This window comes from Chenopodium album, chromosome 22 (assembly GCF_948465745.1).
Source record: "Chenopodium album chromosome 22, dcCheAlbu1.1, whole genome shotgun sequence".
Taxonomy (NCBI): domain Eukaryota; kingdom Viridiplantae; phylum Streptophyta; class Magnoliopsida; order Caryophyllales; family Amaranthaceae; genus Chenopodium; species Chenopodium album.
Genome location: NC_137855.1, coordinates 15,323,205 through 15,467,383, shown reverse-complemented (window position 1 = coordinate 15,467,383; position 144,179 = coordinate 15,323,205). Strand labels below are relative to the sequence as shown.

The window sequence follows — 144,179 nt, the reverse complement described above, 5'->3', positions numbered from 1 at the left end:
CAAGTCCTTTAATCCGTGTCAACTTGTATAACATAGTATTATAGATTTTGATTTTTATTTATTTATTTATACCCATGAGTCCTAACTCTTCTAGAATTCCACTCGTCTTCCTAGTTTCTTGTGATTATTGTGCTAATCTTAACATGTGTTCTTTGTCTTTGATTGTTGTTGATCTTTATTTATGACTAACGATTGCCAATGGACCGTTTTCACCTAGTAAATAGCATAAACATTAAAATTGGACAAAATTAATCAAGTTAGTTTGTCTTTTAGTCTTCCATGCTATTTGGTCCTTGCGTCCTTCGTTTTTTCACTACGTCCTCATGTCTAGCCATGCGATCATACCACGAGTCTTAATAAACTCACCTAATCACACATGTTGAGTCGTTGCACACACTTTCTCTTCGAGTAATGCACTATATTGTTTATGATCATATACTATGACCATGCATGCGTCATTTTCCGTCGTAATAGGAATGAGTGGAGTATTTCACATTGGTTTTGAAAATACTTTCATACACTCTTCCTTTCCAATCCGAGTATTGAGTCAATGCATTAAGTGACCTCATTTTGTTTCATATATAGTACTCGAGTTCAAGAATCACTAGGCAAGAGTTGGAAAAATAAGGGGAACGTCATTCCTTCCTTCTTTTATTCTAATCAAAGCATCAGCAATAACAAATTTTTTGTCCCTCTTGGCGGTAACAAGTAATTCATAAGCGTCTTTGAAGACGAAACACAAGACAAGTTTCCATACAAGATTTCATGTTTTTTTTTTCTTCTTTCATTCCAACCCTTTTTCCCTAATAAGTCTAGCATAGGTTCTCCTTATCCTTATGTCTCTATTTCCTTTGCATTCGATCATGTCATTCGCAAAAACAAAAACAAAAAAAAAACAAAAAAAAAAAACCGCCGAACTAAACACAAGGTACACCAATGATTTGAGGCACCTTTGCAACCCTGTCATTCCCCTTAAACCATTTCAATCACATATCCATTTCTTCATCAAACACTTTGAGCCTCATCTAACGTTTGGCCTTAATTTCTTCAACCCACATTCACCTAACCATGGGATGGGAAGATGTGCAATTTGTGTAACATTCAAAAGGCAAGTTCAAAAAAAAAAAAAGAATAAGTAAATTAAAAAAAAAAACAGTGTCTAAAGGCAAGTGTTCCAATGTCTTTGATATGAACACGTCTCGAATTGCGTCTCTCATCGAGTGCTTGGTACCGTGCCTGAGAAACATGAATGCTAAGTGAGTGATGGACCGCATGATCCGGGATTGCCTACATTGATTCAAATGACCAAATAAAAAAATAAAAAAAAAAAAAGTTCAAAGCAAAAAAAATATGTGAAAAATAAAACTTGCAAAGTTTTCAAATACACAATTACACATCTCGGGGGGTTTCTCTCGGGTCTTGAGCCTTTTAACCCTTTCTTCCTTAAACCATCAGCTTAACTACATTACAACCCTCAAAAGACCTCTTTGAGGTGTACATACACTTGTGCAAAGCTCGGTTAGAGCTACGTTCGGCCTGATTCCTAACGGATACGTAGGCAACCTCACATTGAGGTGCGGCCACATTCATATTCATATCAATGCATGATTGAGTCAAAGAATATCCAATACTTATCCCTTACCGTTTAGAGCTAGACTTGGGGGCTTGAACCCACATCACTTAGCTTACCCAGCCAAACAAGAGTCACCATCTTTGACTCTTCTCACATCTATTTCCATCACCACAACCTTTGCAGCCAACCTTAGTATCACTTTCACACACTTCACTCACACATACATAGCCATATCATCCTTCCCTTTAAGAACCCTTTATCATGAAATCTTGTTTCAACACTGTGCATGTCATCATCTTTCGAGACAACATTCATTAGAAAAAACATTGTATACTTGCTTAGCTTCCTGACCTGAGCAATATTCATTGTTCCATGCATCGCATAATGTGCTGAGTTACATTTATATATCTGTGATTTTTAATCATACAAAGCATATCGTGCTTAGCTCCTTGACTTAAGCAACGTTCATTATGCAATAATCACTTCGACTATATACGTGCTTAGCTTCTAGACCTAAGTGACGTTCAAGATCGTTTCTTACGCCATATATGATGCTTAGCTCCATAACCTAAGTTCATTCATCTATCGTGTCACATGATGTAATTGTCCTTAGCCTCCTGGCCAAAGAGCATGAATCATGCATAAACTGTTTTCAAGACAAGCAATTCAATTCATACGATTCATTTCGTCTTGCTTAAGGAGAAAGTTCAGAACTTCTTCCCCTTTTTCATTATTTTCTTTTGGGGAAGTTCAAAAACTTTTTTAAAATTTTCACATCGAGGGAAGTTCGAAAATAAAATCTTTTTCATGTCTTTCTTTTTCGGGAGAAAGTCGGTACACTCCACTCACGACAAAAATGACGGAAAATTTTTGCTTTTGAATTTTTGGTTGCTTGTGTCAGTGCACACACTCACTCGAGACACCCACACACACAAGTCGTACACATGTCATGTCATGTCGTGTCAAGTCAGTTTGTCAAGTCAATCATAGTATATACGAGTCCCTTGGCAAATTTTATTTTGCAGGTCTCAACTACACCCCACGTCCGGGGACAAGCGGACCATCTACAGCCCACGTCCGGAGACAAGCGGACCATCTGCAGCCCACGTCCGGGGACAAGCGGACCATCTACGGCCCACGTCCGGGGACAAGCGGACCATCTACGGCCCACGTCCGGGGACAAGCGGACCATCTACGGCCCACGTCCGGGGACAAGCGGACCATCTACAGCCCACGTCCGGGGACAAGCGGACCATCTACGGCCCACGTCCGGGGACAAGCGGACCATCTACGGCCCACGTCCGGGGACAAGCAGACCATCTACGGCCCACGTTCGGGGACAAGCGAACCAACTACAGCCCACGTTCGGGGACAATCGAACCACCATCATTTCATGGCGCAAGGTTCTCGATACACAGAGACTTGCAATTTCATCATCAGACAAGTTTCTCCTCAAGCATGGAAAATTGTCATCTCTCGACTTTCCTAAAGCATGGAAAGTATCTCAACCGGTGGGTTTCTTCAAGCATAGAAAACTGCCAACATCATCTGTCGACTTTCCTCAAGCATGTCATCTCTCGAGTTTCCTCAAGCATGGAAAGTATCTCAACCGGTGGGTATCTTCAAGCATAGAAAACTGCCAACATCATCTGTCGACTTTCCTCAACCATGGAAAGTATCATCCGGTGGATTCCTTCAAGCATAGGAAGCTATCAAACTCATTTGTCACCGATACACTGGTGTCAGATACGCATTCTATCTCTTTACTGTTTTATCTGTGGAACTAATATTTTTCTGCGGGTATCAGCGTATACAGAGTGATTTAGGATCGCAGAACGTCTTAAATCATTCTCCGTCCCAATCGACTACTTTGACTATAGTTTTCGAAACTGTCGTTTCTACAAACTCAGTCAAAGTAGGGGCTTCTGTAGACACCTAAAAATGTCTCCCCAAAACCAAACCCGATGATGAACAACCTTTCACCGCCATTATTGGTCGGGTTGAGTATTTAATCTTTGGAGTGCTTAAATCCATGTTCAATCTCAATACATTTCATAAACCAACCCAATTCCTAACCCATTTCACCAAACCATAACTTATGTTCCTCTTTTTCGTGCCTTTAAACCCAAAATAATTCATTTCGTGTCCTTTAAAATCATTCATTTCGTGTTCTTTTTATAAAAACGTTTAATCCAGTTTATTTTGGTCCATAATCTGGGTCCAATTGTTAAATGGTTGGATGGGGCTTGAAAAGATCTTTCCAACGATGTATTATAAGCCCAAATCCGAGTTATAACGAATAAGTTATGGCCAAAATACTAAACTGGGTCTAAACCGAACCTAAGCCCACCTTACCTACGACCCAATGATCATGTGGAGGGTCCAAAGGATTTAATCCCACTCCTAATCCAATTAGGATTAATTGGAAGCTTCTATAAGCTTCTAAAAGATCTTAATTATCCTTTTTGAAAAGATAAGATTAAAGAGTTTGAAATAGGATAAAACTTTTCTTTTTGAAAGTCCTAATTTAATTCGAATTGAAACACGTTCAAAGATTGACAGATATCATTTTCGTTCCTCACTGTTTTTATCTGATTCTTAGATGGTTGGATAGCTCTTGAAATTATCTTTCCAATGATATATTATAATATTAATTCCGAGCTATAACGAAAAAGATATAAAAGAAATACGAAACTCTATCCAAAACTGACATCGTCCCACTATTTCGGCCATATATTTTATTCTACAATATATTTTTATCTGATTCTAATTGGGTTAGAAATTAGACTTCAAGAGCTTTCTAACTATATCTTATTCATCTTATTCCGATTTCTGGATCAAAAGATATGATAAAAACAAAAACCGCAAAAACTGTTGTTTATCGCAAGAGTTTTATCCGATTCGAATTCTTATCTTTTTTTTATTCGACCCCCTCTTTTTTCCCTATAAATAGAGGTCATATCTCCCCTTTTTCAATCATCAACAAGCTTGATCATCAAATCATTCTCTCTTCCTCTCTTCTACACCAAGAATCATCCTCTCTCCCTACACCAAAAATCATTCTCTTGCTCTAGCCTAAACTCTAGCCACCCTATTCTCTCTTTTTATATCCCTTAAGCACTCTAAGGAGTCCATACTTGACCCGAAGTTCTATACTTAAACCAAGGCGTGAAAGGTAGAATTAACTGAGGGTTTGGACCAAATCAACTCTACATTTATTTAATTTAATTTAATTTCCATTTGATTTAATTTTATTGAAGTTACTAACAGTTTATTCACGATGTAGCAATTCAAGGAAACGTGGAAAGTGAGTAATTAATCACTTAATTACACTTGTTATTATTTCTTATTGCTAGTATCATGATTAGGATTTTTATTTGATTTGACTAACGTTATTATTGTTAGATTGCTTCCAATATTAATGTTTGTTTAATTATTATTTATGATCACCATATTGCATGTTTAAAGGGAATATGTAATTGAATATAACGCCTAATAAGATAATTTGGACAACCGGTTTAGGTTCCTTTTTAATCTTGTTATTAAATCGAAGTGATCACTAATATATTAGAATTATGTGTGCATTAATATTCAACCAATTTAGCATAATAATAGTTTGGAGCAAATTAAATATTTTGTTTGTATGCCTTTGAGATCACAGGAATACTTTTCACAATAAGAATCGAGTAGAGGCCAATACGGGCGAATGTGACTCCATGACTCACTTCGTACCATCATCCCCGATCCTCCTTTCGTGGTTCCGAACCATATGGAGTTAGTAATCTCATGGATTATGAATGGGGTGTAACCTTCACGGGTCAATCGTTGTTGCCTATCGTTGTCCCTTTTCGTGGTTGCCTTAAATGATCCGTGAACGGTTTACAAGTTCCATAAAAACTTGTTGGCGGCTCCCTACTTTCCTTGTTCCTAATCGTGTCCCTAATCGTATATGTCAATTCCCACTTCCTATGAGTGCCAAGCATATTCACAACATGCTGCTTACGTAGGCGCACTTCGAACGACGCCTACAACATGAAGAAGACTTTTTGGTGGCCCAATATGAAGAAAGAAGTGGCTGAACTTGTGGCTAAGTGTTTGACATGTCAGAAGGTGAAGATTGAGCATCGTAGGCCTCAAGGAAAAGTCCAATCCTTGGAGGTGCCCAAGTGGAAATGGGATTCGATTTCTATGGATTTTGTGGGAGCTTTGCCAAAGACCAAGGCAGGGAATGACACTATTTGGGTAATAGTGAACAGGTTGACGAAGTCAGCAGCGTTCATACCCATGAGAAGTACTTGGACCATGGATCAGTTGGGAAGAGGTTATGTGAAGTTTGTGGTGAAGTACCATGGGGTACCCACGGATATCATTTCGGATAGAGATTCAAGGTTTTTGTCTAACTTTTGGCAAAGTTTACAAAAGGCGATGGGAACTAAGTTGTTAATGAGCACAGCATTTCATCCTGCGACAGATGGTCAGACAGAAAGAACGATTCAGACATTGGAGGACATGCTAAGAGCTTGTGTGATGGAGTATCAAGGTTCTTGGGAAGACCACTTGGATTTGATAGAGTTCTCATACAACAACAGTTACCATGCAAGCATTGGGATGGCACCGTTTGAAGCTTTGTATGGTCGAAAGTGTAGAAGCCCAGTATGTTGGAATGATATAAGTGAAACTATGGTACTTGGACCAGAAATGATTGAGGATATGGTGAAGCAGGTCAAGTTGATCCAAGAAAAGATTAAAGCAGCCCAAGATCGACAGAAAAGTTATGCTGATTTGAAAAGGAGGGAAGTGGAATATGAAGTAGGAGAGAAGGTTTTGTTAAAGATTTCACCCATGAAAGGTGTGATGAGGTTCGGGAAGAAAGGAAAATTAAGCCCAAAGTACATAGGGCCTTATGAGATCATTCAGAAAGTGGGAAAAGTGGCTTATAAGTTGGATTTGCCTAACGCGCTTGAAAGGGTTCACAATGTGTTCCATGTGAGCCAAATTCGAAAGTATATTCCTGATGTGACACATGTGTTACAACCAGAAACCATTGAGATGGATGAGAATTTGACTTATGAGGAAAGACCGGTAAAGATTCTTGACTCTAAGGTCAGGAGCACAAGGAACAAGGATGTGAGCATTGTGAAAGTATTGTGGTCAAATCAGAAAACTGAAGAGGCTACATGGGAAGCTGAGGCTGATATGAGGAAACGTTACCCAGAACTGTTTGCCTAAGGTTAGTGGTCGAGTTACGGGGACGTAACTCCTTTTAAGGGGGGTAGAGGGCGATATAGTTTCGCGCGTCAACTTTTCGAGTCATTTTTGAGTTATTTCGAGTCTTATTTGAGTTGAGTTGGAGTCTAGAGTCAAGTTAGGATATGCATGAACCAATAATTTCAAAATGATCTTCGTTTCTTTTGACCAAGTTTCGGGTCGAAACTTATTTTAAGGGGGTAGACTGTAATACCCCGTATTTTCATACGTATTTTCCTAATTATTAATTAGGAATTATTTTATAAAAAGGGTATTTTAGTAAATTTATTATTTGGAGCCAAAATAATATTTGAATTTTGGCGCCAAAAGTATTTTGAAAACTAATCATTATTTTGGATAAGATTTATTATCCATTTATCCTATTTTAAAAACCGGATTATTTATATATTTCGGATATTTTAATTAAGGCAAAAGTTATATTTTATTATTATTTTAATAAGTCCGAAAATATAATTTATTTAGCTAATAATTTCAGATTTTCTTATGTATAAAATCTGATTTTATAAGTTAAATTATTTGGTGAATATTTGGTATTTTATTATTTAATTATTTATTACAATATATATTATTTACACAATTATTTTTAATTCCTTAAAACTAGCAAAATATATTCCTAAATACTAAATAGGAAGGCTGAAAATATGAGCTTGGGAAAGCTCAATAATTTCGGCCATCCCATAAAGATTTTGGGAAAATATTTTGGTAATTTGTATTTTTAATTATCTCCCTAAAATCTCCTATTTTCCATAATTCTAATTCTCCATCTTTTTGATATCCAATTATTATATTTTGTTGCCATTCATTCTTCTTAATTATTCCCCAAGCAATTCCAATTTCCTTAATATTTTTCATGACATACATACCTTCCATATTCAATTATACACTATCCCTTCAAATATCAAAACTTTCCTTAAATCTTTGCTTACTTCTCCAAGTAATCTCTTAAACCCTAATTACCATAATTATTCCTACATTTTCCTACCATAATTCATGCTCATACTAGCCTATAAATACCCCTTCATACCTCTCACATTTTTCACACAAATTCTCTTCTTTTCTTCTCCTCAATTTTACACAAATCATCCCGTCCATCTTTGAAGCCAATTTTCGGGCACTTCTGGTCAGTTTTTGGGGTAGTGACGTTTCACATAAAGTTGTTCCTCTCAAAAAATCCTTGAGGTTAGGCTCAAGAATCACTCAATTCGGAGCTATATTGAAGGAGTTATAGCCTCCGAAAGTTCTGCCTATTATTTCATGCGCAAATCCAATTCTTTTCTTCTCCTTTTCTTTTATTCAATTATTATTATTATTATTATTATTATGGGATAATAGGAATTGGATTTAAAGAAATTGGTTCAAATAGGAATTGGTTTTAAATAATAGGAATTGGTTTTAAATAATTGGAATTGGTTTTATTGATTATTGATATTGGAATTATTGAGAATTGGTTTTAAACCATGAGTTTGGAATTATTGGATTATTTATTGGAAATTGGTTTTTAAAGCATGTTTGCGAATAAATTGAGTTTAATCATCTTGCACTTATCATACTTAGCATATTTTGCTAACTCGTACTTCTTATTTGTTTTGGTTCGCCCTGTTTACCGTAATGGTAAGCAGTGTTACTTATTTTCAGGTTGGAGTCAATAAATAATGCATTGGAGTCCCGGGATTGGTTTTCACTAAATTAGGAATTTGGTCTTGTATCTATTTTAAGTACTCATAACTTTGGTTACTATTTATGGTTATTATTAATAAAGAAGAGTATTGAAGTTTCCGCTGCAAAGTATTGTTATTTTAGTAAGTTGAGTAGCCTTGCGTAATCACGCGGCGGTAATACGCCTAAGTCTATCTCTACGGTATAATTATACGTATTATACTAGTATTTCCGTAGAGGGATATTTGGGGGTGTTACATCTCCATCTTTGCCCGACAATCTTTAACCCTTTGATAAAATCTCCAAATTTTTCCCTACTCCAAGCACTCAAGTTTGCCGAGGTGAAAGCAATTTTCGAGCATATGTCACCACCCTATCCCACGCATTTGACACAATCTCGGTACAATTTTCATCCATCAACCACATCTCTTCAAAGCGATAAAGTCTCAGTTTTTTCTTCTTCTTTGTCGGAGTGTTCACTGTATCTTTTATGCATAAAAAACTGGGAAGGTGGTCGGAACGCCTCTTTGATAAGTGAGTAACAAAAGACCCCGGAAATAAGTCTTTCCACACTTGATTTGCAATATATCGATCCAAGCGCTCTTGCACATTTTCAACCACTCCTCTATTATTGGTCCATGTGAAGTCATGACCAATGTAGCCCATGTCAAGTAATTGGCAGGATTGGACCGCATCTCGTAAAATGTCAGCTTCCTCATGATTGAAGGCACGCCCTCCCTGTTTTTCACTCGAAAGAAGCATGAGGTTGAAGTCTCCCCTACACAGCCACGGCTCCCCATTAGTGCCCATCAAGTTCTTCAATAAGATGCCAGTTTTATGCTTGTTTTCATCCTCGGGGTAGCCATAAAGACCGGTACGATACATCTCCACCCCTCCAAAGCAGCAGAATCTATCAATCCATGCATCTATATGGTTCTGCGAGAAGGAGCGAATATTCACATTCAAAGAATTCTTCTATAATAGAGCAAGGCCGCCACTCCTCTTTCTCCCTTCACCAGCACACTCCACAATGAACACAGCATTGAAATTCATTTTATTTTTTATTTTTTCCATCTCATGTTTTTTCAGCCGAGTTTCCGATAAAAACACCAATTGGGGGCTCTCAAGAAACACAACACGTTTCAAAGCATTAACTGCAGAGGTGCTCCACAGGCCTCTATAGTTCCATGATAGGATGTAGCTCATTGTGTGGGGCTCGCCACTTGGTTAGAGTTTGAACTTGTTGCTCTCTTTTTGCTTCTCTCATTCCCTACAACCTCCATGAGATCATTCTTGTTTCCTCTCTCTCCCTCCTTTTTTCTTCAGCTAGCTTTACATCACTCATCATACTATGATCGTCATCCCTTCGGTTCCTCTTCCATCCCTTCCCCACACTCTTTTTTTCACTACTGGTGCTATCACTCACCAAAGTCTTCTCCAATTTATTTTCAACATTTTCTCCACTATTAAAAATAAACATCTCACAAGGGGTCAGTTGCTCAGAATTATTTTTTCTTCCATCACTGCTTAACTCTACTCCTTCAAGTCTGTTTAAGACCTTAGAAACTGGAGTGTTAGCTTTGTTTTGCACAGTAGTTTTCTTAGGCTTTGTAATGAACAGAGGTTTGGCACAACTCCCTCCTTCCTTCCCCCGTTCTTCTCTCTTATATGCAACATTATATTTCCATGGTGAAGCCTTTAACCAAGTCCCATATGAGACTACGGGTTCATCAATTTCTCTACATTCATCATAGTCTTTCACCCCATGTCCCAGCCTACCAAAATAAAAGCAAAAGATAGGAGGTTTCTCATACCTAAAGTCGAAGCTTTCTTCAGCACCCCCCCTCATCTTCAATCTCACGGTTTTTGCAAAGGGTTTGCGGACGTCCACAAGAATTCGAATTCGAATTGACTTGTCAATTCCAACTTGAGCAGCACTATCCATCTTGACGAACATTCCCAATTTGTTCCCTATCTTCTCAACATTACTCAGATTAAGTCGTCCCTTCAATGGGAGATTATAAACCCTAACCCACATTGGAAGTGTGTAGAGTTCAATATTATCAGAGGGCTTGATTGAGTCATTCGTCTCCCCAAGAATCAAAGCGTGTCTATCGAAATGCCACGGCTGATCTTCAAGAACTCTGTATTTGTCTCTCCAATGATGAAATTGGAACATAAACATGTTTTTTCCAATATTTGAGATATCCACCCTATGTGTAGGTTGCCACACATCTTTCATCGTTGCAATGAATGCATTGACATTCACATTTCGATTAGTCAAAATTTTTCCTACCAACGCCAATTCTATTCGGGCATCATCATCATCTACACCACCGTCTTCCCATCTAATAGCCTCCTCTATATTTCTTTCTTTCGACAAAGGAGTAATCTTCTCAACATTCTCACTCGAACCACTTAAAGAGAGATCTTTTTTCTTGATTTTCCATAATCAATGATCAGAACAGACAAATCAAGATAAAATTAGAGACAAAACTCGATAAAAATCAAGAAAAACCCCAAGAAAAAGGAAACCCTAGCCAATAACTAGAACAAACCCTCCCAAGGAAGACCTAGAGGGAACTTCTCTTCATTTGAATTTCACTTATCTGATTCCTATTCAAGTTTATCCAATCAGTTATTACACTAATACTATATTCAATCAATTGTACGTTCCAGTATAGGTTTTTTTCTTTGAAAAATATTCCAGTAATAACTAATTTGAATTATGTTAACACTAATATTTTTTAAAAAATTCAATCGTATGAGATGGATTCTAATATTAATCTCATTGAAGAAATAACTCATGAAGGAAAATTGGAAGGTTGTTTATAGAGATCTCGAAGTTCTAACAATCCATCCGAAGTAAATAGCATTAATATGGTCATCATGGACGAAAAAGGTTGATTTCCTTAAATTGTTATTATTATCAATTATCCCATAGTGGACATTTTTATAATACTCCACCCGTTTTTAAATACTTGCTTCATTTCTTTATGCGCGGAGTTGAGGAGAAATTGGAGAAAGTAACAAAATATGGAGGTAGTGGGGCAGGTGGAATAATAAAAAATTGTAAAAAGAAAAACCAGATGAAAGAATTGGAAGAGAGAACATGAAATTAATAAAATATAATGGCAAAATTGGTCGCAACACCCTGAAATATGGCTTAGATGCATTGAGCACCCTAAATTATGCGTAGTAAAAAAAACACCACCAACTATGGTGTTAGGTGCGACGCGTGGCTTAAATGAAAATTTTCGGCCACTTATTATATCGAGGGAGGTGAATCCATGCATGCTAAGTGGATGGAAGACTACATAATTGTTCTAGAGAGTGAAGATTCACCTCCTCCCAGTAAATAAGTTGCCGGAAATTTTCATTTATGGCATGCATTGCACCTAACATCATAGTTGGGTGTTTTGGCTACTATGCGAAGTTAAGGGTGCTCAGTGCACCCAAGCAATACTTCATGGTACTTCGGCCAATTTTGCCTTCTAAATTTACGTTTGGTCCACTAGTTGAGAGAAATGAATTAAATATTGCAAAATAAAGTTTTCTAAATAAGGAAATTGAGCAAGTATTTAAAAACGGCTGGAATGGAACAAGTATTTAAATGGAGGAAGTATGTAGTATTAAACAAGATTAATTTAGTTGATTAATTTAAGTTAATAAGTTTGGCTACAAAATTTTTATATTTTTAATATAAATGTGATAACTCAACATCCCGGGCATCACACTTTTGCGAGTGGTTCGATACTTGAAAGGTACTCTAGGTTAAGGGATTTTGTTGCGTGCATATAGTGATTTAACTTTGCAAGGTTGGTGCGACTCTTATAGGCGGTGTGTCCTTTCACTCGTCGTTCATTGATAGGTTGGCTTGTGTTTCTTGGTCATTCATCCATCTCTTTAAAGACGAAGAAACAACACACTATGTCTCGGTCTTTTGCGGAGGCCGAATATTGATCCATGGCTGCTATCATTTGTGAGTTAAAGTGGCTCAAAGCTTTGTTGTTGAGCTTGGGTATTAATCATCCAAAGGCGATTAAGGCCCTGTTCTTTTGAGCTTCTGGGCAGAGCAGAGCAGAGCAAAGCAGATTTCAGTAGAGCATATTGAAACAGAGTAGGGCAAAGCAGAGCAGAGCAGGGCAGAGCAGAGCAGAGCAGATTGAAGCAGCTATTTTTAAGTAATATTTTTAAGCAGAGCAGATTGAAGCAGAGCACAACAGATTTCAGCAGAGCACAACGGAGCAGAGCAGAGCAAAGCAGCTCTAAAGAACGGGGCGTAAGTTGTTTTGTGATAGTGAGTCTGCTTTGCACATTGCAAAGAATCCCGTTTTTCTGGAACGGACGAAGCACATTGAGGTTTATTGTCTCTTTGTTTGGGATGCAATTAACGAAGGCTTGATTCCTCCATCGTATGTTTGTAATTTTTCTTAATTAGCTGATATCTTCACAAAGGATGTTGGGAAGTCGCAGTTTGATTATTTTCTATCCAAGTTGGACATCTTCGACACTCGTGCTCCAACTTGAAGGGGGTATTGCGGATATATTTCAGAGATATTAGAATATATTTGATAGAGTTTATTCATGGTTATCGTGTTTATTCTTTGTGATTGTTTCCTAATTTATAGGTTACCAAAGATAAGGTAACTCTAGGGTTAGCTTGAATCCTATATATTGTTTTTGATTGATCAATGAGAATTAAGCCGAGTCTCACAAAGTTTCTACAATATAATTAGTTACTCAAAATCAACTAACATGATCGGCTTACGTTTTGCCAAAATAAATCAAGAGTTAAAAAACAATCGGGCAAGGTGCAAATATACCAGGACCCAAAATTATTGTGATATATATGGTGAAATTTAATCAATATAATCGTCACAACCTATATTACTACCAATAACAACAAAATTATGTACAAATTCACTCCAATGAAAGAAAAAAAAAAAAAAAAAATTCCTTGCTTCCATTTCCTTTATCTATGCAAATCAAAGGGGAAAAAAGGGCTATTGATACATTTTACCAAGGAGTTAGAAGAAAAGAAAGATTACAAAAGAGGAAGAAAAATATACTGTACAAAAAATTGGTAAGCTAGATGGAAGGGCTAGCTAAAAAGAATTGCCTACAACTTATCATTCTACTGCAAGTCAGCAACGAAAAATTTGGGTGTTTCTTCAGTCTTCGACAATTACGATCTATGTTAGTACCTAATGAAATAGAAAAGCAATTAATCAATTCATCGTCTCCAGTTTTCAGGCATCTACTTGACGCAAAATGGTACTTCAAAGCACAAAACTAACCTTTCAGCAACTGATTGTTATTTTGGTAAAAGTTCTTCAACTTCAATTTTAAGGAAATTTGAACTTGATTCCCTTACAGAAACATCCACAGAAAATGTTGAACAAACAGGCCGGTGATCAGAAAACTGATACTTATTAGAGTCCTTACGTTCATAATGTAACTGCTGCATACCATCCCCCTTCCATAAAATTCTGTCACACCTGTAAGTAGTATGTTATCGATAAGTTAAGAGCATATATTTATGACAGGAAGATTATGGAATATGTAAATCAAAATTCAGTGCTAATACCAAGCAGGAGTTCTTCTTTTGCTTGGTGCGATGTTGGTTTCTCCAAGATAAATGTCTGAGTTAAAAGAGTACTTGTAAGTAGGTGCAAATTTTATAAGCCCTTCTCTCCATCCTTTGAATACTCGCCCAGCCTCCCTCTCGATTTTTAGCTATACAAACACAGAATCACACGATCAGCAAACATATTGCAGTTCACAAATTATAAATCTAAATAATGGTGGCAACACGTGAACAAACTTGTTCCTTTTGTTTCCTTGTTACATTTACTTCAACGAGACAAGTTACCATTATAGCTCTGTTGAGAAAGTAGCTTTAAAACACAAAGAATCAGGCCATTGAGCAGTTTTAATTACTGTGAATCAGAATTATTGCAACAGGTTGTGTTCTTTTCACTTGAACATTACACATTTTGGGATAAAATAAGTTCAGATATGTAAATTTTAGTTGAAAAAAACATAGTCTACAAAATCTGAACTAGAAGGCATTGATGATAGATGTTCCATGAAGGACTTCAGCAAAGATGTAATGAAGCAAATAACACTACAGTGCAACACATACCTGATCCTTGCTGAGCAGCGCCTCCCATTCCCTTTTCTTCAGCAGCTTCAGGGTTTCCGTATGACTTAAAGCAATCCTGTAATTCAAGTCCCCAAACCATACGATCCGGCTAGTGTGTTTTTTTTAGCCCCACCCATCAAATAAATTGGTCAGACATTATCAATAAAGTAATATCAGTAATCTGTAGCAGAAAACTCTATATAACTTACTCATGCTCTAAGATTCTTTCTGGAATTTGGCTGTTCAAAACTTTGCATCTTCTTGGGAAATAAGTACTTTTAAGTATCTCTATAACATCCAAATTCCTTCTAAGCTCATCTCCTTCTTTCTCCCCAGATGCCAGATGGCTGCATATGAAACAAAAACTCGTTCGATGCAAAAGCATGCTCACAGAGATGCAGCCCTGTCAAAAGAAATACATATCAGATCAGCACGTTTCAGAAAGATTTGAATCTAAAAGCTGTGTTTTATTATTCCATAAAACAAAGAAATTACCTTGTTTCCGAGTCCCATGATACCACGACTAATACAAGAAGTTTTCAAGTGACTAATATGTGGAACAAGCTCCCTCTTTACCCATATTGTGAGAAAAATCCCAACCATCTGCTTACTTACAATTAAGCTGTATTTCTGGTTACTTCCAGAAGAATTAATGATTTCTGAAAAAACAACTCCATTTGGTCCATCATCCTCCTCAGATGAATCATCACTAACGTTACTTTGCTGGCAACGAAAACAAGAATCCCTGGTGTATCTTCTCTCTAGATCTGAGACGCAGTTGCATGTCTTGAGCTTCTTTTTGCTTTCTGTCCTGAATTGCTTGCTCATAGCTTTGAGGGAGTACTTGGGAAAGAACAATGAGCCACTCGCCGTGCTTGTTAGTTGTTTATTTTTGGTTCCATACATACTCTTTGCTTCTATCAAAGAGGTTGCTTTTCTCAGAGCTTGGAAGTGGTTATTACTTCCATTGAGAGACTGATTTATAAGAGCCAGCCACCTTGCGGCTGGCTCACTGTCTTCTAAAACAAGCACGTTTCCAGCATTTAACGGAACAATTTCCTGAAATCTACACACAATAAGCGATGATCATTACAAATCAAATTCCAAGTCCACTCAGAAAATAGGTTACACATTTATGGATAATATCACAATTTAAGGTATGAAAAATAGGGAGATAGACTGATTAATTGATCCTGATACAGTGATACAGATTTAACGAATAGAGGATAAGGGAAAGAGCGAATTACCCCAGGACATAGATATCTGAAGGAGCACTAAGCTGAAGAAAATCGTCGAGAACAAGGCTATTCTCCGGAGGCTTCCCTCCCACATTCCATGTAGCTACAAAAGTCCTGATGAAAAATAATAGAAAAATCAGCAAAATATAAGAGAACAGAAGAAAGAGAAACCGAGATTTGGAAGAAAATGCAACCAAGAAAGAAAAGAGGAAAGGGTAAATGTGATTCATATGTACTTTAAGGTCTTGGCATTTTGAACTGCTGGCATTTCCGTCCCAGAATTAGTGAAGGCGTCTGCTTCTGCATAAGGCAAATCCATGAAACAAATCACCCATCAGATTTATAATCTGGATACACAAACCAATCAAACAGTAAATCGCAGCCACGACCACAAGACAAATTCAACTAAACGACCAAGAAGAATAATATTGATTAGCAAATTGCCAATTACTACCTGCCAATCTATCAGCTTTATGATAAAGATAAGATAAATTGGAATTTAGAAACGTATATAGTATCGCGCTTTAACCCACTATTAACAAGATTTGCCATAATCATAATGAATCATATTCTTCCTAATAGATGCCAATAAATTTGGACCACTTTTTCCTTATAACTTTCCTACCAATGTGACAGTATAAGTAATTCGATAACGACATTCATTGATTAAAAAGACGAAATACCATGTTTATTGTACAATGTTCGAACATGAAAGATTAACAAAAACACTAGCAATAACATACATCATGTCGAAAATCAAAACATAACCGATATAGAAGGATTCGGAATAACTAACCAGAAGGGAATTTAATCCCTCGTCGACTTCTATCTTTTGATGAAAACATTTTATGAATCAATGACTGAAAATATAACACAAAATTGAAGGTCAAAAGAAGGGTATACCAAGACGTGGCCAACATATAAAGCCAATATCTTGAAGAATGACAGCACAATTGGTCGGCATTTTGGTAATGGAAAATCCAGGAAATAAGGAATTAAACAAAATAATTAAAAAAAACAAGTATTAGAGGGTGTAATCTGTAAAGTATTTGATCACATGAAATAATTAAATAAATAAAATTAGTGACATAAACTAAAGTTTGAGTAATTAACAAATGATGGAAAAGTGAAATATAAGCATTATAATTATAATTTAAATAATTAGAATAGTAATTATACCTTGCTTTTTCTATCTTGTGAATTCAAAGCCATCTGAAGACCATCAAAAATTTGATAAATTGCTCTGGCCCAGAATCTCCAAACCCCATAAACTGTTGTATATTTATGCAAAATTTAATTAGACTATTATTAATTTATCAAATCTAAATACCCTTGAATTAAGAACAATTTAAGGGATTTGTAATCTTATTCACAACCAAAATCCCCCTTTTCAATTTAAATATGAATCAATAACAAGAAAAATATAAAATCTTTCACAAACAAAAAAAAGGATAATTACAAGAAAATAATGCAAGAACAGAACAAATGAGGATTAAATAAGAAGGAAGAACACATAAATCAATGTAATAAAATAAAAATAAAAAAAAAATTAAATATAATTAAAAACCCCAAATTTGGATTTTTATTTTAATAGATTAATTTCGAGAAAGTCAACCTACCAGCCATTGAAATTTTCAAAGGAAAAACCTGGGAAAATGGAGAAGAATGAAATATAAATCTGAGACAAAAACATTTGCAAATTTGGGGAAAAAAATGGAGATAGAAACTTGTCTTATAACATGAAGAAAGGTATCAAAATTCCAATAACATGAATATATACAAACAAATAAAAGTAAATAAATAAAATTAACTTGTTAAGAAAAAAAGAAAGGGTCAAAATGTTGAAAAAAAAAAAAATCAAAGCAGTTGTACTAGTTTTTTGGAAGAACCTTGAATTTCCCAAGAAACCAGAAAATTTCTGGGAAATGTTATTATATTTGTTTGTATATGATAATTTTGAGATGGGGTTTTTTAATTATAATTTCTACAGAAATAGGGAATAAAATTGATTGTTGTAAAATTGGGTTACCAATAGCAACTCCTTGATTGGGTTTTCATGCGAAATTTGTTTAATTCGTTTTAATCGATTTTTATAAGATTATAATTAAAAATATATAAATCAATTAAAATTATTTATGTCTTATTAAACGTCTCAATAAAAGTTACAATTAATATAAAACGGAATACATAAATTAATTTATAAAATTGATTATTGTAAAATTATGTTAGAAACTGTTTGATTGGGTGCAAAATTGTTATAGAGAGAAGAGGCAATGACCCCACGTGTGGGGAGTTTACAAACCAAATCTTACGTTTTACGGAGTATGGAAATTTCCCAATTCCCAATGACTTGAAAAAAAAGACCATAGTCTTCGTTTACTCTACCACCTTCCATTATTTATTTATTTTGTGTTTTGTATTGATATTGTATTTAGTATGAGATGGTTTTATTTCAACCAACAACATACGTTTTTGCTCTCTATTCTTTGTTGTGTGGAGTGTAATCTTTTGTCCACTTTCATATTAGTTTCCAAAGAAGAAAGAATTTTGTTAATGGTTGTGTAATTCTAGTAGTAACAAGTGTCAAGTTTGTTGTGGGAGAGATGTGTTTTCGTTTTACCAAGATGGCAAGATTAGTTGTCATCATGGGGAAGAGATGTTTTTTTTTTGTTTTTTAAAAATTAAATAGTCGCGAAAGATTTAAATGGCAATTGATGTAATTAGGTTGAGTTTTAAGCGCATAATTTGAGTGTTACTCCAAAAAATGTACAAAACTAAGATAATGGACATCTATTAGTAGAGGATAGTTAATGAGTTGAGCCTGCTCGTGAACTTTTCGAGCACGGCTTGATTAAAGCTCAGCTCGATTTGAGATTAAATGAAAGGATACACGAGCCATGCTAAGCTCGGCTCGAAAAGCTCGCTAGCGACTCGAATTATTATTTTTTTAAAAAAAATTAATATTATTAGCATTTATATTAAGTTGATTAGTTAATAAGCACAATAACAACAATCCACTATTATACTTAGGTAGTTTGGTAAGTTATGTGACATAGATTATGTATCTATGGGCCTAAATTAGCCTAATTTCAAAATCAATCATAACGAGCCTGATTTTGAACTTGAGCCAATCACAAGCTCTAGTCGAGCTCCACTTTTGAGCACTCGAGCTTGAGCCGAGCTCAATTTTCAAGGCTCAACGACCCACGAGCTTGAGCCGAGCCTACTAGTATTCGGGCTTGGCTCGGCTCATTAAAAGCCCTAGTGTAGAGTGTAATCCTTTATCAACTTTCATATAAGTTTCCAACGAAGAAAGATTGATGTTAACGGTTGTGTAATTCTAGTAGCTAGTAACAAGTGTCGAGTTTGTTGTGGGAGAGACGTGTTTTCATCTTACAAAGATTAGTTGTCATCGTGGGGAAGAGATGTTTTTTTTTTTGTTTTTCTAAAAATTAATAGTCACGGAAGATTTAAATGGCAATTGATGTAATTAGGTAGAGTTTTATGCACATAATTTGAGTGTTACACTAAAACTGTACAAAACTAACTAAGGTAATGGGCATCTATTAGTAAAGGATAGTGTCACTTACAAACTCATGTGCTTGGAGCTTTAAGTTAGAAGTAATGAAAGGTGCAGACATTTGTTTAAGATAAACATAGCTCATTTTCGAGCAACGGAATTGAACGAGCGAGATCAAAAACTTAGATCATGCCAGATTCTTTACCTATCTTGTTAAAATTACCGAAAACCCACTAAAGGTATGCCTAAGACTAAAATTTATTTCTTGTAAGCCAATAGAGTACATGTATTAGAAGAGATGGCAAACAAATGGGTTGGGTGAGTGAGTCCTTGCCCTTGTCCCTTGCTTGTGGAAAATTGTAATGGATCATGTTGACCCTATGAAAAAGTGTAAGGATTTGTTTGGCATAGTTTTTATTTTTCAGTTTTTCTGAAGATCTTGAAAGCAAAAGCCAAAAATACTTTTCAGTTGTCAGTTTTCAAAATTATCATTATTTTAATAAGTTAAACTAATTTTTGATACATTATACAATATATATCATATAATTTTGAATAATAAAAAACCTAAAAACTGAAAAACGCATCGATACCAAACATACCCTAAAGTTTTGGGTTGGGTCAAAAATACAAGACCGAGCTAAATATTATATGCCCGAACCCACTATATTGCGCAAAAAATAGTTGATTTTTCAAATCATTTATTATCTAGGCCAAAATGATAACTAAAATTATTTTATGTTACCAAAAATCCAAAAATATAAAATAAAAAATCTCTCTAAATCCATGTAAATTTCAATTTAGTGAGTCAATTGAATTAGTCTGATCTAGTTTGCAAAACCCTAACTTATTTAGGAACATCATCCATGGGAACACTTTTTTTTTTTAAGTTCTAATTTTACATGAAAATAGAAGACTTCAAATGTTGTACAAAAACAAACACTAATATTTATTCTTGTGAAAAGATAATTATGCGCTTATGATTATGTTTAGCAAACACGGTACAAGGTTAGAGTTTATTTAGAGAAAATCTGTCATCAAAGTTTAATTTTATTTAGATAAAATCTATCAAAGTTAGATTTTATTTAGAGAATAACTATTATTAAAGTTAGATTATTCTTTTGAATTTTTTTCATTTAATCATTTGGTCTTTTTCTTTATAGAAGCCCCATTTCTTGTACCTTTTTCCTACCTTTTTGTTGCCCCCTAAATTCACCATGTCTTCGAGCCAAATGAAACCTTTATCTCCCTAAGGCCTAAACCACACCCAACAAATGTTATTCATTCATAGATAAAATTTACTTTGACCATGACTTTGACTTGAATGGATGACTGAAGCAGCCAAAAGGTATGTTGAATATTTGAATCATACCAAACCAAAGATGTATAAAAAGATGCCATTCCCATTCCATATTGCATATTGCATATTGCATGTTGAATACTTTTACTATAATCTATAGTTCCAAAAAGCATGCATAAGCAACTAATGCACCAACTTCTCCCCAATCGGTTTTATACTACTTTCAATTAATAATGTTAATTGTGTTATATCCGTTCTTCCTTTCTTCAGGATGACATGAAATTCAAAAAAAAATTGTTAACTAGTGCTCTCGGGTGTTAGATAGCAATTTACAAAAAAATTTAAAATTAAATACGGAGTAGTATATCAGAGTATTAATGAAACCAAAATCATGTTTATCAATTTATCAATCAGTGTATTTATTATTCCCTCCGTCCCTAAATTAAAAGTCTTTTTCTCTTTATTACGTGAGTAATAAATGCTTGAAAGAGGCTTTGTATTAAGAGACGAATGGAGTAATGTATATTTCAATTTAGTATTTATATTTTAATTCACCATATGCAATGTCCCCAAGCGTTCGTTCGCTTTTCCCTAAATCAATATTTCAACTACACCAAAGTTAGATAAATCTTTTCTCAATATTGTAAGGTAACCTTACTTATGGGAAGAGATCATTATTGAGAGAGAGTGTGAGATAGAGATAATTGGTTATCAATAAAGAGTCTAGCTATATATGTCTTGGTGGCCTCTACATAATCAGTTGCTCAGTTAGTTTCATCGTATATACGGCCAGATGAAGTAAAATTTAAACTAAATCTTTAAGGGCATTGAGTCTATTGCCCCTACAAAATATTAATGATAAGTAAAATTTATTTATTTTTAAAGAGGAAGCTCCATTTATGACCTAGTGGCAAAATAGTGAATAAATCAACAAAAAAAAAGCTAGCATGACATTTTTGTAATTATATCAACACTTGTAAGACCAATATTTTATAAAAGTTGTTGACATATTTACACTTTTATCATTTGATAAACGGCTTTTAATTATCAAGGTGATAAACTTGTATTGTTCTTATTGTTAAGGGCTCACAGCTAGAATGCAATTGTGATGAGTCGTACGTAGCCTCGACAACTAATAGAGAGAGTGACATATACAACCAGTATAAAAAAAACACAAACTATCAATGCGATTTTCAAGATGATTCCTTAGCTAATAACAAATTACACCAAATAACCATTCATTTTTTATGGAGAAAGTTCATACACAAATAGAACAATGAAAGAATCACTATACTTAATTACTTTAAGAAAGAAATGCAAAGTTCAACACACAACACAACATAACATAAGCAAAACATGTCGACACAATGCCATGGTAAACCATGAAGAACATCCCCAAATAAAGGAAGCCGTGTTATATTTCAAATGGGGCAAGGGTAAATTGGTCAAACCATGGACCACCATTTTTGTAGACAAAGTAACGTTCTTGATGCATTCGTGTGTGCTTCAAACTTTGAAGCATTTGCCCCACTTTCCCAATGAGCTTTGTATAATATCAAAGGCATAATCATAGTAATCCTTTTATAATATATCAAAAGAAGAAATGCATGCATGTGGAATTGTTTAGTAATTTATTCAACTAACTAAGTTTAATTGAGTATATGTTGTTGTTTATGCATTATAAGTAATTATATGCTAGCATTGTATCTAGACAAACTAATCTTAGTATACATTACTCGAACCAAAATATCCTTACCTAGGTTTGTAATACATCCAAAACAAACTAATCAAATCTCTAATTAAATATTAATATACATCTTATCTAATAAAACTTTAATTCCCTCTATACACACATACACAAGCTTCTGTCAATTAATTTTAGATCGCTTTTTCCTATGTTTAATTTTGTATTTCATTGTAAAATTTGATAACTATATAAACAACCACGTATAGTATTAAAATAATACGAGTAGTGAGTGAACAAGAATATATACTATATAAATTAATTTCGTCATAATTGAAAAACAAGAACAAACTTTATTAAACGATCATGATCCCTAATCAAATTAATCTAATTAAATGACGAATACAAATTCTTATATGTGACAAGCCATCCGCTTTACATATAAGATAATCAACTAAATAACGGGGATCGAATTACCATACACAATGATCATAGAGTACTCCAATAATCCAATGAAAGAATAAAATGATATTAATTTTATAAACAAATGAATTTATTGTTAATGATCAAAACACAAGAAATGGGATTGCTTGAATCAACAAATATAATGTGTGTGTGTGTGTTTTTTTTTTATTATTTATTCATGTTATTTGTTTTATGAATCAAGGCTACTCACTATGGACAAATAAAGTTACTCTTTGAACACAAAATGAATAACAATTAATCTTATTAATTAATGTGCTCAACCTAAGGCTCACTGTCTTGAGAAAAGCATAGAAACATTTTTATATAACTAAAGATTGTTAAAAATAAGTTAACCTTTTGCCCATCTTCAGTTTTTGATGGGATTTTGGAAGCCAAGGTTGAAATTATATTGGCCCATAATAAGGTCTTGTAATCTTTACCTTATTTTCGCCAAAATAAATTTTTTTTTACTGAACTAATTAACAATATTTTTTGCTGAACTTCAATTTCTTTTACAAAGCTGAAATTAATTTTACTAAATTGAAAATATTTTCACTGATTCCCTATTATGTCTCTTCTTTAATAAATTACTTTTTTTTTTTTTTTTACTAAAATGAATTTACTTTTCCTAAACTGAAATTGATGTTATTTTTATTACTCAACTAAATTTTTTTTAGAAGTCAGTTTTATTTAACCACCTAGAGAAACAAAAATATAGATTTCGCTGCCTCCACTTAACAATTTTCATTAAGGGAGGGGAATTAATTTATATTTTATGATAAGATTAATGTCGATTTTTGTGTCAAAACTTGCTCTAGTAAGGTTTTGGGGGTAATGAGTCAACTATGGAGATGGTGTTCGCCAGTTGTTACACCCTAGAAATTCATTTCCTTTAAAATACCTATTTCGCTCTTTTAAAGACTCAACATAGGAAAATCTAAGATATTACCGCCACCGTGAAAACGGCTGAGGCAATTATCAAAGACACACAGCGGAAGACTATCTTTAAAACCATCCAAACAACCCAAACCAAACGATAGTAAAGTCAAACGAAAGCAACCTACAACTTGGAACCATTGTAGGCCCTTAATAAAACCAAATAAAACGTGAAAGTCTTTGCTTTATTCTCACAAGCATAATAATAATATAATCAATAAAGCAATAAACCACATCATAGTCTTATAGAAACTAAGCATGATTCGCTCTTCACTCATACCCATCGTGAATATGCTACATTACCCGAAAAACTCCTCTCTACTTGTCCCATTACTCGCCATTAGAATTGGGTCGTCTTAGAGCCAAAGTAAAGACAAGGCCAAACAAACACACAAACATACAATTAGCAAAGCTGAGTACATAAGCGTAATGGAAAAACACACTAACACGCTTTCACCTATCAACATACATTTACCTCAATACACCTGTTTACAAACACACACAACACTCAACAAGACTCTTCAACTAGACACTAAATCATTTATTTAGCATTGATTACGCATCGAACGGGTTTCCAACTCTACCTTCCCCAAATTAATTGAGGTTACTGACACGGGAGCTAACCGTGCCAGCATCAAAACCACACATAGGTGGCGGACGGAATTCCTGCGCATAATAATAATAATAATAATAATAATAATAATAATAATAATAATAATAATAATAATAATAATAATAATAATAATAATAATAATAATAATAATAATAATAATAATAATAATAATAAAAGCAATGTACAGCGTCATGTACTCCAGTAGAAGTAAACTAATTAGGTTTAATCCTATTCTTAAACTAATTAGGATTGATTAGAATCTTCTACATGTTTCTAAAAGATCTGAATTACCCTTTTTTGAAAAGATAAGATCATGGAGTTTGAATTTGAATAAAATTTTCCTTTTTTAAAGTCCTAATTCTATTCGAATTTAAAGAGGTTCAAAGACAGTCATATATTATTTTCGCGCATCATATTTTTTATCTAAATTTTATATGGTTGGATAGATCTTGAAATTATCTTTCCAATGATATATTATAATATTAAATCCGAGCTATAACGAAAAAGATATGAAAGATTTACGAAACTCTATCTAAAACTGATACCCTTCTACTATTTCGGCCATATATTTTTACCTACAAAAGATTTTATTCTGATTCTAATTGGGTTGGAAAGTAAACTTCAAGAGATTTCCAACGACATATTATATGGCTTATTTGGCCTTCTGGATCAAAAGATATGATAAAAACAAAATCTGCAAAAACTGCTACGAGTTTTATTTCGATTCGAATTCGGATTCTTTTCTTTATTCTTCAACTCTCTTTTTCCTATAAACAGAGGTCATATCTCCCCTTTTTCAATCATCAACTCTCATCAAGGATTCCTTGATTCTCTATCTCTTTCTAAACCAAACCTATTGCAAACACAATTCCGCACTCATTAGATTTTGAAGCACCTAGCCAAGTTCGAAGTTGCCTTCGCCCTAGACGTGAAAGGTTTATACTTTTTCGAGGGTTTGGTCCCAAATCCAGTCTAAACTTTTTAACTCTTTCTTTTAATTCTTTAATTTAATTATTTGATTTTATTATTTTCATTGAAGTTTACTAACTCGTGTATTTTGTCATTAGATAGAGGTACGAGGCTTCGAAGTAAGTAATTAACTTACTCCCTTTTTTATTTCAATGTAGAAAGCATGTTTAGATTTGTTTAATATTCCTAGTATCATGTTAGGATGTTATTTAATGCTTTCTAGAATCATGTTTAGGGTGCCTCCTATTCTTTCAAATAGCATGTTAGTACCATGTCAGGGCTAAAGTTTTGATTTTTATTGCTTAGTGACATGCTAGGATTTGTTATTAATCTTGTTAATATCATGCCTAAGATCTTGTTATTATATTCAAGCTTTATTATGCCTTATTATGGATTATGCTATGATTATTTGTTATTATAATTATAATTATGTTGCTTGATTTATATTATTGTTATTGCTTGATCACGTCTTTTATGCATGTTAAAGGAAATTTGTACTTGAAATCACGCTTAATAAGATAATTAATAATTTGGTTTAGGCTAATATGATTTTAATTCAAGTGATCGCCAATAATAGTTTTATTTGTTCATTAATATTCAACCAACATAGATTAAACAGGTTTAGGGCTAAATCTATTATTTGCATGTTAGTCAGAAAGCGCACATGAATACGAGTAGAATAAAGTAGAGGCCTATTTTATAGGGCGGGTTCTCTCTTTTGTAGATTGGATTCGTATCCTCATCCCCGAACCCTATTTGGTTCAAGACCTTTTGGAGTTGACGATCTCATGGATCGTTAAGGGGTGTAACCTTCACCTCGTGAACGGTTTACAAGTTCCTAAAACTTGTTGGCGACTCTTTTGCTCTCTTTTCTTTCCCTTGCCATCATGCTTAAGTGTATGATCACGGTGGGGTTCAAGTTTGGGGTTATAATGCTTGAAATATTCCCTACACATACTAATCATGTTTTAACAATTAAAATAAAAAAAAAACCAAAATACATAATTATAGGGATAATAATGAAAACAAGGAGGAGAGAAGAGGGAACCACCGAGGGGTGGTGGCCGGCGTCTAAGCGGCGGCCAGGCGTGAGGTAGGTGGTCGCCGGAGACGATGATGTGGCAGCGCGACCATTGGTGGCTTCAAGACCATGCGTGAAGTTCACGTATGAAAGGGAAAACAAAATAGAAAACAAAATAAGGGAAAGAAGGAAAGGAAAGAAAAAGAAAGAAAAATAAGGAAAAAGAAAAAAAGAAAATAATACTTACCCCAATTTGATTTTTGAGCCTCTTTGTGTGGGAAGATTTTGGCGTTTTGTGAGGTATTTATAGAATAAAGAGTATATGGTTAAGTTTGGGCTTATTAAAAATGTGGGTTTAAGTTATGAAATATTTGATCCATAAGGGGTTCAAATAAGTAATTGGGCTTAGTAAAAATGAAATGGGTAGGTCTAATAAGAGTTTGTAGGAAGAGTATACATACAATTATTTAAATGAGCTCATATAATTAATAAAAGTTTGACCCAAAATATAATTTACTTTTATAAAACTTTATAATTAAAATGCTTTAGCCCTAACAATACATTTTATAAATATTTAAATACTTTATAAAAATACATTAAAATACGGGGTATTGCACCAGTAACAATACCAAATACATAGTAAATCAACAAAAATAAATTTTAAAGCGGTGGTGATCAAGATGGTGACCGTTTGCATGTAGGTAGAAGTGGGAGAAGTGTTAAAGGATAAAGTTGGGGAAGGGAGGGGGCGGATCTAGGGCCAAACTTTTCCCGAAATCACGAAGGGAACGGGGTGGTTTCGTTGGCTAGAGAAGGGTGGCTGGCCATTTTCTAGGGTGGGGGAAATAAGGAGGGTTTTTTTTGGAGGGGTTGGGGTGGTATGGTTGGTGAATGGGCTCGGTTTTTTTTTTTTTTTTTGGACAAATCACGGCTTGTTACATGTCAGGTAACCTAGTAAAACATGTTGTTCTTATTGACAGGGTGGGACTGTTAGAAGAAAAAACACCCCAAAATTGGAATTATTCTTAAGTAAGTGAAAGTTGAGATTATATAAATAATTAAAATCGGCTTAGAAAAAATTTAAAAAAAACCGTATTGTAGACACCCATTTGTGTCTCCCCAAAACCAAACCCAGTGATGAATACCTTTCACGTCAAAACATAATCAAATGAGGTAAAAGTGCGAAAAGTCAAGTGTTGCGGTTAGTTTTTATTAAAATCCTTCTTTCTGTTTTCGAAAACCCACTCTATTTTATGAAAACGTCCAATCCAGTTAAGTTTGGTCCATGATAAGGGTCTAATAATGGTGTAGTTGGATGGGGCTTTAAAAGACCTTTCCAACGATATATTATAAGCCCAATTCCGATGAATAATGAGGAAGTTATGGCCAAAATACTAAACTGGGCCCAAACCGGATTTTACCTACAACCCAATGATCATGAGGAGGGTCCAAAGGTTTAATCCTATTTCTAAAATAATTAGGATTGATTAGAATCTTCTATAAGTTTCTAAAATATCTTAATTATCCTTTTTTGAAAAGATAAGATCATAGAATTTGATTTGAATATAAACTTTCCTTTTTTAAAACTTTCCTAATTCTATTCGGATTTAAACATGTTCAAAGATAGTCAGATATTATTTTCGTGCCTCATATTTTTTATCCAAATTTTATAAGGTTGGATAGATCTTGAAATTATCTTTCCAATGATATATTATAATATTAAATCCGAGCTATAACGAAAAAGATATGAAAGATATACGAAACTCTATCCAAAACTGACACCCTTTCACTATTTCGTCCATATCTTTTTATCTACAAAAGATTTTAATCTGATTCTAATTTCATTAGAAATTAGACTTCAAGAGCTTTCCAACGACATATTATATGACTTATTTGGACTTCTAGATCAAAAGATATGATAAAAACAAAATCTGCAAAAAATTGTCTTGTCGCGAAACGACAGGATTGTCGCCTCGCGACAGACTCTGTCGCCTGGCGACAAGATAAATCTTTGGCGACAAGGTCGGTTTGATTAGCGACAGAGTGGAGTTTTATTCCTTATCAAATTCTATGATTTTCCAGACTATTTTCTTATAAATAGGGTCCGAACCTCTGTTTTTATTCATCAACTTTCATCATCAACTTTCATCATCAATTTTCTCAATCAATTCTCTCAATCAATTACTATCAATTCTCTCTTTTCTCTCTTGAGCAATATATGCTTTCTCTCTCTCTCTTTCTAAACTAGTTTTTTTCAAACAATATTCCGCATTCACAAGATCTTGAATCTCTTAGCCAAGTTCGAAGTTGCCTTCGCCCTAGACGTGCAAGGTTTGATAATTTCTGAGGGTTTGGTCCAAAACTAGTCAAAACTTTATTCAATTTGATTTCAATTTAATTCTTTAATTATTCTTTATTATTTTCATTGAAGTTTACTAACTTGTGTATTTTGTTATTAGAAAGAGGTACGAGGCTTCAAAGTATGTAATCTTATTACTCTCTTTCAATGTAGAAAGCATGCATATTAATGTTTAATTCCTAGTATCATGTTAGGATGCTTTTAATGCTTTCTTGTATCATGTTAGGATGTTATTTTATACTTTCTAGTGACATGCTAGGATTTGTTATTAATCTTATTAGTATCATGCCTAGAATCTTGCTATTCTTTTAAGCTTTATTATGCCTTATCATGTTATTATCATGGTTATTATTTATTGTTTATTATTTATGTTGCTTGATTTATTTTATTGTTATTGCTTGATCACACCTTTTATGATTTTAAAGGGAATTTGTACTTGAAATCACGCTTAATAAGATAATTATTAATTTGGTTTAGGCTTATGTGATTTTAATACAAGTGATCGCCAATAATAGTATTATTTGTGCATTAATTTCAACCAACATAGATAAACAGGGTAGGTTTAATATAATGTTTGTATGTTATTCGAAAAGCGCGCATGAACACGAGCAGAACAAAGTAGCTAGAGGCCTATTTTATAGGGCGGGTCCTTTCTTTTGTAGATTGGATTCGTACCCTCATCCCCGGACCCTGTTTGGTTCAAGACCTTATGGAGTAGTTGACGGTCCTTTGGATTGTCTTTTGGGTTTACAACTTCCTAAAACTTGTTGGCGACTCTTTTTGCTCTTTGTCTTTCCCTTTGGAACGCCACCGTACTTTAGTGTATGATCACAGTGGGGTTCAAATTTGGGGTTATCGTAATGCTTGAAATATTCCCTACACGTATGTATAATACTTCATATGCTATTGGACTAGTTATAATATTAAGATTTTATAAATTTACATTTAGATAATTAAAGATACTACCTTTGTTTCATAATATCTGCAACATTTTCCAAAAAGGGAAGCTACACATTATTTGCAACAAACTAAAACTTTCCTCTTTTAGTATATTTTTTTGATAAAATTACCATCATACTCTTACTTAAATTTACTTATCTTTAATAAACCACATATTAACTTTTTTTTTTTTGAAGGGACCACATATTAACTTATTAACCCAAATTAATTTATCCCCAATTGAATCCCCAACCCACATTCTCTCTCGTCCCTAACAATCACTTCCACCACCAACATCACCTAACTTTTCTCTCTCCTCCCTCTCAACCACCAGTGATACTTTTCTCTCTCTTCTCTCACCACGCCCGTTCTCATCTACGCCGCTGATTCCCATCAATAAGCCAACCATTCTCATCGATTCGCTGCCCGTTCTCTTCTCCCCTTTCTCTTTTCAAAGTATTCAATTCGCAATTAATTTGGGTTAGGTTCGATAATTTTTTGTAACAAAAAGGGTGAGGTCTTCGTGGTTGCGAGTTTTCGATCTTTGTGGTTGTAGGGTTTCAGATCTAAGTGGTGGTGAGGTGGGGTTTCGATTCGTTAGTGGTGGTGAGTTGGGGTTTTGGTTCGCTGGTGATGGTTGGTGACTGGTAACATTGGTGCTGGCTGGTGACGGTGTTGCGGTTCATTTGGTGGTGGCTGGTGAAGGTGTTGTGGTTCATTTGGTGATGTGGGGTTTCGGTTGGGTGGGTTTTGGGTGGTTGTGGTAAGGTGGGTGGTTGTGGTTACAAGGTGAGTGGTTGTGGTTTCAAGATGGGTGAGGTGGATTTTGGGTATATGGTGGTTAAGGTGGCGTGGGTGGTTGTATGGTGGTTGTGCGGCCGATTGGTGTGGCTGGTGGAGTATGTGAGTGTTGGCGGTGGTGAACTGGTGGAGTTCTTTTCTCTCTCATCCAATTAATCACATGCCCTTCTATTTCATAATCTTTGTTTAAGAAATTTTATCTTGAGAATTGTACAAGCTAGTTTGTTGCAGATTTTATGAAACAGAGGTAGTATAATGCTAAAACTATACATCGACTTGTCAATCACACTTTAACACTTACACCGTCCATATTTAAATAAATGAAATAATTCTCTTATGCACGTGCGTATGCCAATGTATACTTTGAGTGATATATCTTTAATTACAACAATTGAGTATTAATGAACTATTCATTGGGACGATTGCTTCAAGTGCCCACAAAAATATATATTTATACTACCACTAAGTCCTCAATGACATACATGCATGCATGTATAAATCACAAACATTAGTCAAAATAATTAGATGAATAATAAAAAAAAAAGTTAAAACATTTTATTTATTTATATTCGGAGGGAGTATATATTAAAATAGGAAATTACATTTTTCTCCTCAAAGATAAGAAAAACAAAACATTAAAATAAAATCTAATACATATATATAAAGGGGAGTTTTTCTCGAGATATTAGAGCGCCACGTAGGATTTTTATTTTTTTTAAATTATTAGAGCGCCACATAGGATTAATGTTTTTAAAACTCTACAATAGGATTATGCCACCTAAAATAGGTTAACGTGCCACGTAGGATTATAAAGTATAGTTATATCCAATAAATAATTCAAGTGCCACATAAGCATAATTGACCAATGAGATTTTAATAGTTACATTATTAAATACGAAATATTATCATTTGAGATTAGGAATTTTATCTAATATTTTAAAACAAATACGGAGGAAATGATATATTACGTAAAACTAATAAAATAACAAATATAATCACATAAATATGAAAAATATTTTTTTAAAAAAAAAATAGATCAACTCGTGCATCGCCCGGGCTTCATCTAGTGATATATAAATAAATAATAAAAACAAAGCAAACGTTTACCATAACCGTGTATTATGGGTTCATTTTATATACGAGTATTATTAAGGGTGAAGCGCACACTCTATTGGGCGAAAGTTCAACCAAACGCACAATGCTTCATCCAGCAAATACATTTCTAGTTAAACATGGGCACGGGCCGTGCCCGTGCCGCCGCGGGCCGTGCCTGGACGTGCCGGGGTGGTGGCCGTGCCGTGCCGTGCCGGCTCCGCGGCGTGCCGTGCCGTGCCGTGCCTGAAATTGGCACACCCCAGCCCACGACACGGCACGGCCCACGTGCCTAGCGGGCCGTGCCGTGCCGGGCCGCGGGCCAAACCGTGCCACTCTTATTTTTTTTTTTAAAAAAAAAAATAAATGATAAAAAAAACGAACTAAAAACAACAATGCATATAATAAAAAAAAATACGAGTGCGATAATCCGAAAACACAAAAAATTGAAGAATAACTTATTTTATTATATGACGGTAGCCGGTACGAATGTACGATAATTTAATAATACAAAATTACAAAATAAGTGATGATAATTAAAAATCGTACAATAGTGTTTGAATATTGAATAACTTCATTTATTATACGGAATACGAAGTTCGATAATACAAAAAGAATACAATAGTGTATAATGTAAATATGTAATCATGTAATTATTATTGGTCGCCTTCGTCTTCATCTTCGTCTTCGTCTCCTAGAGGTTCAAGTTCATCCGCCAATTGAGTGGATTGAGAAGTATGAGAACTAAAAGAAGTCGACGTTCCTTCATCGTCGTCGTTTTGTGCATAAGTACGATCTTGAGAACGAGTTTCGGCATCCAACCAATCCTTGAAGCAAACACACATTTCAAGTGTTTCGGGTTTTAGTCTTGTTCTTCTATCGTCTAGAACTCTTCCCGACGCACTAAAAGCTCTTTCGGAAGAAACGGAGGAGACTTGGATAGCAAAAATATCACGAGCCATTGCCGACAAAATTGGATGTTTCACGGCTTGTGATTTCCACCAATCGAGGATGTCGAGGCAAAACTTCTCTTCATCGTCCATGCCTTTCATGAAGTCGTAACTTAAGTACATTTGCAACTCCGAAACATCGCTTTGTGTTCTCCTAGATGATGATGATTCTGTACCTGAATACTTAGACATCAAGTTAGCAGCTTGTGCAAATAAACCTTTGGCCCGTTTACTTACATTTTTGGATGTTTGAGAAGGGGCAAATCGAGACATGGTTCCACATTTACTTTCATAAACTCTATATAAATTAAAAAACTCATCCGTCACCTTATTCTTAAAAGTTTCAACATCATCTTCAAAATTCATGTTACTATAATAAATATCAATTAATAAAAAGGTGCCATCATATTTTTGTTTAGGATCTAAAATAGAAGCAAAAATATAAATCATAGGAATATCGGTGTAATATTTATGCCATTTATCCTCCATGGATGGAAGATATCCACGATAAACATGTTGTGATCGGCCATAAACGGCTAGTTTTCCAACGGTAAGGCACGGGCCGTGCCGTGCCTGGCTTCGTGCCAGGTCTTGCCTGGCCGTGCCACGTGTCGTGCCGGCGGGTCGTGCCAGCGTGCCGGCCCATGTGCCGGCCACCGTGCCACTCGTCGTGCCACGTGCCGTGCCCGTGCCGGAATCCGGATTTTTGTTCACGGCACGGCCCACGGCCCACAGGTGGGCCGCCGTGCCGTGTCGTGCCGCCACCCGTGCCCGTGCCGGAGTCGTGCCGGGCCCGTGCCCACCTTTATTTCTAGTACAAGAATGTTTCAAATATTTTTAAAATAGTTTTGATTGATAAGTTTAATCTGAACTAAAGAGCATGGTAATACAATTCAAATCCCTTCGAAGCTCTTACATGCAGCTGAATGTTCCATCAAAATCTTACTCTTTGAACCTATTATTTTATAATTTGATGAATTTAGAACTCTATGAACACCATGGGTCTATGATGCACAATAAAGTTTCTCAAAACCATAACATCAGCCCATTTGGTAGGCGATTATTAATGACAATCAGCCCGTTTGGTAGGCGATTATAAATGACAATAATGAAAACTACGTAAATTTATATTTTTTAAAAAAATGTCCATTTTAATGCTAATTCCCCACCCCCCAAATTATCGATTTTTCTTGAAGATAGGATTGCATTACTAACGTGAAAGTTTACACTAATCCTTATCCCTCATGTATAATGTTGGGAATTTTGTCCCTGTCCCTATCTTTTTCCTCTATTAAAGCCCATCCCACTACATAAACATGTCATTTCTATTACTCCTTCCATTTTTATTTACACCTTATCTAACAGCGTACCGAAAGCACTTTTCTGATATCCAGAAAGGATAGACAGCAAATATCAGAAAAAAGAGATGCTGATCACCAATGTAATATGATGATATACATGTGTTGATTCACATATATTGATTCATTCTTACAAATTCATGCACTACATGTCTACATATGCAAGGAAATCTTCACTACCTAGCAAAGCCTATAATGGCTATAATTGAAAAAAAGATGACCACCATGAAAGAAACTACCACTAAGTCATCAATGACATACATGCATTAACAAATCAAGTGAAAAAGAGCAACCATCAATTACAAAGACGAGACATGTGATCCAGATACAGCTCAAGAATCAGCAGGAATCACCGGGACTGATTTAGGCTCATGGCCATGCACTCTAAGCCGATATATGCAGGTAAATAATGAATTGCCGTGGTTGGAGATTAAATCAAACCTAATAGTGTCAATAACAGCTGATCTAGCCTCATCAAGCACGTTGAAGGTCTGGGCATTGCTCTTCTTCAGGTCATACACAAATTCTGTCAGAAGAATTTCCTCTCTGTCAGCAGTGTCAATCTCAAGACCTTGTTTCCCTTGAAGCCAACCTGAGACCCGGCAATTTTTTGGAGCAGATGACCGGTCAAAGGCCACACTCTGCAATGTAAAAGGAATAAATTAATAAAAGCTAAAAAGAATGTGATTAAAAAAAGGCATGAAATACAATAGAATATTCATCACATAGCATGCCAAAGGAAAACAATATAGTCATTTGACCAGCTAATAAGATTAAGTTAAACCAACATATAATTAATATATGAAGGAAAAAGTATTTATACAAAGATAATCACCAACTTCCCCAACCCCAACTGCAAACTTGAAAATCCTAGTAACAAACATACAGAGTACAAGCTCAACAAAACTGGATCATACATCCTATAACAATTCAATTAAGAGCAATATTAACCTGAACACCTACAACAAGGAGCTCATGAATATATTCGTCATAGCACAGTACAGGAATATATTCGTCATAGCACAACTGCTTTAACTACATACAGATCAGTTGAACTGGTTTAAAAAAGACCAAGAAAGGAAGGCAAAACATAGGAAAGAAATTCCACATCAATTTAGCTTCAATCATCAAAAAAATAAATTAAAAAAGGAGAGGAAGCATATGATTCACTTACAACCATAGAATCATTACATTATGCACACAAACCAGGATGGGCATCCCAATCCCAAATGAACAACATTGTTCTAAGGAAAAATTGTCAAAAACTACCTATATAAATTGGATTATTGTGAGAAACTACATTTTTTTTCTTTTTTTTAAGAGACCTAATTCAAATTTTATTTTGCAAAAAACAACCTTTAACCAAATTGCGGAGTTTGGGTGGGTTTGGTAGGGCACCGCCATTAGCCAGATGGTGTTGTAGTGATGATGTAGTTTTACACTTTTACTGGGTGTAATTGGTGGTCACATGCTTTGCACGTGAATTGTCAATGCTGGCTATATATGGAACTATGGAAGTCAATTCCAGAATCTGGTATAACTAAAAATGTGGTCTTTCTTTGACAAAAAAGAAAAAAAAAACCCCCAATTTTAAAAGGTGGTTTTCGACACTCCTCAACACTTTGACAAAAAAATGCTACTTCTTATATTCATTAACGTCATTAATGCAAAAAAAAAAAAAAAAAAAAAAAAAAAAAAAAAAAAAAAAAATCCTCCTCCGTTTCATAAAAATTGCAAAACTTTGGCCAAAAAGCTCACATTTATGGTCAAAGTGTTGCAATGTTTTAAAACAGCACTGCATATTCAGAATTTCTTAGCTAACTGTTCACATTTTTTTAGCAATATGAACTTAATGATCATAATTTTCGAACTACATTTTAATATATAGATCATACTCTATAACTTAAATGATTCATATCTTTAAAATGCATGTTAATTATTTTGAACTATTTTTTCATTCAAGACGCAACCTGACTCAGGTGTAGGATATAATTTTCAATTTCACCATCTTAACAACTAATTTGCACCTTCTGATAAATAGTTCCAGATATGACAAATAAATAAATTAATCAACAAAAATGACTGCAAGGACTGAGATCCAGATATTAGACAAACAAAAGGGCCAAACCTTAAGAAATACATGCTATAAAAAAAGTGTGACAGCAGCCCCAAAAGCCACAAAATCTTGCTCTCACAAAAATGCACAGCAGACTAAAAGGACTATAATGGCTTTACTCCCCTCCCCTGGCAATAATAATAACACCACAGAGGTCACTTGTTCCATTTTCTTAACTTACAATTTTCGTTATTTTCTTGTGACATCAAAAAAAAAAAAAGGGAAGTATTAGACAAGTAGAGATTCTGGAATACTGGGAACTATGTGGTTTTAACAAACATAGAAACATCCATGCAATGGCATTTTGCAACATTGGAGGTATATAGAGAGAAAACTAAGAAATGGTACAAGTAGAAAAGAAGTTTAGTGCACGAGTTTTAGTTATACTTTGTGTCTGCTTGAAATGACACAGTTTCCGTCACACATACTTCTGTTTTTTAAGTTTCATTTCATTGACTTTACCATTGCGAAAGTATGTAGTAACACAAAAGAGGGAAAAACTTCAATGAACATGCAAGGAATCACTATTTGAGGGAGGGGCAAATTAGTCATAGCCTATTAGGAGTGTCTTGGGGAATAAGTTAGAGTTAGTTATGAGACTTTTTCTATAAATAGGACTCATTAGGAGGGTTAATAATCACCCAGAAAATTATTGTTGAGCTTGGCTTAGTTTTGGGAGAGCTCCTTTCCTCTCGAATGAAAGGTGTATTGATTGATCTTTGCTAAACATCAATACAATTTATCCTTCTTCTTCCTCTAAATCCTTTTGTTATACTCTGAGTTTACTTACAGGCTAGTTAATTCTTAGCAAATGGTATCAGAGCAGTTCTGTCCTAGTAGAATCACCCTCTGAAAATTCTGTTTTCTGCCATTAAAAAAAAATTAAAAAAAAATAAAAAAATAAAAAAAAAAACGAGAATGGAGGTCACTTGAGCAAGTCTCCGAAAGGATGGAGGAATCAACGAAGAGGATTGTTGATAACCTTCAAAGAAATCTGGAGAAAATCTTTGATGATGTATTTTCTCCAATTTTCTCTTACATGAAATTGGAGTTGAAGGAAATGGAAGAAGAGCTTGAGGATGAAGAGAACCAAGCAGATTTAATGGAGGAGGAGGAAGTTCCAGAGAACATCTTCACCGGCGAGGAGTTGCAGTCAGCCACCATTTCCATAGGTGAGGAAATTTCCAGATGTGAGCAAAACTTTTGTTCCATCATTAGCAGCTTCTCTGGTGGCGTGATGGTGGAGAAATTGGGTGGAGGATGTCGTGGAGGTGCTGGTGGAAGCCGTGGTGAGTTTGCAGGTGGATTTACTGGTGGTGGTGTGCCTTTTGCGAGTGGAGTTAGCAGTGATTTTGAGAGCAGTGGGTTGAGAAATAAGGCAGGTGGTTTTGTTGGTGGTTTGTATGGTGGAATATGTGAGAGAGGTGGCGCCGGATGTAGTGGATCTGGTGGTGGCCCGGGTGGGTGCACTGGTGGTGTGGATTTTTTGGGTGACCCTGGAAATTTTGTCGGTGCGATTGGTTGCGAATTTGAGGGTTTGGTTAGGAAGCTCAAGTATGGGGGAAGGCTTGGCGATTCTGCAGGTGGATTTACAGGTGGAGGTCAAGGTGAACTGGTCGGCAATCGGGCTGGTGGATATTGTGGCCTTGCTGGTGATGTTCACAGCGGTTTTGAGGAAGTTTTCGCTGGAAAGGTTGAGTAGGGAGGTATGTCCACCGCTGGTGGTGGCCTAAACAGGGATGGTGATTTTTCGAGTGGTTTTACAGGTGGTGGGAAAATGGTCAGAGGGGGACTGGGATTTTTAACCGGCGGTGAAACTGATGGTGGGAAGATTCAATGGAGGTGGTTTCACGGTGGTTTCCAGAAGTACCTAGAAAGAGAAGTTAATGGGAGATGCCTTGATGATTCTTGTGTTAGCTGGGAGAGGAAGATAGTAGAAGGTGCTAGTAAGGGTATTATAGTAATAATACACCTTCAAGAAATTGCAAGTGATTTCAGCAAGAGCTCACGTGCTTCAAACAACACAGACTGCTATAGTAGAAACCTGAGGCTTAATGGGCTTTCTCATTTTCAGCCCAACCTATCATATTTTGTGGTGACTTGCAAATTAAACTCTTCAGGTTTTGGGCTTGTTAGTTTTAGGCCCATCTATCTAACATCAGTTTTAAAATCCAAAGTCATCACCCAGATTGTTCATTGCAATTTCCCCTACCCACAACCAACTCATCCCAAGTCAACGAAGACCAACTCTACCCAAAATTCAATGATCTCTCATTACATGCTGGTGCATTATTCAGATTTTTCTGCCACTAATGACTATTGTTGCCAAGGCCGGGAATCCAGTTCCGATTATAAACCACCTTGAGGACAAGGTGAATGTTTGGGCGGCGGGTAATGCAAGGAATCAATATTTGAGGGAGGGGCAAATTAGTCATAGCCTATTAGGAGTGTCTTGGGGAATAAGTTAGAGTTAGTTATGAGACTTTTTCTATAAATAGGACTCATTAGGAAGGTTAATAATCATCCAGAAAATTATTGTTGAGCTTGGCTTAGTTTTGGGAGAGCTCCTTTCCTCTCGAATGAAAGGTGTATTGATTGATCTTTGCTAAACATCAATACAATTTATCCTTCTTCTTCCTCTAAATCCTTTTGTTATACTCTGAGTTTACTTACAGGCTAGTTAATTCCTAGCAGAACACAGTAATATTCTGATGATTTTAGTCCTCAGTCCTGCTGTATAATATTCATAGTAAATATTTTGCTATAACCATTATTGTAAGTCCTAACAAACATGTAAACAACGTCACCAATAATCACAAAATTCACAACCTCATAACCAACATTTCATTTTGGTTCAAAAGAGGGAAAGGGATACATGAGGAAAGAAATATATAATGTATTTTTTTGTCGTTATTAGTGTGGGCTTACGGAGAAGGGAGGAAAGACAACCACCACATTCTCCCACTTTACAACCTTCACCATCATTGACAAGGAGGAGTTTCAACCACCACCAATTTACCCTCTCCGACACAGTAATTTCTCCCTTGGAAGCCATCCCTCCTATATTCCCACTTGCTCAGATCTAATTTTTGTGAGTAGGTTGATTTGGGGTGGATGACTAGGTTGTTTTGGGGGTTTAGGGGTGGGTAGCAGTAGCACGGACCTTGTGTGAGGATTTATGGGTGGTGGATGGATTGGGTGGATTTCAGGTTGGTCAAGGTGGTTTTGGGCTAGGTGTGGCGGTTTACGATAAGTTGAGAGGGCAAAGTGTTGCGGTCTATAGTGGGGTGGCTATGGTAAGCCGAGGCAATGTGGTCAATTGTGGTGGTCCTGGTGGATGGGTTTGGCGACGCATGTAGTTGGGATGGGACACAAGCAGTAATGTTGGTGGTTTGGGAAAATATCAAGGTTGAGGAGTCATTCCCTATTCCCTTAAAATGAAACCTATGAAGAGGGATCCTAGTCGAGAAAACTAGGGGAAACAATAGGTTAAAGTAAATGGGAAAAATGACCCAACAAATACAAAATCAAGAGTGTTCATTCCCTTACCCTTTCTTAATACCCCCATACCAAACAAAAAATACATGAACTCTTGTTTCATTAGCTTATTAGATTGAAAACAATCAAGGAGTATAGCACAGAACACATCTACAAGCAAGACTTCAGAACATGTGGCTGAGAAAGGTATTTTATTTTGAGTCGTAAAGGCATTTGGGGGAAAGAGAGAACACATAACGTATATTAAACCAAATAGATTGCAGTCAATCAAGTAAAGCAACCACTAGAATTTAAAAATAGATTTTAAATAATCAATCTCGATATGCATAAGAAAGTAAGAAACTAGGAGCAATGTAAGTTGAGTAGCAGCATGAAGCTCTCAGAGCAATGGAACTTTACATTAGTCTAGATCAAAATTTTCAAGGGGCACCCACTCAGTAAACCTTTTATGTATTGTAAAGAATATCACAATTGGCAACAAACAGGTGCATCCTGAACAACACTAATCCATAATTTTGGATTTCAAATCCTAAAATGATTAATATCTATACCTAAATAATTACACTAAAGTGTAACTAAAATATAACCTACTAAGGGTTGCACTAAAGTAAATTAGCGCACAACAGCAGAGAAGTACAGCACATAATTTAATAAAAAATCAACACACGTTCACAAGATGTTGACACTTGGTAGTCAATAACTTGGTACATCCCTCTAATACAAAGGTACTCCTTTATACTCCTTTCAGATAAACAGAAATAGATAAAACCTTTAGTCTATAAGACTATAAACAAGATATAAATAAAAAAATACTTAAGAATAAGTAACAACTTTAAAAAGTAACAACCGATAGAATTACTAAACTACTCCCTCTGTCCATTTCATTTTTATATTCTTGCTTCGAATCATTTACAATTTAAGGCAATCTTCTAAATTATTCAAGATATATAAGAAAAAAGCATAGCCATGTAGTCTCTTCCTTCATTCATCTCAATGATTGTTTTAAACATATCAATTTATTAATTTTACAATCATGTAATTAGAGAAATTTATGGTCATAGATGTGCATTGGCAAACGTGCACAATTAAAAAATGAGCAAAAAAAAAAAGAATGGGAAAATCACATAGTATTAATTTGAATAAGCTTTGAACTAACCATCTCATCTAAGTTGCTTAACTTTAGACACACCTGTGAGGGAAAGAATTCCAAGTATATCCAATCTGATGTATAAGCCTTAAGAACTTAAATAGTCTCCAAATGATCATTGCACAAGAGATAGCACCGATAAGACAACACATATGCACCAAAATTGCCCAACATTCATCGTTGATTTGTACTTAAATCTGACACGTCTTACACCAAAAAAACCACCCAAACCAACAAAAATGGCCTCTAACCAATCCGAACTCAACATAAAATAAAGCTACAATCAAGCGTAAAATTTACTCACTCTCATGGACAATCAATCTACCCCTAAAATTCATGCACACCCAAGGGATCAATCATTTCTATATTTAAGATTTTAAAGGCAATTTAAGCTTTTACAAAAATTAATGTCAGTTATTCAAATCCTCAAACCACAGTAATACTTTGGGAACATTTTCTCCCTCCCCTAAATAATCTCTGAATCACATAGGTTATGGAAATCCCATGCACATGTAACAAGCTTCTAAACAATAAATCTGAACTGCATATGAATTTTATTTCAGCATATTAGGCTAAAATAATACAGTAGAGACATAAGATAGAACCAATAGCTGGATTATAAGTACAAATAAATAATTTAAGCATTTATTATAACAATCCTCACTAAACACATTGATAAAAGCAGCTGCCTTTAATCTAATAGGAATCTAAAACTTAAAGCTTCTGAAGGAGTTGTATAAATTATCAGTTCACTCAAAGCAAAGTTGCATAACTGTATATCTTTCAAGGTATTGAATTCCAATGAACCAACTTAAGGATAACAACATCCACATAATGACATAACTACTAACCAGGCCTTCAATAATCTCTATCTTTCAATACATAATTCAATGAGGCAAACAACCTTTTATTGGTCAGCGGAGCCTGCAGCTATCTGTAAAGTTACTCAATCTCTACAACAGAATTACACAATAACAGCATCCACAATAAAGGTGCACAAACAGTATCACATACTTCATGTCATGTCATAGAGCATCCAAAAAGCTAATTGAAGAAAAGAAATTTATAAAGAAATAAATACCTCAGCAACATGTTCAAGTGTAATGGCATCAGGAACAATGGCGGTTTTTAACTGGATTACAACAAAACCATTGCTGCCTGTCAGTGGAAAACACTCTCCAGGCTCTCCAAAGCTGGGGCTCAACATTTTAACCGCCTTACGATGAACCCCTTTGTTCCCTACATTCAACCAACTACCTGCATTCCCAAAACCACCTAGTGGTTCTGAATGACTTAAAACCCTGGCACCACCACTAGCCACAGCATAATCAACACTTCCGAGCCCATCAGCAGCGTGTTTCTCAATTTCTTTCTCAACAACCTCCCTCGCCAAACCCCTAATCTCATCAAAACTCAACCCAATATTACCACCACCATCACCTCTCTTCAATTCATCATACAACTTCACCACATCATCTTTAGTTAACAATTCCTTCGATCGCAATTCAATCAAACCCGACTCCAAACCCTCACTCTTCTCCTCCAATTTCCTCAATTGAGCACCAATCTCTCCACTTTTATCCTCAATCTTCCTACTAACCTCTCTCCTCAAATTCCCAACCTCACTATCAATCTTCTTATCAACAACCTCCACTTGAACCTGCAGCATCTTCGTCGTCGTCTTAAGCGACGATTCGACCCCAGCAATCCTTCCCTCCATATCCGAAAACCCCATCAAACTACCCGAATCACCCACATTCCCAGAATTAGCAACCAACTTCCTAACAATCTGAACAAACCCTAATAACACAAGCAACAACAACAAATTCTTAATCAAAACACTCATTACCGTAACCCACCGGGGCTTAGGCGGCTTCTGAGGCGCAGTAGCCGCCTTTCGATTCCGGGTTCGAAGAGCGGCATTTGAATTGGGCAATTGAGATGATTTCTTCTCCTTAGATCTTTCAATAACTGCTTCACCTCTAATCGAATGACTCAGATCTTTGCTACCGCTTGTCACTTTATCACCTCCTCCATCACCCGCGACATTCTTGTTGCTATTGTTCTCCAAATTAAGCGAATTTGTTGCATCGTTAACTATGTCGATGCCCTGTTTCATGTCGGAAACTGCAGATGCTCTCCGGCGAGGATTCGCCGTCCCGGAAACCGTCGATGCTGACATTTAAAAGGATTGAATTCTGGAAATTTGAAGTCAACGGAGAAAATTGGAACCCTAATTGATGAAATTGAAGTAAAATTTGGGGAAAATGGAGTGATTTGAAGAAAAATTGAGTGAGTGACAGTAAGAGAGGAGAGAGAAAAGAAACCCTAATGAGTTGATTGCGATTTACAAATTTGAAATGAGGGAAATGAGGGGTACGAGGATGAAAAGGAGGGAGATGGGAATTGCTTTTTCAAGCATCAAGATGGCGGTTTCAAAATGGTGAGAATTAAATTAAAGTTTTTTTTTTTTTTCCAAATTGGTGACAATCAAATTAAAGGTTTTTTTTTGAAAATTTGTAAATTACCACCTAAAAAGGGTCCTGTTTTGAAATTACCACCCATTAAAAACTTTATTTTAAATAACCACCAACTAAATTAAAAAACATTTCAGATTACCACCTTTTTTTATTTTCCGGTGTAATTTCCGGTTGTGGGCCCCACCTTATTTACTTCCCTCCTTTTTTTTCTTCTTTTCTTCGACCTAACACTCTGACTCTTCCATTAAACACAAAATACAGCTTCTCTCTCCAATTTCCTCATTGAATTCTTCAAAATTCATCAATTTTCCCTCTTTCTTCCTTTATTTCTCTGTCAAATTCTCAACCACTCCTATACAATTGAATCAAAACCCTATTTCTTCACTTTTTTCCTGCAAATTGAATGCGTTGGGTGTACTTGCATGTACTGCTAAAGTCGCCTTCTTGAACTGTTCTGGGGACCACAAGCGTGAACTTGAAGCTCCTGGCAATTGCTGATGTCAATGGCGACTACTGAGGTAAGCAATTTTGACCCTATTCAATTGAATTTTGTATATGTTTGTTGTTGATACAATTATGATACAATTATTCAACCTAATAAACAATCATTCAACAAATTTGGACAACATCAACTCCAATTACCAGAAAAATAACAAAAACACCCAATTAATTACTTCCACGAAACCTAATTGCAAAATCCCCCAATTTAATTTACCTAGGAACCCTAATTTATGAAGTTAAGGATTCTTACCTTAGATGCGAATTCAATTGGGTCTGAATTTCAGTGGATAACTTCTTCGCACAGTACCAGTTCAATTTTGGGGAAATTTGGATGAAATTAGGGGCAAAATTTGTGAATTGAAGTTGGAGAATATATAAACAAGAGAAATCGGGGAGGAACACAGTCAATTGAGTCAAATTAGCCGTTAATAGCCGTTATGTGGGGCCCTCAAACGGATATTACACCGGAAAATCAAAAAAGGTGGTAATCTGAAATGTTTTTTAATTTAATGGGTGGTTATTTAAAATAAAGTTTTTAGTGGGTGGTAATTTCAAAACAGGACCCCTTTTTGGGTGGTAATTTACAAATTTTCCTTTTTTTGGGGGGGGGGGGGAAATTATTATTTTTTTTTTTTTTTGAAGGATTTTGGGAAATTATTAATGGTATATCCAAGATTTGAGCATTTATCAAACTGATTTGAATTCGAATTAGCCCAAAGAGAAAATCGGGTGGAACACCAATAAAAAAAATTATTGTTTATCTGCGGTACACCCAAGGTTTTACACGCTTATTTATAGTAACCCTAACGTTAAACAAACGTTAATTTTAGGTTTCGGCTTTTTCAAATTTTTAACTTAAAAAACTCCCTCCTTTTTTTCCCTCTTTACTTTACCTCATTTATTTTTTTTTGGTAAATTAGTAATTTTATTACCAAAAGAGATGAAAACAACTTACAAAAGCTAAGCTGAGACCCACACAAACACTACATGATCCATAGGGCCAACCACACAATCTACAAGGACTACAAGCCTCAAAAGGGACAACCCACAACCAGTACAAACCAAGGTGAAGCCACCTTCTAGGTAGGTTTCTAAACCAAGAAGAGCCCTGCCACCCTCTAGACCTAAAACCAACTAGTGAGATCTTCTAGGAAGGGACCACCAGAAGGCAAGGGCCAGGAGGGGGAACCAAAACACAATTGGATTCAAGTTCAGTAAAGAACCAGAAGTAGACAACCACAAACATCAAACAAAGCAAAACAACAAGAGTTTACAAAATGAGCAAATTCCTAAGAGTTTACAAAATGAGCAAATGCTTATCACTAGCAGGAAATCTACAAGGAACATTAAAAAGTACATCTCTAAAAATCAAATCTGAAGACTTGTAGCTTCCTGTGAAAATCAGAGAATACTTTACCTCCTTCATTTAAACTAACCCACCCCCTCTAACTGTATATATTGTTTCCCCCCTCTTTTGCAGGTCACCCTTCTCCTTCTTCTCGAATTTCCCTTTTCCCTTTCTTTCTCTCTTTCTTTCTTTTTTTTCTTTTTTTTTAAATGTTTTTGCTTCTTAATGTCTTCTTCTGGCATGGGTTCCTCTAGCAACAGGAATGGAAGGGGTTTGTGGTTCAAATCAGTTTATTGCAACTGTGACCCCTCAAGATCTGCTGATATCAGATTCTCAAGCTCTATTTAAAACCTAGAAAGACCCTACTACAAGTGCAGATTGTGTGAATTCTTCATGTGGGTTAAGGAGGATCAGTTGTTAGTGACACTGCTGGTAGGGTGGCTAGTACACCCGAAGCTACAAATGTTCAACGTCTGAGGAGAGAATCCAATGATTTTATGCACAAAACAAAGAATTTGCTAACTTTGTTCATTTAGTGGTCAAAGCTGCCATTGTTATGTATTTGGTGTTATTAGTGGTAGCTTTGAAATAATGTCATGTTGCTGTAATTTGCTATATGATATCAATAAAGCTAAATATGTTATTTTTATGGACTTTTAAATTCAAAATTGCTAAACTTCTTAATTAAAGGACAACAAATGTTGTGCAAATAAATCAAAATGCATAATTCAATACACAAATTAAATACTAACCAAAATAATCTGCCTTTGCTATTCATTGCATATTTCAAAAGCATAGAGTACCAAAGTGATTGCCAAAAGCATAATACAAAAGTCTGAATTTAAAACTGATTGTCAAAAGCTATTACAGACATTGACCGACACAAAGGTTCAATTTTGACAAAATATAAGCAAATTTAAGCTAGAAGATGCAAAGCTATCTAAGTTTGGGACTGTGATTGGCAGAGAGGAGGCCGACTTTGCATCTGTGAAGTATCGAGCACTGTTCCAGTATGTTATGCAGCCTCTTTGCTGGTTAAACCCCCTACATGCCCTTGAATTATGATTAAAAGAACCACAGCTGCCACACTTTACTGTCCTTGATCTTTTCCCAAGCTGCTCCTCCCCTTCTTCCCTTCTTATATTCCTGCTGGGCCTACCAATCCTTCTTTTCCTTTTTAGAGGGTCAATGTGAGGGAAAACATCCATGCTTAGCCACTGACTCATATCAGGAACTGGATTTATGCAATGGCTTTACAGTTGCTTGTATGTTTTCACAGAATACCATGAGCTGATGTAATTGTAGGGATCAACCTTTGCATGGACCATTTCCCTAATAGCATGCTTGCAAGGTGTCCTAGATAGCTGCCAAGCACCACAAGAGCATATCTTGGTATTCAAGCTCAATGGGAACTGAGATTTTCCCTCATGTATCTCATACTCCCCTGGACTAGATGGGTATGCTTTACAAGTGGTGGTTGTTGCCTTGTTAATGTCCTTAACCTTCTTTGCTATGTTAGGGCATACATCATCATCATTCCAAGACTTTGAGTTCTCATGCCTACCTGACATCCGCACCATACACACCCTTCTAATTCCTATCACAAGAACAAGATCAATTCAGCAAAAATATATTATATGCAACTAAGTGAAAATGAATTCAAGTATTGATTTTATACCCTCTAATAGATTTAAGACAGGTTTGCACCTGTCAACCCCAAGGGTTGAGTTAAAACTCTCCATAAAGTTTGATGTGTTTGAGTCATTATAGACATTTAGATCAAACTTGTATTTACTCCATTTGGATTGATCACAAATGTCTGCAAACCACTTCATCACCTCTTCACCCCCCTCTTTTTGAGGCTTCTCCTTGCTTTTCTAAAACTGAATTTGCTGTTTGCATTGCAGACCCTCCAGAATAGGATATACATCATTGGACCTAAGAAGAGCTTTTTGAAATTTCTGCTAAGGTATTTGCAGCAATACCTTCTCCTAGCTACATGCCAAACTTGCTTCAAAGCTATGTCAACACCCTGGAAGAACAAGTTCAAATCAATTTTGATTTTTTTTAAGTATGAATGCAACTGTATAATAAAAAAAAAGACATACCTTTAGTCTATCAGATATTATAGTCCAATATGTCCTCTTTGAGTGTTTAACAAGGTTGTACAAATGCCAAAAGAAGTATGACCAGCTTTCCTTGTCTTCAGCACAGACTATAGCATATGCAATTGGGAAAATTTCATTGTTTCCATCAATTGTTATAGAAGACAACAAGATACCCCCATAGTTTCCTTTCAAATGTGCCCCATCAGCACCAATTAGTGGCATGCAACTACTTAGGAGCCCCTACCATTGCCCAGCAAAAGATATGAAGATGCTGCTAAACAAGTTCACCCTTGGGATGCTCTCACTCAACTGCCATGCTACAAAAGCTACTGGGTTAGTACTTTTAATTACCTCCACATATGTAGGTAAGTGAGTGTAGGACTCATCATACCCTCCAAACAGGACATCTCTCACATACTTCTTCAATCTGTACAGAGAAGATTGCTTCATGTATATTCCATATATACCTTTGAAAGAACAACTCATTCAAAGGTTTCCTAGGGATATCCTGGATTAGCTCTAATGTCCTCCATCACTTTGTATGCAGCTCACTTGATAGTGCACATTGGGTTGTATGTCTCCAAACCCCTACATGTATGCACATCAAGCCATATCTTCTTTATTGCCCATGTTCTGCCATCTGGTAGCTTGCTTGCATGTAATCTGGTAGCTTGTCACTCATTCTGCAAAATTAGGTCAAAGTACCACAATTCAATCCTAGTTTCAATGAATGAAAACCGAAAAAACATAGCTTGCAATAGTACATAATACATAATTTGACCTAGGGTACCTATCAACTCAAAACAGAACCAAATCGAATTATGTGTGCAACAAATACAAAATAAAGCAACAAATCATTATCATAGGCATAATGTGCATAATTCAAACCATAATCGACTAACAATTGTACATGGAAATCATATTTCAACCATTTAAACTAAAATTCATATAATAACAAAATGCAAACAATTTTAAGCGAAACTCACAAAATTAAAGGATCAGATCAACACCTACCTTCAACGATCAACAATGAAATGTTAAATTTCCAGGAATTTTGCTCCAAACGCGCGTCAATTAGGGCTCCTCACAGTAGTAGAAACAGGGAAGAGAGTGAGAAGGAAGAAGAAGATGAACGATCTTCTATTTAGGGTGTTTTTAATATAGGTAGTTGGAGTTTATTGGGAGAGACTTAATGTCTGTGGGGTGGGGGGGCAATTTAGTCATTGCAGATGAGTGTGTGAAACCTAGGGTGTACCACTTATAAACAGTAGTTAAGTAGGTGTACCATTGATAAACGCTCGAATCTTGGGTGTGCCATTGATAATTTCCTTTTGAAGGAATTATGTCTTCATCATGTGCAATTACTAGATATATAAATGGATCAAATTATGGAGATAATTAAGTTCGTATATTTGGGTCGTTATTATATCATAGCTAGAGTTACTAACGATCTTAGGGGTAGTAAAATAGGCCAAAGCCCACTTGGACGGATCCTATAAGGTCACACAAAGTACTTGATCGAGCACAAGAGGACGAGGCCCATGAAGGGCCTCATCCCCTATAGTGGCCGGCCAAGAGGAGGGTTTAGAGAGGTTTCTGGCTTCTTAACCTAATCTAATTATAATATGATCATAAGTAGACTAGTTGCCTAGGTTATTCTACAGATTAGTTTTACTGTTAAGTTGAAACCTTAATTAGCAAACACGAAACCAGCTTCTCTTAAACTCCTCTCTCTCTCTCTCATGGCACTCTCCTCCTCCCTAGTCGTCGATTGTGGTGGTTCGTGGTGGTCGGTTAGTCCATTAAAGGTGGTGATCGCGATTTTCCTCTTTCACTCGACCAATCTAGTATTGGTAGACGGCTTGTTCGAATCTCGTGGACTAAGTAGAGGAGCAACGTTTGGGTCTCCATCCTCTCCCTAATTTGCCTATCAAATTGCTACGTGGAATTCACGCTTCAAATGTATGATTATGTGTCTAGTGTGTTATGCATGCGATCTTGGGATTAGGTGCATTTATGAATATGATTCATGTTTTTCCGCATTATAGTACCTATAAACTCCTACACTTTTTTTTTTTAACTTCACAATTTATGCTCTCTTTTCTTGTGAAAAAAAATAATAATAATAATAAGGAAAATTTGGATTTTGGTACTTCGAAAATGGGGGTGATTGAATTTTAGTACCCATCTAAAATTTTATTTTAAATTGGTACCTCAAAAATGACCAAACTATAAATATCAGTACCTCCGTTAGCATTCTTGGGTTCGTGGGTGGTGGGTTTATGGGCACCCCTGCCTGGCCGCAGCAGCAGCTGCTGTGGCTGGGCTTCTTGTCTGGCCGCGGCGGCAGCTGCTATGGCTAGGCTTCGTGCCTAGTCGCAGCGACAGCTGCCGTGGCTTGGTGGTCGCCGTTGGCCGGAATAAGGAGGGAAGCGTGGCTGGTGGTTTTTTTTTTATTTTATAAGATTTTTTTTGTTTTTTTATTTTAAAAATGTTTTTTCTTTTTTTTTTAATAATTTAAATTATTAAATAATTAGATAATGGACCCCACTAACGGAAAACTTAACAGAACATGGACGGAGGTACCAAAACCTATAAAGTTACACTTTTGGAGGTACCAATTTAAAATAAAATTTTAGATGGGTACTAAAATTCAATTACCCCCATATTCGAGGTACCAAAATTCAAATTTTCCTAATAATAAAGTAAAAAAGTATCCTATTTTGTTCTTTGCTTATGTGTCCCAAAAATTAGAGAAAAAACTCTATTTTCAAATTAAACCATCTCCCTGTCAAAAACATTAAACCATCTCAATTGGACACGATGGTCTTTTTGCAGGTTAATGGTAGGATTAATGTTGTAATTTAATCTTAAAAAAAAAACTCTCTTTTCAAACCAAATTAGAAGTTTTCAATGGAAAACTGAAAACGTTAATGGAGAAATTAAGAAACTTCAATGGGTAAATCGAACATGGCAAAGAACTTCAATGGAGAAGGACACAACCCTCCCTTTAGGAGTTTCGCATACCCTTCTTTTCCCCTATTTTATTAGGGTTTTAGTTTAATTTGGCAGCAAAGCCGCTGAAATATGGTGGTGAAAGTAATGGTTCACAAGCTACTACAATAGAGATGGAGGAAAGCGTCACTACTACATAAACGAGTAAATGCAACCCCTAAAAACCGTTACAATAGGACAAAAAACCGTTGCTATAGACCTATTACAACGGTTAAAGGACAGTTGCATTTGCGGCCATTACATTAGGTTTAATGCAACGGTTCATTTTACCTGATGCAACGGTCCTATGCCAACCATGCACTGTTGCATCAGGGCCTAAAGCAACGACTAATAAAACCTAATGCAACGGTTCTTTAGAAATCCTACACACCGTTGCAACAGACCTAATGCAATGGTCTTCTAGTTCTAGTGCAACACCCATTACTTTCTATAGGACCATTGCATTATTATTATTATTATTATTATTATTATTATTATTATTATTATTATTATTATTATTATTATTATTATTATTATTATTTATTTATTTATTGATTTATTTATTATTTTTATTTATAATTTTTTTTAATGCTCATAGTAAGTAAAACAATTAATAAAACTACAAAGAACATTAATGTAAACAAAATTATATAACAACCATTTTATTTTTTCCTCTAGAAATATGTATATATATACAAGTAATTTTACATTGACGTTTGACTTTGCAAACAATTCCATACACAAAATATTTATCTAAATAGTTCACAAATATTTACTAATATATAAACCTATATATAAGGACATTAAATTAAAACCTAATTTTATATGTATCTAATTGTCCAACAATACTGTCACAATAATCCCATCACCATTCTTTCTCCTCGATATACACTATGTTGTTCATCATCATATCACCATGTACCTATATCTATAAAATAAACAACTAAATTACATTAGAGAATATAATCATTTAATCACATCACTCTACATTAAAAAAAAAGTTAGTTTAATTTCTTATTAGATAATTTGTTAGAGAAGGTGATAATACATATTTATCAGAATACAATGATATGTTGATACCAATTAAGCAAGCCTATATAATTAATTTAAATGTCAAAAAATTAAATAAAACCACAAACCCAAAAATAACACTTAAGTTTAGAAACACCCATAAATAATAATTTGAAAACTAGATGAGCAAATGAAACAAAATTCCCAAGAGAAAATAATCTAAAAACATAATTAATAGAAGTTGAAGAATTGAATGAAATAGTAAGGACTTGGAAAAGAACTATATATCATGACCAACATTAACTATAAAATTATTCAATACAACAAGGCATTAGCTAAATATTCACTGATTTGTAATAGCTAGTTATAAACAAAAATTAGCATGATGTCAAAAATTAAGTAAAATTGTACCAAACACATTACTACTTCATATATGAAAAAACTAAAGAAATAAAATTCACATAACAAAAACTTACAAAAAATATAATAATTGTAAATATTTGAAGCTTGATGTTGGAAGTTTGGAACATGGAGGGGGGGGGGGGGGGGGGGGGAGAGAGAGAGGATAAACTTTAAGGGCCTGTTCTTTTCACCTTATTTTTAGTTCAGTTTACTTCAGCTCCCATAAGTTCAGTTTACTTTAGCTCCCATAAGTTCAGTTCAGTTCAGTTCTTATCTTAATTTCCTTCTCTCATAAATTATTCAGTTCAGTTCAGCTCAAATAAGTTCAGTTCATGCAGTTCCGTTCATCTCCAATAAGTTTAGTTTAGTTCAGCCGTTCAGCTCAATTCAGTCAATCAGAACAGGCCCTAAGAGTATGTACATGGTAAGAATTTACTTCAAAAAATAATGTTGTCCCGCCGAATAACGATTTCAAAATTTTCGAAAAATAATGGGAACAGGAAACAAGGCACGTTTTTTGAATTTTCACATTTAGCACCTAGTGCAACGATCATTTTTGGACCATTGCATTTGATAGGCTGATGCAACAGTTATGTTAGGACTGTTGCAATAGGCCAATAGCCTACAAATACGTTGTACTAGCTTTATCCGTTGCATTGAACCGTTGCATTAGCTTTGACCGTTGCATTTTACCATTGCTTTTGCTCATTTACGTTGTAGTGCGTGAAGAAGATGGAGGATGGAGAAGATGAGCGGGAAGAAGAAAAGGACAAAAAAAAATCTTAAACTTTTTTTCCTTATTTACAATAATGTAATTTTGAGATATAAAAAGTATATCTTTATTCAAGATACATGGGCTCCCTCCAAAACTTGTGCTCATTTTAATCTTTTTTTTTTTTTTTTTGTCATATAAATTTAGACAATTAACCTCATTATTAGCATACAAGTGTTTTTCATGAATGTCTTCTCTTGTCATATGAAAAATCATGATACTCCTATAATTAAGTGTGGTTTGATTGGCGCTTTCATGTCAAGTATCTTTCAGCAAAGAAGTGGGAAAGAACAGGGGCGGATCTTCTAAAAGGCGGGTAGGGAATGACCCCCCTTGAAATCTGACCTAATAAATTATTTATCAAGCAAATTGAAAGGAAGGCCCAATTTTGAGTGTAGCCCATTACGGCCAAAATCCAAACTTACTTGCATAAGTTCTTATTCACGCACTTTATAATTATTTTTATTTGTAAAAAATTAAATGAAATTGCAAATATTTTGCCACTTGTCATCTTTTTGTTTGTCACTGGCCAGTGTTAAGGCAGTCAGTGACTTGGAAGATGAAGAACCTCACCTCAAGTGTTCCTCACGAGTCACCACTCACAATGATGAAGCTAACTCAAAACAAGAGAGAGAGAGTTGTAGGAAGGGTCTTGACTCTTGAGTCACCCACTATGGCGTTATGGCCTTATGGGTGCTCTAAAGAGCATGAGTAATGGTGGGTAACCTCACAACCATTACAAATCACCTTATTTATTTATCTCTATTCCATATCATCACCCACCTATTTCCACTACCTTAAGTTATAGTTACCTTATTTATTTATCTACAATGGTAAGTTTGCTCACAAAAACAATTCACAGTAAAACAAATCAGATTTTACTTTATCATTGACACTTGTCAAGTTATTATTGGACCACAGCACATTTAAATTTTTTTTTCTTTTTTCAATGTCAGTTACTAGCAGTGGATTGTTCCCCTCCTCATAACTTCATAAGTAAGTCTTGTGTCACTAACTACAATAGTGAGCTAATTTACAAAGAGTAGAGAGAGTATTGTGAGTAAGTGGTTACCCACCATTGCTCATGCTCTTGATGGTGTTTTTCATACAAGTCTTTTATTTTTGTATGAAAAATCAAGTATGAATGGCCATAGAAAAAAAAAATCCAAAAAGCATAATTTGCAAAACTACAATATCACCCTAGAATTTCAACTTTTTATTTGTAACAAGTTGCTATAATGTACAATTCAAACAACTCATTAAACAAGTGCATTTTCTAAGCCTTCTCAGTCACAGCTAGAAACTAAAACTATAAATATTATTTTCCCAATATATATATATATAGAAAGCATAATCAACACATAAAACTAGTAAAAGATTACTTCTAGCTTAAATGGCCAATTCATAGGCAAAATTGACTAATTCTATACTACTGTAACTTTTATTAAAGCATCAAGGAAAGAATATATAGCAATCACAATGGCTCTAATCTCCATTCTCCAGAGCGCATGAGCTGATGAGGAGGAGCTTGCACAATACTGAAGTGTTCGAGTTTGACAGTATTGTTCTATATGCATATTGAATCCACCCCTGCATCACAGCAGCTTAAGTTCAAACCACAACACATAATAGACCTCGAGTGCAGCACGTACAGGGCAGGAGAACAATTCTCAAACTCTCCTCCATATCTACTCATATCTCCTTAGACAAAGTTTGTAACTTTTGTGGTGTTTAGTCTTTACGTTCAACTAGGAAAGGTTTGAACGTTAACACCACACCTACGAGTTCCACCACATTGAGGAGGAAGAAGACCATGTGTGTGCCTGCATAATGCCATCCAGAATCCGAGTTAGATTAGTTTACAGTACAAAACTAAAGCGACTAACCAACTAGATTTCTATAACTACTCCCTCCGTCCCAAAGTAATCTTTTTGTTACAACTTGACACATAGATCAGAGAAGGCATTTATGTATGAATATATCTTGAAAATAACAATAAGAAAATGCGAAATATACTGTTGGAATTGTATGAAAAAAAGAGGTTATATATGAGGCATTATAAAAATGTTTAGGCATCAAAAAGCTCTTTATAACCTTTAACTATTGATAATCATTACATGGGAAAAGCTTAATAAATAAGTATCAACATCAACATTCTGTTTGAAATGCAGCAAGTTCTTTTCTTTAGTATATTCTGTTTGAAATGCAGCAAATTTTTTTCTTTATTTTTTGTTTGAAAGCTTTTCCATTCAATATGAACATTAATTACAGAATAATATCAATTTTCGTACTTATTCCACGTATGAGTTCATCTTGATTATATTCTTGAGAAATACGTAGTATAATTGTCTATACTCTAGACTGTACCTGGGAGGAAGGAAGCAACTTGACGCTTCTCTGACCATGAAAGCCTGGAGATTACATAAGCAAAAACACGATATGAGTCCGTGCAGAGCTATCAACAACATACAAACATGGTTAAATAAACTTAACATATATCTAATTACCATCTCACTTGAATATGAAGATTTCTGCCAAATTAAAGAGATGCTGCAGTTGTGTACTACAAATTAACCAGCCTAGTGTAAAAATTTCCTGAATAACATGCCACATTTTAAATCTATTTTAAATTGTAAGAATTTCCTTGAGTTTTGAGCTAAGATCCAGAGTGGTAGTTATTTGATTGAAGGAATGAATTTTGTTCCTGAACCATACTTAAAGATTTTACCTCGCGCAGCTTCTCCCTTGGATTATGCTAATGCAATAACAAACAAATGATGAAAGCATTCTTATAATGAACTGAGCCGAGTTAGTGTTATTAACAAATAATTCTTAGCCATACTTCTTAAGCAAGAGCATTTACTAGAATCAAGTGTCTTAAAACTGAAGTGGAAGGACAACTCCAAGTATTATTTTGTCCTTAAGGCCTCTTAAGGGCACCTATGATCAAAACTTCCAATAAAAGACTAACTACTTGATATGGTGTCTCGAGAATGGAAGACAGTACACGGTAGTATAATCACTGGAAAGGGGTGTGTGGTACATGGACCTGTTAACAAACTAACAAATAAAAGAACTTACAATGCACCACCACAAGCTGGACCAATTGCTTTAAAAATCGACATGGCAGTCATAGAAAGGCCGTTAGCAGCTCCACGTTGATCTTGCTCCTGTTTTAACAAAATATTCATCTCAAGTGCATACAGAAATTATTTAGGCAATATTATGTGCATGAAGGCCAGTTAAGAAGGTCAAGGTACAATACCACAGCTCGGTTTTGCAGAATAAATGTGCTGGTGATGATACAAATCTGGTCATAGAATACAATATAGAATAAAATTAGAAATAAATTAAACTACCAAAGAGGAACATATATCTTCAGCTATTACTCATATTAGGACTAATGTTTTCTTCGGTCTTGATCCTAGTAGAGAAATTTAAATTGCATAGCGGATTAAGGATTCCATATGTTGCTAATATAAATAAGTGAAACAAAGTTTGTTAGTTTTACTTACTGATAAACAATTCTTGATCATAGAGGCAGAATTCAACAAGATGCTAAGGCTTAACCCCGAGAACAATGCAAGGAAAGGATAACTTTGTAACAGAGGTATTGACAACGCCTGCAAGAAGAAGAAGAAGTAGGTAATGTTATCATACTTCAGTTGATTCATGGGAAACAAGCATGAATAATCACAAGATTCAAAAAAGCATACCCCACAAATTCGAGCAAACATGACAGGTCCGAAGAATTTGTTCATGTATGGATATAAGATGAGCTGAAATACCATCATCCCACAACCTTTGAAAGGAGACAGGAATGGAAAATAAAAGAAATTAAGTTTAGTGCAATCTACAGAAGCAAAAACAATATTGAAGTCATTCATTTATACTCGTATTGGAGTTCCAGTACATAAACTATATGAAGTAAGTAGAATCTTACACTCTTAAAGTTAACTCTTCATTTGTAAACCATAGATGACACTATGTACTTAGGTGCTATGAAAATCAGACACGTAGTGTATGAAGAACATCTTCATAAAACAGTTTGGCAACAAAAGATAGATTGAACATTATGACCAGTGTCGGATCTTGGAAAATTGAAAAAAAAAAATGGAACTTCAACCTCTTGCTAATATTTCAAACCAGGAAAACAGAACAATATACCATAACAATTAATATGCATATAAGATCGGCTCCTAGGCCTTAATTATGAGTTTAAGCGTTTGAACTTTGAAGGTACAATAAGGTGAAAATAAAAAGCAATGAATGATTTCTTTATACCTGTGATAGAAAGAACAACACCTACGTCTTCAGAAGAAAAGCTTAATCCTCCAAGTTTCCTTGGGCTTACTGCCCATAATGAGAATATCTATAGAAATGAGGATGTTTTCAGTAAAGATGACTAATCCAAACTTAAAAATAGTGATTGCAACAAGGATAGTTCATATCTACAAAATTGGACAACTAATCCTATACAAATATAGCTTGCAAATAATAGATGTTATATCAAAGTTGGTACAGAGATTATACATGCATCACAAAGAATTCAACAGAATAAAATCTAAAAAGCTTATAAGTTCGTGCTTATAAATCAATCGTTGTGGCCCTCATATACTCTAATACTTACATGATGATGTTAGAATTTGAGGTAATATTAGGAGAAAGATGAGTAATGCTTACCTCAGTGTAAGCCATATCATGCAGTGAGAAAATACAGTACACAAGAATAGAGGACATCAGAGGCCAGTTTCTGAATAAGCTTTTCGCAGATTTGTCAGCTTGTCCTTCAATTTCTTTCCCACTGCTCTTCTCATTTGCACAGTTGCTTGCAGCTTCCAAAGCTTCATATGAATCATCCCCTGCTGAGTTCTCTGATTTGTGAAAGTGTAATGACTCCTGTTCAATGATACAGCTAGTTAACTCAATTTGTAATGTCTATTGTGAAAGCTGAACATATAACTGAATAATTTAAATGTCTATCTCATAACAAACTTTAACCTCGAAATTTTTAATGTCTATCTCATGACAAACTTTAACCTCACAATTCAACTTAAACTAGTAGGAATAATTATATGGAAATTGAAGAAATTTACATATTATGGATTCAAGGGTTAAGGTCACACTTGAGAAATCTTAATTAATATTTTATCTAGTCATACAGCTTATACTTTACAGACAATAGTACGAGTAACTAATAAAGGTTTTAGAGAGGAAAAGATAAGGGACTAACCGGAAGCCAAAAAGAACCAACAGCGATTACTGCTGCAAATGCAGACGTGATAAGGCAGGGCAAAAAGTATGGAAATCTGCAGCAAAAAAATACAAATTTGCATTGTTATAAGACTTATAACATCTGAACTAGATTCAGGGAGGATCACGAACACCTTAATTCAAAGCCAGTAGCCCTAGGCATGCGAAAACTGACCTTCCAAACAATGACTCTTGTGAAAATATCTGAGGGTATTTTTCTGCAGGCTGAAGAATTAAGAAAATGTCTTAGATAAGTACCTTAAGAAGTTACACTATCCAAACTATGAACTAGGGAGGATAAGGGTAAGGGTAGGTTAACACTATCCCAACTTCTAGAGTTCTAGTTATCTTCTTACCCTCACTAGGAGCTGTTTCCAATAAAAATTCTACGGAAATGTAATACACAAAGGAGTCTTGCTCAAATCAAGCAGTTATTCAAGATTAACACGAGCAACATCTGTGATGACAGCTTACCTGGGAAAGTAAACCTCCAAGTGCCGGCCCAATAATCAATCCTATACCCCAAGCTGTAGTAATCTGTTCAAAGTAAAATGTATGACAGAATTAATTGTTCCTCAATTACTTACTATTATACCAGACTTAGTTGGTGCAGGAATTGGCTGAAGAAGCTTACCATGGACATGCCTACAGCCTGATGTTCTTCCCGACAAACCTCTGATACATAAGCCTGCTCATATGGAAAAACTAACCTTTGTTAAAAGAGCAGGAAGTGATTAATATTTGAGAAAGGGAAAAAAAAAATTCTGATACTAGATACACAATGCACAGTCAAGTGCGGAGTAAGTCATTGAAATAGCTTTATGAAAAACCGCGCCTTACCTTAGCAGGCCCAAGTAATCCACACAAACTTCCTAAAAGAAATCTCGATGAGACTGCCATCCAAAAGTTTACACTCAGACCAAACATAGTGTTGAAAATCACCCTGAAATGCAACAATGACCACAACAATAAATAAGTAAAATAACGACTTGCATTACTGTTAAATCAGGGAAAAGAAAGCTGAATTTGAAATGGGAGTAGAAATGGAAGTAATCAGTTACTAACACAGCTATTGTTCCTATAATGATAATAGGCTTCCGACCATATCGATCAGCAAGTTTCCCCCAAATGACAGAAGTCAATGCCCGTCCAAACATGAAAGCAGATCCTTTGACATTAAAAAGACATCATAAAGGATCAATTCTTTGTCTTCTTATGGAAATACACACTGAAAATGCAAAAGATAAAGAAAAAGATTTTAAATCTCACCAATAAAACCTGCATAATATCCCACATCTTCTTCCTGCTCAGCTATATGGAAATCTCTAATCTGCACATATATATATGTAATTATCGACATACAGGACATTTACCATCAGTTAGCTATTTACTTCGTATAATTCATCTGGAGCAGTAATGAACGAAGCATTCTGAACTCAATGCTACATAATGAATGAGGCATAATTCTATTTGAATATCTGTAAATGGGGATGCCGCTTGGTAAACATTTTGCTATCAATTAACCTTAACCTAATCACTGACTTTCCAAGGCTTTCCTAGGAACACTACAAATACAAGCTGCAATGGGTAATATCAGAGAATAGTACCTATATTGCTACACATCGTATTCTTTAGCACACTATATCTCCTAGCTAAAACAGTCTTCCAGCTCTATCAGAAGCTTGGAATACACAAAATTCATGCTCCGGAATAGAACTTCCTCATTATCTATATATTGTTTCAGATAATTTAACGACGCTGTAGTGCTTTCTTATGTTGACTAACAATTTTAATCATAACCAAATTCAGACGTAGCAGAGTAGTGATAAATCGATGTACAAAATGACTACATTTGGCAACAATCATTTCTTACCATGAAGTAAAGGAATGGGAAGAGCGATGAAATTGGCAGAGCTGCACACAAAGGACACAGGGAAAAGATCAGAGAAGAATGTTCAGCAATAAAATATTCGAGATAAGACAATTGGTGCCAAGCAAATAGCATGAAACAAACCAGCAAGGAATATAAGAAAAAACGATTGTGTAATTAGTCCCGAATTCTATCATAGTATTAGTGTAGAGAATGACAAGAGCTTTCCATTATTCAATCATTGAGAAAACAGAAAATTGCTACTTCTATTAGGCTATTAGCTTCACATATTCAATTGTTGAGAAATGCACATATTAGTACTTAAATTCAGCTAAATTTTTGGTTTTTAACAAGTGTAACTTCTATTAGCTTAACTGTGTAGAATAACTAAAATCACTCTTCCAAGTCTCAACAATCAATACAATTATACAGACACTGTACCACCCTATTAACCCCTCACACCCTCCGCGGCACTCAGCTCACCACTACAGCCATCTAGTCCCGAATTCTATCATAGTATTAGTGTTGGCTTGGTCTGACCTTTGTGCATAGGCCTAGAATATTCCACTAGAGTGGATTCAACCGGTCTATTCCAAGCCGAACTGCATTCTTTCTCTGTTATTTTTTTTTTGTGAAACACATTAGCATGATGTTGGAATATATCTTTGTCAAACTTCACATAATAAGACTCAGAACAAATACAAAAACACACTGCTCTAATGCTCAAGTTACTCGGGTTTAGCTAAGGTGTTGCGCCAACAACAAATATTTAACATTTCCATTAAACTCCTGATTCTACATTTACTATTATTCAACATCAACCAATCAATGTACATTAAACATAATCAATTGAAAAATGAAAACCGAAAATTTAATTCATTCTAACAGTCAACTCGTACCATTACAAAGCACAATGATCCAAATGCTAGCCAGTGTTTTCCAAGGTATGCTATCATCGGTATCTTTTCGCTTTTCAATCTTACATCCAGGACAATCCTCATAATACACCTTCTTCAACAGGGGGATTTCGCGCTCATCCTTCATTTTTCACCAATATGGTACTGATAGTATTGCCCTGCCTCAATAGTCAATACTCAATACTACTTACACCTGATCAAGATAAACATTTCATATCATTACACCTATATAAAACAACATAAAACTTTCTGAACTAATTATATCAACTAACAAGAGTTAAAGAAGAACTTTAGAACAAGGTTGTCTTATGAAAATATAATTAACATTATAACTAGACCAGCTGAAATATTTAGCAACGTGTAATATTATATTGACCTCAGAAAAGTGCCTGTTTTTTTCTCCAGATTCAGGCTTTTTGAGGCATACAATATATATAGTTTTACGTAATTTGTTAATTCGCCCTAAACGCCAAATGAAAAATGAGCCGCAGAAAGGTGCTGCGAAATAATCATCACATGCGTCACCTATTTTCTTTTATGTACAAGTAATCAGAAAAGCTACAAAACTGACATTTGATAAAACTTGTTACTAAATTTTCTTGGCCTACATGCCAAATTGGCAATAATTAAGTGTACCTTTCGTTTTCATTTGTTTTCTTTATTGTCTCAATGAGTTTCAAGCGTATGGTAGTTTAACTCTTCATCATTCCAAATCTTGACTTTGGTACTCAATCACAACTTGATTTTGAGAAGCTCAAATTAAGTTTATACCAACTATTTATATTTTTTTTTTTGAAAGATTAATGGGATCTGATGGGATTAACAATATATGGATATATTCATTAATCTGATGGGATTAGTATCAAAGATCTCATTAATCTTTCCTAAAATGTTGATGGGATCTGATGGAATAGTATCAAAGATGTCATTAATCTTTCCTAAAATGTTGATGGGATCTGATGGAATAGTATCAAAGATCTCATTAATCTTTATAAAATATCATAATACACTAATTTTTTAACCTTTGCTATATACATTAAAATAGCTCTAACACTTCTCTAAACTTTCGTGTCATTAAGGTCCCGTTTCATTTGATATAAATGTTTCCATGGAAAATAATTTTCCTTTGTTAAATTTGTAAAAGGGTGGAAAACAATTTTTCTAATGGTGGAATTTTTCATCGTTAATGAACAAAAACATTTTCAGCCACATTTTCCTTTACAAAATAAGAGAAGCCACATTTTACTCCCTTCTTATCTCCTTTTTACTTCCCTCTCACCCATCCTTACATTACATTCCTTACTCATATTTTTTTTAATTTTCTTGAATTTTTCTTGTCTGCAACCAAACAAATGAAAACTAATTTGTAATGTGTTTAAATGATTAGAAATTTTCATTCCTATGAAAAACTAGTTTTCTACGGGTATTTAATTCGCATATGCAACCAAACGAGGCATAAAAATAGACAAATCATAGTATAATATTTCCTTTAATGATTGGATTTAAAAATTATTTCTACACATACGTGGAGTGTATGAGCTGCTAATACCAATTACATAATTGATGATTCAATATTGAGAATCATTTGCAACATTGATTAATTGGGGGAGGTAAAGCCGTAAAGGTATTCCTCTACTCCCAAGCAAATGTAGTTAATGGGGCTCAAAGACATCGAACTTATGACCCTAAAGTTATAAAGCGAGTTTTTCACCAGCTCCACCAAGCAATTAAGCATACTTGGCCTAATAATATTCCCTCTGTTTTAAAATACTTGCTCCATTTTTATATGCACGGAGTTGTAGGAGAAATTGGAGAAAGTAATAAAATATAGAGATAGTGGGGTTGGTGGAAGAATAAAAAATTGTACAAAACAAAAGTAGTGGAGAGAATTGAAGAAGAGAGAATATATGTTGTGTTTACTTGGTGAGAGAAATTAATTAAATATTATAAAAGCATTCCAAATAAAGAAGTGGAACAAGTATTTAAAATTGGCCGCAAATAAAAAGTGAAGTAAGTATTTAAAAACGAAGGGAGTATTGATTATAATTAAAAATAAGAATAAAAGCAATAGAAAATCTACTAGTCAACTAGGTATAGTAAAGCAGTATTAAATGGAATTTTGACGACTAAGCAAGATTTGTTCTCTCTCACCTACCCATGCGGCTGCGGCAGCTAGAACTTGCATATTAAATTATTAATTCCAATCTACGCAATTAATTTCAAAACTCAAACTCAGATCAGCATATAATTTTAAATATACATTTTATATACTGCGTAGAATAAAATTATAAATATACAGATCGTATTATTCGTAATAATTTTACTCCCTCCCTTTCACAATAGTCAATAATATTCTTGTTTGGAATCGTTGACTTTTTTAAGAAAGAGAGAATCTTTTAAATTTATTTTAATTTATAAGAATAGATATAGTCATGTGAGATCTAGTTTGATTTGTCTTGGTGACTAGATTATTAATACCTAACTTTTATAATTTTTGCTAGTGTGAGATTAAAAATATTTACGGCCAAATTTGAATAAAAATTTGCATCAGTTTACAAAACAAAAACATCATTCTGAAAAAAAAAAATAAAAAAACACGATTTTCACGTATCTCAACGACTCAACGACACCTACAAAATCATATAGGCTGAGTCACCATAAAATCACCATTTTTAATTTTATTTATTTAATTATTAGAGCAGCATAAAAAGTCAGCAATAAAGGAAAGAAAAGCGACCCACCAAAGAGGACCATCGTCATGTGAAACAGGAATTGCCAGGAAATAAGAAGGGTAGTTGCTGACTTGCTGCCTTCACTCGTGAGACAGAGAACGGAGGAATAATTTGATCAAACCACGTATACTCCTATCTAGGACGTAACCTTTTCATATCTATATGTTTATCTCATCTAGTTTCTATGGAGTACTTTATTTCTCAAATTTACATTTTATAATTGTTGTCTATGTACGCACATAATAAACACATTACCTAAATCAATTGATCCTTTTCTATTTTCTTACCAGTGGCGTATTCAGGAATTTCGAAGTGTAGGTTCGAAAATTTGTAAACAAAAAATGAAAAATATTAATTAAAGATTCAATACGAGCACATAAGTTCAAATTTAGGATTACAAATGGATTACACATTATTCTATTGGAGGATCCCTTTAACCAGGTAAAAAACAAGGGGAGCACGTTTCTAAAAAGACTCTAACTCATGGTAAAAACCTCACAATTTATATTAACATGAAGCAAAAATTCTTTGTAACATTGTAGTATTTTCTTATATAGAGTTCTTTGTAACATTGTAGTATTTTCTTAAATAGAGTAAAAATGTAGTATTGTAAATCAATAAAACACAAAAATTAATTAAATGCTAGTATTTTTTTATTTTATTTTTTAATAAAGTACAAGTATTTATTAAAATCTATAAATAATTTAATAGGTTTCAAAAAAAAAAAAAATTAATATTCTAATTTCTAAGTTCTATCTCCAAAATGACAAAGTGAAAACAAAAAAAAAAAAGGAAAAGAAAAAAAACAAACCCATCAAGTTACCCAAGTTTCCAGGTCAATAGAATTTTTCTTCAAAATCTATTACTCCGTAATATACACAAACAAAATACTGAATAACTATCTCCATTTATTAGCCAACGTGTTGAAGTTTGGTTGCTTGAGGCGTTGATTTAGAGAGAGAAATTAGAGTCTAAGGGCCTGTTCACATTTACTTAATTTCAGTTCAGTTCAGCTCCAATCAGTTCAGTTCAGTTCAGTTCAGTTCAGTTCAGCTCTTAATTTCCCTCTCACATAAAATATTCAGTTCAGTTCCAATCAGTTCAGTTCAGTTCAGTTCAGCTCAATTCAGTAAATATGAACAGGCCCTAAGATTTGGGAATTTGGGTTTACAAAAACTGGGAAAAGAGGAATTAGAAAGTTAGAGTAGTAGACTGCTGCCCCAAAAAATATAAGGTTGATGTCATGCATCGAACTGTTGATCTCCAACACTGACGGTAAGTAAAAAATAACCACTGAGCTGCGCTTCTACATGTTGTCATATTCAACACAAATATTATTTATAACTTTTTTTTCAAAAAATCAGTGGGTTCAATGAACCCATTTGAACCCAACCAGTTGAACGGGGGTGCGATAAAACCTCCCTACTTACTAATTGAGAATTTGAGATAAGACACAATTTGGCAGATTCCATAATTAACAAATTTGATTACAATGTGAGTATTATACTAATATGTAGCTCTTGCTAACAATGGAAAAAATTAATAATAAATCTATTTCTTCTAGAACTATTACAATTGCATCTATAAATTGGCCGCTTATTGCACAATGAATTTACTCATCACTAAAACTAGTTTCTCAACTCGAAAGTTAGTGAGCATTTAAAAATGAGTATTTAAAGGGAAGATGAAAATTGAAGTAGATATAAATTGTCATGGTGATATATTCCATGAACTATTTAGTAGCAGGCCACACCATGTCTCCGACATTTCACCCTGGAATGTCCATAGTTGTAATGTGCACCACGACGAATTTGGCAAGCCTGGCTCTATCATTTTCTGGAATTATGCCCTCGGTAATTTTTTTGGTTGTTTAAGTTTAAGCATTAGTAGATGTGTATGCATGCAATATATGATTTAAACTCCTTATATTATACTCTTTCCGATCTTTAAAGAGAGATTTTTTTTAAAATTACTCTTTTTATATAAACATAACATAGTGGTGTGTTGAACTTTATTTGTTCGTCTAAAGAGTAGGGTTTTTATTTTGAAAGAGTAATTTATTGATATGCAACTACTCGTATTAAGGCTGGCCCAGTTCACTTTACCTTTTTTTTTTTTGCTAAACTTAAATTATTTTTACTGAACTGAAGTTATTTTTGCTAAATTGAAATTATTTTTTTTACTGACTCTCTATTATAAAGCTACTAATTTTTGCTAAATTGAAATTATTTATACTGAACTGAACTTAATTTTATTAAAATGAAGCTATTTATTGCTAAACTGAACTTATTATTGTTGAATTGAAATTATCTTAATTGAATATTATTTTAAAAGGTGAAGTGAATAGAGCTTAAATTTTTGGTACTAATTTGCAATTATATATATTTGTGGTCAAAGTAATGCATTAACAAACATGTACAGTTCGTTTCATAAAAAAAAAAAAAAAAAAAAAAAAAAAAAAAAGAAAAAAAAAAGGAAGGAAGAACAACATTTAGGATGAAAAGAATATACCCCAACCATTTTCAAAGACTAAGGGCTTGTTTATATTTACTTAACGTAAGTTCAATTCAGTTCAGTTCAGCTTCAATTAGTTCAGTTCAGTTCAGCTCCTAACTTTCTTCTCTCATAAAATATTCATTTCACTTCAGTTCAGTTTAGTTCAGCTCCAATTAGTTCAGTTCAGTTCAATTCAGCTCAGCTCCAATCAGTTCAGTTCAGTTCAGCTCAGCTCAGTAAACGTAAACAAGCCCTAAATAAAAATTAAAGGCATTTAAGGTGAAAACCATTACCTGGCCTCATCCTTGGATTATATAATTAATACAGATAAAATATACGAGTTAAGATAACAAATAGGGTCCAACTTTTTGATAAATATTGTATTTGGGGTCCAACCTTAGCTTTTTTTTTTTTTTTTTTTTAACTTTGTTTGAGGTGTTTAGGTTATAAATTTTGGTGAGTTAACCTTAGTTTAACTCACCGCTAACCTTAGATAAAAAAAGTTACACGCACCCTTGTAAAAGAGAGACCCCTTATCTAATAAATTTATACCCTTAATGCATTTAATTATAGAAATAGCTAATAAATTTTATATGAAAATTCCAAATTAACTAATTAATAACAAAAGCTGATACAATGTCGAATACATAAACCTCTTTTCCAAATTAACTAGTGAGTGACCCCGGACGTTGCCCCGAGTTGCTACTGTTGTAGACGTACAATCAATAAATTTTTTAGAAGTCTTTTCAAAACTGCAATTGTCATTGTCAAACCAAAATTGAGTTATTCTTTAAATAAAGTTTTTTTATTTTATAATTGAACCTTGTGGTTTGCACTTATATGAATTTTTTTCTATACAAATAACATAGTTGATATTGGCTTAGATGGTTAAATAGTAATATGTGTAATAAGAGGTTTAGGAACGCTTTTTAATATGCGGAGTACGAAGTAGGGAATAAAGAGTGAAGTAGGAAATAAATATGTGTTTTTTTTGTAATAATTACACCACATGGTTTTAAGTTATATATATTTCTTTTTCATAATTATAACGTGTTTAATAGTTAGCTTAGATGGCTAAAGAGTCAATTTTGTTGTAAGTGGTTTGGGGTTCAAATCCTCTTATGATCATTTTTTTAATTTAGTGATGGTGTGGTATGTGGAGATGTTGGGTAGGTGACATGGCACCGTCAAATGTTTGTGAAGTGACGTGGCGTCATGAATTGTTGGTGAAGTGACGTGGCGTAATTTGGAAGAGGCTACGTGGCGCATAGACGTTTTTATAAACGCCTTTTAATATATTAGTATAAATATGATTCTATAAATTACTATGAATAATTTAGACACTTTTATAAAAAAAATTCATTTGACAAAAACACTTTTATTAAACTAAAATCATACAAAAATAATCTGATTTTATTTCAAACGATAAAATATTTTAGTAATGCTTCCTGAGTTTAGTACTTTATGAAAATAAATATCTTTCATAAAAAAATAATTAATATCATAATAATTATTTACAAAATAATTTTTATTTGTTTGATGTATCTGAATTTACTAAAAATAAGGGGGTGCGATAAAACCTCCAAATTTTTTGTACAATAACGGGACATTTCATTTATGCATTTTTTTTAACTATTAAAATCTAAGTTTATAAAATAGGAATCATACGGAGTATGTGATTAAATTTGTTTCGAATCTTAGTTATATTAAAAAGGTTTTACAATTAATTTAATTCATTGTACTATTATAAATATTACACTTTTAATTAGTAAAAAATTGTCTAAAAGAATTGTGAAATATAACAAAATTTATTTTCTTCTAAATTTATTGAAATGAAGCATGAATTATTATTAAAGAACTATTTAGCTAATTAAATATGTATTTTAAAAGTGTGCTAACACTACAAAAAAAATTAAGTTAAATTATCATTAATAATAAAAAGTATACATTTAATTAAATCTCACCGGAAAAACTATTCTAGACCCCGAACACTAAGTAAAAAAAAAAAGTTCAACCCCAACCACAATATCAATCATCAATCAATAACTATATACTAAAAGACACACCAGCAATGACACGTGTCATCTCCTGGTGTGTCCTTAGTTTTTTTTTTCTGAAAAAATTATATTTAAGAAACAAATCTTTACATATATAATATTGTAATAATATCTTATGGTGTGTAATAGAAGATTTGATGTATCATATCCTTCCCAATAAAACATATTAACAATTTTAAAGTTAAGCAATACAATAAAAATATTCTTAACGTAATTGATGTATGGAGGTTTTTTTTTTTTAGAATGTACTATGTTGTGTCAATAAAAAAATGTACTACATTTATTATAACAAGATCATATATATATATATATATATATATATATATATATATATATATATATATATATATATATTCTTGAATTTATTTATTTTTCAAAATTATGAAGCTATAAGTTTTAACAATGAAATGTGAATATCAAATCAACAAACGATACTTTTGTTATTTCCTTAAATAATTTATGATTAAAATTTTAATCAATTAATGGACACTCCAATAATACTTAGTGTGATTTTTTTTCCTACCATTTCTTTTGTCTTTAGCATTTAATTAATATGAATATAACATATGAAAGTCAAATATTTAATATAATTCTTATTTAAAAAATAGTTATTGAAAATAACCGTGCATGTGGCACGGGACCTAACCTAGTTTTCTAAAAAGTTGGACCCCAATTATAATCTTAACTCTAAAATATACAGAAGTAATTTTTTTCATATACCATTAAGACTAATTTACTCTCTTGTCTTCTTATTTCTTGAACAAATAATGTCATTTTGAAGTAGGTTGTTCTTTCCATTCATATTTATTACAAATTATTGTCCCATTGATTTTTTGGGTGCTTTTAATAATACAAAGGGTGATGATACATGTATAAATATAAATTGTATATAGTTGAGAATTACTTCATGATAAATTAAAATCACACGCAAATCGTTATAATAAATGGTAATTTAATAATCACTATATTTATCATTTATTTAATACAAATTACATAGTATCATATCATTGATTCATTTAATATGATTGGAATTTTATTTGTTATGGAGGTTTATCTTTATTAACTAATTTACACTTTTAGAGTTAAATTTCTTATTGTTCAAAGTTATAAGCTCATAGCCTCATAATCTCATATGATACTAAGGTCTCCTTTTTTTTCAACTTAAAATGATAATATTCCGTAGGTTTAATTTCATTTCAACAAAAAAAAATTTTAATCATCAGTAAAAATCAATAACATTAAAGAAAAAATATAATAGAAAATCAGTTAGAATATATAAGTTTTAATCAATAAAATTAACTTCAGTTTGTTGGAGTTGTAATACTTGTAATGCAAATTGGAGTGTTGCTAAGTGAGTGTTGTTACCCTTTAGCGACGTAGTGTGCATGGAGCTAGCGAGAGAGCTATAGATGGCATGGCAAGTAAGCTACGCAAGGTCGAGCTAGCGTTAGAGCTATAGCTCATGGCATATGAGCTACGGCAAGTCCGTGCTAGCTCACTACGTTTTTTGCTTGCAGCAGGGTTGAATGATAGCTCGCTCATATGCGATATCATTTCTTTGTACACACACACACACACACACACAATATACTCTCCTAAACCCTCAAATTGAGATACATTGTTTTAGTTATCAAAACCTAAACACTAAAACACAAACCTACCCTTTGAGATCTGAGTAGTTCTTAAGCAATTCCAACCTTTGATTTGGGTACACGAATTGCAAAGGTCGTTGTGTAAAACTTGGGGGCGTGCGTCATCGGGAAACCTGTACTGGTGGTGGCGTATTTCGCTTCTAAGTCAGTGGCTTCCAAACCACGGCACAATAGAAGGAGGACAGGTCTATGATTTGAGTATGTCGATCGAATTTGTTCCAAGGGAAGTTCTTGATTTGTCTATTATCATTCATGGAATCAACATGTATTTTTCCAACACAGTTCAGTATTAATAAATTAAGTTAAACAAAAATAATTTATATATTTTGTAAAAATTATTTCAATTCAGCAAAAATAAGGGTGAAAAGAAGTAGAGGACGTAATAACCAATTATCAACAATAATTATGTTAAACCGTTAGGGCCTGTTCTCATTGATTGAACTCAGCTGAACTGAACTGAAATGAATATTTTATAAGAGAAGGAAATTAATTAGGAGCTGGACTGAACTGAACTGAACTGAGCTGAGCTGAGCTGAACTGAACTGAACTGAACTCAGCTGAACTGAACTGAACTGAATTTCAACGTAAGAGAACAGGCCCTTAATGTATTAACTCCACTCACTTCAACATTAAAATTAATAATACTATGAATTATCCAACAAAATTACTTTAGTTAGTTACAATTGAAAAATACAATAAATGAATGAGATTCCTTTTGAACAGTACAAATTAAACTATTAGCTGCATGTGACAGCATCACTAATATAATGAAAGAGTAAAAGTAACAAATATGAATCAATAATAATTATTATTATTCCCGTCAAAAAAAAAAAAAAAAAAAAAATTATTACAGATGTTTCTTAATAATTGCATTGCTTTATTAGCATTTTATGCAATATATACATTTCTTTTTAGCGATGATCACGTTTGAATAACAGATGGTAAGAAATGTGTTGCAAAGGAGCTAGTGGAAGAAATTGATGTGGAGAACAAGTTAGTGAGATTCAAAATCATAGAGGGAGTTCTTCTAAATGAGTATTAGAGCTTCATTATCATTTTACAAGTGATTTCTAAGGATCAAATCACTGCTGTAAAGTAGTGGACAGTTTTGTATGAGAAGATGCATGATGAAGGGCACTACCCTACCAATGTAATGGACTTTTTCATTGGAATGACTAGAGATATTGAGGCTCATCACCTCAAAGCATGATTAATTAGCAACCGATGAGGGGCACGCGCATCGCGCTACTTTTAATGAATGTATGAGTTTATGATCTTCATCTATTATCTGAAATAAATTGAGAGTGTGGGATAGCTCAAGTGGTTAGAGCTTCCCTCTCGATTCCAGGAGATCGATTCTCACTCCCGCCCTTGTGGCTCTCTTAACACCAAAAAAAAATTAGGAAAATTTGATAATTACCACCAACTATTGTTGCCAAAATTGAAAATACCACCTCAAGTTTTTTTTTTAAATTTTACCACCTAGTTTTTTCCAAAAGTTTTCAAATTCTCACCTTCTGTACGACATGACGTTATCATGCCGATTTCCCTCTTTCTTCCCACGATTTCCTTCCAATTTCATCTTTAAATTTGATTCCAAATACAAAAATTTCGCAAATTAGGTTATAATTGCTACAATCTAACCTACAACGAACTGAATTAAGTAGTTTAATTAGGGTTTGGGTAATCAATTTGGGGGTTTTTGCTCAATTCAAAAAATTACGGTTTATGAATTGATTAATTGGACAATTAAACATGAAAACCCTAATTATATATGTAATTGGGGCAAAAACACTAACATTTTATGAATTACATGTTTAATTGCCCATTTAAATTATGTTTTTACCCTAATTACATGTTTAATTGTCAAGTTATTCACCCAATTAATGAATTCCTAAACCTTAATTTTTCGAATTTAGCAAAACCCCCAAATTAATTACCCAAACCCTAATTAAACTACTCTATTTAGTTCGTTGTAGGTTAGATTGTAGAAATTATAGCCTAATTTGCGAAATTTTTGTATTTGAAATCAAATTTGAGAGATGAAATTGAAAGAAGGGAGTAGAAGAACAGGGGAAATCGAGGGAAGAAAAAGGGAAAACGAAAGTGTGGGTCCCATGATGACGTCAAGCGGCAAAAAGGTGGGAATTTGAAAACTTTTGGAAAAAACTAGGTGGTAAAATTTTTAAAAAAAAAAAAAAACTTGAGGTGGTATTTTCAATTTTGGCAACAATAGTTGGTGGTAATTATCAAATTTTCCAAAAAATTATCTGAAATAATTTTATGATTACAGAAATTAGGATGTGTTCCGATGAGAGGTGTGCGTCTATTATTTAAGAGTGCTCGATAAATTTATGTATGACTATGAATGTATTTCTTCATCTTTCCTTCAAGTTGTTGATTTGTTTGTTACTCCCTCCATCCTTTATTTTTTTTTTTATTTTTTTTTTGAAGACCCCTCCATCCTTTATTATTTTGCTCCATGATAGTAATGTTATTTTATTATTAATTAATTTTGTGGTTGGAAGAAATTGATGAGAGAAAAAAGTGGTGGGGTTTATTGGGTGGTTGTTTTTGGTGTTTAGAGAGCCACAAAGGCGGGAGTGAGAATTGATCCCAAGATTTTCTGAAATCGGGAGAGAGCTCTAACCACTTGATTGTGAGAGTAAAGTTTAGTCACATATGTTTGAAAATCGAATGGGACCAAAGAGACTAAATAAAAAGAAAATAGGGACAAAAAATAAAGAATATAGGGACTATAAATCACCGTCATAGTTTGACTATCATTAAAATATACCCCTCATTTTCAACATTATAGTTCTCATTTCTCAATTTTTTTTTACAGCAATTAAGGAATATAGGAAAAGGAATGTGTAAAAGTAAATAAAAATTTGTAAAAGAACAATTCAAGACAATTTTTTTTTTTTTTTATTGGAAAAATACATCAGCAATAATCTCTAAGATACACAAAATTTGTTTATCACATGACATTTTTGTAAATAAATCAACAACTTTTTCAATAAAAGTGGATCTTACGGTGAGGATGACGGGATAAAGTTGTTAATTTATTTATCAAAATACCATGTGATAAACAAATTTTGTTTATCCCAGAGATTAACTGGGGCTTCCTAAAAAGGGAAAAAGTAAGGTAATTTATATGAGAATTTAAAAACTGGAAGTATTCTAGTCATTTTAAGTTATTTAAAATAAAATGAAAATGATATTTTGAGACGTCTAAATTGAAATATGAAGTATGAGAATTACATCATGAGACAGAGGGTATTTAAAATGAAATCGCAAACCAATTTGCAAGATTTGCAATATACATTTATTGATGTTGTTTGGTTAGGGTTTAGGCCATCTGGCATGTAATGTAAAAAAATTTACATACACCAGATGCACCTAAAAATATACTACGTATTTTATACTCATTTAATTTTTAAAATGAGGGAAAAAAAAAACAAATGAGTAACAAAACTACCTATCTACGTACACACAGACATACAGTCACACAGATGTTATGACACTCGTGCTTAGCATATCTGCATATCACCTCAATCAAATTATGCAAACATTTCCCACCAAATTCACATAAATTCAAATTCGTGTTATGAGTCAGAAAAAAACTTGGGTTTTCTTGGGAAAGATGAGTTTTTGGCTATCTAAGACAACCAATTTCTGCTGGATTATTCCTGATCATATAACATACCAAAGATTACACAGGGTTCCTCGGTTTTTCGGAACGATTTCATATTCGAATGTAACTATGTGTACAAAGATGATCACTAGTCATTCTAAATGTGGTAGGCTAAATGATGCACTCCACCTGTTTGATCAAATGCCTGTTAGAGATACCATTACTTGGAATTCAATTGTTAAAGGGTGTTTAGATTGTGGTAATTTGAGCATTGCTCGGAAGCTATTCGATGAAATGCCTGAGAGAAATGTTATTTCTTGGACGACGATGATTAGTGGGTATATGCGATTTGGGTATGTAGAGTTTGCTGAAAGATTGTTCAAAGAAATGCCTTTTAAGGATGTTGCTGTTTGGAATTCTATGGTTTATGGTTATTTTAGCAATGGTCAAGTTGGTGAGGCTGGTAAGGTGTTTGAAGAGATGCCCTGTAGGAATGTTATTTCGTGGACTTCGATGATTAGTGGGCTTGATCAAGTTGGGAGAAGTGTTGATGCCTTGAGAGTATTTAAGCGAATGGTCGGTGATGGGATCGAGCCCTCTGCATCAGCAAGTATATTTCCTTGTCTGATAACAGCTTGTGCCAATTCAAGGGATATTGAGCTTGGTACACAGATTCATGCGCGTATTGTGAAGCTGGGGTGTGTGGATGAAGAGTATATAACCTCTTCTTTTATCACATTTTACGCGAATTGTAAGCAACCAGAAAATTCTAGCAAGATCTTTAGGGAATATGTGCATGAGAGCGTGGTTGTGTGGACTTCCCTCTTAACGGGATATAATTTGAATTCGATGCATAAAGATTCACTGACAGTATTTACTGACATGATCAAATTGGGGATTTTACCTAATGAGTCTTCTTTCACTAGTACATTGAATTCTTGCTGTGCACTCATGTCTCTTGATATAGGACAAATTGTTCACGCAGAAGCTATTAAGCTGGGATTTGAGGCTTCTGCATTTGTGGGGAATTCGCTTGTTACATTGTATTCTAAATGTGGGGGCATTCTAGATGCAATAAAAGCATTTGAAGGAATAGAAGTGAAAAACCTTGTATCCTGGAACTCAATCATTGTTGGGAGTGCACAGCATGGATGTGCTAATTGGGTGTTTATGTTGTTTGCACAGATTCTACGTGCAGGGGTTGAACCTGATGAAATCACTTTCACTGGGTTGCTGAATGCTGCTAGTCATTCTGGAGTGTTCCTGAAAGGGGAGCGGTTTTTCCAGTTTTTCTCCAAGTATACTTTGATAAAAATGAATGTTCAGCATTATGCTTGCATGGTGGATATCATGTGCCGATCTGGGGAACTAGAAAAAGCAGAAGACTTTATCAAGAATATGCCAATTAAACCAAATTCTCTGGTTCTGTTAAATCTACTTAATGCATGTAGAACACCCTCTTATATTGAAATAGCTGAAAGAGTGTCAAAGTACATACTTGATCTAGACCCACATTGCAGTGCAGCTTACACTTTATTATCAAATCTCTATGCTTCAGCTGGAAGATGGAATGACGTCTCAAGAGTAAGATCACAGATGAAAAGAAGAAAACTTGCAAAACAAGAAGGATCAAGCTGGTTAAATCAGCATGGCGGGCATCCTGATATCCTATCTGGAAACGTATCCCATCCTCCCATTTAAAATATCACTAAAAATCTACTGTTTGGTATAAAGATTGCAAAAATAATTTTAAGTCTGATAAAGAGCTGAATGTGGGATGTGGTATTACCTATCTATAATGAGGATTTATCAAAAAGGTTTCTCTGCTAAGTCCTGCATTGGTAAAGGTAAGATTGCTTACATTTTGACCTCCTCATCAGAATCCTGCAGACTTGCTTATGTAGTTACTGTTGTTTGTACTCCTTTATAGTATATTCTGAGGCTGGTTATTGGATTCCTTACAAGTTAAGAGTAGTCTATCACTTAAATAGAATTTTAAATCTTAATGTATGCATTGATGCTTCTAACTTTCTAAGAAACATGAAATAGGTCACAGGGACAATGATCATTGTAAGACATTACAGGCATTTTCCTTTCTTCATGATTTGAGATTTGTTGTTCAGCAATTTATAGTGGTGGTTTAAACTCGCTATGTTTTTTTTTGGTATCTTCTAATTTGATGCGCACTTCTAGATTAAAGGTCCACTACCCAAATACAACATGCCGGACTTCAAAGAGTGAAACAGGTTTTCTCAAGATAGTGTAGATATGTCTTGGACACCTGTAAAACCGTTTATAACCTTCAAGCTTTCCTTACAGCCCTATGGCCAATCTTGAAAAAGTTCAAATGTGCATACAGCATTGTTGCTGATAAAAACCACTTCAGGCGTTAGCTATTGATGGAAAAGGAAAGTGAGACTTGTTGATCCTTATTTTAGCATACCATGAAATTAACCCTTAGAAAAGGATAACTAAAGAGTAGAGATGTGCTATAGTAGTTCGAGTCAGCCAGCCTGCTTGCTGCTGAACCTATTTCAAAAGCTTTGAGTTGGATACTTGATATCCAATTCCCACGCTTTGAAGTATGTCATCTGCTTCGTGCTAGACATATTTTTATGTTCTTGAGTCTATTGACAACATTGACAAGTGCTTCATCCAATATGTTGCTTGCAGTATATACCTCGAGTGGGAACAATCATATGTCCTAATATGCACTGGCCGTCCTCTAGATCCTTACTCTATGAGATTTAATGTTGACAGGGGATTAGCACCGTACTGCTCATAAGCTGACAACAATGTTGCTTATCATTTTTAATTATTTTTTCAGGAACTTACTCCTAGTTCAATTGTAGCCTTTACCTTTCCATGATTGTCAGAGACCTTTTCTACTAATTCATGGCAACAATAGATTTGGATGTCAGAGTTAGGGAAGCTGTACATTATACTGCCATTGTCCTGTCACTTTTATTAAACTTAACATGATTCAAGAGCATCTTATGATTTTATTCCTCTGAGATATATGAAATTACTCCTGGCTTGCTACTTAAGTAGAGAATGCTTCTGCTGTCTTAGTAATATATTCTCTGAAATGTTAGATATCCCTTGTTTCTTGCAGGTTAAATGAGTTAACCAATTCTCAACGAACTAGTGAAACTGCCATTGCAGAAGCAGGAACACTGCATACTGTGATGATTGCTGCTGAACTTTGTCAGAAGGTTAGCCTTCTGCATTGTCACTGTTGATTGGCCATTTAGCATTAAATAGTCTCCAAAGAAGCCTAGGTAATGATTTATCCTTTTTCAACAAACTATAGATTTGATGACATATTGTAACACAATCTAGGAATTTGTGGTGTAGTAGCAAAAGATATGGGAGAGTAACATGATATCATGGCCATTATATAGTGTTAGTGTCAAAGTTTAGAACTGCATCACTGTCATATTGTTATGGGATTGATGGGTATTTGTACCTCGTTAGATGAAAAAAGAGATATTAATGCAGAAATTCTATAAAGGAAAATTTTGATTTAAGGGGAAGACAGCTTCATGAAGACTGATAATGATCAGATTTCAGTGATTTTTACTGTACTGGCAGTAACCTAGTGAATAAGGTGCAGTCTATATCTTATCGCGGCCTTAGAAATGTAATATCAAATATTCAAGCCCCTTTTCTCTTTGCATCATCGTCTTGGATATCATTTCTGGATGTTGTAGTTATCATTAACCTGGTTTCTACACTATTGCTGTTCTTTTCAACTCCATGATGTACAACATCAGCATAAGTTAGCTCCCCAATACCCCCACCCCCATTGATTTGGCTACCTTCTACTTTAAGTTCTAGCTAACTTCTGTTTTTTAGATAAAAAGTGTCTAGTCTAACGATCTTGCTTAACGTTTGCATGCAGGCAGTGCAAATATCCCCAGAAAATCCACGTTTCAACAGAAATTTATCCCACTTCCAAGTTTCATAGTTTAAGAATCTTCTTCCTGCTGGTGATAAATACACTCCACGAGTTCAATGCATAAAGGGCCAAACAGGGGTGGTTTTGAAATGTTACCAAACTACCAATAGGAAAAAAAAATGAAGAAGCAACAGCATCACTGTGAGACAGCAACAAGTTTGGCATTGGTAAACTACCAAACAAGTTTTATAAGGTGATTTCTGGCAAATTTTCCTATAATAATTGAGATACATTAACAAGATAACAGTGTTGTTCATAAGGGTTTAGTGACTAATATATAAGTCACTGGATAAAATACAAGCTAATGGCTATATTCTTAAAATAGGTATATATATATATATATCTATATATATATATATATATATATATATATATATACATATATATCTATATATATGAAGCCAGGCCAGTGTTACAAGTGCAGATTCTTTAGTTTCTCCTGAGCCTTAGTGGTGGTGATCTCTTCACTCTTGTCTTTGATCTCCCTCTTCTTCCAAAAGTCTCCATAAACCAATCATGATGAGGATCAACTACGTATATTTTGCCAATGACATAACCTATTATCATCCCACTTATACACCCTAATGATCTGATGATCCAATCAATCAGCTCAGTATCCTCTTCAATCGCCTCATCATCTGTTAACTGTTGTGGTGTGGAGTCTTTCTCACATTTCTCAGACAATGGAGCCCCGCATAATGCCAAGTTTCCAGTATATGAGTTGTTGTCAAAAGTATTGAATTGTTCTCCACTAGGAATTGGTCCAATAAGACGATTGTGAGAAACATTAAATACCCCTAGAAAGGTTAGCCTTGACAACTCTTGAGGAATCACTCCTGAAAGCATGTTTTGAGAAAGGTCTAAGGACTCAAGGTCTGTGATGTTGGCCAAAGAAGATGGGATACCACCAATAAGATTGTTGTTGGACAAATTAAGCGCTTGAAGTCCTCTAAGATTCCCTATGATTTTAGGGATTTTACCACTGAACTTGTTGCTCGAAAAATCAACTACTCGCAAAACAGTCAATATCCTTGTATACTGTGTTTCGCTCCCCTTATTTGTTATGGTGATACTATAATTGTATTTTTCTTCAACAATATCGATGCCTTCAGGTAAAACAACACCTATTCTAAAATTAGAGTTGGATGCACTAGACATGGCTTCTGTTGAGATTTCCATTGCAAGCCAACTCTGAACATATCTTGATGGTAAGTTGCCAATGTGAAAATTATTAGATAGATCAATTATACGCAAATTATGGAAATCACAATTGGGCAAAGGGCTTGAAATCCCCCCATGGAAGTTGTTATGCCTTAGGACCAGAACCTGTAAGTTCGGAAGACATCCTAACCATGATGGAAAAGTGTCATTAATATGATTACTTCCGACATCGAGTACCTCAAGAAACATACAGTTGACTAATGACTTCGGAAGCTTGCCCTTAAATTGATTTTGGCTTAAATTAATCATGTTCAGTTTACATGACCTTGAGAACGTTTGAGGAATGACGCCACTAAAGTTATTGCCTTTTACATTCAGAACTTGCATAGAACCACTAAGTTGATCACCAATGCAGCTTGGAATCTGGCCTGTAAGATTGTTTTCGGATATATCAAGATAGATCAAAGAAGGAACATGGCAAATTTGTTTCGGGAAAACTCCATTGATTCGATTATTTGACACTTTATAAACTTGCATGGTACTCGGGGGAGACGGAAGTGTCCCTTGCAGTTTGTTATTATTGAGATTTAAGCTTTTTAAGTTATTCCATGGCAGAAAAACTTGAGGATGTTCAAAACTTGTTAGAAGATTGTAAGAAATGTCTAATAAAAAGAGACTATTTCTAGTTACTTTCACAAACCATTGTGGAATAGCTCCAGTGATGCTGTTCTCTGCAAGGGACAGTATTTGTAGCTTGTCTTGATAACGCAAGAAATCAGGGAACTTAGTCAAGTTACATGATTCAAGAATCAAAACATGTAACTTCAAAAGAGATGAATTGGTGCTTAGACATGGTGGAAATGTTAAACTAACACCAGACAAATATAGTTGTCGCAATTGTGGGAGATCCAAAAATGAATCAAACATGGAAACCGAGCCACTCAAAGACAATTTTAATGTGGTGAGATTAATAAGTTCCGAAAACCAGGGTGGGATTGGACCTTGCAACTGATTACCAGATAGGTCTAAGCCTATCAATTGAGTCATGTTCATTAACCATCTTGGCAGTTGGCCTGTTAATTGGTTTTGACTAAGATCTAAATCTTGGAGCCTAGTAAGGTTTGACAATGCTGGAAGGATGTCGTTGCCTAAATTCATACGGCCAAGGCCTAAGGAACCGAGTGAGTTTAATTTAGGCAACCAAGATTTCAATACTTCAGAGTTAACATTCATCATGTTTGAAAGACCCAGAGAATAAAGACGACTATGGTTCATGATAGAGTAAGGGAGAGGACCACTAAAATCATTGTTTCCGAGATTCAGATTAGTGAGGTTTGTCAAGTTACCTATTGAAGACGGAATTTGTCCAGAAAATTTGCATTCTCCGAGATCCAGAATAGTCAAAGAACCAAGATTTCCAAGGGAAGCTGGCAACTCTCCTGAAAATTTTGTTTCAGCAACAGATAAATAAGTAAGACGGCTACTCGAATGAAATTCAGGGAGATAACCTCTTAAGTCAAGATTCATGTACACTGAAACAACTTCTAAGTTTGGTAGTTGGAATATATTTGGTGGGAAATCACCAAATAGATTGCAGTCATTGAGGGAGATAGCTTTTAAAGAAGTTCGGTTGCTTAAGACTAGGGGCACGGCAGATGATAAATCAACCTGTGATAGGCTAAGTTCGGTTAGATAAGACAATTCATAAACCAACTTCTCTAGACTCAAATCTTTAAGTTTCAAATTCAAATTTTGATTGACACCTGAAGGATCTCCACTACCGGATAGATCAAGAACAGAGAGATTAGACAGTGTTGAAATTTCGGGTGGAATTTGACCACTGAAAACTGAAAATGAGAGATCAAGTTGTGTGAGCTTGTATAGACGACCAATGTCAGAAGGGATTTGAGAATAGTTGAAGTTATTATATGAAAGATCAAGCACTCGGAGATGATTAAGGCTAAAGAGGGTGCTGTTGTGAGGGAAGGTGCCGTAAAGGCAGCTGTTACTAAGCTCGAGGCCAATCACATGACCCGTCTCCTTGTCACACATGACACCATCCCACTTACAACAGTCCCTGCTATCAGTTGCATTATCTGATTCATTTTGCCATGATTTCACCTTTGGATATGCAACTGTGGTGGAAGGTGCTGCAGAGCAATCAAGAAGAAAGCTTTGCTTAAAATTAAGCAATGCAATCTTCTCTTGATCATGGCAAAGTGGTTTCGATTGCTGCAAGGAAGGCAGGTTAGAATTAGCAAGCACGAAGAAATTGAAAACGAGTATTGAAAAACAGAATACAAATATGAATGTAGTAAACCATTGAAAACCCATGTTTGATATTTGTTTATAATTTTGTGAAGGACTTGTTTTTGACAAGCAGCAAAAAAGATGAGAACTGCTTTTAATATGTAGTAATAGAGTCACCTATATAGTTAGGGTGATACACAAAGAAAAATACATCCTTAGTGTTTACTGTCCTAATCTTTGGACCTTTCAACAATGAGAAATATGGACCAATAAGATTGAATTTGCTGTGTTGAATTTTCAACTCTAAGAATTTGAACCAAGAAGATTTTTTGTTTTTTTTTTCAACCTTGAGAAAATTGAGCCAGGAAGATTTTTTTGTGTTATAATTTCAACCATAAGAAAATTGGACCAAGAAGATAAGAACAAGTAGAATTTAACTAACTGATGTGGATTCCAATCCCTTGTTTTGTTAAGTTTTTAGAAAACCCATAACCTTGAAATAAAGATCCAACCTTGAATGATTTTTGTAAGATTGAATACAAACGAACCGATATTTTTCCTCACAAGACCACTCCTGAAACTTATGATTCGAATCCTCAAATTAATTAACCCACTCTTGGACGCTAATTATTTTGAGATTAAACTCTTAGCCTACTCCTAAACACTAAGTTTGTAATGTTCTAATCTTCAACCAAATTCTTGAATTGAAAACTAGCAAGAAAACGTTTAAGCAAAGCTAAACAATATATATTGAAATTAATCTGATTTTTCTATTTCATGTCATGTCTCTAAGTGCCACGAAATTCCCCTATTTATAGACTAAAAATAACCTGATTCCATCCTTACAAGGATTAGGACAAAACCCTAACCTTGCCCCCCAAGTATCCTAACTAGAATAGAAAACTACTTCTAATTAGAACAAGAAAACTAATCCTAAATAAACTCTAATTAACTAAAAACTTTCCTAACAACCTTAGGAAGTTTATAGCAATTAAATAATAGAAAATAAACCTTATCCTAAGTGCTTAAACCATGAAAAACCCTCTCAAGTGAAAGGTAAAATTCTGGAAGCAAAAACTCAGAAAAAAAAACTAAGTATGGAAAATCTTCCATTTCAACTTGACGTCGTCACAACACCTCACGCGCCGACTCTGGTTGAAGCTGGGTTCAAGGTGGTTCCGGGAAGGTGGCGCGTGGCCCTTGGAGTGGCGCGTGGTCTTCACAATCGCCGTCGGAAGTAAACCACTCCATTTCCTCTTCCTTGATTATAAGCTTCCTTCTTTCCCAATTGATCTATTGGAACTTTCCTTGTTTAGTTCTTTATTTGGGCAGCCTATGATGAAGCTATTTGGACCTTCAAAAAGTGTCTTGGCCCCTTCAAAAGAATTAGCCTCTTGATTTACATTCTCCCCTTCTTCAAAAGAATTTGCCCTCAAATTCACATATTCAAAACAAGTAGTTTAGAGATTCTCAATGTTATATGTAGGATCTTCATCACCATTTTCACTAGACAAGTCTTCTTTGTACCATCCATCTTCATAAGTGTCATCTTCTTTCATAAGAACACATGCCATGGGTCCTCTATCAATCTCTTCCTTGAACATTCTTCCCTTAGAAACAAACTTGAACTTTGATTACTATTTGGGCACTTACTATGTCCTTTATGAGACAAAGGATTTAGACTAAAACGTTTGTTTCCAACCTTCATGGAATACACATTGGTTTTGCCATCATGTTTAACTTTTCGATCAAATTGCCATGTTCTTCCCAAAAGTAAGTTACAAGCATTCATTGGAATCACATCACACCATATTTCATCCTTCTAATTTCCTATGGAGAAATTTACTAGTGCTTGCTTCTTAATTTGAAAACCCTTTGAGTCTCAAGCTAATTCACTTTATATGGTTTTGCATGATCACGAATAGGAAGGTTTAGCTTACTTACCATATTAGTTCGTTGAACCATGATGTGTGTTATAAATGGCACACATTTGACGAGCATTTAGGTCCTTTCTATTCTCTTTTCATAGCTTTCATGCTTAATAAGTGCTTAGTTTTATGCTTTGTTGCTTATTTTTACCTTTCTTCTCTTATTTTGTAGCTTTTGTGCATTTCGTTGGTTTTCTAGCCTTTTCTTCTTTATTTGCTCTATTTTCGTGGTTGTAGGTATTGGACGAGGTTCGGGTCTTGATTTTGGTGATCCACTATGGTGGAAGAAGCTTTTGGATCAAGTTCATGGAGTTTGGGAAGCTCAAGATACAAAGAAGTGGAAGTTCCAAGTCTTGGTTCTTCTCTTGTGCTCGCTTGCGGTGCTCCCTTCAAAGGAAGTGTGTGCCCTCAATACTAAGCCTTAGCTACTGCCACTCCTAGTGCCCATCACCATCATAAATCATGTGTGCACCCCTTGAGCTTGAAGAGTTGAAGATTCGAAGAAACCCAGCTGAGTGCGGCCGCACGCGCAGAAGGTGCGGCCGCACACGAAGGATGTGCGGCCGCACACCATGGTGCTGCGAGCGCACATCATGGTGGTGCAGGCGCACATCCTCTGTTGTGCGGCCGCACCGGCGTGGGTCTTTTCCGATCGGATTTTGACGATTTTCTCTCTCTTCTTATACCTATTTGAACTCAATTTTTGTAAGAAGTTTCATAAGAGAATTAGATCATATTCTTAGCTTAGTTGAGAGCTTCTCTCTCTAGATTTAGGGGTTAGTTTTAGGAGTAGATTTTAGAGAGAGAAAGTGAAGAATTTCAATGGTGATTGAGAGATTGAAGATCCAATGGTGACAATTGTATTGGAGATCTACTCTATTATCAATGAGCATTTCTAAACTATATCTCATTTATTGTTTTGTTTAGTATTCATATTTGGATTGTTTGATTTTGATTAGAATTTGATGATTTGATGATTGATGTTTGATTAGAGTAATTGTTCTTCTTTGATTGTTGATTGGTTGAATTAATGATGTTGCTAGAGTAGTTGTTTGGTTAGGGATTTGGTGAAGCTTATATTATGTAATGGATTGATGTAGATTGGGGATTTTGATGGAGTTGATGATGTGATTAAATTGGTTAATTGATTATGTGCATGTGTGTGTTTGATTTAGGCTTGATCACCCTAGTTATTCACACTAGATTGCATTGTAAGTTCACATTGATACAGACCATTGATTTGTGGCTTGCATTTACACGATTGAGGTGTCTTGTGATGTTTCCTAGCTAGAGTTTATCGTAGTTGACGCTAGTTAGACCTCTAGGAGAATAGCTTGATATGCTCTTTTGGTTGCATAATTAATCTTCCCTCACATTGCTTGACTGAGTCAACTTCCTAAACCAATTTGCATTGTTCATTGCTAATATAAGTGAATCCTAATCCCTAGCATTTTATTTGTTTGATTTCTTTGTCTTAGTAGTTGTTAGTGTCCACTTTTACCCTTCGTCTTCGACCTAGCTTAGGCACATAATTGAAAGCACTTAGACATTACCGTTCCTTTGGGTTCGACCCTTGACTTACCTCTATACTTGTACTTAGGTTTGTTGAGTGTTTATAAATTTTGTTTGGCTTAGGAGGATTAGTTCAACGACCTAATTTTCCCACGTCAAAGCAACATTCTTGCAAAAGCCACTTTCAACGATTACATTGCAAGTGCTTTCACCAACTTTGCATCGAGTATGAAACAAAGTCTCACGTTGAGGGATATTGGAAGTGGACTCGGCATGAAGTATCTTCCTTATCACAAGACAATTACCATCATTCTCTGGAAAGCCTCCTCCTCTTCTTCCTCATCAGTTTCAACAACTTCCTTTTCTTCTTTTTCTTGAGGAACAAACTCATACTTTTCTCCTCTTCAGTCATGGCTTCATATTGTTGTATGGTAAGAGTTCTTTGACTTGGACAATCTTTAATTTGATATACTCTTCCTTGGCACATGAAGCAACGCATTTAATCCTTATACTTCTCCTTAGAGACATAAACTTTTTCCTGTTTTTCCACATCCTTTTCACCATTCTTTGAATTTTCAAAATCTTTGGAAGAGTGGTTATAGAACTTAGTAGTAGAACCTTGGGAATAGTTTGTATTAGTACTCTTAGAAGCACTCGGTTTCTTGTCTTCATTCCAAAGTCTCTCGATTTTTAAGGCTAGCTTGCAAACATCATTGAATCTATTGTAGGTACTTAGCTCAACTTTCTTAGTAATAGGTCGATTAAGTCCCTTTATGAACCGAGCAATATGCATAGTTTCTTTCTCATCCAAGTCACAAATAGAAGTCAAGCGATCAAACTCCGTGATGTATTCATTCACACTTTTAATATCTTGAGTCAACGTAGCCAATTTCTTGTATTGAGTTTGCTCAAAATCACGTGGAAGGTATCTAGCATGCATCTTTCTTTTCAAAACAGTTCTTGTCTTGATCTTACTCTTCCCCGATCTAGCATGTCGAGCTTTCAAAGATTCAAACCATGTTCTCGCGTTCTTAGTGAGTCTTATGTAAGCAATTTTGAATCGTTTTACATCATCGAACCCTTTATAATCTGAAATCTTCTCTAATTGCCTCTCCCACTCAAGAAAATCTTCGGGGCTTCCTAGACCCGTGAAGTCATCAAGCTTAAAACCCTTATCATCAATGTTAGAAGAGTATTTAGGCTCATCATCACTGCTAGAAGAACTACCATCACTATCTTTATGTTTTTTCTTCTTTTTATGATCTTGAAGTAACTTAGCAAAGGCATCAAACCTTGCTTTAGCACTGTCAGTCAACTTTTCTTCCAAAATCTCAAATTTCTCTTCAAACTTTTCAATTAATTTCTTCAAAGCTTCTTCTCTCATGATTTTTACACAAAATATGCGCACAAAACAAGGCAGAAACCTACCAGAGTATGGCTGTAGCACGGCAGCAAAATATATGATCAAAACACCTTAAAATACCCTAGAGCGCACAGGAAAATCCCAGCAAAAATCGCAGCAAAATTCGAGCAAAAACAAACCAAAATAGAAGCATAAATCAATTCGGACAAAATAAGACCAGTATGCACAAAATAGACCAGTTTAATAGGAAACGAATTCTGAAAATCCTGAAATTTTGCATGCATAAAGTAGACAAAATTTAACCCAAATTCAAAAAATGAATCACCTGAAAAGCTTCTGTAACAAAGGAGAACGAGTCGAAACAAGTTAACCCTGAAAACTAATCCTCCGAAAACACAGAAATTAGAAAATGAATTGTGAAGATTCTCCCCTTTAAATCTGATTCCAATTGATGTGGATTCTAATCCCTTGTTTAGTCAAGTTTTTAGAAAACCCACAATCTTGAAATAAAGATCCAACCTTGAATGATTTCTTTAAGATTGAATACAAACGAACCGATATTTCTCCTCACAAGATCAATCCTAAAACTTATGATTCGAATCCCCAAATTAATTAACCCACTTTTGGACGCTAATTATTTTGAGATTAAACTCTTAGCATACTCCTAGACACTAAGTGTTTAATGTTCTAATCGTCAACCAATTCCTTGAATTGAAAACTAGCCAGAAAACGTTTAAGCAAAGCTAAACAATTTTTATTGAAATTAATCTGATTTTTCTATTTCGTGTCATGTCTCTAAGAGCCACGAAATTCCCCCATTTATAGACTAAAAATAAGCTAATTCCATCCCAACAAGGATTAGGTAAAACCCCTAACTTTGCCCCCCAAATATCCTAACTAGAATAGAAAACTACTTCTAATTAGAATATGAAAACTAATCGATCCAAAATAAACTCTAATTTACTAAAAAATTTCCTAACAACCTTAGGAAGTTTATAGCAATTAAATAACAGAAAATAAACCTTATCCTAAGTGCTTAAACCAAGAGAAACCCTCTCAAGTGAAAGGTCGAAACCTGAAAGCAAAAACTCAAGTGAAGGAAAAAAAAAACTGAGTATGGAAAATCTTCCATCGCCGCCGTCACAACACCTCACGCGCCAAATCTGGTTGAAGCTAGGTTCAGGGTGGTTCCGGGAAGGTGGCGTGTGACCTTCACAATTGCCGTCGGAAGTAAACCGCTCCATTTCCTCCTCCTTGATTATCAAGCTTCCTGTTTCCCATTTGATCTATTGGACCTTTCCTTGTTTATTTCTTTGTTTGGGCAGCCTATAATGAAGCTATTTGGACCTTTAAAAAGTGTCTTGGGCCCTTCAAAAGAATTAGCCTCTTGATTCACATCACTAACCAACGTGTTTTGTGTGCATATGGCCATTTGTACAAAATAAAATAATCCCTATAACCTTGCTCAAGTAACCCATACAATACTGACCAAGTAACCCCTATAACACTATAACGTTGATCGAGTAATCCTATAACACTAATGAAGTAATCTCCATAATTTGGCCACATGGTGTGGCAAGTCATAGGAAAATTTGAGCTAACCAAAATGGAGAAGGTTGCTATTATGTGAAGAAAGCAAGCATCTGCCCTCCTACAGTCCTACCTAGTCATTTCTGTAACCGTGATATATACTACAAAAGAGAACACCAATACAAACCACGACAAAATAGGTTTAAGACTATACAACCATTTACAATTCCCCTTAATTTAAAGTATAAAATAGAATATAAAGCCTAAACATGCTTCTACTAAAACATTATGTGTAAATTGTCTTAAAACATAATAGTTTTAGAGCTCATTCACTTCAGCTTAATTTCATTTCATTTCAATTCAGCTCCAATCAGTTCAATTTAGCTCCTAATTTCCTTTTCTCATAAAATATTCAGCTCAATTCTGTTCCAATCAGTTTAGTTCTGTTCAGTAATTGTGAACAGACTATTAGACTAATTTTTACCTTATATTTTGAACCTTTATTTTATCAGCACTTGTTTAAAAAGTAAACTCTATATTTGAGAGTTGTGGGTTTATTGTTTCAATGTTTTTATTATTGGAAAAGTTGACAAGAATATTACTAACTTTACCTCATTTGCTCAAAATAATCCCAACCCAACTTTGAATTATTTTTTAGTAATCCGAACTTTGATACTCCCTCCGTGTTATAATAAGTGTTACAATTACCAAATCCGACTGTGTTTTAATAAGTGTTACACTTCCTTTTTTGGCAAAAAGCTACATTTAAATATTATATCTCTCTCCTCTAATGGTCCCCACCCAAACCCATTACTACTTTTTTTTTATTATATCTTTCCTCTTACATTCATTACTTTTCAATAAACTACTACTCCCTCCGTTCCCTAATGTTTTTTACGTTTGGAATTATGCGCGGTAATTAAGAAATTGTGTAAAGTTGAGGTATATTGGAATATTTCAATGATTGAAAGTACAAATTTATTGAAAAACACAATGTTGAGCATGTGGGGTGGAGAAATTAGAGGAGAGAGGAGAGAGAAAGTAATAATAAGTGTTGAAAAACTATTAAAATAGTACAAAAAGTACAATAGTACATGGAAAAGTAAGGATTTTTGAGTAAAAAAATTGTAAAACAAGGGTAATTTAGTCCAAAATTTATGACCAAAATAGGAAAGATACTAAATGTAAAGAATAAAAAGGAACACCCTAAATGGAAACGTAAAAAACATTTAGGAACGGAGGGAGTAGGAAAATTTGTCAAAAAAACACCACCTTTAAACGGTCTTCCCTAAATAACACCACCTTTTGATTATTCTACAGCCAAAAATAAAACATGACCGGTTGGAAACCTATTTAAAAGGTTACCTGTGACACGTGTCACACTATCAATGGTCAATTATTTTAACAATTTTTTTTTTAAAAAAAAAACCCCTTAAAATTTTTATAAAAAAAACCTTAAAAAAAAAAAAAAAGAGAATCCCTCCCACCACCGCCACCTGCCAGGCTGCCACCATCGCCGGTGCTTGAAACCCCTCCCCGTGCCGGCTTAACCTTTCGTCGGTTGTCTGCACCCCTTCCCCCCTTAACCCACTACCAAAAGGTCGAAAACCTTATAACCCTAAAACCATTCGATTTTGGGGTTTTAGGGTTTTTGGATGGTGGTTCAAAGGGGAAAGGAGGTGGAGACGGCCGGTAGGGGGGGGCGAAGTGGTTTCGCCGGCACAGGGGAGGGGGTTTGCCTGGCGGCCGGTGAGGGGAAGGGGGTTTTTGAGGGGAGGTAGAAGAGTTTTAGGGTGAAGGAAGGTGGTTCAGGGGAAGAGGAGGGGCTCAGTGGTCGGTAGAGATGGAAATATCCAGTGGATCACCCGCTCACCCGCTCCACTCGTCTTATTGGATGGATGAAAATTCCGGTTTAAACGGATAATAGGCGGGTGATGGATTAACGGATGCGGGTGACGGATCGGATTCTGGTGGAAAAATTTCACCCGTTAACCCGACCCATCACCCGGATATTTAAAAAAAAAAATTGCTGAGATTTTTTATAATGGGCTAGGCCCAACTGAACCAAAATCCTTAGTCGTCCTAATTTATACTCACGTAATTCCTAAACCCTACCTTAACCTACCAAAAAAATCACTCTCTTTCTCGCCGCTCTATGTTCCTCTCAATATCTCAAAGCTCTCTGCTCCTCTCTCTCTATCTTTCATGGAGTCACGGTGGCTATTGAGTTTGTTCAGCCTCTCTCTGCTGATTTGCTCTCTCGGAATGTTGGACGGAGTCACGGATTTTTTTTGCCTTGTCCATTTGATTTTTTTTGCTTATTCTTAGGTTTAATTTCATGAATTTGCTGCTTATTTTATGGTTTATATATATGAATCATATATTTTCTTGAATTTCTGCCCTTTTTCACGAATTTGCCATAGTTTTTTTTGTTAATTTATGGTTTTTTAGGGTTCATATATATGTGAATTTTCTTGAGAAGAGCTAAGTGTAATTTAATTTTTTAATTTTATTAAATATCCGATTATCATCCAATCCATCCGTTTCACCCGTGGGTGATGGATGGATGGATTCGGGTGGATATATTGGCGGGTGGTGGATGGATCGGGTGGGATGGATGGAGGCGGGTGGTGGATGCGGGTGATGCTCCACCCGCCCCGAACCCGATCCATTTCCATCTCTAGTGGTCGGGCACTCAGGCTGGGTGGTCACCTTGGTACTGCCGGTAATGATCTCTAGTCATCGGCGGTGGTGGCAGCCCTGGCAGGTGGTTGTGGGGTTGCTGTCGTTAAGGGGAGGAGTTTTCCTTTTTTTCAGTTTTTTTTTAATTTTAGATTTTTTAAAGTTTTTTAATTTACGTATTTTTTTTTAAAAAAATTAACTAATCACACATGTGACATGTGCCAATTGTAACCTGTAAAATAGGTTACAGGTTTTTTGTTCTATTTTTGGCAGATGAGTATCAAAGGTGGTGTTATTGTGGAATAATCAAAAGGTGGTGTTATTTAGGGAAGACAACTTAAAGGTGGTGTTATTTTGACAAATTTTCCTAAACTATTATCCGCACCACCTTTCTTTTACAATTTTTTAATATTCCAACTACCCCACTTACCTCTTATTTTATTTAAGTCAATTAAATTGTCTAAAACTATGTGTCGGTCAAACTGTAACACTTGAAAAAATCATGGAGGGAGTATTAATTTGCTTCCAACGTTCCCAGCCGGTCATCTAACTTGTTATAACAAGTTACTTGACACATGTTAGTATATATGATTGGTCAAAAAAATAATAATTTAAAAACAATAAATAAAAATTTAATTTTTTTTTTTTTGAAACCATAAGAATTTTGTTTAAGAAAAATAAAACCACCTCAGCCCAACCCACCCTGCTCACCGCCCAGCCCACAGCCAGGCCAGCCTCCCACCGCCGCCGAGAACCCTTTGCTGCCCGTGCCGATGACACCACCTGCCTTCCCTTCCCCCATCCCGATACCCCCTCTGCTATCGCAACTAAAGAACCCAACCACAACCGGCAACACTAACCCTTGCAACTACATCCCTGCAACTAAACCTGGTTATTGGGCGGGTCGGGTCAAGGTCGGTTGTGGGTCGGGTCAAAAAGGTTCACATTTTATAGGATAAATATTGGGTCGGGCCAATGCGGGTCGCGAGTCAATAGCGGGTCGATAATGGGCGAGCGTACAAAATATCAATTAAAAAAAATATTGCACAAAGTCATTATTAAGTATATATGAATATAAATTTATCTATGCAATTATTTTAACATTATCTATTTTCTTTATTAATTAAATTGGAAAAACATTTTGGCCCTATATTGACCCTGTCCATTAAAAGCCATTTAAGCTTGGCCCTGACCCTATTATCATTGGGCTACCCTACCTAATAACCACCTCTATTTGCAACCAAAGAATCCAACCGCAACCAACAACCCTCGCGCCGCAATTCCTACCACCTGTCGGCGGAATCCCACCAAATCCCCACCCCTTTCCAGCTTTCGAATCTATGGTTGCAAAAAGGGGGCTAGGATTGTGAGTGAGGGTTGATTAGTTGCAAAATGGTGGAATGAAAGGGATTGGGGTTGTAGTAAAGGCAAGGTCGCGGCGGGGAGGGGGGCGTCGGCGGGAAGGTTGCAGGGATCTTATTTCCAGGGAGTGAATGGAGTAGTCAGTCTAGGCGGCACTAAAGGTGGGGGCAGGCGCGACAAGGTGGAGGGCTAGGAGATATCGATAGCTGGTGGTTGGTTTTTCTTGAAACTATTTTTAAAGTAATTAGTTTTAATTATTTTTAAAATAGTTAGTTTTAAGATAATTAGTTTTTGAAGATAGAGATAAATCAGATAATTTGTTAATTGATAATTACTACTAATAATCTTTTCTTTAAAAAATAATTTTTTCACCAAGTTGTCGGTCACTTGGGAACATTAAAAGCAAATTCATATCAAAGTTCGGATTATTAAAAATAATCCAAAGTTGGGATTGTTTTAAACGAATGAGGGAAAGTTGAAATTGTTTTTGTTAATTTTTCCTATTTTGTTTTTACAACATATATTCTTGTGAATGATTGTTTACTCTAAACCAAAGGCTAATCAAACGACAAAAACATTGACCAAAGTCAAGTTATCATAACCATTTTACAAACACCTTCAATTGATTATGAAATGCAGAACTACTAGTACATACAAGATACAACACTAAAACACAACTACTCACGGTAGAAAGCCAAATGAGTAGTATCTTACATGTTACATAATACAAAACAATTATTATTCGCAGCAGCCAAAATTTGTAGTTCATCAAAAGTAAAACAATTTAATTATAATTTGGGAGCTGTTTACCCAAACTTCTGCATGTAATTCTCAACTTGAGAAAAACGTCTTAGGCTAAACAAGTTTTCTCTAGCAATAGAAATATAGTTTACAAAGATGCCAGAATTAGATTCTAGGAAAGGAGAAGCAACAAATTGGAGCTTCTCTAACTGTTTTTTAAGAGCTAGGTATCCCATTCATCAGCACAAATTCCGCTACAAAATTACAGACCAAAGGTCCACAAAGTCGACAGCAAATTTCTCTTCGTAAATCTGCTTAATCATCACCGCCATATCCACAGCAACATTTCACTTCATCGCAGTTTTACTGACCTGCAGCTTCAAGCTACAAAATTAGACAATAATATTGACCCTAAGCAAGATTACAATTAGGCTTGGCAACAATATTACTTGAGAGTCCTCTCAAATGTCAAATGAGGAGCATCTTTTTCTAAAAAGTATCATATAAATGTGAAAGCATCATCAGAAATAGAGACTGCAAATCAGCAGAAACATCTCCAGCCAATTACACAGGCAAAGGAATAACACAAGCACTTCAATAACTCCAAGAGCATATAAAAATATATATATATAAAAATATATATATATAAAAATATATATATATATATATATATATATAAAATAAAGAGCACGATTCACCTTCCAAATGACAAGCATTCAGAACAGCTACATATTAGCCCAAAACTCATACCAGCAACTTGAGTAAATATGAACTTCGGTATATTCCTAAGTTGCCTTCGATAACAAAACTACCAGTAAACATATCATTATCCGACTGTTCTGGCACTAACCAACTCCAGTTAATGGGCCCCATCAAAAGAAATCATGCCAGCTTGTCACCGAAAATTGTTACCTCCTCTCTTACTGAAGCAGAGAAAACCAGACAAACTATAAGATGAGTTGGAGAGGGAAAAAAAAGGGAGAGCTAATTTAACTATAGATGGCACATCTTTCAATTATGAAAAGAGGCATGACCTCATTAGAGGATGTAAGCATCTGCTCCTAAATAATACCTAATCAATATATATACTGTGTGACTGTTGGAAGTACAGAATAATTAAGACCAAATACTAATTAATTTAACTAGGCTCATTAAAAAGTAGAAAATTAGTAAGGACCAATAAGCACAAACATGGGGGAGGACTGGAGGAGGCTAATAAATCAAAAACATCAAGCACATATGACTAGAATTGACACCAAGTAAAACTTCATCCATTTTCTTTTAATTGAACCATTGGGCATCTCACACTTGCCTATGCACGTCTAATACCTTTTATACTACCTCCGTTTCATCAAATCTGCAACAAACTTGGTTGCACATTCCCCAAGACAAAATTTCTTAGGCAAATTTTAGTAAAAAAAAGGGCATGTGATTAATTGGATGAGAGAGAAAGTAAACACCACCGGCACCCACCTTGGAACCCACCCTCTCACCACCACTAAGATTTGAAACCCCACCACCACCACCCAAACCCCACCTAACCAACTCGCACCACCACCAATCAACTTGCACGGCTGCACCACCACCACTCAACTCGCACCACCACACAAAACCCACCCAACCAACTCACACCACCACCAGACCACCAACGAACAAGCCCCACGTCACCAGACCACCAACGAACCAAAACAACCACCTTACTACTTACAAAAACACCAACAAACCACCACCAACGAACCAAAACCCCAACTCACCACCACCAACGAACCAAAACCTAGCTTACCACCACCAACAAATTGAAACCCCACCTCACCACCACTTAGATCTGAAACCCCATTGCACCACCACCAAGATCGGAAACGAACAGCCACCAATACCTCACACCTTATTAGTTAATAAAATCAACGAACCCTACCTAAATTGCAAGGAGGCAGTGACTTTGAAAAAGGCTAAGTGGGCGGGAAGAAGTGAGGCGGCAACTATGACAAGGGAAAAGTAGGCAACGACGAAGTGAGGTGGAGACTTTAAAAAGGGTGAGGTAGAAGTGGCGGCAACTTGCTCTGAGTGGTGGTGGTCGAGAGAGAAGAGAGAATAGGGCTGTTGCCGGTGGTGGTTGAGAGGGAAGAGAGAAAATTGGTGATGTTGGTGGTGGATGTGGTTGTGAGAGAGGAGAGAGAATGTGGGTTAGGGTTTTAATTATGGATAAATTAATTTGGGTTAAAGAGTTAATATGGTATTTATTGAAGTTAAGTAAGATTTAGAAAGAGTATGCCGGTAATTTCACACAAAAAAAATTAGTTAATTAAAATTAAGTAAGAGTATGCTGGTAATTTCACACAAAAAAATTTACTAAAAGGAGAAACTTTTAGTTTATTGCACATAATGTGTAGCTTCTATTTTGGGAAAATGTTGCAGATAATACGAAACGGAGGTAGTATCTTTGATTATATTATAGTAAAATCATATAAAACTTGTCACATCGCTTGACATGAGCCACATTGAGCGTAGTATTGTGAAGTCCTCATGTTGGTTCATGTAGCCGGCCCCACTAATGGGATTAAGGCGTTCAAGTCGAAGAAGCAGAACATAGTAAATCATACAAAGCTAATATTTTGAAACTATATGTCAAGACAAATCTCAAAATACCCCTTTTCCTAACGTATATAAAAAAAATGGTCAAAGGAGTGTGTGAATAGTGGAAAGAGTCCAAGGTTGCGATTAAAAAGAGAACGGACTAAGTACATAGTTAAGCAGCAATTTCAAAATACAAAATTAGCCCTCATCCAAGCTACATCCAGTGTCACATCTGCCATAAATCTCCACATACAACCCATCTAGCAGCAACATATCAATAAAGGGAACATCTGTAAATCAAAGGAAACATGACTGATTTACATCTAACTACACTAACATATTGCATCTTATTAGACAAATGGTTCACATCCTAAGTTCCACTCACACAAACACATGAGCAGTACATATTAACAGCAATTAAGAGCAAAAATTATGTTGGAAACAAATAATACTTTTTTTTTCTAAATCCAGTGCAGATCATACTTCAGTTATATAATTTCTTGACTTTGAAAAACAAAAATCATCAACTTGGATAAAAAGAAACAAAATAGGGTAGAGGGAGTTTACCACTCTTTCTCATTCCATCATTCATTCACTCCCGTTTCTCTTACTTTTCTTTTCTCCCTATCCACTAGTGCTCTCAAATGCTCTATATTACCTCCATTATCATAAGTTCTTGGCATTTTATTTCTACATGCTTACTAGGGTAAAACTTCAATGATTAATCTCTCTAGTAAAAGTTGACATTCCATACCCCACTTGAATATACTTTTCCTTATGTAATTACAAACAATGGTCAATGTGACATGACAATGGCGTCAAATGTCATCATTCTTAGATGTTATAAAATAAGCGCATTAAAAAACTCTAAAGTGCCTGGACATTTGAAACCAAATCTCAATCACTGGTAAATTTATTCAACTAGAATCACCTTCATGACTCTAATGATAATCTAAACCATAAATCAGAACAAAGTAGGTATTTACAAAAATCCGAATTTCTAACACAGCTTTACAGACCATAGTTGTGATAATAACGCACAAAGGCACAGGACAAGTAGAAAGCAGGAGATTTTATGTAAGGCTATTGACACACTCGTTATCCTAGCTTTACCAGAATGTAAAACCATACTTAATAACTTTAATGAAAATAGCAGAGTTACATGTAAGATGGAAATTGATAAAATACAGTAAAATGTATGGCAAATAAGCTCTCAAGGAAAGATGACGAGCTAGACACAAGAAAGAAGGAAAATAAGTGACTAGAGAACCAATGCACAGCTACAGAGTTTATTGAAAACAAAGAATTAGTAGTTATTGGTCTACAAGCATTGATTACTTTGAAAAAAGATACTCTATAAACATGAAAAATCTTCAATTTGTTTGAAGTGCTTCAAGACAATATTAGTAAGTTAAGAGGGACATTCCTTCCAGTATTTAAAGGTTAACACAAGATGGCAAAATTTCAGCACAATAATTGAATGATAAAAAGAGTACGAAAGCAGTACAAATAAACTTCAAGACGATATGAAGCAGCATTCAAAAAAGGAGGTACAAGATCAAACTAATAATACATAAATGAGGAAAAGACATTGCATACTAACTCACCTAAACTTTTGGAGTCTTATTCAAATATCCTTTAAGAACATCCATTACTGCCCCAAAATCTGCCTTCACTTGCACTGGTGGATTGGCAAACCTGCAAGACATATCAGGGATATTCTTTGAATGATAATCAACCTTTGACTGAGTGAATTTCAGCCCATGAGCAGTGCTGACAACAACCGTCCTATCATTTGGTCCTATGACACCACTATTCCTCAACTTTATCAATGCAGTCAATGCAACACCAGTATGCGGGCAGATAAACATCCCGGTGGAATCAGCTTGAGCCATAGCATCCATTAGTTCTTCCTCAGTCGCCTCCTCAACAATACCATTACAATTTTGCAAGGCGAAAACAGCCCTGTCAATAGATACAGGGTCACCAATCTGAATGGCTGAAGCAAATGTAGTATTTGCTTTCACAGGCTGAAAATCCTTCCACCCGGACTTGTAATGCACGTACAACGGATTAGCATTAGCCGCTTGAGCACACACCAACCTCGGCATCTTATCAACAAGCCCCAATTCATGGCACATTTTAAAACCCTTATAAAAGGCATAAATATTCCCCAAATTCCCACCAGGAACAATAATCCAATCCGGCACCTCCCAATCAAACTGCTGCAGAATCTCAATTGCAGCAGTCTTCTGCCCCTCAAGCCTCAAACTATTCAAAGAATTAGCCAAATAAATCGGCAATTCCGCAGTCACTTCCCTAATCAACTGCATACAACCATCGAAATCGGTATCTATACTCAACACAAAAGCCCCATTTGCAATGGGCTGAACCAACTGAGCCATAGAGATCTTATCAGCAGGCAAAAACACAATAGAAGGAATCCCAGCAGAAGCACAATAAGCAGACAAAGCAGCAGAAGTATCACCAGTTGAAGCGCACCCGACACCGACAACGGGGCGCTTCATCTTCCTCAATCTATTAACCTGACTAACCAAAACAGTCATACCCAAATCCTTAAAACTACCAGTATGACTAATCCCACAATGTTTAACCCACAAATCAGACATACCCAGAAACTGTTTTCCAAATCTTTCAGCCCAGAAAAGATTAGAGTTACCTTCAAAAGCCGAAACGATGTCGTCCCCATCAATCTCAGGAAGAACCCATTCTTTCTTCGACCAAACACCAGACCCATAAGGCCAATTGGTCTTCCCAACTCGCGAATCGAAAAGGGATTTCCAGTAATGTCCATCAAATTGCTTCAAAGCTTCCATATCGTGCTGAACGTCCAATAATCCGCCGGAGCGAGAGCGGTAAACGATCTCATCGAGGGAGTAGGACTCGGTGGAGTCAGGTGGCGCGTTGAAGGGGACGTATTTGGCGGAGAAATTGTGGGATTTGGCGTAGCGGCGAGCTTCTTCGCGGATGTTTTCGTGGGCGGCGCGGTGGGTGGAGGTGGAGGAGGAGGAAGAGGAGGTTGCGGTGATTGGTGGGAGGGTGAAAATGGGGGTTGTTTTGGGGTGGTGGCGAAGAGGGAGGTGGTGGTGGGTGAGTTTGGGATTAGGGTTTTGGAAGAGAGAGGAAGTTGCAGGGTTGAAAAGGGAGGAAGAAGACGCCGCCATTGATGGAGAAGGGGGGAGAAACGAGGAGGAGAAGAGAGAGAAATGAGGGGATTGTATTTGTGCTGAAACACAAATTGGGGGGGTTGTCTTATCGTTGTATTTGTATATGAGTATGAGACAATTTTGGGAATAAACTATGGAACATTTGGGCAAGTTGATGGTTCCATTTTTTGGTTCTGGTTGGTGTCAAAACCGAACCGAAAAAATTACTCGTATAACCGATCCGATTTGATCTGAAAAAGTGAAGACCCAAACCCGAGTTTGTAATCGAACTGAACTCGACCCGAATTTGAACTTGACCCGATTTGAACTATAACCCGAATCCGATTTGACCTAACCTGAACTTAAATCGAACCTATTTGACCCGACCCAAGCTCAAGGCGATATGAAATTGACCTGAAAAATAACTGATCTAATCCGATCTGTTTGACCCGAACAAATTTCAACCCGACCCGATTTTAACTCGATTTGATTTTTACCCGATCTGAATTTAACCCGACCATAATTAATTATCGACTTTTTAATTCTAGTTCTTATACTACTATATTTACTAATTATTAATAAGTTAACTTATTTTGCTACAAATATAAAATCCGAAGTAACAAGTTTACTTCATGTACATTCCAATTATATATTGTCTTCTTATTTCGCATATAAATAGTAAAATTAAACATGGAATATGAAAAGTCAATTAGACTAATGAGTATATTAGAACTAAATCTTAGCCCATATGAGTGTTTACAAAATTTAATCATAAATGAGTATCAATTTCCTTTTTATTACCAAATAATTTTTTTTAAATTATATATTACACTTAATAGGTAGGTATGTAATAACCTCGTTTTAATGATGTTTGGTCAACTTTTTTCATATCAAAATATGATAATATGAAAATATTGGAGATAAAAATTAAAAAATGATGAAACTTTAATTAATCAAATTATTTTACACTGTACATGAATTTAGCACTGTCATAACGGTTTGACATTTCGGGTTCGGTTCGGCTTGACATCGGTTCGGTATTAAATCGGGTCGGTTTGAAATCGGTTTAAATGTTTTGCGGGTCGGTTTCAGTTCATTTAAATAGTTATTGGTTTGATTGAGTTTCGGTTTATTCTTGAACGGTTTTAATTCGGTTCGGGTTGTAAACAGTTTGGGTAGTAAACGGTTCGGTGCAGACGGGTTGCGGTTTGTTAACGGTTCGGTGTAAACAGTTTTTATCCCGGTTCAAACAGTTTCGGGTTGGGAATGGTTTCGGGTTAGAAATAATTCGGTTCTTTTTCGGTTCAGTTTATAACTAGTTCGGTTCTTTTTCAGTTCAGTTTATAACTAGTTCGATTCTTTTTCGGTTTAGTTTATAACTAGTAGGTTCTTTTTCGGTTCACTTTACCAGTTCAGTTCTTTAATGCTCGATCGGTAGTAAACATGTGTGCATAATTAAATTTCATTTAAAACACCTTTTACTTGATTTTAATATTCTCTTTATAGTAAGCACTTTGTAGCCGATTCGTTTATAAGCGATCCGGTTCATAAACGATTCAGTTTGCAAGCAGTTCAATTTATAAAAGGCTCGGTTTATATACAGTTCGGTGCAAACGGGTTGCGAGTTGTTAATGGTTCGGTGTAAACGGTTTTTATCTCGGTTCAAACGGTTCCGGGTTGAAAGCGATTTCGGGTTAGAAACAGTTTGGTTCTTTGTCGGTTCGGTTTGATTTCAGTTCGGTTTAGAACTGGTTTGGTTCATTAACGGGTTCGGTTCTTATACGGTGTAACATTATTCGGATCGGTTCGGTTTTGGGTTCATTCACATACGGTTCGGGTCGGTTTTAGGTTTTAAAAAACGGTTTTAATCGGTTCGGTTCTCATTTAGGTCGGTTCGTTTCGGGCAGTTAAACGGTTTCGGTTTGAAATTTGACAGCACTACGTGCATATATAGATTATGAATTTATAATTTAAGCTATATTTTGTTATACTCCTTTCCTTTTCTTATGTTTTTCTAATTAAAACATTAAAAAAAAAAGGTAAAATTGCCCCTATTAATCCCAACTTTGCTCCGTCCGCCAATATTAATCCCAACTTTTGTTTATTCACTATCACTCCCAACTTTAGGGCACTAATTTCTATTGCACCCAACCGGTCATCTAACTTGATGTAACAGGTTACCTAGACACGTGAGATCCAAGGTGAACCAAGGAGAATTAGGATCATGTGAGAGCCAAAGTGAATAATAGGAACTAGGAACCAATCTCAGCCCATTGATCGCACTCCATCTAATGGCTCACATTGTATTCGCTCTCATTATTGGCATTCTCGTAATTTCGCTGTTTCCAAACTTTTTTTTTCCAGTTTTTTTAACTTTTAAGCCAATTTCATTTACTTTAAGACTGATTATATTTACTTTACTAACTTTTCATTTACTTTTTAGAAATGATTACTTTGTAAAGTTAAAATATTACAAAAATGTCATTAATGACACGGGAATCGTGTGAGCCGTTCGATTAACATGATCTAAGGGCCTAGATTAGTTCCTACTTCTTATTTTAGCCTTGGTTCTCATTATAACTTGGTCATATATATATATATATATATATAATATGGAATATATTTCATTACATAAATGAAAATTATGTAAATCAAATTCTTACAATCATAAGATTTAGTGAATTATTGTAAAAAAAAAAAGGGTTTTGGATGGAGAAAAACAACATTAGATAGTGACATATGTCATTCTTGATGTCTGTTTTAATATTATATATTGATTAAGTGTTTTATTTATACAAAACAGATTAGGTTTTTAATTATAGAAATATATGAAGTGGCAAAGTGTTGTTAAAACAAATTGGCAAAGTGGTGCTACACTGCTACCATATGCCCATATTTTGAATTTGCGATAAACGGAGTACAAAGTTTCAGTAGATTAACTTAATGAATATTTGATTTTAGAAATAAATGCATTAAATTCCATGTAAACTTTTTGGTTTTATTACTTGTTTATAGATTTGTCAATTTTTCTCTCTTTAGGATGAGTTTCCAGTTTGTTTAATCAGCCTATCTGCTGCTTAGGTATATTTACTAAAGATAACGCATAACAGGAGCAAATTTATGACGCATTCCTCTCAAGTCTCAATATGAATTCTCATTTTTCTATGTGTAATCTAGAAATTTTGTCAATTACTACCTCAGACTAAAGCGTCTTTTCAATTACTACTCGATAAAAATAAAGTTGTTAATTCCTACCTTAAAAGTGAAGTATGTTTTAATTACTACCCATAAAAGTGATTAAATTGTACGACTACTACTTTTAGCCATTTTTCAGCAAATTAATGCAATTTTGACATCACTAATTACCTTATATGTAGTTTATAACATCCTAATCTCATCTTTGTGACCTATTCGTTACTTTATGAGCCGTAAAATTGTATTTATGATGTCACTTTTTTTGCCAAAACATGTAATTTATGTCAATTTAAAAAGATATTGATCACATATCAAAGTTTTCCCCTTACACGATTTAATGTAAATGATATTTAAGGTGATAAGTGACATTGTAATAATTGAGCTAATTCACTGGAAAATGGCAAGAGGTAGTAATCATATAAATGGATCACTTTTTAAGGTAGTAATTAACAACTTTATTTTTTAAGAGTAGTTGACATAACGCCTTTTTTAGGGGTAGTAATTGACAAAATTTCCGTGTAATCCATTGTGTTAAATTATGAATTATTCGCCGATCTGAATTTGAACTAATGTAATAAATTTTGAATGAATAGATCTTCATCTTTTATTTTTATGATTTCGAACCCTCATTTTAGATCCGTCACTACTGCTTCTAAAATGGATTCCTCGTTAAAATTAAACATTTCGGAAGGGGTCTTCAAAGTTACAAAAGAAAAAATGGCTTGCTGATGCTCTAGGGCTAATAGTCAAACATGTTGTAAAATGTTTGGAAGGTACCTCCGTGGATGTGCTAATAAGACAGTTCATATTGATACAATTTTTGATATTTTTACTTTTGCGTTTCCTGATTTGGGTGTACTTGTAGAAAATGAGAATGAATTAGAGTATCTGGTAGACAACTTAATCTCTAATAATTTGGTACAAGACGCTTGTGGTTGACTACTCCACCATGTCCGGCTCGTTACACAGTTTCTTTTTTGGAGCTACAGATGCGAGTCTGTCACAATCAAGGGAACATGGACGGTGAGTTAATTACTATCATTGCTTTTTTGTTGTTAGTTTTCGAGGATTGATAAATAATTGTTTGCATATGCAGAAACAACATACTTCCTCCGTTTCTATTTAGTTGACGCGTGTGATTTAGGCACATATATTAAGGAGAGGAGAGAGAGTGATAGGGAATGAAAAAGCAAGTAGGGTAGCTTGTAAATGCAAGGTAAAAAATTTACCTAAAAAAGAAACGTGTCAACTAAAAAGAAACTTCTTAAAAAGGAATATGTGTCAACTAAAAAGAAACAGAGGTAGTATATCTTTGGTAAGATTTGTTTTCCTCATCCTTTCTACTGTTCAAATTATGTTGTTATTCACACGGTTAAGGATTTTGTTTTAGTTTTAGTTAAAATTTCTAAAAACCTTGAATCTAAAACTCATGTACACAAGGAGTAATAATAAATTATCGTTTGATGAGTTTTTTTTTTTTTTTTTTTTTTGTTATTGGACTAGTTTAATGGATTCAGGACTTAAAGGAAATTTACAGAGGTTCTTTTAGTACAAGGATAACTTTGGCTAAAAATGATGAGAAACAATCTTTGGTGAAAAAGATGCAAAACAAGCTTAATGGAGCAAAACAAATAAAAGTATACATAAAACTTGCACCACATGAAGCTGCACCGGACAAAGTGCATCAGATTGATATAAAATAGGCGACACAAGAAGTTTTTTTTTTTGACAACAGCAAAAACAATAGGAAAAAAATGAAACACTAAAAAACATCAAAAACCGCCGTAATAGAGAAACTATTCAAAGTAACCCTACACTGGTTTGCTATTTGGTGGGGAGTGTGGACTTCTGCTCTGTCGACTTTGAGGATGATGCAATGTTGAAATGTGCTCCCGATATTGATGATCTCCTTCAAAGTCTAGAAAATGTTCATATCCGGTGGCGTCTTGTTTCTAATATCCATGACAAGAGAAGTAGAGTTAGTTAAAATTTTTAGTGCTCTATAGCCGTTGTCACTCGCCCACTTCAAAGCATAGAGGCAAGCCAAAATTTCCGAATGTAAAGCTGAAGTTGCTATGCCGGAGTAACCCCCTGCCTCAAGTTCACCCTGGTCATGACACTCTATCGTCCAACTAACGCCATATCGTTTGCTAGCCTTGTGCCAAGATCCATCAATTCGAATAGTACTTACGCTAATGAGTCCTTAAAAAAAGGACATGATCCTGTTGTCCTAAAGAAGCTTATAAAAATCTCGGAGGGGCAATTTGGGTTAAATCCGCAGAAGGTCCCGGTATCTGAAGCCTGAGGTTCAGCATAGTGAAGTCATGTAATAAGAGAAAAGCTTCTTTCAGAAAATAATATCTTAAGTACTAATTATCACCCTGAAAAATTCTCTTGTTCCTTGTAATCCAAATAGGCCACAGAGTAGCAACTAGAGCCTGAATGCGGTTACTTCTTCCATCCTGACTATAAAAAAAGCATAATATGGCTTCGGATCCAATCTTGAAGAGAGATGGACCCGAAAGGTTTTTTGTGATTTGGAATTTGACAATTGTTCCAAGCATAGCAAGCTATAGAACATTCAAGAAAAAGGTGAAATCCATCCTCCTCTTTGACACCACAATAATCACACAAGGTGTCAGTGGTTATCCCTCTTGCACGAAGATTTTCTTTAACCGGGATTTCATTCACAGCAAGTTTCCTCGGGAAAATACGCCATTTTGGAGGGATATCCAGGTGCCATAAAATCCTGAAATAATCATAGATTTCTTTCCTATGAGGAGATTCTCTCCCCCCTGCAACTTTAGCGAGAAAAGCATACCCTGTTTTAACAGTGTAGGTACCTGTTTTATGCCAAGGCCAACATAAAAAGTCCTCCTCTTCCTCCTTTGGAAGATCAATGGTGAAAATGTCCTGTGCACTATCCCACTCAAAACGTTCTTGGACAATTCCCACATTCCAAGTTCGAGGAGTAATGAGCTCACTTACTTTCCATAAAGCACTTTGTCTGAGATTCTGGTTTGAGTTTACCACTGGAATTTTATTATTGACCCAAGAAGAACTTGAGGCTAAGACATTGTTACCAGAGTCAATTTTTCACGCAAATCCCTTCCTCATCTTAATAGCTAGGGAGTGCATTGTTCTTCTAACCCACTAAAAGGAAGGTGGAGGTGGTTTGCGCGGGTCACTAGAAGGGCAAAGGAGGCACTCAGATTTTGCATTGTAGATCCTTGCCGCAAGTGGTTGAGGATTTGTATCCATTCTTTTAATGTTTTTAAAGAGTAAGGCCTTATTGTAAATGCCAATGGAGCGAATCCCCAAACCTCCCATGCCTTTAGGAAGTTGAACACGATGTCTATTTATCCAATGAATACCTTTCTCTCCGCTTTTTTGCCACCAAAACCTAGTGATCAGGGAGTCTAATTTGTTGGCGATGGACAACGGGAGCTTGCAAGATTTCATAACATGAGCTATCGTACCCAAGAGGACATAATTAATAAGGATGAGCTTAGCACTTTCCAAGAGTTTGCAGTGGGCCCAAGATAAAATTTTCTTCTTAACACTTTCAATAAGATCCACAAAAAAGAAGCTTTCCGTCCCAGTAAGTCGATAGGGACTCCCAAGCGCTTCCCCATATTATCAATAATGGGAACACGAAGGATAGCTTTGAAAGAGTTTGCCAACTCTAGAGAAACAAAAGGGCTGAATTTGATAAAGGATTTGGCAAAGTTAAACTGTTGACCAAACGCCTTCCCGAATATAGCAAGGATGTCTGCTACAGTATCACATGACTCCTCCGAGCATTTAAAAAAGAACATAGCGTCATCCACAAAAACATATGGGAAATAGAGGGTGCTCGTCTTGAGATTTTAATTCCGTGAAGAAGGTTGATATCCTCAGCCAAAATTAACATACGGGATAGGACGTCCATGCAAAACAAAAATAAGTATGGTAAAAGAGGATCACCTTGACGGAGGCCACAAGAGGGTGTGAAGGAGTATGAGGTTTTCCCATTAGTATGAGCCTTGAAGGTGCCTGTAGAGATACACTGGGAAACCCATTGAATCCAAACTAGCGAAAAACCATATGCTCGTAGAACTTTGAGAAGGAATAACCAGTTTATTCTGTCATAAGCCTTTGACATGTCCACTTTCAAAGCCGCAAAATGGGAAGTGCGACTTTTAGAGTTGATGAAATGCATTATTTCTTGGGACATGAAAGTATTATCCTCCATATGTCGTCCCGGAATAAAAGCATGTTGAAAATCCGAGATCAAGAGAGGAAGAAGCACTTTTAGTCGTGATACAAGGCACTTAGCAATATACTTATAGACTGTATTGCAAAGGCTTATCGGTCTAAATTGAGAAGCCAGTTCTGGCGTATCAATTTTGGGGATCATGACTAGAAGAGTGGAGTTTAATTCCTGAAGGAGAAACCTCGTACGAAAAAAGTGTTGAACACTTTTTGTAACAATGTGCCATACCGTATCCCAATTCTCATGAAAAAATTCAGTAATGCAACCATCCGGTCCTGAAGACTTTGATCCTTTTAAATAAAAAATAGCCTTTTTAATTTCATCATCCTCAAAAGGGATGCAAAGATCCGCACTTTGGGAAGGAGAAAAGGGACGAAAAAAGTATCTGTCGGACTAAAAGATTAATATGGTCTTCTTGAGCAAGATCAACAGGAGGTTCGAAAACAGATTTTAGAGAGTTTACAATGAGATTGGAGACTTGGGATTGCCCCTCCACCCATAAATCATCTTTCGAACGAAGGGTGATAATTTCATTCCTTGCCTTTCGGAGCTTGACCTTGTTGAAAAGGCGTTTAGAAGGGGCATCACCATCCTTGATCCATTCACATTTCACCCGTTGTCTCCTGTATTGAAACTCTAATTTGCATTTCAGAATAATAGAGTGCACTCGATGAAGATAGGTGTTAGCGCCATTAAGGGATGAAACATTTCTCCCAAGAACATCCAAATGGTGTAAACTTCGAATTCTCCTTAATTTCCGAACCAGGCAAAAAGGATAAGAACCACGAACATTGACGCTTTCCATTCCGTAGCAATCAAATTTTTAACTTTCGGAAAACCCAAGCACCAAAGTTCAAGTTGATACAGCCGAGTAGAGAGGATGACTGTTTGATCCGAGTCATAAAGTATAGCCGCATGATCAGAAGCTAGAATTGGTTCATGAATGATACAACCATTAGGAAAATCTTCAAACCATTCCGGAGTAGTATGTCCTCTATCTAATCTTTCTAGAATCAAGTCCGACACAAGTCTATTATTTGTCCAAGTAAAACGAGGACCCGAGAAGGGAATATCAATGACTTCATTACATAATCTCCGATCAATAAAATCATCTACCCCTCTAATAGAATTGTTTCCTCCCAATTTATCTTCCAAAAATTCTAATTGATTAAAATCCCCAAGTAAAAGGCATTTTGGGTAATTTTAGATGATAAAAGAAAGTTCATGCCAAACTAGAGGCCTATCTTCAAGACACGGGGCACGGTAAACAAAAGCTACATATTTGATATCATCATTAGGTTCAACGATTTTACAAAGAATGACATTGTTAGAAGAGAAAATACATGTCACCATAGAGCTAGACCAAACATGAACCATAAGACCTCCCCTAGTACCTATAGCATCGACTCCAAAAGAAGTAGAAGGGGTAAAATTATCAAGTGAAGGCCTAGCAACATCTACTACTACTTTAGTTTCCGATAAAAATAAAAACATAGGTCTTTTAGTCGAAACAAGTCACACAAGATAAGGACGAGTAGGGGCGTGTGGATCATTGAGCCCCCTACAATTCCATGAAACACTTCATATACCCATCGGGTGCTGAACCGATGCAGCAACCTCATCTTGCATTTCCAAATCGGGACATACTAATTGTTAATTTGCCTCCCAATCCATCCCAACAGCAATAGCATTCATTTTGTTTGCACAGAAATAGGACGTAGGTTTTTCACAGAACTAGAGCTTGTAGAATCAAGAGAAGATGATGGTGATGGCGATTTTTGCTACTTAGCACAATCAAGAATATCTGCATCAACTTTTAATCCCCAATGACGAGCCGTGTCTTCGTCTGAGATAGCTTTGGAGATTAAAACATTCCTCCCTGCTGCATCTTTTTTCCAGATCGCAAAACCCCCTTTATCAGACCATCGGTTGAGAGTTTTCAATCGATTTTTTTCACCCCAATTGTAATTTGCGAAGCTTTCCCTTAAACTGCAGCCACCCTCAGAGATGGAGGGGAATTGAACAATTCATTAATATTAACGGAAATTTCATGAAATGCCCCTGAGTAATTTTTTTATTCACCAAATACCCATCAAAACTTTCAAATACACCAAATACTCTTGAGTTTAAGAAAAATGTCACCAAATGCCCTTAATGACTAACGGCGGTTAACACCGTTAGTCATTAAGGTTAATTATGCCACGTGGCATGCTGCAATTGGTTCTCTTTTAAATAATTAATCAATTAATTTAATTAATTACTTAATTAATATTAAAAAAAAAAATTAAACCCACCCCCAGCCACCCCCTCCCAGCGGCCGCCGGCGCCGGTGGTCCCCCCTACCCCTAGCCAGAACCGGTGCCGGTGGTCCCTTTCCGCCGGCGAGGCCGACCCCCCTTCCCCGGCCTACCCCCAGCACCCTCTCCCTCCGTTTCCCCTCCCCTTAAACCCCTCCCTGTCCCTCGAAAAACCCCCCTCCTTCACGGCCGGCGTCCAAACCCCCTCCCCGGCGCCGGCGAACCTTTTTCGCCCCACCCCCCGCCATCCTTACCCCATTTCCACCCTAAACCACCACCCAAAAACCCCTTAAACCCCTTAATCGAAAAAACCCCAAATCGAAATCTAGGGTTTCGATTTGGGGGTTTTCGGTTTTTTTGGGTGGTGGTTTAGGCTGGAAATGGGGTGGGGATGGTGGGGGGTGGGGAAAAAAAGGTTCGGCGGCGCCGGGGAGGAGGTTTGGACGCCGGCCGCGAAGGAGGGGGGGTTTCGAAGGACGGGGAGGGGTTTAAGGGGAGGGGAAACGGAGGGAGAGGGGGCTGGGGGTAGGGGAGGGGGTGTCGAGGGTGGGGGGCTAGCCATCGCCGGCACCGGCGCAGGGGAGGGGTGGGAGCTGGCGGCCGCCGCCGGCGCTGTCTGGCAGGGGCTGGTGGTGGGGTGGGTCTTGGGTGGTGGGGTATTTTTTTTTTTTAGTTATTTTATTATATTTTAAAGTTGATTTTAATAATTAATTAACTAATATTACAACAACTAATTATAGGCTGCCACGTGGCATATTAGTCATTAAAGACTAACGGTGTTAACCGCCGTTAGTCATTAAGGGCATTTGGTGACATTTTTCTTAAACTTAGGAGTATTTGGTGTATTTGAAAGTTTTGATGGGTATTTGGTGAATAAAAAAATTACTCAAGGGCATTTCATGAAATTTCCGTAATATTAATTGTTGTAATTGGTGAAGTAGGGGAATTCGGTGGGTCAAACTCGGTCAAGGGGAGATTGAGCAGATTACCCCCAAAAGAATTCGGCGAGTAAGGTAAGAACGACGGTCGTGACGCCGCCTGCCAAGGATGAACACGTGAACCAGAGAGACGAAGTGATTGCACCAATTTTCGTCCAGCCTGAATGAAGCAATTTGCGGTTATGGTGATGTCATTTTCCGTCGGAGAGAGAAGGACCATCGTGGGGTTCTGGCCTAGGCTTCGTTAGCAGATTAAGGAGGTGGGAGGAAGGTTGTGGCAGACTGAGATGTGGTGGCACCGCTGGAAGAGACAGGGCACCAGTAGCAGCCCTCCTTCTATAGAATGGAGTTGGTTTCGAAGATTCCCCGACCTCAAATGTCGAGGATGGCACAAGGGGAGCAGTAGCCAGCAGATTGCGGAGGTTCGTCAATCGAAGAATGATGAGTTTGTGGCCTAGCCACCACAGCAGGAGTAAAACCCTCATGGTTATCGTCATCACCTGTTGAAACATTCAGAGCAAGAGATAAAGAATTGTCAAAATGAACTTGAATAGGAGTAGAGTTAACCATAGTAGAGACCCCAACATGATTATTAAGGGGTAAAGAGTGTTGAGAAGATGGAAAACATTGAGCATAAGGGTCCTTGCCCAAGCCCAATCGAGTACCAGGAGGGCTAAACGCCCTTGAGATAGCATAGTTATCAACTTTAGGGGAGTCAAAGACATTATCAGAGCCTGTAAAGTACTCCCCAGAGCTGCCACCACTAGAATCTGAAGAATTTTCTGAATCAGAACCACCATCACCACCACGAGTACGGTCTTCCAGAGGGATATCTTCTGGTTCCTCAGGTTGGAACAGATTTGCTTCTGGGTTCCCGTACCTATCAGTATTAGGTAGCCCCCAAAGAAAATTAGAGTAATATGAGTATTCACGAGGGCCGTATAAGACCCTCATGCCTTGTCTTTCAAGAGCTGCAACTCGGCATTTTAGACGCCATTTAGCTACGTCTTTCTTAATCTTGCAGCGCTTTTCCAAATGTCCAGCAAAACCATAGTTTTTGCAAAAACAAAAAAATACCATCATAACAAAAGTGAACCCACATAACTTTATCCCCTTCCAAAGGCACAAAACAGCCCGAAATCAGGGGTTGAGAGAGATCAACTAAAAATTTGACACGCATATCAGTAAAGGGAGGAAGACCATGACCCATGAATTTAAACTCTTCAATATAGCCAACATGAGAAAGAATTTGAGTAGCCCAATCACGGGTTAGATAAAGAAAGGGTAATCCATGAATTCTTACCCAAATAGAAGCCGTATCAAAATTAAGATGAAAAGGACAAAGAGAACGATAATACCTTCGAATATTGATGATTCTACCATCAAAATCCTGTGAATTAAAGCATTCAAAGAGGAAATAAGCACCAGACTTGTGAACTTGGATAACGCCCCTCATTCTCCATTTGGAGTTGACGACATCCAAGACAATAGAAAGTCGAGGTGGGTGATGGCCAATAAAAACTCCAACAGCACACTAGATGTAAATTATAGGACATGAGAAGCTGAAATTCGATGGAGGTGCTGCCACACCACTCATCCGCAAATCATCATCAGCCGGATCACCCCTGTAGTTTGAATGCCGATACGGAAGAGAATTAGCCATAGAGAATGTAGAAAATAAGGTAGAGGAGGGAAAAAGAAAGAGTGGAAGATGAATGGGTTCTCAGAGAAACCAATTAAAAGAAGTTAACTTGCAAGAGTTAATGCAATGATTTCAAAGATTTTGGATGAAAAATTTGGAGAATAGAAGAGCATGACAACAGATTAAGTGTTATTGGGTGTTTAGAACTGTAGCAGATTTTTGCTATTGGTTGTTTGAAATTGCAGAAGAGAAGCTAAAGGGTTTGTACTTGAGAACCTGACAAGGTGAAAACAAGCTTTGCTATTGGGTGAATTTGAGAAAATATTCAAAGCAAAGTTCAAGTTGAGTTGAACAACAAAAAACTCACGTTTTTAGTGAGAGAAGCTCTCAGTTAGAGAGAGGTAATTTATTTACCTCCATATAGAGAAAATATTAGGGAGAATATATTGTATATTATTATTATTATTATTGACACAAGAAGTTAAGATAACAAAATAATTATATTTAAGTTATTCATAAATTAACCAATTACGTGAAACTATATATTATATTGCATATTGTTGTACCTTATACATTTATGTATTTTGATAGTTCTCAAGTTAGTCATAATTTTTAAATTATTGTACTCATATTATTTGGTGTTTACTGCCTTTGTCACGTTGAAAGGAGAAAGTAGAATTATCCCATTCTTAAAAAAAGTTGAAACAAAATAAAACATGATAGATTAGTTGATTTGATGCTAAGCGTGATCAAACTTTCTGTTCCTCATGTCATTCCTCTGGAATTTGGATTGATCATCTATCCATATTTTTGGAATGTGACAAAAAAGTTTACCGTTAAACTAAGAAAGTTTGTTAAGCGAAAATCTACACCTCTTCTTTTAGCACTTATAAAGTGTGAATATTACAACAAATGGTAGGTCAAAATTATCAATGTGTATGTATCACTTAATATATGTTGAGGTGAAGCGCAAAAAATTCAAATTATATAATATCGTACGGTATTTTGGTGCTTTTTGCACTCATGTAAATGAGTACGAATAGCAAGCTGTTTGAAATTGCAAGATATGAGCTTTTGTTTTAATTTGTTATTCCTTATCATTTTTATTTTTTGATGTCTTTCCCTTCACTCTATGACAAATTTTTTTTTTTTTTTGTAGAGATTTACAGATGAAAATATCGAGTCAAAATTCGAAAAGATTTTTCCTAAATTCTACGTAGACATTTTTTCCACCTTGTGCATATGTGAGGGCTAAGTGACATAATGTGATGCTTTTAACAAAGTTTTGTAATTAACTATATATATGTATATATATAATTAACTATATAATTATGATTAACTATATAATGAACTATATATATAATTTACTATATATATACATATACATATGAGTAATAATTTAGAACATTTGTGTGAGTAATATGTTCAGAATATCTGATTTAAGAATTAGAACAAGTGATTAAAAATTTACAAAATTTGATTTATGAAATTTTAAACATATGAGTAAAATTTAGAACATCTGATTTAAGATTATGAACATGTGAATAAAAATATAGAACAAATTGATAAAAAATATAGAAAATGTGAGTAAAGAAATTAGAACATACGAGTAAAAAAAAATAGGACATATATGCTTTAAAATCTGGAACATATAATTAAAAATTATAGAACACACGTTTTAAAATTTAGAACATATAAGTTCAAATTTTGGAACAAGTTATTTAAAATTTATTGTTTCGGGGTTTTTTGTGTCCCTCGGGAGAGTTACAACACCAAGACTGGATTTAGCAAAGACGCATGTACCTGCAAGACAACGGAGCGCCGAATGGTCGGTGGTCCGCCTCCGAAGATTAAGTTAGTAAGGGTTCGGAGTAAAACGTGTAGGAATTAGGTTACCTGCTCGGATTCCAAGCTCAAGTGGTATTCAACCAGTGTTAGGTCATAAAGTTGTAAAAGCTGCCCCATAAATGAGAGGAATGTTTCCTATTTATAGGGTCCTTGGGATGTGTGCCCTTCCTAGGTTTGATGACCTAGGGAAGGGCACGCCGTTTTTCAGGGGCCCCTTGGGATTTGGGCCTTGAAAGCCGCCATTCCCGGGGGGCTGGATCTGCTGGACACGTGTCATCTTTGGAAGGTTCAAAGTGGCGCCCCTTACAGTGACACGTGTCAGGCTTCGATTGGGCCAGTTGGCAGGGTAAAAATACCCAAATCATTTGCCCCTCACAGGGGACACGCGCTTAGCACGTGTCGCCTGTGACAGGTGTCGGCCTTTGGTTGGCCGAATTTGAATTTTTACCGTGGAGGGAAAATTAGGGTTTTACCCCCCCTCTATAAATAGAAAGGTTGACCCTCCACTTAGATTCACACCTTAGCACGAATTTTTGGAGAATCTTAGAACTTCTGACTTTCAAAGACTTTGACTTTCAAGCATCCGACACACGACCTTTCTGTCCGCCTGTTCGAGCGAACCAAGCGTCTCTTTAGTACCTTCTCCTAAGGTAACCGCATGTTCTCTTCTTTTACTTTACATTTTTTTCTTTGTTTTTTGAAAAATGGTTTCCCAAACGCACGCGGCACGGCATAGGATAGTGATCAGCCAGTCACCGGGGATAGCTGAATCCAGAACTAGCGGTGCCGATTGCTTGGTCAAGGATCCTGCTTTGCGAATTTCCCTGAATCCGACCGTTTCTGTGTCTGTGCAGGACACTATGGCCAGAACGAAAGAGAACCGCAAGACAATATAATTCGGATGGTTCATATTACCATTCAGATGGGTCGACTATTTATTCAAAAGGCTCCATTAGGGCTCCTGTTAACGAGGTGTTTGATAACCCCCCAAGCCCTTCTTCTGACCCTCCCCAAACTCCAACTTATAACCCTTCCCCATCCTCAAGAGGAACTCCTAGTGATTCCATACTTTGGGAGGCTGAGAACCAGTCAGGACCCGGGCCTTCTAGACAGGCGTCGGAAGGGAGACTGAGGGAGGACCCTGCTAGCTCTAGTCAGCAGTCCCTCGGCTCTAAAGAGAGCTCTGATGACGATTCGACATCGTCATCCTCTACAAGCGCCTACATTACTTCGCAGGAGGCACAAACTATAATAAACATTGCAAGGGAGTCCTTGTCAGTGGAGAAAGGTGAGGGCTGGGCCGAGCTGAGTGCTTCTAGGCGTCAGGAACGTGCTCCCTATTTTCATCACGTTCCGTTGGGCAAGCGAAGCTCCATGACATCCGGCCTCGCCAAGTTTCAGCTAAAGAATGTCATGGGGCATGGCTACACTTTGTCCGTGCCGAGTAAGGACGCCACGATCACCTAGCCGAGCATGTCCAGCTATCAGGACAAAGCTTTCGGCTGCTACAAGGCGGCCCTTCAAGCTGGTCTGCGCCTCCCTCTCCATCCGGCATTGGAGAGGATTTTGGATGGATACCAACTTGGTATCTGGCAACTAGTCCCGAATTCATGGATAAATATCATCGGGTATGTTGCTGCATGTGAAATGCTGCGGATGGATCCCAGCTTTGAGGCATTCGCCCACCTTATCCACTTGCAAGGGGTACATGATGGCAGTCAGCAAAGAAAACAAGTGGAAGGACTGGAGAACTAAGTTCTACATAGTCCATTCTTCTGAAAGCCGGCTGAACCAAAAATAAAATAGGTGGAATAAGGATCCGCCCTTCCTGGCTGGAATAAGTGCTCCACCGCCTCTCCCTAAGCGAGCCCAGGAGGAGATTTTTGGTAGGGGGCTGTTCTAAGTGTCCGTTCGGACAAATGAGCAGGGGGAGAAGGAGGTCACCCCCCAAAGTTACATCCCCCTATACAAGTGGTTTAAGGATGGGATGTTCTTGGCCGCTTGTGGTCTGAGTACTGAGATGCCGAGAGGTAGTCGGTTGTATAATATTGTGCAAATTTTAACTACTTTCCAATGTTTATTTGCAAATTTCTAACTCTTGCTTTTTGTGTAGACAAAGCTATGCTTTTTCTGTAGACAAAGCTATGCTTTTTGTGTAGACAAAGCTATGGAAAAAGTCTCGGCATCAAGGAAGCCGGCTACCATCTCTGCAGCAAAGTACCGTTCGAACGTTCTTAAACGGACGAACGATGACCGGCAAGCTGGCGGAACCCCCAAGGTTTGCGCGTCATACTTGTCTATTGTGAATAAGGTTCTTCCTTAGACTGCATGGTTTCTGACGTCTCTTTTATTGATTTAGGGTGGCGTCACCAAACCTTCTCCCTCCAAACCATCTGACCCCAAACTACAAAATTTTAGGGCGGGTGATGTGAGCGCTTCAGGCAAGTCCAAGAAGCACATTGCTCACAAGCCAAGGAAAACGGGTGACGGATCCCATCTCGAAGCTGATAGGGAGATCAGCAAACCGGATGCTTTCAAGGCATCGAAGGGTGGGTTTAAGCAACCCACCGCTACTGTCGGCTCAGCAGGAGAGGGAAGAAGACCCGACAAAGAGGAGGAGGTGCAACCGGATGGTAAAGACCATTTCCGCTTTCAATATTTACACATAAATAGGGACTACTCGCCCTTTCCCTTATCCAAGTCATTTTTATCTTGTAACTCTTGTTCAAAGGCCGACTGTCATTCAGATGGCCAAAGAGATGTTGCGGTCGCTTGATCCTGATGACAAGGCGTCCGTGAGAGGAGTCGGCACCCTGAACTTGGATGTCATCTTGGGGAACCTCTATGAGGTAAAGAGTTAGCTTGAATCATTAAATTCAAATGCATATCCGCCTAATGTTAATCATCCGTCCCTTTGCCCAAATGTAGGCCATGTTGCGCGTACAGGGGCTAAGGAAGCCTCTCCAGGAGAGGGCCAAAGAGGTAACGGCTGCTAACGCACGGGCGGACTCCGCTTTAGACCGAGCTCAATTTGAAATAACTCAAAATGAGCTACTAACACTTGATATGATGTATTCCCAGGCGGATGCCGACCTGCAGGTAAAGCGGGACCTAGAGTCGGCTCGGTCAAAGATCACCGAACTTAAGGCCGAAGTTAAGGGCCTTAAGGAGAAGCTTTAGCCTTTAGACGAAGCCAAACGGGAGGCCGAGAGAGCCAAAGATCGGGTTGGCTGCCTGGAGAAGTGCCTGGCCAATTAGGAGAAGCAGCTCAAGGCCAAGTTCGTGGCCCGTGCCGACCAGGAGAAGGAGGCCCTTGTTAAACAAATGATGGACGATAATGAAACCATCATGCGGATGGCATGGGAGGCGGCTCACCCGGGTGTTAACTATGGTGCTTGGAAATCCAAGTTTGATTAAGCTAACGACGAGTTCAATGCCAACCTCCTTTAACAGGCTCAAGAGGAGGCGTTCAAGGCTGGTGCTGAGGTTTGAAGAGACCGATTCCTCGACGGAATCTTCTGAGGATGAGCAGAAGGATGAGGAGGATGGTGAAAATGCTGAGCAGCCGACGGGTGGTAATACAAATGATGCGGCTACCAACAATTCCTTTACCGAGTATTTGATTTCCCGGCCTGTGTGCCGAGTATTTGATGGCCAGTTACTTGATTTCCCGGCCTGTGTGCCAAGTATTTGATGCATTTCTTTACTGACCAAGGGGTCGGGTGAAATGACAATTCCTGGCTCTGCCAATTTAACTTTCCTAGCCGTCCTTTGGATGGTTGGTTTTATTTTAATGAAGCATCCGGCTGTTTAGCCGATTCTGTTTATGTTGTTTTGCTTTAAAAATTTTAAATCTATGGTTTTTATTTGCATGTTTTTGGCTAAGTAATTATAACCTATATACCATGCAAATGTCCTTGCCCCTGGACGGATGTCGATTGGTTTCGGTTCATTGGATTGATTGACTTAGAAATTATTGATACTTAAGAGTATGTATGGTTTCTAAGTCAATCAATTACTATGGTGATTTCCCAAAACCAAGCGACAGATGACCATGCAGAGCAGGCGATCCTTTGATTGCATCCGGCCATAGGCCTCGTTTAATATAAATAAGATGCTGAGTTTTTTTACTTAGCTTATTTGTTATAGAGAAATATTCCGCTTGTCTTGCCCCAGAGCAAAGAACAGGCGCATCCGGCAAAAGGCCTAGTTTAATATAAATAAGATGCTAAGTTTTTTTACTTAGCTTATTTGTTCTAGAGAAATATTCCGCCTGTCTTGCCCTAGTGCAAAGAACATGCGCATCTGGCCAAAGGCCTCGTTAGCCTCTAATCATGAAACAGTAGTTGTTTACCACCTGTACTAGAACAGTTGGAAAACTCTATGCTTTTTAGATTTCAGTTTAGATTAAATCAAACGACTGCGAGCGCTGCCTTAGCATTCGGTAGGGCCGCTTGATGTATTAGTAGAGAAATGTGCCACCCAAATGGGAGATGCTTCTCCTCGACAAATTCGCCCGAATGGACGTTGCCAGTTATCTAACTCATGTTGGAGCAAACGGTCGTACACATGTTTGAGCAGACTGTGGCCGTCGGCCTCTATTGATTAATTTATATCCGGTCATTGGCCTCTTTTAAAATACTATCCGTCTATAGGCCTCTTTAGAAATGGTGAATAGTCGTTAAGTGTTGGACTTAACTTAGAAATAAACTGATAGGGTCGACTGCCTTGGTGCAGTCGGCTCCTTCAGGTGGGTAAAGGGCGTCTGCTATTGGGGAAGACAATCAGTAAACAAGAAAGCCTTCTGCACCATGTGCAGGCGACACTAACATAATTATAGCTTAATAGGCCTGTTCATTTGGACAGGCGGAGCTTTTACAAAATTCATTAAAAAAAACAAGTTTGGAAATGAAGGCATATTCTCATTAACAAAATTTGAGAAATTTACAAAAATTCTTAGAAGTAGTACTTTTTTAGGTTATCTACATTCCGAATTCTGGGCAGCTGCTTGCCGTCTGGTTCTTCCAAGCGGTAGGTGCCGTCTCTTACTTCTTTATAGATTCGGTAAGGGCCAACCCGATTCGGGGTTAGCTTTCCCTGCTCTTTCGCCCTACCGACTGCCTCCATTTTCTGTAGCACAAAGTCCCCTACTTTGAGAGGACGCTTGTGTACTCTTTTTTTGTAAGTCTGAGTCATTCTCAGACTGTAGATTTCATGGCGCAAGGCGGCATTGCCCCTGCGCTCTGGGAGTGAGTCCAATGTCAGCCGCATGGCCTCCCAATTTGCATCTTCGTCATGCAACATGATTTGAAGAGTCGGCTCATAGTGTTCAATGGGCAGGACAACTTCTACACCATACACCATGAGGAATGGGGTTTCTCCAGTTGTCCTTTTTGCAGTCGTTCTGGTGGCCCAAAGGACGTGTGGTAATTCATCCGCCCAAAGGCCGCCAGCTCGTTCCACTTTCTTTTTAATACCGTCTGAGATTAACTTGTTGAAGGCTTTAACCTGGCCGGTTGCTTGGGCCGGCCGACTGATGTAAAGTAGCTTGAGACCCTCTAGTCTCCCCAACCAAGTCTTGAGCTGAGGCGTTTCAAACTGAGGACCATTGTCAAAAACCATAGACATAGGCACCCCAAAACGGGTGATAATATTCTTCCAGATGAAAGAGATAACATCCTTTGTTTTGATGTTTTTGACTGCCTACGCCTCTACCCACTTGGTAAAGTAATCCACAGCCACCAAAATGTAGCGCTTGTGTAGGGCCCCAGGATATCCATGCCCCATTTAGCAAAGGGTATTGGGCTGTAGATGGCCGTCAGGTCTGTGGCCGGACGATGAATGAGCTTGCCAAATTTTTGACACCTGACGCATCTTTTTACCATTTCAATAGCATCCGACTCCAGAGTTGTCCAGAAATAGAGCCGCCTGACCTTGGCAGCTAGAGACCTGTCGCCTATATGGGAGGTGGAGTAACCCGCATGCAATTCTTCGAGGACCTCTTTACCCTTCTCTGGGGTAACACACTTCAACAGGGGCTTCAGAAAACTAGTTTTGAAGAGTTCTCCTTGCCTCAGCTCAAAGTTTGCCGCTCGTTTCTTTAGCACAGTCGCCTCCTAGGATGAATTAGGGAGCGTGCCGTCTGTAAGATAAGCCCGGATACCGTCCATCCAGGTTGAGCTTCGGTCTAGTACTCCAATGGGGTCTTCATCAGATATACTTCTTTTTTCCATGACTTCCCAGAAGACTGACCTAGGCGTCTCACAGGAGGCGGATGATGCCAGTTTGGACAGAGCATCCGCTTGATTGTTTGAAGATCTGGGCACCTGACTTAGATGAAATTCCTCAAGTGTCCCAACTTCATTTTTGATCGCCTGCAAATATTTTATCATGGCCGGATGAGTGGCCTCGTACGTTCCATTGAATTAGTGTACGACCAGTTGCGAATCTGAGCAGGCGTCAATTTTCTTTGCACCTGTCGCCTTGCAATACCAGATGCCGGCTAGTAGGGCTTCATATTCGGACTCATTGTTTTAGACCTGGAACTTGAACCGTAGTGCATATTCATACTTATCTCCCTCAGTAGATTGACATATAACCCTTGCACCACAGTCGTTCATACTGGAGCTCCCGTCTACATACACTTTCCAAACCTAACTGGTATTGTCCGGAGCAACCGGCCTTGTCATTTTGACAATAAAGTCGGCAAATGCTTGCCCCTTTATTGTCTTCCTTAGTTCGTAAGTAATTTTCAATCCTTGCGTTTCAATCGCCCATTTGAGCATTCGTCTAGAAGACTCCAAGGTTGTAAGTGGTCGCTTGATCGGTTGGTCTGTATAGACTACTACCGTATGCGCCAAGAAGTAGGGGTTTTAACTTCTTAATGGCTATGTAAAGAGCGAGGCCAAATTTTTCAACCATGGGGTACCGAAGCTCTGCGTTCCTAAGAACATGGCTGATGAAATAGACCAGGAGCTGGATGCCGTCTCTTTCAGCTAACAGAACGACACTGAAGGCGTGATCGGAGACGGCCAGATACATGAAGAGCTTATCTTTGGGGAAAGGGCTAACAAGCCTCGACAAAGAGTGCAGATGAGTTTTAAGCTTTTGGAAGGCCACCTCAGCATCATCCCCCCATTCAAAGTTAGTCTTCTTCCTGATTGCCTGGAAGAAGTAGAGGCACTTGTCGCCTGATCGGCTGAGGAATCTCCCCGGGGCCGCCCGGCAACCTAATAGCTTTTACACTTCTTTCACAGTACGAGGCGACTGCATGTCGATTACCGCCTGTATTTTTTTAGGGTTGGCCTCTATTCAAATTTGGTCAATCAAGAATCCGAGAAACTTCCCAGACTTAACACCAAAGACACACTTTTTTGGATTTAACATGACCTTGTGCCGCCTGAGTGTGGCGAATGTTTCTCGCAGATTAGCAAGGTGATCCGCCTGTTGTTTCAATTTGACTATCATGTCATCAATCTACGCCTCTACATTCCTCCCAATTTGATTAATGAAGACTGTATTAATCATTCGTTGGAAAGTAGCAGGCGCATTCTGCAAACCAAACGACATCACCGTATAACAGAACAACCCCTGATCAGTGACAAATGCCGTCTTTTCTTGATCTTTTTTCCACAGAGGGATCCATAAAACTCATCAGGGCATGTCCGGCTGTTGAATCGACCAAACTGTCGATCTTTGGAAGTGGAAACTGTCCTTCGGACATGCTCTATTCAGATCAGTGTAGTCAACACAGAAGCGCCAAGCACCATTCAGCTTTCTTACTAACACAACGTTAGCCACCCACTCAGGGAAATTACATGGCCGAATGAACTTGGCGTCCAGCAGCTTCTTTACTTCGGCGGCTTCCGCCTGACTTCTTTCCTCGTCTTGGTTTCTTTTCTTTTGCCGAATGGGCTTCTTTTTGGGATCCACGGCAATTTTGTGGACAGCGAGATCCGGGCGGCAATTTTGTGGACAGCGAGATCCGGGCTAATGCCTGGCATCTGTTCCACTTCAAAGACAACAATGTCTTTGAATTTTTTTTAATAGCTAGTGCAGGCTCTCACCTAGCTTAGCAAAAGCAACCGTCTCCACCTTAACCGTCCGCTCTGGCTGACTATCGTCTAGAGGGATATCAATGTGTTCGCCAGCAGGCTGGGGACAGAGGTCATCTGACCGTTCCCCGGTCAGTGATTGCTATTGCTTTTCTTTTTTGACCACCACCAGCTGGTTAATATTTCTTTTCTTACCGGCAGGTAGGGACGAATGCTCTTCCTAGATATCATCAAGGTCCATTGCCTGTTTGCCCCAGCCGGCTGCTGCGACCGCGGGCTTGACGTCCGAGAGGTAGCATTCCCGAGCCGTCTTTTGGTCCCCATTTAAGGAACCGATTGTTCCATCATCCTTCTCATACTTGACTAGCATGAGAGCAGGAATGATGACGGCCTTGCACTCGTTCAGAGTGAGTCGGCCAAAAATAAGGTTGTAGGCGGTCAGCTCTTCAACCACTAGGAAACGGATGGTCATGTGTCAACTGCTTCCCTTCTTTCCCAGGCGGACGGCTAAGTCAATCCGTCCGACTGGGTGCACAAGTCCTCCCCCAAACCCCATAAGGGTGTGGGAGACCTCCATCATGCTATCAGGTTTGTACTTGAGGTTGGATAAGCATTTGAGGCTGATGAGGTTAAAGGAATTGCCTGTGTCAATCAATATTCGAGGTTAGCCACTTTGCACTCGATAACCACAGGGTCATCATGCGGCCGCCGGACTGGGCCTCTGTCCTCTTCGGTGATGATGACTTCAGGGAAGGCGGATGTGCTTGCCGCCTCTGTAATACCCCGTATTTTTATACGTATTTTATTTAAAGTATGTATTTAATGAAATATTTAATTAGTTATAATCATTTTAATTAAAGCATTTTATTAATATTTTTATAAAAGGAAAGTTTATTTAATAATTATTTCTTTTTAAAAGATGGGGTTTTAATTTAAGGAAGTTTATTTTTAACAAGTTTTATTTGGGAAGGGATTAGGAAAATTAAAAGAGGAAAGTTTAGGGTAAAAGGGTTGGTAGAGAAGGGGTATAAATATCCCACTTATGAGGCAAATCAACTTTGCCCAGAGTGGAGAAAACCCAAGGTAAACTTCTCCCCTTTTCTCCTTATTTTCCTTTCTTTTTTTTCTCTTCCTTTTCCCCTTCCCCTTTCTCACGGCCGGCCACCACCACCACCATACACGTGGCCGGACCGCTACCACCACACACCACCGCGCGCCACCAGCACACGGCCAGCAGCCGCGGCGGCAGCAGCCCAGCCGTGCCGTGGTGGCTGCTGCTGCCGTCGGTATTCTTCAAAAAAAAAAAAATTTAATCTTTCTTGCTTTAATGTAATCTATGCTTAGATCTAATTATAAATTATGAGTTTTGGGATTAAATCTTGATGTTTGAATGTTGTAATCATGTTAATTAATTTTCAGATTTGATTTTAATTAAAAAGCCCCAATTTTTGAAACCCTAGGTTCTTGATTTATGAAATTATGAAAGTATATGATGTATTAATGTTTAGACCTTCAATTTAAGTGCTTTAAGACTAATTTTCAGCAAGTTTTAATTATAAAAATAGTGCAGGAATTTTATGTAGAAACCTAAATTTTATGTTTTTAAAGGAAATTTAAATTACCCATTAAAGGGGACTAAATTATGGTGTTCTAAATATAATTTCAGCTTATTCTAATTAATTTATGAAGGGTTTTAAAATAATATATATTGCTGGAAATTTGTTTAGAGTGGACTTTGATACACTATTATAATTTTAATGTGTAGGAGACTTTGAAGTAAGCGATTTTTACTAGTCGTGGCGAATTTAAGATCATATTCAAGGTACGTTCGCGTACTTAGCATATTTGATGATGTAGAATCATGCTAGGTTTGGTTTCAATCAATTACAAGTAGTATCATGCTAAGGTTCATGTGTTGAATTGTGAATTATTGGTGTTGGTGATTGAATTGTGAAGCATGAATTATTTGTGATGATCTATGGATTGGAAAATTATATTTTTGGCATGATTATATGGACTACATATTTATTTAAGGCATGATAGAGAGCATGTTTAATCAAACTAATTGTTTAATTATGTTTGGATTATTGAAAAGGAATTTTATTATGGTTCATATAATTTTTATTGATGCTTTAAGCATGAGGAAGGAGCTATATAAGTGTCTATGTACACAAGGAATAAATAGTATGTTGGTGCCTTTGTGCACTTAAGGTGTTTTTAACACCGAGGGATAGGATTGTTGGCGCTTTATGCGTTTAAGGTGTCTTTGACACTGAGGTAGTTTTAAAAAGGGTTCAACATTAAATTATATGTGGTCACTAATTATTCAAGAATTAAATTGGTATGTTTGTTTGATTGAATAATTATTGTTGATTGATTTATTATGCTTTGAGAGTCATCACCAAGTCCAATAACATGTAAATAACGTAAAGTGAAAGAGATTACGCACCAAAACTCTTAGAACGTATATACCTTGAGTATGAACATATGGGGGGAGTTATGTGACTTTATATTTGATCATAACTTCTAATGGAGTACAGGACGCTGTACATTCCTTTTATTATTATTATTATTATTATTATTATTATTATTATTATTATTATTATTATTATTATTATGCGCTGGAATTCCGCCACCAATGGATGTGGCATAGGTGATGCTGGCACGGTTAGTTCCCGTGTCAGTGGGCCTCAATTTATTGAGGTAGGTTTGGTTTAGTTGGAAACCCGTTCGATGCGTAATCAACGCTAAATAAATTATTTAGTGTCCAGTTAAAGAGTCTGGTCGTTTGTTGTGTGTGCTTGTAAACAGGTGCAATGAGGTAAGTATGTGTGATGCTAGGAGTTGCATGATAGTGTGTTTAAATACGCTTATGTACTCAGCTTTGCTGATTGTGTGTATTGTTTGTGTCTGGCTATGTCTTTATCTTGGCCCTACGATGATCCATTTTAATGGAGAGTAGTGGGGGCAAGTAGAGATACTCTTTTCAGGTATTGAGGCATGTTCATGATGGGGCATGAGTGAAGAGAGAACTATGCTAGTTTTCACTAGGATGTGAAATGTTTATGTTTTGGATATTTTTGTTTTATTGTTTGTTGGACTAACATTATTATTTGATTGATCGGTTTTGAATAAGGGCCTTAATGGTTCCAAGTTGTAGTGGTTTTTATTTAACTTGGTTTTGTTGATTTTCAACTTTACTTTTGTTTAGTTCGGTTTTTAAATTGTGTTATTTCTTAGTTTTGACTTTCAAGTCTTCCGCTGTGTGTCTTTGATAATTGCCTTAGCCGTTTTCACGGTGGCGGTAATGTCTTAGATATTCCTAAATCGTATTTTAAAGGAAAGGAATTTCTAGGGTGTTACAAAGTGGTATCTGGGAGTTTAGGTTGAAATTTTAAATTACCACTAACACGAAAACGTTTTTATTATTATGGTTTAAACTTGGCCAAGTGCTTATTTAATTTTACCATGTCTATTTCATTCCGACTGTATTTTATTTGAATTTATATTTTTTTTTAGGGAGGTCCGAAATTTTTTTTTTTATTTTTATTGGTCCGAATTTTTTTTTTAGACACTCGAATTTTTTTTTTTTTTTAAGTGTCCGAAATTTTTTTTAGGCCGAAAATTTTGCCTCCCTATAATTTCAAAAATTTATTTTTTTTAGCAGGGTAAAATATTTTGAGTTTGTTAATTTTTGCAGGGAGCAAGGATTGAGGTAAGAACTATGTGTTAAAAGCTTTTATTAACATGTTGGTGAGCTTGGGTAGGAAAGGAAAGGGCATATAGGCTAGAATTTAATTTCTTCCCTGCGTGCATAAATTTTATTTTAGAATGTTCAAGCATGTTTTATGATTAAATGTTTGTTGATTGAAGCATAAAATATATGTATTGTTTTGTGAGAACTATTCAAATTGTATGATTGAACACCAAACTTAAATTTTTGCACGAATTGTATTATTTATTTTATTTCTTTGGGGAAGGGAATTCTTTCTAAGCCTTTTTCCTCTACAGGATGCCTAACTTTCCTAGTAAGTATACACAAATGGGGTCATTAATAAAGAAAAACGATGAGCACCCCTATGACTTCGTAGAGAAAATCATATATTATTGTTCTTATAGGAGTAATGTCTTGCGGGATAGAATATTTGAGACCCCTGATCGTGTCTCAGCAATGATTGTACACTGTCTGCCAGAGGAGCCTCCTTATATTGCTATCAAGGAAAAATTTGCTGACTTTTACCTTCCAGGAGATGTTCCAAACTACTACAAGTACAAAAATTATTATGGCCAGTGGTACCCTGATTACGTTTATTTAACTAACTACATTGTAAGGGTGGAAAGAGCTCACTATCAGCGTTTAAATCTTCCCTACCCTAACTACTACTATGACAACCCAGTAGGGAACAACCCACCTTTAAATCAACAACCAGAAAGTTCCTCTTCTGCATCATCAGGGGGTAACCAAGCGGAGAATGGAGAGCAACAAGAGGGGGACAGTTCAATGATGGAGATATTTGATCCTAACCCACCTCCAACTCCAATTATAATCGACATATCATCAGATGAAGAAGAGGAGGGAGAATTCGTCCAAGTAGAACCTGAACCTGAGTCACCTGAACCAATGGAGGATTCTAATGACAATGATTTCGATCCTTCGAGTTATAAGCAATCTACTGACAAAAAGGACAACGTTCGAAAGGATTGATTATTATAATTTCTTTTATTAGGACTCTCAGTTTATTTTCGGTATCCTTATTATTGCAGTTTAGGTAATAAGTGGTATTGCCACAAACATTCAGTGATCTTATGAACACTTGCTAGTGATTATACTCATTTATATTCTAGTATTTATTCATTATTCATATCAATAAAATTCCACTTTTCTTTCCTTACTACTTCCTATTAATTTATTTATTTCAATTACAGCAACCACTCCATCTCCCAATAAATTTAACTTGTATTGCCATTTCAATTCTACAAACCATATTCCAGCAAATTTAATTCTAGTCTCAAATATCGAGGGTTAATGGGGACTATTTTATTTATTTATGTGATGCTTTATTAAATGCTTGGTTGGTTAGCAATCAATAATTAATTGATAAAGCTATGAACTTTGAAATTGGTAAATCCAATTCAAAATTTATTAGCTTCAAAAGAATTGTGCAAGCTTTGATAATTCTAAACTTAGCGAGTGAATGCCTTGGGAGCTAACCTAAACCACATTTAATTTAGAACCTGATTCTTTTAATTCAGGAGAAGAAAGATGGCGGGAGGAAGCAGTACCAACACTGGTGGAAATGAACTTAGTGAGGTAGTAAGACAATTAGCAGCAGTTGCCCAGCAGCTGGCTAGAAACACGTTTGGCAATGGGGATACTCAGGGGGAGCTTTTTAAGAAAGTGGCACAGAGTAAGCCACTCACTTATCAAGGGGAGCCTGACCCTACCATTTTAGAAAACTGGTTGAGAGAGTTCGAAAAACTGTTTGAGGCGGTGGGATGCCCTGAAGATTCGAAAGTGGGCTGTGCTACCTACTACCTAAGGGGTGAAGCTGACCTCTGGTGGCAGCAAAATGAAGCTACTGTTAGGACCCTACCTGGATTCAACTGGACCAAGTTCCAAGAGAAAATGAAGGATAAGTTTTACCCTAGCTTTTTGCAAAAGCAGAAAGCTGAGGAGTTCTCAAACCTCAGAATGGAAAAGATGTCAGTTACGGAGTACTACACCAAGTTTATAGAGTTGTCCCGTTTTGCTGAGGAGACTGTTGCTACTGAAAAAGCCAAGGCTAGGAAGTTTGAGAGTGGTTTAACTACGGATCTGCAATTAAAGCTGTGCGGGCAAGTATTTGAAACTCTGGATGAGGTGTATGGAAGAGCCGCACACCTTTATGCGTTGGAGGAAAAGAAGAAGAAGGAGCTAACTGAGATGGAGGGGAGAGAGAAGAGAAAGGAGGTGGTGCAAGTTTCTGGTAACCAGCAGGGAAACCAAAATGGTTTTAAGAAGCAGAAGTACCACCATAACAATAACTTCTCCAATAATAATAATTTCCAGAATAATAACCGTCAAGGTGGACGTGGCAACAATGGAGGGGTTAGAAACAATAACCGGGGGAATAACAGAGATGTAAGGTATTATCATTGCAGGAGGTGTGTAGGGAATATTTCAAGCATTACGATAACCCCAAACTTGAACCCCACTGTGATCATACACTAAAGTACGGTGGCGTTCCAAAGGGAAAGAAAAAGAGCAAAAAGAGTCGCCAACAAGTTTTAGGAACTTGTAAGCCCAAAAGACAATCCAAAAGGACCATCAACTACTCCATAAGGTCTTGAACCAAATAGGGTCCGGGGATGAGGGTACGAATCCAATCTACAAAAGAAAGGACCCGCCCTATAAAATAGGCCTCTACTTTGTTCTGCTCGTATTCATGTGCGCTTTTCGAATAACATATAAACATTATATTAAACCTACCCTGTTTAATCTATGTTGGTTGAAATTAATGCACAAATAATACTATTATTGGCGATCACTTGAGTTAAAATCACATTAGCCTAAACCAAATTATAAATTATCTTATTAAGCGTGATTTCAAGTACAAATTCCCTTTAACAATCATAAAAAGATGTGATCAAGCAATAACAATAAATATAAATAATATCAAGCAACATAATAATAAACAAAATAACAATAATGATAATAGCATGATAAGGCATAATAAAGCTCAATAATAATAGCAAGATCCTAGGCATGATACTAACAAGATTAATAACAAACCCTAGCATGTCACTAAGCGATAAAGATCAAAGCTTTAAACCTAACATGGTACTAACATGATATTAGAAAGAGTAAAGGCATCCTAAACATGATACTAGAAAGCAATAATAACATCCTAACATGATACTAGGAATCATAAAAAGCATCCTAACATGATACTAGGAATCATAAAACAATAATGCATGCAATCTACATTGAAAGAGAGTAAAAAGATTACATACTTTGAAGCCTCGTACCTCTTTCTAATAACAAAATACACAAGTTAGTAAACTTCAATGAAAATAATAAAGAATAATTAAAGAATTAAAGAATTAAATTGAAATCAAATTGAATAAAGTTTAAACTAGTTTTGGACCAAATCCTCAGAAATTATCAACCTTTCACGTCTAGGGCGAAGGCAACTTCGAACTTGGCTAAGAGACTCTAAGTCTTGTGAATGCGGAATATTGTATTTGAAAAGCTAGTTTAGAAATAGAGAGAGAAAGAATAAGCTATATCGCTTAGAGGGAGAATAGAGAGAATTAAGGAAGAATTGAATGTGAATTGATGATTGTGAATTGATTTCTGAAAACAGGGATTCGGACGCTATTTATAATAAAAATAGTCCAGAAAAATCATAGAATTTGATAAGGAATAAAACTCCACGCTGTCGCCAAGAATCAACTCTGTCGCGCGGCGACAGATTTGTCGTTTGGCGACAACCTGTATTAGCGCGTTTTCCTTCACGCGGAATCCGATCTTTAATCAACTTGATCTACGGAATCCGTACAGAAGATAAAATATATATTATTTAAGATAACAAAACGATATTTTATTCCAAATAAAAATCTATTAAAGATAATTAATTATTAAATCTAATAATATTAGAATTAAAAAGAACTTTCTAGAAACTTCTAGAAAACTATAATTAATCCTAATAATTTTAGGAATAATAATTAATATTGGGCCCTCCTCTAGATCATTGGGCCGTATTTAAATAATTAACCAGGCCCAGTTTAGTATTTTGGCCATAACTTCCTCAATATTCATCGGAATTGATCTTATAATATATCATTGGAAAGGTCTCTTCGAGCCCCATCCATCTACACTATTATTGGACCTTTAATTATGGACCAAACTAAACTGGCTCGGCTATTTTCAAATAAACAAAGTCATTTTCAAAAACAGAGAGAAAAGAATTTAATTGAAACTAAACCGCAACACTTGACTTTCAAACCACTTTCACCTAATTCGATAATAACACAACGTGAAAGGCATTCATCACTGGGTTTGGTTTTGGGGAGACATAAATGGGTGTCTACAAGGTGCAATAACAATCACCCTGGGAGGGACTGCGAAGGCAATCTGGTTACTTGTCGTGCTTGTAACAAACTGGGGCATAGGGAGTACGAGTGTTACTCTAAAAATGCTAATGGGAATAGGCAGAACAACTTTAACTCAGGAGGGAACCAAAGGAATTTCGAAGGGAACAACAACAACAACTTTAATGGGAACAAGGGAGTACAACAAAATGGGGTGAAGAACAGTAATCCCAATAATAACAATAACCAAAATAAGGGAGGAGCTGCTGGGAAACTGAATGTGCTGAGTAGACATGAGGCTGAGGCCACGAATGATGTTATTACTGGTACTTTTTCTATTAACTCTATTCCTGTTAAAGTATTGTTTGATTCTGGTGCAACTTTTTCTTTTGTTTCTAAAGGTACTGTGTCAAAACTTAGGGACTGCTTAACAGCAGTAAAAGCAGTAGATTTACCTATAACTATTCCGACAGGTGGGGTAGTGAATTGTACTAAAGCATTTAGAAATGTGCCTTTAGAAATAAAAGGAAAGATATTTCCTTCTGACCTTATTGAGTTTGGGTTGAGTGACTTCGATATTATTCTAGGAATGGACTGGATGAGTAAGTATAATGCTGAAATTAGTTGTAGGTCACGAAAAGTCAAAATGGTCACAAGCAGTAATGAATCAGTGACATACTGGATGAAGGGTAGTACTAAGTGCCCAAGATTAATTTCTGTCCTAAAGTTAGCAAAATACATGAAGAAAGGGCATCCAGTATATTTTTGCAGTGTCAGGGATATGGACCATGAACAAGTGACAAACCCAGAGGATATAACAGTAGTGAATAAATACCTGGATGTATTTCCAGAGGAAATTCCGGGGATGCCACCTAAGAGAGCAATCGACTTTACCATAGATTTAGTTCCCGGAACAGCCCCTATATCCAAGGCACCATATCGAATGGCACCTGCAGAAATGAGTGAGTTGAAGGAGCAGTTACAGGACTTACTGGATAAGGGATACATTAGACCAAGTGCTTCTCCTTGGGGAGCTCCAGTCCTATTTGTGAAGAAAAAGGATGGAAGCATGCGATTGTGTATCGATTACAGGGAATTAAATAAGGTGACGATAAAGAATAAGTATCCTTTACACGAATAGATGATTTGTTTGATCAATTGAAGGGAGCCACGGTGTTCTCTAAGATCGACTTGAGGTCTGGGTATCACCAATAGAGGATTGCCGATGAGGACATTCATAAAACGGCATTTAGGACAAGATATGGACACTATGAGTTCACAGTTATGCCTTTTGGGTTGACTAATGCTCCAGCAATCTTTATGGATCTGATGAATAGGGTGTTTCATCAATTTATGGATAAGTTTGTAGTGGTCTTCATAGATGACATTTTGGTATACTCCAAGAACAAGGAAGAGCATGCAGAACACCTAAGGGCAATTCTGCAAACACTGAGAGAAAACCACCTTTATGCAAAGTTCTCTAAGTGTGAATTTTGGTTGGAAAAGGTAGCATTCCTAGGACACTTTGTGTCTAAGGATGGAGTAGAAGTAGACCCAGCCAAAATAGAAGCTGTGAAAAGTTGGCCTACACCCAAAACGGTATCTGATGTGAGAAGTTTCTTAGGTTTAGCAGGGTATTATAGGCGTTTTGTTAAAGATTTCTCCAAAATTGCTAAACCTATGACTACTCTAATGAAGAAGGACAAGAAATTTCAGTTGCATGAGAGGTGTGAAGAGGCATTTCAACTCTTAAAGCACAAATTAGTTACAGCACCAGTGCTTACACTTCCAGATGATAGGGGGTTGTATGATGTGTATAGTGATGCATCAAAGAATGGTTTGGGATGCGTGCTTATGCAAAATGGGAAGGTAATAGCATACGCATCAAGGCAGCTTAAAACACACGAGGTAAACTATCCAACCCATGACCTGGAATTAGCTGCCATCATCTTTGCACTAAAAATTTGGCGTCATTATTTGTATGGAGTGAAATGTAGAATTTACACAGACCATAAGAGCCTAAAGTATATTTTCACTCAAAAGGATTTGAACTCCCGTCAAAGGAGGTGGCTAGAGTATACAACGGATTACGACTTAGACATACAATACCACGAAGGGAAGGCGAATGTAGTTGCGGATGCTTTAAGTCATAAAACTAGTCATGGATTAAACTCGTTAGTAGTAGCTAATGAGTTATGTAGAGAAATGGCAAAATTGAACTTAGAAGTCGTGGAATGGGGAGTACCAGTAGGTATTCTTGCAAATCTGAGTGTCCAACCAACAATATTCGATGAGATTCGAGAAAACCAAGAGGGAGATGTGAAGTTGGATAGGATCCGTGAGAAGATTAAACAAGGAAAAGCTACAGACTTCAAAGTTCACGAAGATGGGAGTTTAAGGTATAAGGGTCGATGGTGTGTGCCACAAAAATGTGAAGAAGTGAAGAGAAAGTTGATGGAAGAGGGCCACAATACACCTTACTCAGTACACCCGGGAGGAGACAAGTTATATAAGGATTTAAAGAAAATGTTTTGGTGGCCTAGGATGAAAAACGAGGTGGCTGAATTTGTGGCAAGATGCTTAACTTGTCAGAAAGTGAAAATAGAACACAAAAGGCCTCAAGGGACTGTACAGTCATTAGAAATCCCAAACTGGAAGTGGGACTGCATTTCAATGGACTTTGTGACCTGCCTTCCTAAATCCAAGAGCGGCAATGACACCATTTGGGTAGTGGTGGATAGACTAACAAAATCAGCAGTGTTTATACCAATGAAAGAAACTTGGAAAATGGAACAACTTGCAAAAGCTTACATCAAGCACGTTGTGAGATTACATGGGGTTCCAAAAGATATCGTATCTGATAGAGATTCCAGGTTTCTCTCAAAATTTTGGAAAAGTGTGCAAGAAAACTTTGGTACAACACTTAAAATGAGTACAGCCTTCCACCCTGCCACAGATGGGCAAACCGAAAGAACCATTCAAACCTTGGAAGATATGTTGAGAGCCTGCATTATAGATTTCCAGGGAGGATGGGAGGATAGCTTGGATTTAATTGAATTCTCTTATATTAATAGTTATCATGCGAGCATTGGAATGGCTCCATTCGAGGCCTTGTATGGGAGAAAATGTCGTAGCCCAATTTGTTGGAACGACATTAGTGAAACTATAGTTCTTGGGCCTCAACTGATTGAAGACACAATCAAACAAGTAAGGGAAATTCAAGCTAAAATCCAGGCAGCTCAAGATCGCCAAAAGAGTTATGCAGACTCAAAGCGAAGAGAAGAAGAATTTGAAATAGGCGATAAGGTGTTGCTAAAGGTGTCACCAATGAAAGGAGTTATGAGATTTGGGAAGAAAGGAAAGCTCAGTCCAAAATACATCGGTCCATATGAAATACTACAAAGAATAGGCAAGGTAGCTTATAAGTTAGCTTTACCTATGGAGCTTAGTAAAGTACATGATGTATTCCATGTGTCCCAATTGAGAAGGTACATCCCTGATAAGTCCCATGTGCTACAACCAGAAACCATCGAGATAGATCAAAGTTTAACCTATGAAGAGAGACCTGCTAAGATTCTTGACAGCAAAGTGCGTAGTACACGCAACAAGAATGTTAAGATTGTAAAAGTACTTTGGTCTAACCAAGAATATGAGGAAGCCACTTGGGAGGCAGAGGATGAAATGAAAAAGAAATACCCAGAGTTGTTTCAGGTATGTAGAGTTACGGGGGCGTAACTCGTTTTCTTTAAGGGGGGTAGAATGCGGTAGAATTTCGCGCTTTTTACCCAAATTTCAGTCATTTTTGGTGCTCTTTGCACGAATTTTAACAAGTATTTCAAGTATTTATGCCCTCAAGGGACATAAAGCAGTAAAAGGGTGACAAAAAGTACAGCAATATTATACATAATTAAGAAAAAGGTTTCAATTTCGTTCCCCAAGTTTCGGGACGAAACTTTTTTTAAGGGGGGTAGACTGTAATACCCCGTATTTTTATACGTATTTTATTTAAAGTATGTATTTAATGAAATATTTAATTAGTTATAATCATTTTAATTAAAGCATTTTATTAATATTTTTATAAAAGGAAAGTTTATTTAATAATTATTTCTTTTTAAAAGATGGGGTTTTAATTTAAGGAAGTTTATTTTTAACAAGTTTTATTTGGGAAGGGATTAGGAAAATTAAAAGAGGAAAGTTTAGGGTAAAAGGGTTGGTAGAGAAGGGGTATAAATATCCCACTTATGAGGCAAATCAACTTTGCCCAGAGTGGAGAAAACCCAAGGTAAACTTCTCCCCTTTTCTCCTTATTTTCCTTTCTTTTTTTTCTCTTCCTTTTCCCCTTCCCCTTTCTCACGGCCGGCCACCACCACCACCATACACGTGGCCGGACCGCTACCACCACACACCACCGCGCGCCACCAGCACACGGCCAGCAGCCGCGGCGGCAGCAGCCCAGCCGTGCCGTGGTGGCTGCTGCTGCCGTCGGTATTCTTCAAAAAAAAAAAAAATTAATCTTTCTTGCTTTAATGTAATCTATGCTTAGATCTAATTATAAATTATGAGTTTTGGGATTAAATCTTGATGTTTGAATGTTGTAATCATGTTAATTAATTTTCAGATTTGATTTTAATTAAAAAGCCCCAATTTTTGAAACCCTAGGTTCTTGATTTATGAAATTATGAAAGTATATGATGTATTAATGTTTAGACCTTCAATTTAAGTGCTTTAAGACTAATTTTCAGCAAGTTTTAATTATAAAAATAGTGCAGGAATTTTATGTAGAAACCTAAATTTTATGTTTTTAAAGGAAATTTAAATTACCCATTAAAGGGGACTAAATTATGGTGTTCTAAATATAATTTCAGCTTATTCTAATTAATTTATGAAGGGTTTTAAAATAATATATATTGCTGGAAATTTGTTTAGAGTGGACTTTGATACACTATTATAATTTTAATGTGTAGGAGACTTTGAAGTAAGCGATTTTTACTAGTCGTGGCGAATTTAAGATCATATTCAAGGTACGTTCGCGTACTTAGCATATTTGATGATGTAGAATCATGCTAGGTTTGGTTTCAATCAATTACAAGTAGTATCATGCTAAGGTTCATGTGTTGAATTGTGAATTATTGGTGTTGGTGATTGAATTGTGAAGCATGAATTATTTGTGATGATCTATGGATTGGAAAATTATATTTTTGGCATGATTATATGGACTACATATTTATTTAAGGCATGATAGAGAGCATGTTTAATCAAACTAATTGTTTAATTATGTTTTGATTATTGAAAAGGAATTTTATTATGGTTCATATAATTTTTATTGATGATTTAAGCATGAGGAAGGAGCTATATAAGTGTCTATGTACACAAGGAATAAATAGTATGTTGGTGCCTTTGTGCACTTAAGGTGTTTTTAACACCGAGGGATAGGATTGTTGGCGCTTTATGCGTTTAAGGTGTCTTTGACACTGAGGTAGTTTTAAAAAGGGTTCAACATTAAATTATATGTGGTCACTAATTATTCAAGAATTAAATTGGTATGATTGTTTGATTGAATAATTATTGTTGATTGATTTATTATGCTTTGAGAGTCATCACCAAGTCCAATAACATGTAAATAACGTAAAGTGAAAGAGATTACGCACCAAAACTCTTAGAACGTATATACCTTGAGTATGAACATATGGGGGGAGTTATGTGACTTTATATTTGATCATAACTTCTAATGGAGTACAGGACGCTGTACATTCCTTTTATTATTATTATTATTATTATTATTATTATTATTATTATTATTATTATTATTATGCGCTGGAATTCCGCCACCAATGGATGTGGCATAGGTGATGCTGGCACGGTTAGTTCCCGTGTCAGTGGGCCTCAATTTATTGAGGTAGGTTTGGTTTAGTTGGAAACCCGTTCGATGCGTAATCAACGCTAAATAAATTATTTAGTGTCCAGTTAAAGAGTCTGGTCGTTTGTTGTGTGTGCTTGTAAACAGGTGCAATGAGGTAAGTATGTGTGATGCTAGGAGTTGCATGATAGTGTGTTTAAATACGCTTATGTACTCAGCTTTGCTGATTGTGTGTATTGTTTGTGTCTGGCTATGTCTTTATCTTGGCCCTACGATGATCCATTTTAATGGAGAGTAGTGGGGGCAAGTAGAGATACTCTTTTCAGGTATTGAGGCATGTTCATGATGGGGCATGAGTGAAGAGAGAACTATGCTAGTTTTCACTAGGATGTGAAATGTTTATGTTTTGGATATTTTTGTTTTATTGTTTGTTGGACTAACATTATTATTTGATTGATCGGTTTTGAATAAGGGCCTTAATGGTTCCAAGTTGTAGTGGTTTTTATTTAACTTGGTTTTGTTGATTTTCAACTTTACTTTTGTTTAGTTCGGTTTTTAAATTGTGTTATTTCTTAGTTTTGACTTTCAAGTCTTCCGCTGTGTGTCTTTGATAATTGCCTTAGCCGTTTTCACGGTGGCGGTAATGTCTTAGATATTCCTAAATCGTATTTTAAAGGAAAGGAATTTCTAGGGTGTTACAGCCTCTCCCTCTTTAACAGAATTAACCATCTTTTTCAGATGGTTCTTGGTGCCCCGAATGGTTGGGCCACCCCCGGCGAATCCGCCTGCTATTATATATACCAGATCTTCATCAGTTTTGGCACTAACAGTATGCTGGGGAGTCTTCTTACTGGACTGCCCCGAATTCGCCTTGGAAGTCACTTTGGACTTCATATAAGACTTCAGCTGTCCTTTGTCGGCCAGACGGTCAAGCGTTCGCTTGAGACTAAAGCAGTCTTTCGTGTCATGGCCGACATCCTCATGGTAGTGGCAGTGTTTGTTTTTGTTCCGATTTTCAGCGAAACCTTTCATAGGGGTCGGCTTCTCAAGAGTCAGCCGATCCTTGATCTCCAAGAGAATATAGCAGCAGTCCTTGTGGAATTCGTACCTTGGAACGTACAGCTTCCACTCTTTTTTCTTCTTCTGGGCCGGCTGATCGGAGATATTAACGGCCCAGATTTGTTTTTTCTTTTTGCTTTCTTCTAGCTTTGGAGTCGGTTAAGCAGGGCGACTCTCCTTCTGTCGGTCGGAATTCTTTGAGTTCAACTGTTTGCTGGAGGAGCAGAGTTCGGTCGCTTGTATATAGGATTCCGCCTCTTGTAGTGCTCCTTGGAGGGTGAAGATTTGCTTGCGGACGAGTTCATACTTAAAAGTAGACCCGTCCTTCAGACCCTTGAAAAATTCTGTATAGGCGACCTCATCAGACGGCCCATGGATCTGGATTCTCACCAGATTGAACCGCCTGACTTAGGAACGCAGCCCTTCTCTATCTCCCTGTTGTACATTGCCTAAGTCAAGGCTTGTCTTTTTGGTAGGGATGTTCATAGAGAAGTTAGAAGCAAACAAGAACGCAAGCGTCTTGAAGCTATTAATGCAACCAGCCGGCAGATTGGCGAACCACTGTTGGGTTATGCCCTTCAGGGTGGCTGGGAAGCAGCGACACCATGCGGCATCATCCAAACCCTATAAATACATGAGGTGGGTGTATGCCAGTAGGTGGTCTTCAGGGTTGTAGGTCCCATCATAGGTCCCTACCAACACATTTTTAACCTTGGCCGGCTGTTCTGCTTCGACTATTTCCCTAGAGAACGCAGAGGGTTGATCTACAAGGTTTTGTAGTCTAAGCTGCCAATCCATAGGCTGATAGTGACATGCCACCTGTCCTCCAAAGAAGGCAGGCTGGATGTATGGTAAAGCAGGTGGCTGGTACAATGGCGGAGCCATGTACTAAGCCGACTGTATCATATGAGGGCCCGACTGGACCCGAGGGCTGCTTGCTAGGGTCTCATGTACAGATTGAGAATACCTCACAGAGGTATTCTGGAAGCTATCATGGTAGGTCGACGTAGAGGCCGACTCTGATAGTTGGGTTCTCTTCTGGTCGATGTAATGACGAGCATCAGGGAACGTTTTCTTGCTGTCATCCAGCTGTACATGCCGAATGGCTTTTTTTGTACCTGTTTCTAGGAAACAGAGTCTTGAGAGGTCAAATTGAGGCCGAGCCTTCTCCTTGGGGGCAGGATGAGGAGTTGGCTAGCTTCTTGGTCGACTGCTCCTTTCAAGGAGTAGTCGACTTCTTGGTGACAAGTTGTTTGATTTCACCCCTAAGACTGCTCATGAGTTTCATGAGTTCGTCTCGGGTGACGGGGGCTGACCCTACCGCCTGGGAAAGGATCAGCCGACTACCCTGAAGGCTTACTTGGCTGTCCAGAGGGCTTGCTTGAACCCGCCTGGTCAAAGTGGCGCTCCCGCTTTTCTTTGTTCTAGATGCACCTTGAAATGAGGGACCCATCACAGCCCATGTAGGTTTCGACGTCTCCGTCGTCCCCAGAATCATGGTCCGTCTGGACCACTATGTCCTCCGGAGGCTGATTGGTCTCAGGAGTCGGTATAGGTTCTAGTGAAGCCATCTTAGAGGTACTCTCCCCACAGACGGCGCCAAATGTTTTGGGTTTTTTGTGTCCCTCGGGAGAGTTACAACACCAAGACTATATTCAGCAAAGACGCTTGTACCTGCAAGACTACAGAGCACCGAATGGTCGGTGGTCCGCCTCCGAAGATTAAGTTAGTAAGGGTTCGGAGTAAAACGTGCGGAAATTAGGTTATCTGCTCGGATTTCAAGCTCAAGTGTTCTGTTTCTTGAGACTGACATATTAGACAATAATTGGTATTCAATCAGTGTTGGGTCATAAAGTTATAAAAGCTGCCCCATAAATGAGGGGAATGTTCTTTATTTATAGGATCCTTGGGATGTGTGCCCTTCCTAGGGTTTAATGACCTAGGGAAGGGCACGCCGTTTTTTAGGGGCCCCTTGGGATTTGGGCCTTGAAAGCTGCCATTCCCAAGGGGGCTAGATCTGTCGGACACGTGTCATCATCTGGAAGGTCCAAAGTGGCGCCCCTTACAGTGACACGTGTCGGGCTTCGATTGGGCCAGTTGGCAGGGTGAAAATACCCAAATCATTTATGACATCAAACTTAACTAATTTTTATATATATATATATATATATATATATATATATATATATATATATATATATATATATATATATATATATATATATATATATATATATATATTATAATCAACAATACGTCTTATGTGCGGCTGGCCATAGCGCCACACCATATAACCAGTTATAAAAAAAACAAAGGAATAACCCCTATAACACTGACCAAGTAACCCCTATAATATTAACTAATTAAGTAACCCCCATGATAGCTCGCCATGGTGTGGTTAGCCATATATAAGAAATTGTGTTTAAAAAATCATGAAAGTATTTTTTCGACTAATGAAAACTTAGATTTATATTTTATTTTAGAATTCAGAAAAGCATTCGCAAAAAAAGTAACGACTGAGATTTATAGGTAAAAAAAACAAAAAATAGTAATTTATGATTTAAATTATTAAAAAAAAAACAAAGGTTTGCTTTTATATTAGGATTTAAATTATTTAAAAAACTTATTACAAATTAAATATTAAGAATTTTATTTAAATATCTACTGAATGAAATAAGATTTTCATAATTTATTTCAATTTAATTAATTTAAAATCTACATAAGTAACTAATGAATAATTGTAAAACTAATCAAATAATTTTAGAACTTAAGAAAAAAAATTTACATTAAATAAAATATATATAAAAAAAAACTAAATTTAGTAATAAGAAGAAGAAGCTAAGATGAAGAAATGACAATTTTTTTTTAAATGTACCATGGCAGGAACACTTGGAATCATAGAATCCTCCAAGCACATTCTAAAATTCCAGGCGTTTCAAGGGGGTTACAATTGAAATTTCTAAACTTGAAGCGTTTCTCCTACGATTATGATATAAAAAACCGACATAATTTCAGAGCACTCACTAACCCCGTATGCTCTGGATACTTCTCCGGTGGCGCGTTGTCACTTTCGAAAACTCGTCCATTCACTGCTTGGTGCAAATCGTTAAAGAGTAAAGCAATTTTATTTTTTTAAATTATGACGTGAAGTAATGGATGGTTGCTGGTGGTTGTCCGGTGGTGGTGGTGGTGGTGGTGGGTAACAAGGTAAAGAGTAGATGATAGAGATGAAAGTAAAATAGGGTAAATTTTTTAGGAGGAGTGCATGTTTGTAAAGTCTGTTAAAATACGAGCATTAACATGTAAATTAAATACCGGGCGTGGTTTAGCGATTCACATCAACATTTGTTGATAACATGATAGAGTTATCAGAAAGCTTGATTATATTGATAAAAAGATACAACTATTTATAGTATTACAAGTGAATAATCCTAATACAATATCTATGATTCACAAGAATAAAATAATATAATAAGTGATTACAAAATACGAAGTATAGTATCAAATATGGTCACATAACATAATATCGTATTGTACCAAAGATAAAAGGATTTGATAATAATATTGATATCAAGGGATATTTTCGTGAAGATATCACCAATAGCCTCAAAATTAACTACTTTAATTTGCACTCGAATGTACCCATATTAATAAGCACAAGAGATATTATTTACTTGCCATGCCATATTGGAGTTTCTAAAAAAAGTTATTGGATGATGTAACCTTTTGATTATTTTTCAATAATCCGACCTTTAATGTCAATCCGCTTAAAATGGTCCCAACCGGTCATTAAACTTGTTATACCAAATTACATGACACGTGTTTGCATCTGATTGGACTAAAAAAATAAATAAAAAAATAAAAAGAAAAAATAAAAAATTAAACTTAATAATTAATTTAAAAATCCACTAGTTTCATTAAAATAAAAGTAAAAACCAGCTGCAACAACCCTCCACGGTTGCCAACTCCTGTCAGCCTTCCCCTCTGCCTACCGCCAGGCGCCGGAGCGCCGCGTCGACTGTTGTCCCCTCTCCCCGTAGAGCCGCCGACTCCTTTCCCCCATCCTCCTAAATCCACCAACCACCCACTAAAATACCCTTCCCCGTCTTGATCTCGACCTCCCTTTCCTTCCCCGCCACGTGTCCGGCTCTCTTCCCTTCCCCTGTCCATTTTCCGGCCCCTCCCCTTCCCAAGCCTCAATTTTAGACGCCCTCTCCTTCCCACGCCATGATTTTGGTAATGGGTTCGGTGGTTTAGAGGTGAAGGAAGTGGCTAGGGTAGAGGCGGATACCAGCGCCACAGTCGGCTTGGGCGCGGCCGAGCTTGGTTCTAGGATGATCGTGGGGCGGGGTGGTGGCTGGGGCTAGTGCTGGTGGTGGTTTTAGTTTTTAATTGTTATTATTATTTTAATTATTTTTAAAAAAAATTAGTTTTGAACTAGTTAATTCCCGTAAAAACAAACTAGTTAATTAAAATAAATTAGTTATAATATTCTCTTTAAAAAATTTAAAATTAAAATTTATTTTTTAACCAATCACATTATAATAAGTGTAAATATAACTTTAAAAAAATAAAAATTACCTACTTAATCGGTAGCAGGTCACTTGGGACCATTTAAAACAGATTAGTATTAAAGGTCGAATTATTAAAAAATAATCGAAAGGTAGGGATTATTTTGGGCGAATGAGCCAAAGGTCGGATTATTCCGGAGAATTTTTCCTAAAATATATCGAAGAGTACTAAAATATTAGGGGTATTATAATAAGTGTGATAATAGAAGGTGTCAACTAAAAAAATGGAGACAGCATGTAGAACTGCCAAACGTAACCTTCTTTTGGGAACAGAGGGAATATAATTTTAAATAATGAAGTTCTTTAGTTCACCAAAAAAAAAAGGAAAAATTGTGGAAAATAATACAACCTTTGGCCTGTTCTTTTTTAATAATGCAACCTTTTGATTAATTCTTAATATTATAAGCTTTGGGGGGTGTCAATTTTGAACAAGACATTACCTGTTGGTAACCTGTTTTTGAAGGTCACCGTGACACGTGTCATTGTTTTATTGGTTTTTCAATATAATTAATAAATTTAACAATTATTATTTTTAAAGAAATTAAAAAAAAAAAAAAAAACCAAACCACCCAACCACCACCACCCAGCCACCTCCTCTCCCCTCCACCAAACTTACGTGGCACCCTCAGGCCTCGACGGCGACTGTACGTCCGGTAATCAACATCCTCACCGTCGGCCGACTACTTCCCCCTTAACCCCGACCTTCCCCTTTCCTCCATCGCAACAACAGCCAGGCCAAACCCTAACCCCCTTTCCTTCCCAACCACCACAAAAACCTCCCTAATCCCAGCAACCACCACGCCACCTCCTCTTCCCTCCCCCACGCAACACCCATGAGTCCATGACAGCGACGATAGCCGGCAACCAACTCCTTCGCCGCTGACCGACTCAATTACCCCCTAACCCCGACCTCCCCCTTTCCCTTGTGAACTTCCCCTTTCCCAACCACCACCAAAACCACCCTAATTCACGCAATCAGCCACCACACAACCACCGAAACACCACTAAACTAACTCCTTCCCTTTCTCAGACCCCGATAACAACGTCCCTCCCCTTTCCTTGCCTGAAAAGCGCCCCCACTTCACATCCCTTGCATCGAAAAAAGTGTCCCCTGTTGTGTTGCGTCGCGGTGAGGTTCGTGTGTCAGGGGAAGGGAAGCTCGATCGTAAAGGTTGGTCGGCTGCCGCAGGGGGTGGAGTAGGGTTTGTTCGCCGGGGAAGGGCGGGCTGCCATGGTGGAATGGTGGTTGTCGGGGGTTAAAGAGGGGGTTGCCTTTTTTTCTTTTTTTTCTTTTTAAATCTAAAACTAGTGAGTGACCCGGGCGTTGCCCCGAGTTGCTACTGTTGTAGACATACAATTAATAAATTTTTTAGAAGGCTTTTCAAAACTGCAATTGTCATTGTCAAACCAAAATTGAGTTATTACTTAAATATAGTTAATTTATTTTTTAATTGAACCTTGTGGTTTGCACTTATATGAATTTTTTTCTATACAAATAACATAGTTGATATTGGCTTAGATGGTTAAATAGTAATATGTGTAATAAGAGGTTTAGGAACGCTTTTTAATATGCGGCATAGAAGTAGGGAATAAAGAGTGAAGTAGGAAATAAATGTGTTTTTTTTTTTTTGTAATAATTAAACCATATGGTTTAAAGTTATATATATTTCTTTTTCATAATTATAATGTGTTTGATAATTAGCTTAGATGGCTAAAGAGTCAATTTTGTTGTAAGTGGTTTGGGGTTCAAATCTTCTTATCATCATTTTTTTTTATTTAGTGATGGTGTGGTATGTGGAGATGTTGGGTAGGTGACATGGCGCCGTCAAATGTTTGTGAAGTGACGTGCCATCATGAATTGTTGGTGAAGTGACGTGGCGTAATTTGGAAGAGGCTACGTGGCGCATAGACGTTTTTATAAACGCCTTTTAATATATTAGTATAAATAAATTAATTATTTAAATAAAAAAATTAATTTAATATTTAGACCAATTACCTGATGACACATGTCATGGGTAACCGGTTTTAAAGGTTACAATTTTTTTGTCTTGTTTAAAATTGACACCCCCCAAAGGTTATATTATTAAGAATTAATCAAAAGGTTGTATTATTAAAAAAGAACGGGCCAAAGGTTGTATTATTTTCCGCAATTTTTCCAAAAAAAAAATAATGAAGTTCCTTACAAAAAATCTATATCTATACTAATCTATACTAAAAGGTGTTTCTAAAAACGTCGATGTGCCACGTAGTCTCTTTTTTATTGCGCCACGTCACCTTTCAAACATCTCACGACGCCACATCATCACTCAAACAATCCTAGCCATTCACCCAAGAAACCAATATTAGTTCGTATAAAAACATAAGAATAAGGAGATTCGAACCCTCAACCTTTTTATTACAAATATGACTATTTATATTAACCATCTAAGCCAATTTTCATCTATGCTATTAATATGTAAAAATATTTATACAAGCGCAAATCACAAGTCAATTAAAAAAAAACTCAAAGAATCACTCAATTTTGGTTTGACAACGACAATTTTAGTTTTGAAAAACTAACATTTAATAAAATCAATTAATTGCACGTCTACAACAACAGTAACCTGGTCAACTCCCGGACTACTCAGTAGTTGAAATTGAAAAGTTAATAGATAGTAATTAGTATTTTTTTTTCCTATAATTTTTTTTAATAAAAGTGAAATACATGGAATTTGAGTATTGGGATTTTGGTGGATTGTTGTGAGGTGTTGTCAAAACGACCATACAATTATCATACTCCATCCATCCTAGAAACACTGAGACGTTGGACTTTTTTTTTTTACTATTCATATATTGACTTTGATTACAATTCTTTACTAACATAATAAAAACATATTTTGTCATAAAATTTGTTGTTATATGGGTATTAACATAAAGTTTGAATTTTATAATAATTTTCATTAATATTTAATTATATAAAAATTATGTCAAACTAGTGGATCGGCATATGTGCAAAGGTTAACTGTGTAATTATTATGGGACATAGGGAGTATACGAGTACTAAGTACCAAACAAAATTTGGTCTAGTGACTTTAGGTTGAGGATTACCGTACTCAACCCCATTACTACCGAAGTGCCTAACTTGTTAACCTGGGTCGGGAGGACCTATGACTCTGTGAGAGATTCTGGCCCGATAGGGCTCTCCTTCTTATTAACAAAAAAAAAAAAAAGGTTTTCTACATAGTTCCCTTGTGTAACTACTTTTCCAAGTTGTGCCCACTGTTTTTCCTAGGGGTGAGCAAACCGGGTACCCGGTCAAAATTGTAGGACCCGGAATTGGTTGGAACCGGGTCCTAAAATTCGGAACCGGAATTGGAATTGGTTTAACCGGGTCCTAAAATTTAGGAATTGGTCTTGGAACCACCGGGTACCAGTTCCGGTTCCGGGTACCCACTAATATATGTAATTGTTAAAATATAATACAAATTATAAGTCTTATTTTAGTTTAGTTCATTTTTAGCGTTTGATACTTATATTTATATATGCATTAAGCTATAGGTATTTATGTTAAGTATTACTAATGCTTTTTTATTTTACAAATATTCAACATATTTTAGTTATTTAGAATTTATTTAGTCTAGCATATATTGGGTAACCAGGTACCCAACCGGTTCCGGTTCCAAAATGTTGAGAATTGGAATTGGTAATAACCGGGTCCTTAATTTACTACCCGGAATTGGAACCACCGGGTCCAATTCCGATTCCGAACCTGCCGGTTCCTAACCGGTTCTGGTTCCAATTTCGGGTACCCGGAATTTTTGCTCACCCCTAGTACTTTTTCCATCAGTTTATTCACCATATACCCCTGAAATTTTTTCAAATTCACCATTTATCCCCGAGTTATTACAAAAATTCACCACCCTTAATGACAACAAGATGAGTGGAATTTGGTCGATTATTCATCGAAACCACCTTATATCTCCCCCACCTTCGAAACCACTCCTCTCCTTTTTCCAACCCCCGAAACCACTCAAAATCTCCATAATCATATCTGTATGATTGATTTGTGGATAAAAATGGGAAATTTGGGTGGTTTGGGGGTGAGAAAAAGGAATGTGAGTGGTTTCAGGGGTAGGGGAATGCATTTAAGGTGGTTTCGGGTCATTATTAACCCCAATGACGGACGAAATTAACAATTATTAGTCATCAAGGATATATGGTGTATTTTTGTGAAAACTTGAGGATATATGATGAATTTAAAAAAGCGTATGTGTATATGGTGAATAAACAAAAAACTCAAGGGTATATGGTGAAAAAACCGTTTTTCCATATTACACATGTACTATACCCGTCAGTTACAATTTTTCATGACACATGCCACTGTCGTTAACCTGACGTTAAGTAGTCGTTAATGGTCAACTAATTAATTTATTTTCTCGTTTTGCGTGTCAAAAAAGGTTTCGTAAAGGTTTCAAGGATCGGCTTAGTTCTTAAAGATTCAAATTGAACTCGGATTAAAGACATGGTGTCTTACAAAATTGTAACCGAAGGGTAAAACATACTAGTGGACACAATTTGGAAAAGTTAAAAAAAAAAAAAAAAAAAAAAAAAAAAGAAGATAGATCGATTAATATAGTAGATTTATCTAATGTACTTGCTTTACTATCTTAAATCGTTATTATTTCCTCTTTCTTCTCCTTTTTTCTCACAAATCACTTTCTTCAGTCACCGATTTCCGGCCATTCTCTCTCCCCGGCGATTTTCTCTCTCCATTTCTCAAATTCCTCACTCAATTCCTTCCTTTATCTTCTTTCCCCAATATATTTCTCTCTACAAAAATCCCCATTTCCCCAATTCTCTTCTGATATAAACCCTAGATCTGTTTTTGCATGACTGATTGGCCTGAAGCCAAATCACCATCTTCGATCCAAATTCCTCTTCGAATCAATGGATCTTCAAATGGGTTTATCTCCTTCTTTTTGTAATTCGCTGTAAATTATACTCCAACCCCTTTGTTTTTCCATTGTAATCTAATCTAGTAAAATTTCGAATTGAATTGTTGAAAATGGACGGTGTTTCGGGTCCAAGCACACAATCTCAACCTTCATTCGATAAATCAAGGGTTTTAGATGTGAAACCCTTGAGAACTTTGGTACCCATGTTTCCGAACCCACCTCAAGCTCCGCCTTTTGTGTGTTCATCCCCTTTTGGTCCTTTCCCATCTGGGTTCACCCCCTTTTACCCCTTTAGCATGGGTCCACCCGGTAGCCAAGCCGCGGGCGAGGCGAGGAACCAGGATGGT

The 144,179-nt window shown here is 36.3% G+C and overlaps 7 protein-coding genes and 1 pseudogene across 10 annotated transcripts in view; 2 read left to right on the top strand and 6 right to left on the bottom strand.

The window, feature by feature from the left end:
- Window positions 1-13,443: 13,443 nt before the first annotated feature.
- On the bottom strand, window positions 13,444-17,534 carry LOC145605209 (type I inositol polyphosphate 5-phosphatase 10-like). The gene is made up of 11 exons (XM_081661247.1): window positions 17,503-17,534; window positions 17,063-17,154; window positions 16,680-16,743; window positions 16,120-16,183; window positions 15,893-15,997; window positions 15,141-15,711; window positions 14,855-15,048; window positions 14,646-14,754; window positions 14,088-14,236; window positions 13,798-13,998; window positions 13,444-13,704 (listed from the first exon to the last, which is right to left on the bottom strand). The coding sequence occupies exons 1-10, from the start codon at window positions 17,507-17,509 to the stop codon at window positions 13,815-13,817; spliced, it is 1,539 nt and encodes a 512-aa protein (XP_081517373.1). The 5' UTR covers window positions 17,510-17,534; the 3' UTR covers window positions 13,444-13,704; window positions 13,798-13,814.
- Window positions 17,535-33,948: 16,414 nt separating this feature from the next.
- On the bottom strand, window positions 33,949-43,077 carry LOC145604758 (SUN domain-containing protein 2-like). Its single transcript, XM_081660702.1, has 2 exons — window positions 41,730-43,077; window positions 33,949-34,528 (listed from the first exon to the last, which is right to left on the bottom strand). Exons 1-2 carry the CDS (start codon window positions 42,828-42,830, stop codon window positions 34,220-34,222), a joined length of 1,410 nt encoding a protein of 469 aa, XP_081516828.1. The 5' UTR covers window positions 42,831-43,077; the 3' UTR covers window positions 33,949-34,219.
- Window positions 43,078-46,230: 3,153 nt separating this feature from the next.
- LOC145604013 (uncharacterized) lies at window positions 46,231-47,535 on the bottom strand. Its single transcript, XM_081659970.1, has 5 exons — window positions 47,437-47,535; window positions 47,086-47,325; window positions 46,963-47,009; window positions 46,656-46,684; window positions 46,231-46,574 (listed from the first exon to the last, which is right to left on the bottom strand). The coding sequence occupies exons 1-5, from the start codon at window positions 47,533-47,535 to the stop codon at window positions 46,231-46,233; spliced, it is 759 nt and encodes a 252-aa protein (XP_081516096.1).
- Window positions 47,536-53,459: 5,924 nt separating this feature from the next.
- On the bottom strand, window positions 53,460-60,684 carry LOC145606328 (protein ZINC INDUCED FACILITATOR-LIKE 1-like). The gene is made up of 17 exons (XM_081662341.1): window positions 60,287-60,684; window positions 59,391-59,431; window positions 58,787-58,847; window positions 58,583-58,685; window positions 58,358-58,460; window positions 58,152-58,205; window positions 57,992-58,054; window positions 57,693-57,742; window positions 57,498-57,573; window positions 56,948-57,163; window positions 56,549-56,636; window positions 55,981-56,066; window positions 55,780-55,887; window positions 55,530-55,574; window positions 55,346-55,434; window positions 54,632-54,675; window positions 53,460-54,087 (listed from the first exon to the last, which is right to left on the bottom strand). Exons 1-17 carry the CDS (start codon window positions 60,429-60,431, stop codon window positions 53,996-53,998), a joined length of 1,464 nt encoding a protein of 487 aa, XP_081518467.1. The 5' UTR covers window positions 60,432-60,684; the 3' UTR covers window positions 53,460-53,995.
- A 12,222-nt stretch (window positions 60,685-72,906) lies between these two features.
- LOC145606197 (pentatricopeptide repeat-containing protein At5g46460, mitochondrial pseudogene) lies at window positions 72,907-74,799 on the top strand (annotated as a pseudogene).
- Window positions 74,800-77,045: 2,246 nt separating this feature from the next.
- Window positions 77,046-80,374, bottom strand: LOC145604775 (receptor-like protein 49). Its single transcript, XM_081660726.1, has one exon. It carries the CDS (start codon window positions 80,332-80,334, stop codon window positions 77,269-77,271), a length of 3,066 nt encoding a protein of 1,021 aa, XP_081516852.1. The 5' UTR covers window positions 80,335-80,374; the 3' UTR covers window positions 77,046-77,268.
- Window positions 80,375-91,342: 10,968 nt separating this feature from the next.
- LOC145603690 (threonine synthase, chloroplastic-like) lies at window positions 91,343-97,190 on the bottom strand. 4 transcript variants are annotated; one of them, XR_014104893.1, is made up of 3 exons: window positions 95,550-97,190; window positions 92,067-92,291; window positions 91,343-91,739 (listed from the first exon to the last, which is right to left on the bottom strand). XR_014104893.1 is itself a non-coding variant. In XM_081659648.1 (2 exons), exon 1 carries the CDS (start codon window positions 97,125-97,127, stop codon window positions 95,550-95,552), a length of 1,578 nt encoding a protein of 525 aa, XP_081515774.1. In that variant the 5' UTR covers window positions 97,128-97,190; the 3' UTR covers window positions 91,343-91,752. The 4 variants fall into 4 exon arrangements, 3 of the variants coding, with proteins under 3 accessions (XP_081515774.1, XP_081515773.1, XP_081515772.1); XM_081659648.1 differs by lacking the exon at window positions 92,067-92,291 and having other exon boundaries at window positions 91,343-91,752; XM_081659647.1 differs by lacking the exon at window positions 92,067-92,291 and having other exon boundaries at window positions 91,343-91,745.
- Window positions 97,191-143,580: 46,390 nt separating this feature from the next.
- Window positions 143,581-144,179, top strand: part of LOC145604731 (histone-lysine N-methyltransferase, H3 lysine-9 specific SUVH1-like) — a 7,122-nt gene continuing 6,523 nt past the window's right edge. The window contains exon 1 of the mRNA XM_081660658.1: window positions 143,581-144,179. This exon is cut by the window's right edge and continues 1,887 nt beyond it. Within this exon, the coding sequence (XP_081516784.1) occupies window positions 143,943-144,179 (237 nt within the window). The 5' untranslated portion in view covers window positions 143,581-143,942.

Coding starts and splice junctions, on each gene's coding strand:
- LOC145606328 (XM_081662341.1), bottom strand. CDS start 60,431: ATGAAGGATGAGCGCGAAATCCCCCTGTTGAAGAAGGTGTATTATGAG. Junction 58,206..58,357: donor GATTACTTGGGCCTGCTAAG/GTAAGGCGCGGT, acceptor CCATATGAGCAG/GCTTATGTATCAGAGGTTTG. Junction 58,055..58,151: donor AGGCTGTAGGCATGTCCATG/GTAAGCTTCTTC, acceptor TACTTTGAACAG/ATTACTACAGCTTGGGGTAT.
- LOC145605209 (XM_081661247.1), bottom strand. Junction 16,744..17,062: donor CACAAGATAGAAAAAGCAAG/GTATAATTACTA, acceptor TTATATTTTCAG/TCATTGATTCATAAAATGTT. Junction 15,712..15,892: donor TCAGATATCTATGTCCTGGG/GTAATTCGCTCT, acceptor TATTGTGTGTAG/ATTTCAGGAAATTGTTCCGT.
- LOC145604775 (XM_081660726.1), bottom strand. CDS start 80,334: ATGGGTTTTCAATGGTTTACTACATTCATATTTGTATTCTGTTTTTCA.
- LOC145604013 (XM_081659970.1), bottom strand. CDS start 47,535: ATGAAGCAATCTTCTCTGTACAGATTGAAGAAGTATGTGAGAGATGTC. Junction 47,326..47,436: donor ACTTACCTACATATGTGGAG/GTAATTAAAAGT, acceptor GGGCAATGGTAG/GGGCTCCTAAGTAGTTGCAT. Junction 47,010..47,085: donor TAATATCTGATAGACTAAAG/GTATGTCTTTTT, acceptor TTGTTCTTCCAG/GGTGTTGACATAGCTTTGAA.
- LOC145603690 (XM_081659648.1), bottom strand. CDS start 97,127: ATGGCGGCGTCTTCTTCCTCCCTTTTCAACCCTGCAACTTCCTCTCTC.
- LOC145604758 (XM_081660702.1), bottom strand. CDS start 42,830: ATGTCAGCATCGACGGTTTCCGGGACGGCGAATCCTCGCCGGAGAGCA. Junction 34,529..41,729: donor CACTTGAACATGTTGCTGAG/GTATTTATTTCT, acceptor TTTACATTGCAG/AGTGTGGCCTTTGACCGGTC.